The sequence below is a fragment of the Uloborus diversus genome, chromosome 1 (genome assembly GCF_026930045.1).
Source record: "Uloborus diversus isolate 005 chromosome 1, Udiv.v.3.1, whole genome shotgun sequence".
Taxonomy (NCBI): domain Eukaryota; kingdom Metazoa; phylum Arthropoda; class Arachnida; order Araneae; family Uloboridae; genus Uloborus; species Uloborus diversus.
In genome coordinates, this window is record NC_072731.1 from 171,736,000 (window position 1) to 171,880,178 (window position 144,179).

The 144,179-nt window shown below is 32.3% G+C and overlaps 2 protein-coding genes across 2 annotated transcripts in view; one reads left to right on the plus strand and one right to left on the minus strand.

Moving 5' to 3' along the window:
- Positions 1–7,823: 7,823 nt before the first annotated feature.
- LOC129233532 (NPC intracellular cholesterol transporter 1-like) lies at positions 7,824–113,741 on the plus strand. The gene is made up of 27 exons (XM_054867545.1): positions 7,824–8,044; positions 9,667–9,841; positions 11,029–11,266; positions 24,914–25,165; positions 32,688–32,911; positions 33,622–33,720; positions 34,266–34,566; positions 36,510–36,642; positions 37,007–37,209; positions 37,598–37,777; positions 37,971–38,031; positions 39,209–39,337; positions 42,368–42,550; positions 43,793–43,907; positions 44,449–44,576; positions 46,514–46,651; positions 50,673–50,762; positions 51,793–51,986; positions 53,137–53,267; positions 53,352–53,463; positions 74,704–74,768; positions 74,886–75,027; positions 76,553–76,784; positions 86,149–86,262; positions 93,167–93,326; positions 111,806–111,878; positions 112,855–113,741. Exons 1-26 carry the CDS (start codon positions 7,958–7,960, stop codon positions 111,874–111,876), a joined length of 3,957 nt encoding a protein of 1,318 aa, XP_054723520.1. The 5' UTR covers positions 7,824–7,957; the 3' UTR covers positions 111,877–111,878; positions 112,855–113,741.
- Positions 113,742–138,584: 24,843 nt separating this feature from the next.
- The window catches only part of LOC129222991 (sepiapterin reductase-like), a 19,769-nt gene continuing 14,174 nt past the window's right edge, over positions 138,585–144,179 (minus strand). The window contains exon 3 of the mRNA XM_054857557.1: positions 138,585–138,897. Coding sequence (XP_054713532.1) covers positions 138,776–138,897 — 122 coding nt within the window. The 3' untranslated portion in view covers positions 138,585–138,775. The remainder of the gene's footprint in view (positions 138,898–144,179) is intronic.

Consider the following 144,179-nt stretch of genomic DNA (forward strand, 5'->3'; position numbering starts at 1 on the left):
TCTACTGCACAACGGAAAGGAGATCATACGTTCCTAATTGTTTTGTTTAGAGAACGACATCAGATTTTTTTCATCCACCGCGGCATTTAAAACAGGAAGTTGCAAAAAACAGAAACATGAAAGAACTGCAATTTGGGGTGATCATATTTCCAATCTGGCTCGCCAGCAACCAGTTCCTTCTTGACTCGGAAGTCTAGCAGGTGTTGCAGCAGGGACAAGCTGAAAGGGGATCAGAGAGCCAAGATGGCCCCCGTTACCTAAAAAGAAGGAAGAAAAAAGGAATATAAAGGAAAAAATTTCAACTGCTTAATAGAAAACAATTTAACTCTTTTTTAAGTGCCGCTATATGCCAAAAGAGTAAATTTTACTAATAATTATAGTTTGAATTCAGAAGTACTACTAGCTAATTAATTTAAGACAAAAAAAAAAAAAAAAAAGACACAGAAGTTCACACATCAAAGCCAATTTATGTTCAATCATTGAAACCAGGCGCGGATCCAAAAAGGGGGAGGGGTATGGAAACAATTGTCCTTCCCTGGAAAAATCAGGGGAGCCAATAGGGAGGGGGCGCCGAAGGTGCCCCCGACTACTACTACCTTTAGCTACGCAGGGCCCGATTAAGATATCGAGGGGCCCTAGGTCAAATATTTTTTTGGGGCCCCATGTATTCAAACTTTTTAATTTTAGCCGTTGGCTGAAACAATTTTAGCCATAGAGTAAAGTAACTTCAGCCATTTGGGGCCCCCTAAATATCGTTGGCCCTAGGCCATGGCCTAATTGGCCTATTCAGTAATTAGGCCCTGCAGCTGCAGCTACGTAGATCCTAAACACTCAAAAAGATTAACTAAAACATTAAGTCGATAGGAAACATTGTTCACAAAAGTACAACCAAAAAAAAGGTGTTAACTCTCCATTTCCCCCTCCCCCACCCCCACCCCCCATCACCTCAAGGGAAAAAAAGCACCGACTTTGACCTAATCTCTGAGCAAATAGCAAAATATATATATTTCCCGCGCTCTCAATCACATCAATGATTGTAAACTTTTGTTTTCCACCAATAAGGCCGTATCCAGAAATTTTTTTCGGGAGGGGCCTGGATTAGCACATTGCCCTAACACACACACATATAGTATATATAGACACACCAAACGCATAAAAATGTTAACATAGAACCCTTTTTGTCTCGATTTTTAATGATTCCACTGTTTGAATTTTGTTATTTTATTTTAATTTCTTATTATTTTTCTTATTCACCTTGTAGTGGTAAAGATAACAGGAGAGTGTCCCTTTAAATCGGATATAGAACATCCATAATTTCAGGGAATCCGGGGGTTTCTCCCCCCGAGAAATTTTTGAAAAAAAAATCTGTATTTTGAGGCCTGATATTAGGTAATTGAAACAACGAAAATATGAAAAAAAATAGGCAAAGTTTTTAAAAAGTTATACATTCTTTTGCCAATCAAGATCAAACAAAATAAAAATTGCTTGCTCGACAAATCATGGAAATTAATGGACAGAGAGGAAAAACGAGAGAGGAAAAAAAAAAAGAATTACCCCGTCATCTGCTCATATCGGCTTTTAGTGGAGTTAGTTTTTGATCACTCCCCCTACTCCCACTTTTTTTCATTAAATGCCCTACAGTATGAAAATTGTACAAAATAGTTTAAAAGAAATAGTGTAGACATGCAGAAAATAAGAACGGAAGAGTAATATTCTGGTCATTTGGACAATTCATACTTTATTTTCTTGATATGATACAAAATTGAAGAACTTTTCAAGGAATTTCAAAAACTTAAATAATTTTCAAATACTCTCGAACAGTTGAAATTATTTGAAGCCCTTATAACTTTGTAAGATACACCCGTTTTAAGTTAATAAATGCAATGAAATATTTCTCGAAACAAACTTTTTTTTTTTCAATCACAAGTAGTGCAGAAAATTAAAAAGAGTAGAGTAAGTGTAATTTTTTTCCTCATACTTAAGGTATTAACAGTGCAGTAGAAGTAAGAAAAAAAATAAAACAAGCAATAACATAAGAACTTCCATGATAGTGAAACATCTTGGTAACAAGATACTCGCCTATTCGGAAACTAGGTACTCAGCCTTTGGGGAGTCCCTGGCTCGAAATCAGTACAGTGTAAGTTTATAAGAGTTTTAGGGGGAGGAGGGCAGGGTCGTGTACAGAGGGAAGAAGGGACACCTGTTGGTCCGGTCCCGAGCTTAAATGGGGCCCAATATCTTTAAATCTAGGGTTGAAAATATAGGTAAACAATATGGGAGGGCCCAAAAAAAGCCTTTGTGACAGCCCCAAAATTTCTGTGCACACCCCTGGAGGAGGAAGTGCACAGAAGTCAGTTCGGTAGACTTGAAAAGTCTACCAAACTGACAAGGGGCCTGCCTTGACCCTGGACTGTCATGAATTGAATCGGGAAAGAGAGCAGGAAGTCCTAATTAAAGGTCTAAATTTCAAGTGGGCCTTGTGGCTAATGAGAAATAGAATTGCTTTTTCTGTATTTCTTCAAAATATTATAAATCTTGAATAGTAGCAAAATTAAGAATTAAAAAAACTTTGTTATTCTCCTTTTCTGACATTAGGAATTAAAAAAAAAAAACCTTCTTCTGTTTTACGGTACAAAACATTTCAGGTTTCGGGGGGGGGGGCCGTCAGGCCCCCCCCCCCCCCCTCTGGATACGGCCCTGTTTTTCACTTCATTTAACTTTGCCCTTCTATATTTCGTTAGCGCAATTTTAAGTTGGTTTTGTTTTGTATTATGTTTTCAATAGTTTTCACTCAATTAAGTTTCACGCATAAACAGGTTCATTCACCAGTTCTCACTCTGTGGGGAGTGAGGCGAGTTCCCCAAAGGGGCGCAATATCCGCCACTAATGAGTTTTCCTTTGAAATTTAGAGAGGAAGTTTTGGAATTAGGTACAAAAGAAAGAAAGATACTTGGAAAATTTATTTGTCTCATTCATCGGCTCTCAACCTGCGGGAAGTGGCCCGATTCCGCGCCCCTATAGCGGGCGCAATATCCGCAACTTATAAGTTTTCGCTCTAAATTTAGAGGGGAAGTTTTGGAATTAGGTACAAAAGAAACGACATTTTTAAATTTTTTTTACTTCATTCACCGTTTCTCAACCAATGAGGAGTGGAGCGCGTCTGCGTCTCCCTAGGGGCCAATATCATGAAAATTGCCCGTTCTCAACAGCGGGTACAGAAATTTTTCAAGTGGAAAGCGATTAATCTTAATCATTTGACCTTAACTACGTATCTTATGTTGATAACAAATGGTTAGGTCTTCAATTCTGAAACATTTCCGAATGAGAACTCGGACCCCCACTCCCTTTTCCTTACTATTATCGAATATCATCTAAAATTGCGTTTTTTAACATTCAGTAATAAAAAAACTGTGAGGGAGGTCCTTCTTTATCCTCCTAACATCATGGAAGATCGTCAAAAATTGCATTTTTTGGGACTTCAATTTCGAAAAACACGCTTCAACTAACGCCTAACGTCATCAAAGAGATACTACAATTACGACTTTAGAATTTTAATTTCGACAAAATTTCCTAAGGAGAACTTCCTAACCTCTCTTTGTATAGCATCATGCATCATCAAAGATCGTCTCAAATTGCGTTCATGAAACTTTTTCAAAAAAATTCACATAACCCCATTCCTTCTTTCAAAACTAGAAGAATGATTTCCCAAAATGCAAAAAGGAAGAAAATCTTACGATTTCTAGGGAAAGAACCCCTATATAGAGGGGCAATACACAAATATGATGTGCTTTAAAGGGGGAAGGGTTTATGAAATTGTGAAAGTGACAGTGACAGTTTGTACAGGGCCTGATTACCGCACAGGTCTACTAGGCCTGGGCCTGGGGGCCCCCCTCTTCCTAAGGGACCCCAAATTACTCAAAGAATTATGCACAGCATTGCAACTATGCAAAAAATACACACATTTTTAAAATAACAGCCTTCAGGGGGCCTCAAAATTATTGTAGGCCTGGAGGCCTGGGGCCTCACTTTTAGTTAGTCGGGCCCTGAGTTTGTGACCAGGTAGGAGGGAGGGTGTAACAAAAAGTGTGACATCGTGTATTTTTTTAAAAATAAGATATTTATGAAAAATAACGCGACATGTAGCAAAAAGGGAGGTAGAGGGGTCAAAAGTTTTGAAAAACATGTGATATCATTTATGGACAGCCCCTAAGATATTATACATTACACATGCGGAAAATATATCCATTTTCACTTTTGTGAGAAGAATCTTAAAATAGGTAGATGCGTTTTGCCTATGTCTACCATCTTTTCCTTATTTTTTAGCTAAACAAGGTCACAAGCAGAATCGTCTTTGGTGTTTGATATCGATCTCAAAACCAAACAGGAAATCATTATAGTCTCAAGAAAGACAGACTAAGGTACACACAAGGCGAAATTAAGATAATTATCCATTCATTGAGTTTTATCAAACTTTTAAAATTGTAGTTACTTCAATGAAATCAAAATATTTATAAAAGTTTTATTGCTGATAATTTTTGAATCACTTGCTACAAAAGAATCAACATTGCATTCGAATTGACTTATATTCGAATAATTACTTGAATTTAAATGGATATTTTTTGAATCATTTAACTCACCACAAAAGAATCAACATTCGAGATTTTTCTTTTATTCAACAAGCTATCACAGCGCAGTTCCTTCGTTTTCACTTTCTTCTATATATTAGATATATGGATTCGTGCAAATTTCCGAATTTCGAATTTTGACGGACTCGAACGTTTTGAGGTGTGTTGAGTCCATACCATTTCGACCAGTTTTGGAAAATGTCTGTCTGTCTGTCTGTGTGTGTGTCACATATGTGTGTGACCAGTTTTTTGTGGCTGCTCTACAGCAAAAACTGCCGCATGAAATCGAAAGAAATTTGGTACACGAATGTGCCGCTATGTGAACTTGTGCCATTGGTTTTTGCACGGGTGGGCACCCCTGTTAGAGGGATGCCCTAAGATTCTTTACTCATTTCATAACTCTAGGTTAAAAAAGGGGAGCGAAATTGCAAAACTGCATTAAATAAGGAGTCTTGTGGTTAAATCTTCTAAATAAAATAAGATGTTTGTTTGTGTGTGTGTGTGTGTGTGTGGTGCGCTTCCCGTTAAAACGGTAAGGCCTAGAAAGATGAAATTTGGTATACAGGTGCAATTTTTGCCGAAAATGTGCACCTTAGGCTTCGATTTTTTATATTTTAATTGGAAAAAAAATGTTATTTAATGTTTTATGTGTTTTTTTTTCACTTTTTAGAGCTTTTTACATCACAGACCCCGAAACAATCGCACCAGACAAATAATTTTTTGTACTATAGTATAGGAAAATTTAATTTTATTAATGATGAATGAAAGAAATTTGAAACTAGAGCAATTTTTGTATTTTCTATGAATTTTTGAAAAAAACCTTTATTTTGCATTTTTTCTGGGTTTAGTTTTTTTCGAAACCCATCCTGCAAAATGAATAAAAGCCTCTTTTCTAATATTTAAATATGTGATAGTGAAAACATTTCACCCTCTTCAGAAAAAAAAAAAAAAAAATCAAAAATACGTTATAGTTTTTTAGGCAGGGTAGATCGGTCGAAAAAAACCATTCTTCCTTTTATAGCTACTCCCCGCCGGACGTTTTGCTGTATTATTTTACGTTACATTTTGTGCACATTTAATTCGACAACAAACAGTGAGATTTTTTTTTTTGGAAACGCTACTTTTTGCACACTACGGGAAACATAAGATAGAGCTTTTTTTTTGTTTTTGTTTTTATGCTTTTTCATTAAATGAATAAATAAAAATGCACGTTTTTTTTAAAGTGAGTTTTGTTTTTGCTAAGCAATAATAGGCAGTTAAGTAAAATAAATAGATATAGATCGTACAGGTAGATAGAAGCCGCCGAAGGCGGCAATCTCTCTCTTAAAGCAAAACGGTGGATGGCACATTACGCAATAGCAACGTCAAAAGTATTTTATTCAAATTAAGTTTGATATAGATAGATATAGATTGATAAAAAAAGCCGCACAATTTTTTTAAACAGCCGCCGAAGGCGGCAATCTTGGCGTAAAAAGGTGAATGGCAAGTAATCCAAACAGCCGCCATAGGATTTACTTGCATAGGAAGGCGAATGATGTAAAAAGTTGAAACAGCTGGTCGCCGCAGGCGGCTAGTTAAATAATAAAATGTGATAACTAGTTAATACTATCTGTTTTTCTTTTAAACTTTTTGCATTTTAATATAGCTCCGCTAACAGACTTTTATGTGGGGAGTTGGAGTTCATAGAGATGTGTTTTTGGAGCTGTATTCCTTCATTATAGCGGTATTAATTCAACTAAACACCAATAACTTTCCTTTTATTTAATCGTACCTCATATCTAAAGGAGAAATACACGCTTTCAAAATCATTTGAAGTTACTGGAGCCGAACTCATCAACAAGCTAAGAAATCGTAACAACCGCATTTTTTAAAATTTTCTCTCTCTCTCTTTTTTTTTTGGTTTCATATTAATTATTTTCTATTTGGAAAGGGGAAGGGCAGCTGCCCTCCCTAGCCCCCCTGAATACGCAATTGACAATGAATGGAAAAAATACAATGAGAAAAACAAAAAGTTCAATAAAAAAATTGCAGATTTTGCCCCTACTTTCCCAGAGCAGTATTTACCTCAAATTAAATTATTTAAACATTAAAAAAAAAAAGAAAGAAAGAAAAATTAATTTGAATTTTGTCATTTTGAATTCAAATTATGTTTTTCGCAATCACGAGTGTGTGTGTATGTAGGCATGTGTGTGGAGGGTATGTGTGTTTGTGTGTAGGGGGATGTGTATGTGTGTGTAGGCATGTGTGTTTGTGTCTGTGTGCAGGCATGAGTGTGTGGGTAGTTGTGTGTATGAGTGTTTGTGTGCATGAGGGCGGGGTATGTATGTGTAGGCATGAATGTGTGGGTAGTTGTGTGTATGTGTTTGTGTCTGTGTATGGGTATGTGTTTGTGTATGTGTGTGGATGTATGTGTGTTTGTGTGTAGTGATGTATGTATGCGCGTGTGTGTAGGATATTGACGCAACCTGGAGACTGTTTTCGCTATAGGAGCAGCATCAATGAGGAGCCGGTCGACGGTGGTGCTGCAGAGGGCGCTGGCGGGAAAATAAAATGATAGGACGTCAAAAACAGTCAAATGAAAGCAATAAGCAATCGTGATTGCTCAAAAAAAAAAAAAAAAAACAAAAATCAGGTACTTTTTTTATTGTTGAATTTATTGGTTTGCTTCTGCCTTTTAAATCTCTCTATAAAATAAGATAAAATAAAATAAAACAAAAAAAAAAAAAACTGGAAATTCATCTAAAAAATATACTTTAAAGAAATAATCAAAAAAAAAAAAAAAAATGAGTGATCAAAAATCAGAAATCTTTTCGAAAGAGATGCGAAATCAGACAAAGAAAAATTAACCAGACAGAAAAGTTTTATTTAAAAAAGAGAAGCTCTTTTCCGCGAGGCTCATATTTTTCCGCAGTAGTATTTTTTCATGCTTTTCTTTTCCTACCATATCACTTGAGACTCGCGCTTCTTCTGTACCGTTCTCTTTTATTAATGTAGCTGGGGAAAACAAATCACGATTAATAAACATCCAGCGAAATAGCCAGAAAAAAAGGAAGTTGTCAGTAGCTTAAGGTGATTGAGCGTGTTAAGCGTGATTGGAGGGTAGTAACCCAGCAATTGAAAAGAAGAGGGGTGGGGAAAAAGGTCATTGAAGAAAGCGCAAAAAGCGTGTCACAAGACGAGGTGAACAGATTGCGGTTGCGTGAAAGAAAGCGACATGCGAGAAAGTGAATAACGCAACGAGTGGTCGCAGCCCGTTTGTTTACATTTGTGAAACTGCTGATGATGGTGCAAGAATAATTTAAGGAATTTCATATATCTTCGCACATAGACTAATGGCCAACTCATTACCGGTGAATTTGATCGTTTGGTTACAAGTATTAACAGTATTATTAAGTTTAACTTCGATAGTAATCTCGAAGGTAAGAGAAAATGTTTCTTAACTTTTTTAACAGTGCTCTTTGAGCATTTCTGTAACGTTTTGCGATTTTTAAAGTTGATGTTTAGAAACTCGTTTGTTTTTGCAATTTTTACGAGAATTAATATTTTGAATAGAATGGCATCTATTTTGAAGTTGTAAAACTTGACGGTACTTTTTATTGGCGCTATAATGAGCTGTAGCATATCCTGTTTTTGAAAACTTTGCTTAAAAAGTGCTTTATGTTTGTAGTCTCTCATTTGTTTCTGTTTTGTAGTTTTTAATAGTTTAATCAGTGTCGGCTAATTGCTTCATCATTAACTAATTTCTAAATGATATCCAATGTTATTTAAAAACTATTTTATTGATTCGTAAGCAATGTTATCCTTATATGGATACATAAATAGAATATATCTCGAAATTAACAGTATTTTTTGATACTTTAAGAAATGATAATTCCGTCATGCTAAAGTTCATCTCTATAGACTAAAATAGTTTTAAATAAGTGTATAAATTTGACGATTTTCTTCTCAGCAACATTTTTATTTCTTAAGAAACCAGACATGAATGTTGAACTTCACCAGTTAATACCTAGATTCTTCAATTCAAACAGGCCCACCATTTCAAATTTTTCCACGGGGTGGGGGTCAAAGGGCATATTTAATGAAAAAAAATACCGTAAAATAGCGAAAAACCGCGCCTTCATCTATGGAAATATTGATTTCTCAAGGTCATTGGGGAGTCAATTGCCCCCTTCTGCCCCCCCCCCCAATTGGCTGCTTGAATTCGAACTTGTATAATGTTTCCAGCTTCAACCATGAATCACATTAGTCTGTTTTGCAGTTCTTGATTAAAAGCTTTATTTCAGTTGAAACCTTTTCATACATTATTCAACAACAAAAGTTTGTTAAAAATAATTTAAAGCAAAAATTTCAGTTTTGTGATCTCTAAGGAATTAATAAAATAATGTATTAAGGTTTGAGAATTAGAGATTCTAACTATGGGAAATCTAAATATCGAAGAATTTTATAATGTAAGATATGAGAGCTTGCTATCATGCCCAACACATAAGAATAAGCTTATAAATAGTTAATGCTTAGACTTTAAAATTGAAATATGTTGATAAGGTAAGTGTTCTTTTTGTTCTACTAGTATCCTACAGAACTAAAATTCACAAACTAATCACAGAACTAAAGCTCCTTCAAATTAATATGTTGGCTAGTTTCAAAGGGAAAATGACTTTCCTTTGATACAGGGATGTTCCCATAGGGTCCCCATCCTCTCAAACATTTTTTAGCAATGTTCTGTATATGATCGCATACACATATTGTGCATAATGGATTACTTAATGGATATATAGCCCCAGAAAAATTGATGGGAACATCACTGCTTTGATCACTGGAAATGTTAGTGAACGTGGAAAACATCTTGTTTTTTTTAATCGCTATCACTTCTAAAGAATTTTATAGCATTGTGGTGTCAGTAACAAAGCAAAAATAGTTAAGCTTTATTTCTTTCCAACTGACAAATATTTGTAGTTTTTATGCATTTATGTTTGAAGGATTTATTGCATAAAACAATAAAATTCAACAGTAAACATTGAATATCCTGTTTAATTGTTTCCAGACTGTTCCAAAAGAAGATGGCCAGTGTGTTATGTATGGTCATTGCGAAGGACAATTTGGAGATGCACCATGTGTTTATGATGGACCTCCAAAAGCTGTGGGAAACGTAACAATTGAAGATTATGATATCACATCATTGGAGCTTCTACAAAACCTTTGTCCTGAATTTATTTATGGTATAATCTTCTGTTAATATATTGTTTGCAGGGTAACTTTTCTTTATTAAATTGAGATGAAACTTTTCTGGAAATTTTGATTTTTGGAAAAAAAGTTTTTTTTTGGGGGGGGGGGGGAGGGGGGGGGGGGAAATAGAAAAAATGAATTTTACAAATTAATGTGTATTTGATAAGTTAAATAAATGCCTTTGTGCATAAACAAAAAAGAAATTGCAGATTGCTGCAGACACTTGTTTTGGCGTTACAAGGAACGCCTTTTTCAATACAAAAGGAATGAGCTTATGGATGAAAAGATATCCCACAAAAAAAAAGAAATTTTGTTTGCACGTGCTTATTACAGCCACTGTTAGCAACCTTATTCATCCTTGCTAAATTTATGTTAAAATTCTTTGATGTAGTAAGATAAATATAAATGTTTTTATTTATTTATTTATTATTTATTTATTTTTATTATTATTTTGTAGTTTATATGATGTGAATTAGCAAGGAAAAAAGTTTTATTAAGGTAACATAGAATAAAAAAAAAACTATCCAAAGTTATTTTTATGTGAATGAACACAGTGGCACAATTCGGAGGGTTAAGAGGGGGAAACCCCCCCTCCCACTTTTTATGATTAATTTCTTTATTTATTTTCCAATTTTGGAGCCAAAACCTAAGCAGAAATGTCAGAATGAAATTTTCAGATCATAATTATTTGTTTTACTTTGTATATCTGTTTACGAAACATTATTTAGCACAAACAGTAACTTTTGGTTTATGTATTCATTGTTTAGATATTAGTAAATCAATTGTTTTACTTAAACAAACCATACTTGCCTAATGAAATTATTGCCTAGTGTTTTTGACATCTCAAAATACTTCGAGTACTATGTAAGTATAATTCATGGGTAAGTGTTTCTTTGGGGAAAGTTATTGTGTACATAATTCATCAAAATCTTAAGAAAAGTGTGAGTTAAGCTGTTAGATTTGCATCAATTGCCACTCATATGCTCTGTAAGCCAGCCTAACCAAAATTTTGTACTCTATTTTTTTCTTTTTCTTTCATTTTTGTGCTGCTGCTAAAAATCTTATGGTTTTTAGTTATTTTTTTTTTAACTCCCCACTTTCAGTCTCAAACGCCACCTTTGTGGATAAATTAATTATTTATCCCTTTATATGACTTGTAAAATACATATTTTATTCACAGATGATGATCCACATGTTTGTTGCAGTATATCTCAGCTTGTAGCATTTCAGCAGCAAATGGATTTAGTAGAAGGTTTAGGATTTTCTAGATGCCCATCATGTTTGTATAATTTCCGTCGCATCATTTGCTATTTATCATGCACGCCTTGGCAAAGTAGATTTCTCAATGTTACTAAAAGCTCTAAAGTAGATGATGGGACAGAAGTTGTGGAAGAAATTGATTATTATGTCTCAAAGCAGTAAGTATCCATTCACTTATAATATTGTGTTATATTCCTTGGTACTTTTCTTTGAAAGCAATACTACTTTGCAATCTTTGTTTTCGCTAATCTGTTTAGTATAAGTTGAACCAGTTTTGTTTGGCATCTTTCCCAAAGACATTTTTAATACAAAAGTACATTTTTGTTAGTTGCACATTTTTTGAAATGTAATAACTTATATTTTTAAACATTTTTATCACACTGATTTTTTTCCCTTTTTTGAGACTTAGAAAAATGTGAAAGGAAAAAACACAAAGATAGAGGGAAAAGCCAATAAGCAGACTTGTTTTAACCTTTTAAAGCACAATTTTTTTTTTCCAAAAAAAAAAAAATTTTTTTTTTTTGACAGAAAACTAATATATAGACATAGTGTAAGTTATGTTTTGCAATTTCAGTTGTAGGGGATGACTAGGGAAGGGGATGAAAGTCATAAAAATAAGGTATAAACCAAGTGTAAATGACCTTATTGCATGTTTATTTTAAATTTCAAACAAATTGCATACATACAAGCATAAGATTGGCCATAAAAATTAATATATTACGGGCTAGGTGTATGAACCTGGTACTCAAGGATATTTGCATAAAGCATCGTATCATGTTTATTGATGTGTTGAGTAAATGTAAACACGATTGGATTTCTAGAGATGACCTGCATCTGAGCTCTACAGGGATTAAAATGGTTAGTGGTTTGGTTTTAGAGGCTTCAAAATCAGAAAACTAAGTTGGAATGGGGGGCATGGTTTAAGAAGCAGAATTCAAAAGGGGACTAACTATTGGGATTTTAGTAGAAACGGAAAGAGGGTGGCTAATAAGAGAAAAGATTTTAACAGTTGGGATTCAAATAATCGCACAGCATTAAATGAAAGTAAGATGGGCTTACATATGGTTTTTTATACCAATGCATATAGTATTAGGAACAAGATGGAAGAAATGAAAAGCATAATAATAGACGAGAGGTTGGATATTATTGGAGTGACTGAGACATGGGCTACCGAAAATGATGCTGATTTATTATCTCTATTGCTGGGTATAATTTGTTTAGACAAGATAGAGTAGGTAAAAAAGGTGGTGGGGTTTTATTTTACATCAGAGACACTTTAACTTGCAGTGAATTGGTAATTAATGATAAACCTAATGAGACTGTATGATTTGGCTGGAGCTGATGAGCAATAAGGGCAAAAAATTACATTTAGGGAACATTTATAGGCCACCCAACTTAAGCCAGGGTCAAAATGAACAGATGTTTAGTATTATTAGTGACATTTCAAGCAAGGGGTCAGTCATCATAATGGGAGATTTAAATTTTACAGGAATTGATTGGAATAATTTTTACCACTGTAATAGCAGAGAAGAGGAATTTTTGAAAGTAATTGGTGACTGTTTCTTAGATCAAATTGTAACTCAGGATACTTGACAAGACATGCTTTTGCATCTAGTTTTCTGTGACATGGAAGGTTCTGTTCAAGGGTTATGTGTAGGGGAACACATTGGAGATAGTGACCACTACAGTATTAGGTTTGGGATTAAATTTGATATGCACAAAATAGAAAATTTTAGGTTTGTGCCCAATTTCAGAAATACTGATTTTGTGGCACTTAGGCAGAGTTTGAAAGCAGATTTTTTTTTCCGGATTGGACAATAACAATTAGTCGGTGGAGTTTGTGCAAAAAAATTTCACTTCCGGATACTAGTATGAAATTTTGTACAGCACTTATGTTCATATAAGAGAGCAAGAAAACGCCGGGAGGCAATTTATTGGAGGTCAAGACCCCCCTGTGGTGACGTCATCAAAATGGTCACCATGTATCGGTTAATACGTTGGTTTAACTGCTTAGAACTACATAATAGGTCATAATTTTGTAAAATTCAAATACATTATCTGAAAGCCGTTTAAAAAAGCTCTTTAACAGTGCTTAGTTTTATTTTCTACTAGCGGTACCCGCACGACTTTGCTCGTAGTAGAAAAATTAAAAGTTCATTTTATTCGCCTGTATATTTACAAACAATGGATGATGAATTTTTCTCTAAATTGCTGCGTTAATTGCTCGGCCATTTTACGATTCCTTCCTTCCTCAGTTGCAAGACAGCCTGGGTGGGCCCTGACCTTCTCAAAAAATTTTTCATGTTACGGTTCCACGTTATGATAATTTTGTAATTTAGCCGTCCACGTTATGATAATATGCTAGGTAAAATGTTCTTAAAATTGAAATAGAAAAAGAACAAAATCGAATTTTCGAAATATCGCTTCGAGGTGCACCCCTCCTGCTACAAATTAATTCTGTGCCAAATTTCGTGAAATTAGGCCGAACAGTTTAGGTGCTAAGCTCATCATAAAGAGACATCCAGACAGATATCCAGACAAACTTTGAGCTTTATTATTAGTAAAGAAGACAAATAGTTTAATAATTATTACAATATCAACGTGAAAATTGATAGAAAAATAATGACTTTCCTGTATTCTGCGATATTGAAATAAAATTTTTACTGTTATACCTGCATTATAAAAGAACCTTTCCAGTTTCATTAAATTTAAATTTGTACTTCATGTTTTAACAGTTTTTGTCAGTATTTTACTTTTATATTGAATGAAAGAAAGGTTAAAATGCAGACATGATCAAAGTCCCCGCCCCAAATGGATCGAGAACTTACTTTTTAATGCTATCGTATAATAAAACAATTTTGTTAAAATGCGTACATTTTAAACATGTAAGAGAAGTAGACGAAAATTACATGTTTTAATACAAAGAAAAAATACCTGTTATAACGAAAATTGTAATGAGTTTTTTTAAGGAACGTTTTACGTATTGCACTGACCCTCACAACTACAAAGAAGTGTACAATCCAGACCTGATCTGACGCATTGACAGCGTGTAGACATCTCTTTGCACTTGCATGATATAAGTTCCTGTAATTTCTCCATTGTTATTTCAAGGTGTGCATACCAAAGAGGTTCAAACTCTTCATCTATTTTTTTTTTCCGTCTCCACTGATATGGATCCAAGAGCTGAAAATTTTGCTGAAGATATTTTGTCCATATTGCTCTCTTAAGGTGATGCAGAAGAACGTTGCTAGATGGTGGAATACAATCAACTGGTCTGTTTTGCTGGATGAAGAAAATTCTCCTAGCCTCATTTACGGTTTCCACTGAGCTTGATGAATGATACGTCTGGACTACAAAGCGCTGAATAAGTAGGAAATGCTCATCGTCTTCATTGATGCTCTCAGGTACTTTAGTATAGTACAAAAAAACTTTGTTAACATCTCTAATTACCATCCACATTTTCCATGCAGTACCTAATTTTACCAATACTGGCAAAACTAGACACCGTCTGCTCATGTAAAGGCATGGGAAAAGGCAGAAGATCTGGAACACCTTGTGGAACTTTACGGTGCAAAACGTGGATGAGAAGATATGGCAGATATTTTCCACTTCCATACTCCACCCATAGCTCTTGCAGTTTCGTTACTCGGAACATAGAAATCACTACATCATTACTGTCAACAGTTTTCACGGTGATCTTTGTATGACCCGAGTATTGTATTGCATGCTGCACATAAAGGAATAGCCTCGCATTGGCTTCTTCGTGGGATACGAGAGACATGGTTTCAAAATTGTTCTTGACTGAAGCAATTACAGTGTTTTTGTAGGAGCATACAACCTGCTTCCCATCTGGTAGATCCATCTTCACGAGATTTTCTGCCAAAAATTCGAAAAGCTTCTCTTTATCCTCTTTATCTTTATCTTTCGCAAGAAATTTAGTAAATGACTTTGGTATCAAAACATTGGATTTAATACTTATTTTTGGTCCAGATCCTCTAAATTGTCTCGTGTCGCTTTTCAAACTTCCTTTTGAATACCGGTCAAAAACTAAATCTACCCTATGAACGCTTTTTAGCCTCATTAATATGTACGGCTTCACAATCTGATCGCAGGACAGTTCGAGTAGACTGAGGAACAAGCATGTGAATCAATGCAACCCCATCAATGAACAATTTGGTTCCGGAATAGCCGTCAAAACCAGTCCAGTTGATTGGACGATACAAGAAACTACGTCAGACTTTTTTCTTGGTTTCCTAAATTTGCCAAGGTTGGATACAGAAGGTGGACACGAGCTGTTTTCATGAGAAAAAATTATTTTACATCCATTTGAATTGCTTGGCAAGCAACATATAGCTTAGCAAAAAGAGTGCTGCCCCTCCTCAAAGCAACAATGTTTTGCTTGTCTTTGGACTGAAAAGAAATATTTTTCTGCTCATCAAGAGGAGATTGTTTCTTTTAATAACATCACGTATGGATAATTTTCTTAACACTAAGCTTTTTTCCGAGAGAATAATTTTGTTGCTGTTTACTGTAGTTAAATCGTCATCTTCGAAAGGGTTCCCGGATTCCCGTGTTCTTCAAACGTTTCAACTGGGCTGGAAACATGAGCTTCATACCGAATACAAAAGCTTCTAGTATCTTCATGTATCTAGTATCTAGCTTTTCAGTAGCGACGTCAGACTTCAGGCTCTGATTTTCTTCAAACTCCCCAATCATGCGCACAACTTCCGGTCCAGCAAGCATCCATTGTATTAATGACAACTCATGACTTGAACGTGATAGATTAGTTGATGATTTTTAAATTAATTTGTTTCTTTGTTCATGCAAATGGTCGTGTGTCGTCCTGGAAAATTTCCTCTCAGTTTTGGAGCCAGATATATTTCCCTTATGAAACTCCTGAAAAATAGCTGGATGCATCTCTGGTGATTGCTTAAAATTGAACAGAAATACTAAAGGTCATCGGGTATGATTTGTATGATAAAGAGCAAACATCCATGACATATGTTCTCAAGAGTGACAGTAAAATCTGAGAAATTTTCTTGACGAATAGTGCACACCAGATTTAAAAGTACACATTCTAGCTCCATGGTGATCTTCCAGTACTTAAACTGAGTCGATTCTTCTGATCTTCGCTTAACCCAATGTTTCGTCTATATCTTTTCCATTTTGATACGCTTTTTCTAACAGAACTTGGAGAGTGGTTACTGCAAAATCGTGAGCGTATCGACGTCTCTTCACATGCAAAACTTTTAGTGTTCTTTCTGCTCTTCCCGATGTTGTTACATGAGCTTCTACTAGGAGTTCAGTTCATCCACTTCCTTCAAGCCATGTACCTATAGCCGATGAAACAGCCATTTTTATGTGGAGACCACCTAACATGACCAACATTTTATCTTTGCCATATGCATTCTGCATAGCCCACTAAATAGATTTTAGCAGGGCGTAGATGGAACCTAGATCACAAACACTCAATTCATTAAATATTTTACTTTTTCAAAAGCACATGAAAGAAATGATTGCAAGCTATGTTAGTATTTTGAGGTCACATGGAATAAATGAAGGAGAAAAATTTATTCTAAAAAATACTGCGAGTTTTAAATACGTTTTGTTTATTGAAAAGGACGTAAAGGAATGAATACATGCTATATATGATAATTTTAATGCTAGATGGAACCAATAACTGAAGTTATCGATTTCAAACCGTAATAGAATTATATGACCCACCTTTATTTGATATTATTTGCTACAGCATTAACCAGTCAAATATTCAGTTATTGAAAATTATATCTGAATAATAAACATATCACTATGGAATTAATTATTACTGAGAACAGCAGAACTGGAAAAAAACTAGCTATGCAGACTGCAATCCAAAGTTGTTACAGCTTGTTGGCGGGAAAAAAATCGAGTACTCGTTCTGATTCTTGCCGCTAGATGGCAGATGTTCGCACTTGCAGAATAATTGAATTATTACGTGACAATACATATGTGTATTTAATCCGGTAAGGAATTTTTAATTAAAAGTTTCAGTGCGGGTTAGATGCGGTGGAACAGTTGGAACAGTTCAATGAGAATGTCCCCCCCCCCCCCCCGCCCCATGTAGTTATGTTATTGCAGTGAAATTTTTTTTAACTGTTTACTATAAGCGGGGGAATTCCTAATTTTTTAGTTTATTTTAGAGCTTTTATTTAGTGTACCTATTTTTTACCGAAGAATGATTTCTAATGGCGTTATGAGCAGTTAAACGAAACTTTCCACCTTTTCACGACGGCCATTTTAATGACGGAAATTTTAATAACTTTAAAACTACTTGTCTTAGGAGGAAAAATCAATCTCTGTTAAATAGCTCTTTTAAAGCTCTTTTAGATGATACACATTCATATCACAATATAAAGATCTATAATGTAGCTCTAAGCAGTTAAATGTACGTACTTACCTTTCCAAGCGGCCATTTTGATGACGTTAACTGTAATAACCATTAAAATATTTGTGATAGGAAAAAAAGTCGATCACTATTAAATAGCTCTTTTAAAGCGCTTTTAAATGACATACTTTAATATCGCAATATTAAGATCCATAATAGAGTTCTAAGCGGTTAAACGAACGTACTTTTCTTAATAAGGCGGCTATTTTGATGACATCATCACAGGGGGGTTCATGACCTCTGATCAAATGCCTCCCGGCGGATTTTTGCTCTTAGATATGTACATAAGCACTGTGCAAAATTTCAGACTGGTATCCGGAAGTGAAATGTTTTGGGTATTTTTGTCACTAACTCCACGGACTAAATGTGAATCTTCAGTAGACAGAGTTTAAGGAAAATTTAGCGAAAACGGTTCGGGACCATGTTCCTTTTAGGAAAAAGGGTGCCAACACTAAAATTTGGCGGATGTGGTTCTCCAGGGAAACTAAAGACGCTATAAATTACAAGCAAGCCGCTTTTCATAAGTTTAAAGAAACTGGTCACTATGCAGATAGGCTCCAATATTGTAAGGCAAGGCGTAAATTTAAGTATTTGGTACGAATTCAGAAAAGAGAGTTGGAGCAAAGACTGGTAGACAGGGGTGCCCACAGGGGGGGGATTATGGCGCAAGTTGCGCCATCAAAATTTTTGGGGGGGATTTTTTTTTTCCAAATTTTTTTTCTTTAGAACATGAAATTTTTGAATTTTGGAAAGAAAAAATACTTAAACTTATTGAACAAGAAATAGATGCATTAATAATACTTTTTTCGCGTACTCTTCAGGGCCGTCGCCAAGAGGGAGGGGGTGCTACACCCCCCAGTTTTTCAGAAGTGGAGCCGCCAATTTCATTTTAGCGATGAAAACGAACGAAGAGAAAGAGAAACTCTTCGTTGTTTTGGAAAATTAAATTAGTAATTATAAATGAACAATTGAAATAATGGTGACAAAAAGTTTTTCTGTGAAATTTGAATAGGAAATGTAATTTTAAAATACAACTTAGGAACATCCATGATTCTCTTTTATTAAGAGTATCGGAAATGTACGCTTCAAACGTTTTTATTAAAGCAAAAGAAAAAAGGTATTCAGTACAGTACACTCTTCACTAGGCCGCAGAATGGATATGTCTGCCTAGTCGGAAACTATGGGCTCGGCTCAAAGGAGGGAGGAAAGGCGACATGGTGCACGCTTTGTCTCTTGGTGACCCTGGTTATACAAAACTATGCTTCATGATTCTTCAGTTTAAAAAAATAAAAAAAAAAATAAAAACATAAATAAGTAGGACAGCTTCATTAGAACAGCCCATAGGATAGGGTTCGTCGAAACATTCCCATATGTAATATTATTATTATTATTATTATTATTATTTTTTTTTTTGATGAAAAATATTGTCCTGAAAATCATTGCTAAGTGGAGAAAAATGTATGGGTCGCCTAAATAAATTTGAAATAGAGAGGAAAAATAATAATAATAACAGTTAAATGCAAAAAGAGATTCAAATTATTGTAATGAATACTCACACCAAAAGTTCTAAATTTTTGATTGTAAAAATCGTAAGTAAATCATAGCTTGATCAAGAGATGCAGGTGGCATATTTAAATTAAAATGAAGTGGAATAAAGACCTAAGGTATCGCAGAAAATTACCACATCTGTTCTAAATGTTAAAAGTCCTTTTCCCAAGACCGCAAACGCTTGTATTGCAAGAAAGCAAAAATATTAGGGGGGAAATTGAAAGTTTTGTTATGGAAAATCCAAGCAATGAATGGTGTTTGGCAAAGGAAAATTGTAAGAAAATATTACCACAATATGTTTATCAGTAATTAAAATTGACAATGAAGAGAGGAGAGACGTAGCCAAACTGAAAGGAAGAGTGGGGAACTCCAAACCCTTCTTTTTACGTCCCCAAAGCTGGCCTGGAAGCGAGTTATCAAAATTTAGGTTTTGAAAAAAATCCCGGAAAAATGTTCTCAAACCCCATTTTTTAGCCTAACGTCATTGAAGATGGCCTACACCATTTAGGACTGCAATTTCGAAAAACCATGAGAGTGCTCCCAATGTAACCTCCGAGAAACACCCTCTCAATTAATCATTCATCCTCAAAAGGTCGGCTACAATTGCGATTTTAGAACTTCAGTTTCAGAAAACTGCTTGTCCCCCAACCATAGATAGCGTTTTTAAGATTTTAATTTTGAAAATTTTCCAGGGGCAAGCCCTAGGATCTCTTCTTTCCTTAACATTACCACAGATACTCTAAAACTGCGTTTTTAGAACTACGATTTTGAAAACAAAGGAAAGCCCTCCTTAACACAACGGTAGACTATTTACAATTGCACTTTTAAAGTTTCAATATTGAAAAATTACTGGGAAGGGGCCACCAAACCTTTTGTTCCCCTAACATCACCAGAGATCGTGTAAAACTGTGGCTTTAAAATTACAATTTCGAAAATTTTCCAGTGGAGAAACTCCCCGGACCTTATATCTAAGTGACAATAAATTTCCGTTTCACGGTTCATATTGTATACATCTAGTAATGACTCCATCCCAAACAAAAAGTTGTCCCTGTAATTATTCATACGTTTGAAAAAAATATAATAATAAGGTGTAACAAAATTCAGGGGTACCCAAAACTTGTTTACTCAAGGTCCACGTTTTAAAATTCGGGAAGGTAAGGCAGGTCAACAATCCAACAAAATTTCAGTTCAAATGGTATTTGTTAGCGCTACCCCCCCCCCCCCCCCCCGTGAATTTGACTGGAAATTGCACACTCTAAAAACTGTTTAACCCAATTCGAAAGCGAGAAAAATTTTGGGGGGGATTTTGCGCCATTAAGCTTGGGGGGGGGGGGGGATGGGCACCCCTGCTGGTAGATAACATAGACAGGAATCCTAAGAGGTTTTTTGCTTATGCTAATTCGGGGTAAGTTCAAAATAATCATATTGGGTCACTGGTTGATGAGCACGGAATTTTATTTCAGGATGACAGTGATATTGCTATTGTTCTTAATAACTTCTTTTCGAGTGTTTTTAATGATAACTGTATCTCAACAGTTGACACCAGCAAGACACAAGCCAGGGTTGGTAAAAAAAAACTGTTTTTTTTTTTTTTTCAAAAAAAACCAAAAAAAGTGGTTTTTTTTGGTTTAAACTAGGTTTTTTTGGTGTAAACTGGTTTTTTTTTTGGTTTAAATACTATTTGTGAGAAAAACAATAATTTTCGGAAGGTAATTAAGGTTCCATGTAATTAACAGTTATTCAATAGTCACAATATACCTAATTTCTTGATTAATTAAAGAGATAAGAACAAAATCTTGTTACTAAATTAAATAATTAAAATAGCTTTCTGCGGGGAAATATTGATTGAAATGTTTGCCTTGATTAACATATTAGTATGCATGTATATATAGACCCTTTATGATACGAAATACTTCAAGAAGTGGTTGTGATGCGGGTTAAGATAGAATATAATGAAGATCCAAGAAAAAAACTTTATGAAACCAACATAATATGAATAATTATCGAATAAAGGTAAAAGTTATATTTTTAAGCATAATCTTTTCAAAAGAACAATTTTCATATTTTTTCTTTCTGATCTTACATAATGCTGATTTTTATATACACAATGTCGCAAATATTGAAGTAAAGCAAAATGTACAACAGTACATGATTGAACAGTCAAAAAATCAATTGCTGTTGTACTGACAAAGTTTTAAAAAAAAAGTGCTGCTCTATATTCGACTCCGTTCTTATTTTGGAAAGACTTGGAAAAGATATCGACTATCGCTAAAACAAAGAACCAAATCAATAATACAAAAAATGTTGTAACATGGCTTAAATTACAGCTTATTTACTGGCATACATGTTGCATCCAGCATTGAAGTTTAAAAAAATATTAAATGCAAACTCTTTAAAACAAATAAATGTGTAGCAAATTCTATTTCAAGAAATTTTTTTTGCCAAAAACGTTATATATGTGAAGTATAAACTTTTTTTTAAAATTTGATTCGAAAAATATTATTTGTGTTCACCTGCAGAACAAACCTTAATTTTTAGGTGCAAACAATTAAGTTAGACTGTTGATTACCTTACAAGTCAAAGTTAAAATTCCAGGAAAGTGCAAATAAATGGGCAAAAATGTCACACCCCTGCAACAGGAGTGAGCAATATAATGAATTGCATCTACAATAAAAGATTCAATCCTTAGTAAATCTTAACTAATCATGCAAATTAAGCATAATGATGGAAGTTGACTGAAATCTGTTTTATGGCACATATATGAAATAAAAAATATATTAATATTTTTTTTTCGATTAAAGCTTGTAATACATTTTGAAGAAGCAACTTTGCAATTTTAGTATTTATCTCTGCAACTTAGCTAGTAACTTAGCATAAATGGAATTTTACATTTTTCAATATATTTTCAATCAATGTAATCCTGTAAAATAAATTTTTTTTTTGGCTTTATTTTTTGAAAAAACCAAATGGTTTAAATCATAGTTTAAACCAACGTGGTTTAAACCAAACAACCCTGACACAAGCTATAGTACAGCTTGAGGACTTTGTATTTTCCAGGGATGACGTTTTACTTCATTTGAAAAAAAATTAAAGAGACTAAGGCTCCTGGACCAGATAATATTTATCCAAAAATTTTAGTTGAATGTGCAGAGGAATTAGCAGATGTAATTGTAAATATTTTCAATGCTTCTTATAACTTGTGGACAGTGCCAGAGGATTTGAAGCTGGCTAACATTACACTGCTTTTCAAGAAAGGGTATAAAGGGAGTGTGGGAAATTATAGACCTGTGAGTGGTTTGCAAAATTTTTGAAACATTGATAAAGATTAAAATAGTAAATTTTTTAGAGACTAATAATCTATTGAATAGTTTTCAGAATGGTTTCAGGGTAAATCTTGTGCAACTAATTTATTACATTTCTATGACAAAGTTACCATGGCTTTAGACAATAAGAAACCTGTAGATGTTGTTTACATTGATTTTCAAAAAGTTTTCGATAAGGTACCGCATGTTGCTCTACTTAGCAAATTAGCTGATATAGGAATACAAGGGGAAACTCATTTGGGTAAAAATCTGGCTAACCGGAAGGAAACAAAGGGTAGTTGTAAGGGGAAATTATTCTAAATGGAGTGAGGTTTTAAGCAGGGTTCCTCAAGGATCAGTGTTAGGGCCTGTTTTGTTCATTGTTTTTATGAACGATTTTCATAAAAATATTTCTGGGAGCCTGAATTGTTTCGCTGATGATGTCAAAGTTATGGGGATTGTAGATAATGAAGAACAAGCAAATCAGCTGCAAGAGGATCTAGATCATATTACAGAGTGAGCTGATAAATGGGTATGGCTGTTAATGTTGTGAAATGTCAAGTGCTACATTTAGGGCATGGAAATAAGTGTACAAGTTATTATTTGCAAGGTTCAGTCATTAGTCAGGCAGAAAAAGTTACTGATCTGGGCGTCTACAGTTTAGTCAACAGTGAAGCATAGCTAGTAACAAAGCCAATAAGATGCTTGGGTTTATCAATAGATCTGTTTCAAACAAATCTAAAGAAATTCTTTTGCCCTTATATAGAAGTTTGGTAAGACCTCATTTGGAGTATGCTGTTCAGTTTTGGTCTCCTTATCTTAAGAAAGATATTAATGTATAGGAAAGGGTTCAAAGGCGGGCTACAAGGCTAATAAATGGACTTTCTCATTTAGACTATGATTCCTGGCTTAGAAGGCTAAAAATGTACAGTCTTGAGCAAGGAAGAGACCGAGGGGACATGATTCAGTTGTTTAAATTTATTAAAATGAGAGATGTTACGGGGCACTGAAGTTTAGCACTGAAAACAGGACAAGGGGTCATTGTTTTAAGCTATTTAAATCTCAGGCTAACATGGATATTAGGAAAAATTATTATTTTAGCAGGGTAGTAGAACCTTGGAACAGCTTACCGGAAGAGGTAGTAATGAGCAAGGGAATAGCTAGTTTTAAGAGGGCCATTGATCTTCACTGGGGATTGTAAATTGACTAGGAACCAGCCTAGCTGGGCCCAGAGCCTGTTGCTGGTCGTAACTTTTGTATTTGTATAATGCGTTTTTGATCTGTTTCTTTTTATGTTTGAAATGAAATGAATGAAAGGGGAGCTAAACTGAACCAAGCACTGCGACCAGAGGTCTATTGTACTAGTTCCCAAACAGAAGTCTTAAAACAGACCAGTAGTTGAAGAAGAATACAGCAAACACCTAATAGGAATATCATGAATCTCGCATGGTTCAAGCAAATGATGACCAAGGTGTTTGCAGGCAGAAAACATTTCACAATCACACAGGATGTGAGTAATAGTTTCCTCCTTAAAGAGGTAACCTCTGCAAATTGGATCATTACTGACACCCATCATAGCTAGGTGCCGCTATAGGGTGTAAAGTCCAGTAAGAAGACCAAAAACCTTCCTAGTACTATTTTTGTTAAGAAACCTATTGCATTTTTGGCATATGATCCTCAGAATCAGGTCTGTCCTCCTTAAAGAAAGACAAGCTGAATATGTTCAATGTCATCGCGAGATAATCTCTCGGATGGGAAGGTTTCTCTCACAACAGCCATCTTAAACATACGCATTGCTTGAACATAGGACTGTGGTTGACCAGTCCTTACAGTTTAAGATGCAGCACTTTGTGCAGGGGAAGGAGTTGAAACCTCCGATCGATGACGTTTGGTTTCTCCTACCTTCTCAGGAATGGCTGGCCCAGTGGCTTTCGCCTTCTGTAACAGTCTGTTCTCTCCTACCTGCGCCTTTTGCATTTTTGTGCATAAATGAGTACCCCCTGCCGCCCTACTGCAGTGTCGATGGGTTGCAGATATGCCCCCTCGCCAGTCGGTGGGTTGCAGACTTGCACCCTTACCTCCTCCAGCAGCAAGGTTGCTGGTTCTCTCCTTCAAGCTAGACATCATACAACCCAGATGCCATCCATCAGCACGGTACCTCACACCTTAGATTGGGTATCTATTTTACTCGCCTGTTACGAAACCCATGGACTAACTACGTTTGGACTATTCTGCTCCGGTCACCACACAGAGGTTTCTTTCCAACTGACGATTTAAATCTTTGCGAATCAAATAAGATTACGAAGCAATCTTCGGGGGTTGGTGAGCAGGGGGCAGGGCCCCCTAGTTAAAAAAAAATTAAAGAGCACACTTCCAATTTTTTGCATGCGCCAGGCAGTTTTCCCCGTCGCCCCTAAAGTTGCGATTATGTGACTAAATTTGTTCTGGCTGTGAGGTACAGATTTGGTTAATGATTTCTTGCACTTATTTTTGCTTTTGATTTTTTCTCATATTCTTTTGAAATTTAACAGGTATGTGTATAGACTTTTTGATTCATGTAAAGATTTACAAGGTATCTTCCCTGGTTCTTTGATTATGGATTACGGTGTTTGTGGCTCCTGGGGGAGTGCTCAGTGCAGCCCTGAGCGATGGACCGAGTTTATGGGTTCTACTCCAAGTGAAGGTGCTTATTCTCCTTTCAAGACCAACTACAAATTAAAAATTGAAAGCTCAGTGGATATTGATGGAAGAACTTACTATCCCATGAAAGCTCCATCCACCAGGTCTGAATGAGTTGTGTAGTTTGTTGTTCTTATTTTTATGGGTTTCTTTATTTTTCTTTTGTAGCTCTTATTTTTATGTGGAGTTCATATTTTTTTTATATACTTGTATTTTTCTCTGACTTTTATAGAAATCCTGATTGACCTTTGATCTCAAATTTTATGTTTTGACATAATGGTTGAGTATTATAAAACAGGGGTCTCAAACTCTTTTTACGCAAGGGCCACATTGTAAATTTTTGAAGGGAGGTGGGCCAGCAATCCAACAATATTGGTCCCCTCCTTTCCTGCTACACTTATATATATATATATATATATATATATATATATATATATATATATATATATATATATATATATATATATATATATATATATATATATATATATAAGCACTCAGAAGCACGGGTGCAGCCAGCATTCATGTTAAGGAGGAGCTAGCCCAGGCCTAGCAAGATGGCGGTTTTTAGCTGCCTCCTCATACCAAAACTTATAAGTCCAGAAAAGTTTTAGACTGCCTTTGAATCAAAAGACGGATGGAAGTGGGGAAGTGAGTGGATTGATGGATATCTCCCGGAAATTTTTCAGAATTGTTTCTCATTGTTTCGAAAATTTGTTGCCTAACAACAGCAACATTAAAAGTAATCATAATGAAAATTTGAATCAAGGCTTCTCCGGAGTAAACATGAGTTTAAAGTCATTTAAACCAAGGCTTTACTTGGTATGCGTCTTATCAGGCTCAGTCATTTCAATAAAAGTTGTAGTATGAAACCAATCAATCAAACAAAAAACCTGGTCAGACTCCAGTGACATCTGGTGGATTTTGTAGCAACTTTTAACTATATAAACAACAGATAAGATTATTCTTAAAGAGAATAGTTATTCAAAATTGAGTTCAAAAGTATTTGAGTTAATTTAAAAGTGTTTTTTTTCTTCCTGAGGAAAAGTGTTTGAAAAGATATTTTAGGCAAAAAGTGAAAAAATATGAAACTTTGTTTTCAAGAAAAATTAAGTTTGGAAACAAAATCAGATGAATATAAGCTGAGGAAGATAAATCAATGTAAATTCTGTGTATAAAAAAAATGTTGTGATTAATTATTCCAACTTTTTGCAATAAGCATTTTCAAAATTATTTGAGTAATGTAACTGCAAACCTTCAATAAATATAAATAGGAGTGAGCATTTATTGCAATTTATACATTGAATAACAATTTGAAACGAGCTTAAAAAGAAGTTTTCTGTTCGAAAACGTATGTGAATAAATGTTTTGGAAATACTGTTATTTTTACTTTGTTTTTGGGGGGTGGGGGGGGGGGAATTTCTGCTTCCAATTAATAAAAAACAAACACTGGAAATTTGGTTCTGAATGAAATAATGCGTAATATTATATAATTAAACATTACATCTTATGGACGAAACCATACTGTCTATTAAACGTATGAACAATGCTTAATAATTTGTATCAAGAAAAAGTATTTTTTTGGTTTTATTATGCATAAATTAATTACATATGCTTCATCAAGCACAACTGATAAATATATTTATCAGTTAAAACAGAAAACAAATGAAAGTAGCGATTATTTCTCGTAATTATTACTAACCCTGGCAACGCCGGATATTTTTGTTAGTTGATAAATATATTTATGGAAACATTCAAAGAGCTTTTAGTATTTTTTTTCTTATACTTTAAAGTTTAATTCAAAATTAGTTATTTCTTAAAAACATATTCTGAAAATGGTGAATGGCTCAACTTGATATCTTTAGTTTTTTTACAATAAGAACTATTAAAATGCACAAAAAATGCATAGAGATAAAATTTTTCTAAAGAAAAGTAAGTAGAAAACATATCAAATAAAAATTTTGCCATAAAACTGATCGTTAGTATCGATCATTATAAATTACAATTTATATCATAAAGGAGTACTTTGTAGTCAAAAAAGAAGAAATATAAATCATTTAAAAGTAAATTGAAACAATAATGAATTCACCCGGAAAAACATGCCAATAAAAATTTCAAAAAAGGAAAACATGGCAGCTTTTCATTCAAAGATTTTTATAAACCTACACATTCCAGCCTTTAAAAAAAAAATAATAATAATTCCTTCTTTTTTTTTTCTTTTGAACAAACCTTTTGCTTGTTGAAAAAATAAATAAATAAATAAAAATAATAATCACAGTTAAAAAAATAAAAACAAGCCTGTTAAAAAGGTAAATGGTATTCCAATGTTTACGCATTGTGAGGAAATTTAAAGGGGAGAAACTTCGCCACATAAATATATTATTGCAACAAAAAAGCATGAAAAGTTCCTCAAATTTTTAAAATTTTTGTTGAAGATCGAATTAAAAATAAAAGCCATTAAGTAGCATAAAAAATTACATTACAATGAAAAAAAAATAAAAAAATGGAAAATTAAATTAAGCTATTTTGTAATCCGCCAAATCAAAACTAAACAGTATTAGGAAGCAACCATGTTACTGTATTCAGCCAAGGATCAATTAAAGTGTAAAATAATTCGCCAGATAAATGTATTAATTAATTAAAAAACAATAAAAGTTTCATCAAAGTATCAAAAGAACAAACATTGGCGACAACAATTTTAGCAAAAGAAACAGTTTTCGCCAATTTCACATGTTCCGCGACTCGATAATTCCCCCATGATTTTAATGTGAATATTAAATGGCAAGAAATATAATGCTGTCAAATTTTGTGACGCCAAAGAATTACATATATGTGCGTCAGGATGCATTTCAACCCTTGGCGATTATTTTTCATTTTATTTGTTGTCACCATATTCGTTTTTTTGGTTTCAATAAAATGAAGCTTTTATTGTTGTCAAATATAGTTTGTTCAGCGGATTTTTTTTATATTTTACTGAAACTTTTAGTGTCGTTTCGTGGGTGGTTTCATTTACTGAGAGGATTATTGAAACTTTTAATAAATATATAGGTAATAAAATTATATGTAATAAAACTTTAAATGCTTTCGATTATCGAATTTATTTATTTTTCGAAGTAGTATGTTATTTTGTTTTTTTCGCGGATTTTTAATCAAAACAAAGTAAAATAATTCGCCAAATAAAAAACGAGATGTTAAAATAATATGAGAAATCTCGTTAAAATATTTCGCTAAATCAGTTTCAATTCTCCATTATTATGTGACATAATCTGCAGAATAAATTCTTGTCATAAGTAAAAATTGAAAGTGTGTAAATTTTGTAAAATTAGAAAAAGAGGCAAACATACGACAATGTTTGCCTTATTTTTTAATTTTCGCTGACGATGTCAGTGCAATTTTTCAGTTTTCGCCAAATAAAGGTAAAGAGAAAATTCATCAAGCTGAGCGACGTACCTGTAACTAAATAATATCAAAAGAGCAAATATGTATTACAGTCTTACCGATATTGTGAAAATAAAACAATTATTGTCGAAATCTTGACGATTGCGCCATTAAATACCACCTTTAAATATGCAGTAAAATACTATATAATTTATAAACAACAAGGTTTCCTTCTCAGACTTTTTTTTTTAATTTAGAGGAAGAGTAATGTTCGAACCCTTCTCGATATCAACTCATATTAAATGTCTCAAAAAATTTATACGTAATCCCTGGGGCCGACTTACTAAATACAAATACAAATACAAATGTGACGACCGGCAACAGGCTCTGGGCCCAGCTAGGCTGGTCCTAGTCAATTAATTAGTCCCCAATGAAGATCAATGGCCCTCTTAAAGCTATCCACTCCCTTGCTCATTACCGCCTCTTCCGGTAAGCTATTCCAAGTGCCCACGACCCTGCTAAAGTAGTAGTTTTTCCTGATTTCCAAGCTTTCCCTGCAAAAATTTAATCCATTTAAGAAAAAACTCCTAAAAGTGAGACCAAGGCTCAAAATGCTTTGGAGTTCCCTGTGCTTCAGGGATACATTTTACCAGAAGTGAACGCCAGTGAGAAATAGTTGAATACTGAGTTGGTACCAGCTTTACCTGAAAAGGGAATTTATTTTCCTTGAAAAACAGATCAGGTACGCCGTTCCGGCATCAATTCACCTGTACTACACATTGGTTAATCATCAAAGAAATTTTACGTTAAAGATTGAAAAAACATCACTTTTTACAGCAGAAATTATACGTTAACTAATGTAAACAAATGATTTCCCCCGGTTATACTACAGCGCCGTCTTACGGGCAAGGCGGCGCCTTTGATCTTTTGAGAAATGACTGAACCTGATAAGACACGCATCGAGTGAAGCCTTGTTTAAACATTTGAAAACTCAACTTTTCGCACCCTGAGGGAAACATAGAAGAGAGAGAGCTTTTTTTCTCTTTTTGTGTGTGTGTGTGTGTGTGTGTACTATTTAATTAAATGAAGCAAGTGCATGGTTTATTTAGTGATCTTTGTTTTGTTAGTTCATATTTTGGAAATTCTTCAAATTTTTATATGCTTAAATTCGTGCTTTCGTTTCTAACTGAATATTCGTTGGTTCTTTGTATTTATTGCTATTTTACTTTTATGGGTAAGGAAGAAGCTCGATTTTTAATCACGTCAAAGCGATGAGTTTCGAGTTCTTTCAGTTAAAAGAGAAAATGAAAGAAAGTAGCGATTGTTTCTTATAATTATTACTGACCCAGGCAACGCTGGGTATATTTGCTAGTATTGCTATAAAGGTCTACAGTTCTATATTTCACTCGCAAGTATAAACTTTATATACTGTGAATATTTCTCACAAACTCAGTATTAAATTTTAAATTTGATGCCATTTTGAGGGATTAAAAATTAACTATACAAAATATCAAAAGAATCCGTTGAATATGAAGCCTATAATAGCAAGAACATTTTTATACCATAAAAAGAAAACATCTTCAAAAAGAAAAAAAAAAAACTTAATATACTACACTAGTCGACCCGTGCAGAACTCCGCACTGTGCTTCGAATCGTTTCATAAGGTATTTCGCTCTTTAAGAATTTCAAAGGAAGAACATTATGAAGTAGAACCGAAAAAAAAGTAAGCGCAGAAGAGAAGGCATGTAATTTAAAGACATCAGTAACAAAACCTCGTTAAATACAACGTTGTGATAATTTGATCATCGCTCACCTTTTGATTGTACATATTTTCAATTCAAACATAAATATCATTAAAAGTGTGGCTGAGTAGTGACTCGTGAAAAAGCAATAATTGTGCATGTAAAAAAACAGGTTGTGGCAAACAGTCCTGCCCATGTGAGCATCTGACGGAAAAAAAAAAATATTAAAGAGATATTTATTGGCATGGATTCGAATTGGCGCCATTCTGATTCGAATTGGCGCCATTCTGATTAACAGCCCGACACCCCAACAAACCTAGCAATTGCGCCTTCCTTTTTGAAAGCTATTCATTGAACAGGGTGGCGACAGATCAGGGAGATCAGGGAAAAGTCAGGGAACTTTATTAATCAGGGAAAAGTCAGGGAAATATCAGGGAATTTTCAAAAAATAACAAAAAAAATCAGGGAAAATTGATTTTGTGAAGAATTTTTTTTTTTGCTTTGCAAAATTAAGTACTTTAATCCCCTATGCATTTTCTGCCAATTATCTGTCAAAAAAAAAAAAAAAAAGTAAAATTAATGAGGTGCGATGACACACTGCCGCATATTGGTGCATCTTTTTTCCTCAACGTCAAAGTACTGAATCTTATTAACCACAGGATGAACTTCCTGAGATTGCTTTAGTGTCTGTTAGGTTGTTAATTTTACCTAGCTTGAAATTTTCTTTCACGCTTTCAATGCTACGTAAAATAAACAACCATACAGGCAAAGAGGGAGCCTTCATTAATGCCTTTGCTCCTTTGCTTTTATTCCATTGCCTCGAAGTAATTAGAAGTTAGTAATTAGCGTACTATAATCACGATTTCAAGAAGAAATCTTTGGTTTTAATTAATACTGATAAAAGCTTAAAAGTTATTACTTCTTCGTGTTTTTAATTTAATTGCTAAAATTGAACTTTCAGTAAAAAAACTTTTTTGTCATTATACTATTTGTTGTCTCCGCAGATTATAAAGGTTTTCTTTTATTCAGACTTAAATGATTCTTTTATTTTATAACCAAGTTGTATTCTTCTTTTTTATATTTTGAAATTAACTAATTGCTTTTTTTCTGTTTTTCTTTCTTGCATTTCAAAGTTGTTTGCTACAAAAGGAATCTAAAATTTTTTTTCGTTGCATACTGAAATCATTTGAAATAGAGTTAACTTGTGTACTTAAGTAAATATCTATTTTTTATTGTTAAAATGCTGTATTCATTCATTAAAACCTATGTTCTTGATTAGAGAAAAGCTCCCTATGAATAGATGTCAAATGGTTTCATCTGTTTTGCATAAATATGTCAATTAGTTATATAAGAATAACTACATACTTCTATTCTTTCACTATTACTTGTTATTTTTGCAACAATTATTACACTGTTTGAAAATTTAGTTCAAAGAATTTTTAATTACTTTTTAGTGCTATCATAAATACACATATGTTTTTAAGAGTGATTTCAATAAATTCTTAAAATTCTGATGGTAAGTGGTTTCTGCAAGTAAAGTTTTTTTAAAAATTTTCTATAATCTTTCCATGTAGAAAAATTTAATATACTGTTTTGTAAGGGTTTTTTTCCTAAAAAAAATAACTTGATAGTTTTTTTTAAAAACCATTTTATTAAAAAAGCAGCAACTTTTTAAAATATATCTTTATTTCAACAACTTTACACAACTTAAAACGTTTAAAATACTGCATTTTATACAAACATACAATGGATTTCAAGTAGAGCAAAGAAAGAAAACCATTGTCATTGGTAACGTAAATCAGGGAAATTTGGTGAACTTAATCAGGGAAAAGTCAGGGAACTTTTTTTCACCGTTCTTGTCGCCACCCTAATTTAGGAGCTGTCCCGGAAATTTTTTCAGATTGAAGTTTGAAAAACACAATTTTAAGCCATATATTCGTATGTTGAGAGGTTTGTGAAAGGGTTAGTATCTATTCTCAGAAATCGTTTGGAATTTGTCCAGAAATTTTTTGAAATTGAAGTTCCAGGAATGTAATTTTAAACTATTTTTGTTGACTTTAGCAAGGAAAGTGAAATTTAGAGACTCTCCTCAGGACTGACAGTTGCCCCTTGCCTCTGGCTATGCTCATGCTAAGCTCAGTAGTGGTTTTTGAAATTTTCTGGGCTTAGTTTTCTTTCAAATTGTTTGAAAGAAAATATATTATCAAATAAGAGAAAACAAACTTTTTTCCCCAGTTTGTGAGCTCTCCATAGGGTGATTAAAATCTGCTTGTTGGCCGGAATTGGCCCGCGGGCCATAGGTTGGGGACCCTTGTTATAGGATATCATCGCCTCAGAGCAACAGTAAGATAGCTTAGTGTTATTTCTGGGATTCGATACCTTAACTGTTGAACTGAGGCAATGATATGATATAAATGTATAGGACAATTTTTGATGCTTCATTGTGTTGTTCTATGCATCAAACACTTTCAACGACTCGTTTTTCATGAATTTAAAATTTTCTTAGGTGCTCAGAACCTCCAGAAGAAGGGCTGGATTCTTGTAGTTGCAATGACTGTAAAGAAGCTTGTTCAAGAGAATTACTTGAAGCTCCAGTTCTTTCTCTTGTTTCAGAACCTTTCACCCTTTTCAACTATGATGGTTCCATTGCCATTTGTGTTATTGTATTCCTTTCATCTTTTCTTTTAATCACCTTCATCTTTTGTTGTTATAGAAATTCCAATCCATCAGGTAATTGATTGATCTTTCAAATATTAACATTATATAAGCATTTACATTTCATTCGTAATGCTCCAATTTAGGGACATGCTGATTAATCACCACTTTGCGGATTATTTATAGTCAGCGAATTTTTTACGATTAATCAGCGAACAATATTTTTCAAAAATAATTTTTTTTTTGAGCTAATGCTTTTTTTTTCTTTCCCTTGTTTCATCATTTATTCATTCATTTTTTTTTTATTTTATGGGGTAAAAATACTTTTTCATTTTCACTTTTTTAACATTATTTGGTTGTTTGAATTGTTTAGATTAGTGTTTCTCAACCTTTTTTGAGCAGCAGACGGGTAATAGCTTTTGAAAAAAAAATTGCAGAACTGTGATTTTTTTTTCTTTTTCTTTCTTTTGTTCTTTTTTTGACTTTGCCTTTGCATACCGTTAAAAACATGTAAATTTGTTTTACGGATTGGTAAAGATCCCTTTTTTTACATAACAATAAATGAGTTAATATATATATAAGTAAAACTTTACTTTTTTTGTGTGTGTGTAAGGAAATGTTTTTAATGTAAACAAGCAAAAATCTCCATGGACCGGCAAAGTCAGCTGGACAACCTGTTGAGAATCACTGGTTTAGACCATTTTCATACTTTTTTGATACAAAAAAAGTAATTTATCCTTATTTTATTTTTGTTTGTCTAGTAATTATTTTCATTTTTATTGTAGTTGCTGAAGTGTATATTAGCCCTAGAAATAGTACTATGTTAAATTCAGGTATAGATCTTGGTTCTCTGGAAGAAATTAAGCCACTGCGATCAAGACTAAGTAAGTTCATTTTTTAATGCACAAGGGTTAACTAGCTGTGCAATACCCCATTGAGCTCATTATTTAGCCTTTAATTAGCCTCAATTCCTCAATCCTTGATGAAAATAGAGAACCCTCATTAAACTATTCAATCCATTGCAAGTAACAGCTGCTTCTCTTACAACCCTATTAAGGAAGTAATGGTTCTTGATTTTATAGATTGTCTTGGAATTTAAAAAATGTAAGACAATAACCCCTAAATCTGCCATCTGTGCAGAAATTAACCTATCAACATATCGCATTTGAATAAATCTGAATTGTTTAATTGTGTTCCCTCTGACTCTCCTTTACTCACCACTGTACATAATAAGCTTTTTAATGTGTATTTAAAAGCATTATATTAATTTATTTTTTCACATGCTCTCCTGTACTTAATCCAAAGCATCTTCTGTTTTCCTCTTTTCAACTTCTTGTGCACATTTTCTTTATTTTTTGCCTGTTTTTTTTCTTTTCTTTTCTTTTCTTTCTTTTTTTTTTTTTTTGGTTATTCTTCTCATCTTTTTCAGACCCAGTCGTTCTTTCGGAAAGAAGCAGAAGAGCCTTAGCGAAGAAAGAGCCAAGTAAACCAACAAAGTTTCAACTTGCTGGCTTATGGCTTGAAAAATGCTTTGAATCTGGCTTTGCTGATTGGAGTAGAATAGTTTCTAAAAGACCGATCACAGTCATGCTTGCATCTCTTGCTATTTGTTTTGTATTGTCTTCTGGCTTGATTTTTAACCTTGATATTACCACTAATCCGGTTGATCTTTGGGTGTCTGCCAAAAGTCAAGCTCGTCAAGATATGGAATATTTTAACTTACACTTTGGGTATTGTATGATTTCTTTCTTTATTTAGAATTGCTTTATAATTATTATTTATCAAAAAGAAAAATAATAATTAATATTCCTATTTATCATTTTGTTTTTTAAAGAATTTTGTTTTTTAGCAATTCTGTCCTTAAATTTCTATAGGATGTTTGCTAATAAACATGTCAAATCTAGGGTTTCACACAAAATAATGCTTGTCAACTTAAATTCCAATCCTTGTTGTTCCTGAAAATTTTCTATTTAGATTAACCCCTTGCCAGTGTCGCCCAAATCCAGCTCGAGAACAACTTGAGTCATTTTTTGAGTCTACTGTATGAATATCTGTATACCATTCCAGGAAATTTGTATTTTAAGTAGGAAAATACTATAACGAGAACAAGAGAAATTAGACGCATTTTGTCAAGGTTTTTTTTTTTTTTTTTTTTTTTTTACAATCTCTACGTGAACAACAAAAAACTAAATCTCTAGGGTGAAAAGAAATGAAGATTGATTTGTAGAATTTTAATGAAGAAAAATCTAACTTATTAACAAATAATAAGAAATTTGGATGTTGGTTACAAATTGTTGAAAACGAAACTGAGCATTTCCAGGCCCAAACAGGGGTTGTTGTGAGTTCACCAAAAATACCTGAGAGTTTTTAAGTGAAAACTGGGGAAGGGAGGAGTGTTATTTTTGAACTGAGAACCCTAATGCTTCTTAAATATTCATAATTTTATACATAACTACTTTAATCGCTATTGATAAACATATGAGACTCATTTCTTATCTTCAGATATTTTCCCCAATCAAAATATTGTGTATATGTTCTTTAAATTTATGTTAAGTAAAATATAAATATAAATACATAATCAGGCATGAATAGCATGTGTGAAATAATTTAACCAGGAATTTTCGTATACTTATAAACCTAGTTTCAGTTAGGAAAATATTGGTGTCGGACACAGAAATTTTTCTGACCATTTATTTAAGTAATGGAGATTTTTGCTTAATGTAATGTTACTTGTTTTTGAAAACATGTTGAATTATAAATGAAGTCTTTTCTCTTGTAGTATTCCTTAAATTGTAAGAAAAAATAATAAATATAATTCGATTTGTAAATTTAAAAGAGTTAAAACGATTAGTATAAATCATTGATAAATGTTATTCATGCAAAATATAAGTATAATATAAGTATTTTGTAAATTTTTAAATGATATTTTTTGTAACAAGTGCCTGGAAATTTTATGTTGTCAATATAGAAAAGTCTTTAATATTGAAGAATGATCTGTGTGGAATAGAAACCTTGACCAAAGTCCGATATTAGATATTGAGAAATAGATGAAGACTAGGGAAGAAACCACAACGGGGTTGAGTTGAGATAGTCTCCTGAGCAAAATGGAGAGAATTTTCAAAAAGCAAGGCAGATTGGAATCGTCTAGGAGCCTAAATCTTTTAGTGGATTGATGGAGGTTGACAATGTTTTACATGTACAATCTAATTCTCAGTAGCGTCACTTTTGGGGGGAGGGAGTTCTGTTTCAGGTGACACCCTAAATGGATTTAAAATTTTATGAGACACATAACTTCTTTAATTTTGAAAATTCCTTTCAATGCATCAAAAATTACATTTAAGCAGCAAATAGAGTACAATATTGCGGGGAAGGTGTGCTTACATAGGTGTCTAAGGCAAAGTGTGCTTAAAATGCATTTATAATTTATACTTGTCTTTTGATTTAAACTTTTGGTATACCATATAAATAAAAATAAGGTTTTTTTCCCCCCCAAAGTTCTATGAAATTCACATTCAACATTAAGGGGGAGGGGGGTGACACCTGTGCTTGGTACGCCACTATTCAGTCTTGATGTTGCCACTGTTCATTCTGTTTGTCAGATAAAGATCATGCTTATGAATTGTGTTGATTTTAAATTAAACTTTTTAATTGTAAATTATCTTTTTAATTTCAGGCCATTTTATCGAATTGAACAAGTTATTATTACACCTGCTAAACAGGAGAGCTTCTTTCATCCTGCAGTAATAAATCATGAATTAGTTAATGTTTCATGGGGCCCAATATTCGAAAAAGAATTTCTTTTAGCAGTATGTATTATTTTAAGAGTTATTTTGGTTCAGTAAAAATGAATTAAAAACATTCATCTTTTTGTTATTGACATGAATTTTTTGGTATTTGAAAAAAAGTTCTGAACATTATTTTTTCAATATTTTTAGTTTTGAAATGTCATTTGGATGAATTGCTTGCAAACAATATATTAGTTTTTAAATCTCAACTACTATGTAATAAGTATTTGTCATCCTACACAAATCATTACGTATTTGCTGCAAGAAGATTAATTTTACTTGTTAAAATTGGAATTATTTTGCGATATCGCTTTGTAGAACTGATTTTTATTTTTTTTTATTTTTTTAAAACTATTGTGTACTCATATGAATAATTTTGTTTTAGGCCCTTGAACTTCAGATGAAAATTGAAAATATTACTGGATCAGATGGTAAAGTAAAGATTCACTTAAAAGACATCTGCCTATCACCTTTGAAACCTATTAACTCAGAATGCATTATCCAAAGTTTATTTGCCTTTTATCAAAATAATGCTACTCTCTTGCAAGATGAAACTACTTACCTTTCTCATTTTAAAATATGTTCTGTGTAAGTATGTCTTAGAATTGTCTGTATAGATTCTGATTATTACTTGTAATTGGAGCAGGACCAGGGACCTTTGCAATATGTAACAATAAATTACGCATCAATAACTGTATTAAAATTTAAATAGGATTCTTTGAGGCAATATTAAATTTAAAGACAAAATCTTCAAAAATGAATTTTTTTTAACTTTTTTTTATTGTAATTTCTAAATATTTTTGAAAAGTGAAGCTATTCCCTTTTTGCTTCAATTAAAATGACATTGAATTTGAAAAAAGTAGGATGTCTGATGCTTGGATTACTATAAAAAAGTGGGTAGACATCATTCCCTGCATCCCCCTAGATTACACGACTGCTTGACACCCTCAGAGTTTTAAATATCTTTTTCATTTAGATCTCCACAAGATCCTAAATGCTTTGCACTTTATGGTGGACCTCTTGATTCTACAGAAGTAGTGATAGGAGGATTTAAAAACAACTCCTATGAAACAGCAGAAGCCCTTGTTATCACAATTCCTCTTCCAAACTATTACAACTCTGAAGAAAACTTGCCATCTAAACTTTGGGAAACAGAGTAAGTAATGAAAATAAATTCTCTCTTAAAGATTTTTTTTCTTTTTGAATATTTCTTGGTTTTATTTTTTATAGTATTTCATTATTTATATTTTTACTAAGCATCATTAAAAAGTTTTTTCAAGCATTTTTTATTGCTGTTCATTCACTTTTTTAGGTTTTAGAAAATAATTTTTCTGCATTTCATTTCACAGGTTTATAAACTTTCTGGAAAACTATTCACACCCCTTATTGGAAGTGGCTTTTAAAGCTGAGGTATGTATTTGAAAACTAGTTTAAAAAAAAAAAATTAAATGCCCAATATTGAACATAGCCTTGCTGTTGATATGCATGTGTGTCCCCTTTTTTTCTTTTTGCATTCATTTATTTTACTCTGGTTGTTATCTATTTGTACCAGAGCTTAGAGTATGAAAATCTACTCTGAAAGTAGAATATTCCAAAAATATTTTTCTGAAATTAAAGTTCACAGAATATAGTTGAGAATATTTTTTTTTTCTGGAAAATAAATGTAAAATGCTTAAATATCAATATGATTTAGATTATTGATCATAAAATAATATTCATTCATGATGGTCAAAAACATGAATATAAAATTATTTTTTGGTTAACTTACCTTTTGATGGAGCTTTTATTTAATAAAGTGTTTTCTCTGAGCAGTATTTGCAGGAAATTCTTTTCATCTGTGTTGAAGCTTTGCTATAAAAATGGTGAAAACAAATTATAAAAAGCAATGCTTAAAAAAAATGACTCAAAAGTGATTTAAAAAAAGAAAAAAGTTTACCATTTTACTTATTAACATGTACATTCAGAATTTTCTTCCTGACTACGAGAAGTTTCATTCTGTTTCAGGAGGCACATAACCTGATTCTCTATCTGCAGCACCACATGCATTTGCTTACCTTCATTTCATAAACATTTTGTTCTACATGCCGATTTTTTTTTCTTTTTTTATTGAGCCAATTTCACTAATAACTAAACATGTTTCGCTAAAATCCATGCCAAAAGTTTATTAGTTATGAGAGATGACACCATTGGCTTTTTAGTGATTCGGTACAGTGCTAAGCATAAGGATTGAAAAATGAGAAAGATACAACATAATGGAATCTTTTTTGACTGATTACTTGAAAATTTACCTGTTAATTAGTACTCTATTCTGCATGTTTATGTCAGTGTATAAATATGTATGTAGTACTGTTGCATTAAAAATGTTTATTTGTGAGAATTTTCTTTTTAAAAACATTTTATATTTAACTTTTTCTAAATAAGAAATTGTAGAAAACTTTTAATACCCAGTAAAAGTCACCAAAAGCAATAATTAATGTTTTAGAAATTACTATTTTTTAAAGGAAGCAAATTTGTTCATGTCTATTATAGATTTTATTTATTTATTTTTTATTGATTCAGAGAGAGCTCATACAAAATATTTTTTCAGAGATCAATAGAAGATGAAATAGAACGGGGAAGTAATTCCGATATTTTGACTGTAGCGATTAGTTACTTACTTATGTTTCTCTACATCACAGTATCTCTTGGAGAATTTCATGGATGCAAAACATTATTGGTAATTTTCACTATTGTTGTTGATTTTATATTAGTGTGTTGGTAACGTTTTATAAATCTCTATTTTATCCTTTAAAAAGGACTTATTCATTGAAATGAAATTTTAGCAAAGCTTAGATTTTAATTTTTGGATGTAAAAATTCCATTATTTCAGTGTATATCTGATTTCTCGCTTTCATTTTCATAATCACTCAAGAATTTGTCAGTTAGGATAACTTTGAACCGAAAAAGGGTTGACTTAACACTACTCCATATTTTTTAATGTACAGTAGAACCTTGGTATAAAACGACCCCATGATACAACGACCCCTTCGTTAGAACAATCATCAAGAAGTCCCAAATATTTTACCATAGGAATAATGTTAATTTTGAGTCATTATACCGACCCAAAGTGTATTATTTTTTGTTAGAGCAATCCCCAATTTTAGTCCGCAGAACTAATGAGCAAGTGGGCTATTGTACATTGTCCTGTGGTGCAACTTCAAGAACCTGTACTTGTCTCTTTGTGTTTGCTTAAAAAGGGGGAGAGGCATGACGAAAAGGGGAAAACTAAAGGCCAGAAGGAAGAGAGGAGGAGCAGTCGAAGGCATTTCGGAGAAGCAAGTTGTAAGAACGGACATTCTTCTCGTTGGCAATTGGCCAGAGACCTCATGCCTGGGAACAAGAAGTATGGCTGGGTTGCGGAAGGGACGTACGTCACTCTTCTCTCTTTTCCAAGTTTGAGAAATTCATCTTGCACTGTTCACTCGTTAAAATGGCTAAGCGAAATCAAATTTCTATAGATGTTAAGTGCAAGATTTTGGTAGCGGTAGATGAGAACAAATGTCCTAAAGCTGAAATTGTGAGACAGTTTGGTATTCAAAAAAGCACGTTATTCATGACCCTCAAAAAACATAGATAAAATTTTAGCAGCGAATGATGCAAGTGTCTCGAAATCCCGAATGCGTGCACGAGAGGGAAAATTCCTGCTTTTTGAGAAAGCCTTAGTGGAATGTCTCAAAATGATGCCGTCATGCAATAGATGGAAATGTCTTAAAAGAAAAAGATAAGATTTTTTTTGAAAAAATGGATCTTGAAGTAGATTTCAATGCTTCAAATGGATGGTCTGAGAAGTTCAAGGAAAGGCAGGAACTCGCTTTTAAAAAGCTATGCGGTGAGAGTGCGGAAGTCGATGCTGCAACAGTCAACGGATGGAGGAACAAACAATTGAAAACTACTAGAAAATTATGAGCCAGATGATTTATTTTATGCAGATGAAACGACTCTCTACTACAAGCTGTTGCCTGATAAAAGTCCGGTGCTTAAAGGTAAAGAAAATGCGCCACGGAGGAACACGTTCAAAGCAGCGGTTGACAGTTCTTGCAGCAAATATGATGGGAACCGAGACGTTGCCTCTTTTATTAATCAGAAAGTTGGCAAACCCAAGGAGCTTTAAGGGTATGAAAACTTTACCGATTGCGTACAAATAAAACAAAATGGCATGAATGACTAGTGCCTTATTTGAAGAATGGATTTGAAAACTTGACCGGAAGATGACTGCAAGTAAAAGATTTTGCTCATTGTTGACAACTGCACAGCTCATCCGTCAATCAGCAATTTAAATGCCATAAAGTTGGAATTTTTGGAATTTCTCCCCCCTAATGTCACTGCAATACTTCATCCCTTAGACCAGGGAGTTATACATTGCTTCAAATCCAACTATCGAAAAATGTTAGTCGGAAGTATGATTGCCACTATAGAAAACATGAAGACCTACGACATTAATATCCTAGGTGCTATGCATCTAGCCAAATCAGCACGGAATGCTGTTCCGCAAAACACAATACCACATTTTTTTGGCATGCCAGCTTTAAGACGAAAGAAGAACTTCAGAAAGAGTTGGGAAATCAATCAGCTGAATTCCGACCTTTGCCGGAACCCTTATCGCCCGATGCTCCTGTAGATGACCCTCCAGACACTAATGAAATGACCCAGTTCCTCAGTGTCAAATTTCCGGATCATCAATTATCTTTTGATAAGTATGTTGTGGTAGACAAAAATTTACAGTACTGCGAAGAAAATTTCAATGAGGACGATTTTATTGCCCATATTACCGGAAATGAAGAATTCTGCAATTCCGAGGACACAGAAGAGATCGTCCAAGCTTTTGAAGAAGTTAATGAAAAAGAAGTGTTCAGTGCAATCAATGCCTTGTGTCAATATTTTGAAGAAAAATTTAATTCTGAAGATTTTCTTCAAAATCTAACGGATATGGAATCAGTGATAATGAAAAATTCCCAAATGAACTTTAAACAGGCATCAATCAAAATTTTTTTTCAAAAATACAGTAATGGAACAAATAAATACTAGAAGTGTTCCCGTATGTACTGCTGCGTCATTTCTTCACTCATTTTCTTAAATTATTTTTTCAACTCGTTACAACCACTATATGATGTTGGTCCCATAGGGGATCCTTATACCGAGGCTCTACTGTATTTGACATCAAAATAAACTGTAGAAAGCCCAATGCTTGTCAAGGTTATAATATCAATTTCCTACTTTTTCTTTTTTAAAATAAGTTCAGCTAGTTATGTAACTACTAGTGATGCCACCTCTTGAAAATCCTTTAAAACTTATTTTTACACACTTACTTAAGTTCCTGTACAATGCAAAATTCTTCCAACAGTGGAAAACATTAAATCATACATGATTTGCCCCTTTATTCTTATTTTTAATGCCCTTTTATTTAATTCTGTTTGGTAAACATTTGGTTTGGTTCTATTGTTGCAAAAAATGTCGCATAACATCTGCATTTTTGCTTATTTTTTCTGCCCCCCCTCCCTCCTCCCATAAGTCTTCCATACTTGGAAAGGAGAGGTTAGCAGTTTTGATTTAGAACTTCTTATAACAAACCACTAAAATGTTTTGATCCATTTTGAGTTGATAAACAAAGCTTCATATCTACAACTGAATGTACATAGCCGAGTATTGTCTCTGTGTTGTGTTTTAACTTGGTTTTTGAAATTTATAAATTTATCTTTGTTTTTGTTAGGTTGAATCAAAATTTACTTTAGGATTTTTTGGTGTTCTTATTGTACTCATTTCTGTTGTATCATCATTGGGATTATTTTCGTTCATTGGTGTTCCAGCAACTTTGATCATTATTGAAGTGATACCTTTCCTTGTTCTGGCTGTTGGGGTTGATAATATTTTCATTCTTGTCCAAGCATACCAAGTAAGTAATGCTATGAATGCATCCATAGCTTCATTATACTTTCCGTAAAGACTATTTTGGGGTTACAAAAAAGCATCCTTGAAAATTGCTTTATGAACTAATTTTTCTGCTGAAAATGCTTTCTTTAGTTAAAGAATGTAAATCTTTTATACAAAAAAAAACAAAAAAAAACACAAAGAAAACAATCATCTAGGATTAAATATTTTCTTTTTAAAATCTCATTCAGTAGTGAACCAACACTCAGACAAGTTGGAACATAACGACAGTCGGAGAACCGAATGAAGTCAAGTTACACATTAAATTATTTAATTCGTTTCACACTGCATTCCGATAATTACATAACTTGAACCAAGTTATGCAACATTCACACTGCGTCCGCACATCCGTCACCAACGTATACTTTTCTCCCTAAAACCAGTTTTCGGCCGGCATTGCCATGACAGCAAGCCGTATTGTGCGGGAACCGTCAACGTGCCTAGAAGCCAGATATCTGATGGCTCTGACGTCCGTAGAGTTGGGAGTCACATTTCATTGGTCTCCACGAGATGAGCGCGCTCTCCCTATTGGGTGAGAGTATCGACATATGCTTTACGCACGTTCGAATGTATGAATGCTTCCCCCCATTCGGAAAACGTAAGTGTGTCCGTTTGATGTGGCAAACGTGATGTGCGGATGTTGTTTGAATGTTGCATTAGATACAAAGAAGAATTCCAGAGAAACTCACCCCCTGCTGCCAGCCAGCGCAGGTCCGCTCCCAGCTTCTCCAATGGTAGTCGCACTCCTTCTGCCACTTCTCCTCTCCCGACCCCTCGGGGTTCGGGGTTGCTCTGTGTTCGTGAGGAGGATTCTATAGCTCTCCTTTCTTGCCCTTTGGTTTTGGAGGGATGTCTTCGTGACAGTAGTTCAAAATGTGTGAAAATTTTGAACTAATTTAATTTCTAGTTCAATGTAAGAAAAATACTAACTATAACTGCTTACAAATTTTTGCTTTTTAAAGATTTTTTTTTTAATGTTGCTTTCATCAAAAGTGCATATCAAATTCATTTAGTTTGTATGATTTTATGAATTAATATGTAAACAAGTTGATTGTATCTTACTTTAAATATGATTGACTTCAATTTGCATGAGTTTTTTAAGTTAGTAACTTATTATTTCGAAACAATAATTAACTCCCATGAGTATGAAGTCTAATATTTCCTTAGCGTTTTTTGTAGCCTAAAATTGTCCTTATGTTTTGTTTAGAGGGAAGATTGGAAGGCAGGTCAAACCTTAGAGGATAAAATTAGTTATACTGTTGGAAAAGTAGCTCCTAGCATGCTGTTATCTAGTATTTCAATGTCTAGCTGTTTTTTTATAGGTAAGTATTTTAGAACCGGCTATTATATTTTAACCCAAGCTGTACTTAAGGCTGGATAATTGTTATGAACTTTTTCTTGTCATTTAAACCATGTTTTAAAAGTTTGCTTTGGTATAATTTTAATGTGTGATTTAGCTTAGTTGTTAGTTCAAGTTTTGCAATTGCTATTTTTTTGTATGTGTCAAAGAATTCTCACAGCCAAATTTTGCACAACACCATTTACTATGTCTTTTTTGTATGTGCTTTTAATTTTTTATCATTTGAATTCTGTGTGCATTTTATCTTATGCAATTCATCTTTGTATTAAGCACTTGACGATATCTGTAGAAATATTTATTTACAGTTATATGTTTTCGAAATTGTTAGGAAATTATATCAATCGGCTAAACTAAATAATTCTGTAAATTAAAATATTTTTCTTTCAAGTTGTTTGTTTGTTTGTTTTCAAATATTAATTGTGTATAATTTTGGAAGTCCTGAGTGAAATTGTCATAACTTTTGTACTTTATGGGTTTCAGAAAATTGAATTATTTTTTCGCAGGTGCTTTAACAGAGATGCCTGCTGTACGTTTGTTTGCTTTGTATGCTGGAGTTGCTTTGCTAGTCAATTTCTTTCTACAAATGACATGCTTCCTAGGGCTATTTATCATAGATTCCCGCCGACAAGAGGCAAGTTTCTGTTGTTTTCTTTCTTTTTTTGAAAAAATGTTTCTTATAATTTTAATTGGAATTGTTAAATAAATTGAAAGCTGGAAATAACCACTTGTCAAATTTTTTGATAGTTTCATCATTTTGCATAAGAAGACATTAGAATATTTTTAGGAAAAAAAAGTATTATTAACAGCTTTATGTAATTAATTTTACCCCTTTAAAAGAACTTGGTAAGTTTTCATTTAAAATGATTTTTTTAATTCTGGTTGTTTTAAGTATATTAACTTGTTGGAATACATTTAATGGAAATCATTGAAGGCTATTCACAGACAACCTGATTTAAACTTACAGGCCCTGTTTAGTTTATGCATACTCTGGCTTCACCCCAGGTTGAAGCAAAAGGAGGAGAAATATGGTATTAAAGCCGGGTTTTCAAAAGCGAAATAAATTTTGATGTTTGAAAATTTTTCTCTCTTTTCCCCAAAACTCTTCCAAAACGGTTCTGGTTTTGTTGAACTCCCGAAAACTGTTATTTGTTTTCCCCTGCAAATCGTGGATTTGAAATTTGCTTGGGCCTTGCAACTTTCTTTTGTAGTTAACAACATTATGCAACTTAGCTTACTTTAAAATATACTTAATCACTTTCCAAGATATTTTGTTATCTAGATTAAAGAGACAAAAATTATTCACATGAATACTTTCCAGTTTTTAAAGAATCTTTAATCTCAAACTTTTTAAATGAAGCATATTGTAAGAAATACATTTCTTGACAATATACTTCAAAAATCAATTTCTATTTGTGAAAAAGGTTTTAGACACTTTGTATTTTATGTACATGTGCACATTATTTTTCTTGAAAAAAAAAATATTTAAAAATATTTGTAACAGTTATAAATGAAAAAGATGATATGCACTCTACATAAAAAAATGTGGTCCCATAAGCATGTTCAAACTGGAGATTCTACTTATAAAGTCTGAAATTCTAATTAAACTTAATCTGCGACTACAAAATTTAATTTTGCCAAACTTCACACTTTTAATCATAAACTACAGAAAGAAGCAAAATGTTACAATTATAAAATTTTGTTTAATTAATATTTATTAATATGAAGGGAATAAAAAGTGAAGTTTCGAAATGTAAGTTTTAAGTAAAAATTAATTTATTTCCATGAAGGTTTAGCCATTCAATATTTCAATTAGATTAGCTTACTTTTAATTTCCTTTGCTATTTTGACTGAGTTAAAATTTTGTCTTGATGACTTGCTATTATCTACAGATGTATATGTTGGCTCCATTGATGTAAACATGTCCCACCTATGAAACAAGAAGTGTGATAAGGTTTTTGCTTTGGGAGGTATTGGACCACCCTCCTTACAGTCCTGACCTCTCGCACCAAGTGATTTCCATGTCTTTAAGCTGTAAAAGAAACACTTGAGAAGTCAGTAGTTCAGAACTTATGCTGCAGTTCAGCAAGCCATCTTGATGTGGTTTCACATTCTTGTGGATGATTTCTTCCGTGTTGAGCCGGATATCCAAATCTGGTAGGCAAGGAGACACCGGACATCTAAAATCCAGTATCCCGCACACAAAGTCACTATCTGGTGCATTCTTCCTTTTTAGAGCATAAAACTTGTTACAAGTCCTGCTATTTAAAACATCATTAGATTTTCAATGGATTAAATTCATGTTTGAAAATCAGAGTGATATTGCTGTAGTTTGTTACAAAAGCTTTGAAACAAAAAATGTTGTTCAGGGTTAAATGCAAATGTGAATCAAGCGTGAAAACCAGCAGTAGGCTTTTGACTCAGTATCGTCAATGTGTAATTAAAAATTAAAATGTGTCCAAAATTTTGATTTTTATTTATTTATTTTTGAACAATTGAATGCATAAAATTATCTAGAAAATGGTATTTTATTTTAATGTATGTACTTGATATTTCTTTTTTGTCTTCCAGAATAATAGACTGGATGCATGTTGCTGTTTTACTGCATCAAAAAAATTCAGCACATCTTTTAAGGAAGGTCTAATGTTCAAAACAATCAAGAACCTATATGCGCCATTCCTCATGCAAAATTTTGTGAGATATCTTGTGGTAAGATTGAATATAATTTCCCTCAGTTTAAATTACATTGTGTATATCTTAATTATTTAATTTAATTAAATTGATAAGCACAATTTAAGTATCAGTTGTTATTTTTATTATTATTATTAAATTTACTCAATTTTACTTATAAATATTAAAAAAATATGTATCGTGTGAAAAATTAGAATCTTATACTTGGTCAATTCCATATACAAATTTAATTTGTAGCTATTTCAATTTAACAAAATGATTTGTTTAAAGTCCCAATAGCCATTGCTTCAGTTAATCAAGTTTTTTAAAATATTTTTTTATGTTCTTTCTAAGCATTCTTCACAATGTCTAAGTAGTTTTTCTATGTGAATAGGATTACATTTATTCATGCAAAACGTGCAAATTGCATTATGTCAACAAACCTCAATTTTTTTTTCTTTGTAATGAGAATTTCATTGTACTCGAATTCAAGCAATGTAATGGCAATTAACAAGGAACTGAACATATGTTTTGTTGAAGCAGATATTTGCTGTAGTAAGATTTGTCTTGATGTAACTTACTACAAAAAGATTTGTCTATAATTACATTTTTTTTTTTTTTTTTGAGAGTTGCAGTTATTATATTCTTTTATCCATAGGTTCTCTTTTAATACACATTTGCTTTTGCTGAAAAAGTATATTAAATGGCATTTAGTTTTCTGCGAGTTGTGAAATAAAAACTAGAGCATTAAATATTCAAGGTTGGTGTTTGTTATAGATTTATTGGTAAAAAGTATGTAAGTGATCTAAATTTAAGAGCCTCTTTCTTACAATACAAAATTCTTGCATTATTGCAATTTATTGTAATTGTTTTTTGACAGATTGCTTCTCATATTAATATAATAAAAACTGTGCAGTAATGAATTGATTGAAGTAAATTGTCAAATTAAGAAACGGCGGGTGGGGGGGGGGGATCTGATAGAAGGGGAATGAAAATTAATTTGCAAATTAAGTTAGAGAAAAACAAAATATCTTCTTCTGTCTGTTTCATGAAGATACTTTCTGTTTCTTTCATGTTTAATTTGCAAACTACCCTTTTAAAAGAAAAATAAAAAGCTATTGCTGACTAATAGCAGTTGTTGTGTTCTTAGTCCATCTTAAAATTTTTATTTTTTATTTTCTCACATTTTCATATTTTTTTTCATGTGTACTTTAAAATTCCTTTTCTTATGACATCATTTCTCAAAATCATTTTTTCTTCATCATAATTTCATTATTAATTTTGCAATTATATATCAAATAATAAAAAATAAAAAGTATTAATGTTGCCTTTGCTTGATCCTCAGATTTGTTAATGAAGTAGTTCAGTATATAAACATATATGCCAAAATAATAATAATAATAACAGTAATAAGGTCAAATATAAGTAAATAACTTACACAGACCAAAAAAAATGAAAGAAAAAGATTAATTAATAGCTTCCCTAAATCTTATGTCGTTTAAATATATATATGAATATAAAAGCAAACAAATTTTAAAAATAAATAGGTATCCAAGCCCTATAACTTAAATGTGCACTAAACCAATGATGTATAAGTCACAGATGTTTCTGTGTGTGAAATATATCAGGGCTCAAAAATTATATTGTCCAATGTGTCCGGCACATGTAAAAATTCCTATCAGTAATGAATCTTTTACCCTTACATGCCTCGCTCATCTGGGCTTGCAATTATAAAACTAAGTACTGTAAACTCCCGATTATCCACGGAATAGGGTGGCATGGTAACCACGGATAAGCGAAAACCGCGGATAATCCGAATAATACTTAAAAAACGATATTACTGTAGCAATAACTAAAAAACATGAATAACACTCACACATACATTAAAATTTTTGCTAAAAACATTTGCTACATTCCATTTACTAACACTGAATGTAAAAAATATACATATGTAAAAGCTAAAAACGACCAATAACACAATCATAACGTTTAATGACCGTTAAAAAAAAGTGAAAAAACCCGCGGATAATCCGAGCCGCGGATAAACCGACCGCTGATAATCGGGAGTTTACTGTATTTGTAATTTTAATGATGACATATTATGTACTATTTATTTAAACTTTTTTATAAGTTTTATATTGAAATAATTCTTGATTTAGATATAAAACTTTTAAATTATTTTTTGTCTGATTAATGACAACTTCAAATATTTTTGTTACAATAAATAAAAAAACTGAGCAGGTAAAAATTTCATTTGTGTATGTATTTTTTAGATAAACATGCTCGGCGGGGCATGTCAAATTTCAAACGTTTTTCCAGCCCTAAAATGTACATAGTTGCTCCAAATTGATGTAAAATTTAAACTTTTGCTGCTGCAAGCTGCTCCAAATTTGCGATTTTTCTGCTCTAGGCTGCTCCAAATTCATCGTTTTACTGCTCCAAACTCAACATTTTCCTTCTCCCAAGATTGCTCCAAAAGCAAGTTTTGGTCCGCACATCCCTGTATGAAGGATTTTGATGGCCAATTTGAATGACAATATTTTTTACAAAATCAATATTTATCCTCTGTAATTGTAACCCATTAAAAACAAGTATTTTTACAGTAGAATTACGAAGTACAAGCTTATTTATGGCATCCTAAAACTCAGGGAAAAAATTTCCCCACTACGCTTTGTCAAAATACTTTAAATTCCAAAAATTTCAAGCTACCAGTGTGATAAAATTTTCTACAACTTTAAGTTAAGCATGGAAATTTGTTTCAAAACTGGTCCGCCATTTTAGAATACTTTTTTGGGAGATCCTAGATCCTCAGGATTTGGATCTGGGAAGCTGAAAATTTGCATAGGTTTTGCTAAGGCACACCTTTTGCAATTCTATAAAATTTCATCCAAATCAGAGATGGTTGGGTGAGGACCTCTAGGTTGTGGCTCTGATACTTGTTTTAAGTCGAGTGAACTAAGACTCTGATACCATGTTTCTGCCTGTAGTGTATCTTTTGTCTTTTCTCTACATTCAACTTTTTAAAAACATTCTGCTATATCAGTTACACAAATGCGGGTATTTTGTGTGAATAAATTATGATAATACTAATGTCTGTAAAAGCAATGAAATCTGTGTTGGTTACTAGAAAATTGCCTTGTTTAGCTTTGAACAACATCTTATTTTTCTCAATACATGTTGTACTTGTATGTATATACCGTATTAGCTGGCATGCCGGAAAAAGCCAGGTTGACCAGCATACCGGAAAATTCAAATTTTCCGGCATAATACGGGATAATTCGAGAGTTATTTTGCAACAAAAGAAAGTTAAATTTCCCCATTCAATTCTAACCAAAAAGAAAAAAAACCATTGTAAGGAAAAAAATAATGATAAATAAATCCAGAAAGCAATCTTTCAAAAAAATGTGTATTGCATAAATATATGCTTGTTATTTATGGTAGGTCATTATTAACGCATTCAATTATATGCCAATGAAGTAACCAATTCAGAAGCAATCATTGATACTGCAATTTGTTCATAATTTTTTTTAAATAAATGATTTTAAATTCCTTTTAGAGAGGAAAGTTTAATTTTTATTTATTGAATTGCTATGGTAAAGTCACTGGTTTAGGGGTAGTAACTTACTGCTTAAATGTTTGCTTACTTAGTTTTATTTTTTTATGTATAAAATTATTCAATATTAAACAATATTTTTCTTGTTAAAATAACAAATGACATTGTTAGTAAATATTTTTTACAAAATTAAACTTTTTTAATATGAATAAGATATGTTTCGAACTCATATTCATTTTTAAGCTGAACATATTCTTTTTATATATATTTTTTCCTAACCTCAATTTTTCCGACATGCCGGAAAGGACCAGGCAAGTGTTATTGAAAATCTGGTGACCCCCGAATTTTGCGGCATGCCGGATAAAGCGAGGTAATACGGTATATTGTTGCATTTGTGATTTTATGCACAAAATTATCTTTGTTAGTAGCTTGTATATTTGTTTTGTATTTGTATACCAATGCTTTTGCTAGTATAGCATAGTAAAATGTTGCTTTTCGCCCCCTTAGATAGTAGCGTTCCTCTTCTGGCTTTGTTTATCTGCAGCTGTTTTACCAAAAATTGATGTTGGATTTGATCAAAAGCTTTCAGTGCCAGAAGTAGGTTTTTAAAATGTAATTTTTTAGTTCCTGAAAATTAATTAAATTGGCTTTTAAAAGCATAGTGCATTATTATAGCTGGAAATTTCATTCAATTCCAAAAGTTATTCTTTTCTCCTCTAATTCTTGTACATTGTACTATTATTTTTATGTTTAACATTTATCTCCAGTACCTGAATAGATATGTTACAAATAACGGCTAACACAAACAAATTGGTGGATTTTTGACATTTCATATATAAACTAAGTTCAACTATACATTAATAAAGGTTTTTTATCATTCTTATCCCTATTCTTAAATTTTTTTAAAAATAAATTATTGAAAAAACAAAGTGCTAGAATAATATTATATCAACTGTTTAGCAACCATGCCAACTGTATTATAAGAATATTTGAAGATAACTTGATTCTTGATTAGGATCGCCTCGTTGATATAGGTTTTGTTCCATACAATAATAGTGCTGAAATCTGTACACCAACTATTAAATAAAGGCATAAATATATGTTAATAAATATATTCTTACAGTGCATTTTGCACCTAAGAGCTTTCCAAAGTGAAAGGGTTAAAATATTACTATTGTTTTGAATGCTGGAGTTCTATTATTAACAAAAAAATAAAAAAAGATGGGGGGGGGGGGGAATGCATTTGGTATAAAGCAATATGTTAGAGCAGGAATGTAAAATAACGTTTGCTTTATGCTGTTTTAGCGTGGACTACATTCTCGGGTTTTTTTTTTTTTTTTTTTTTTTTTTTTTTTTTTTTAACATGGAGTTTGTATCTGTTTCACTTTGCTGTATACTATAAACATGATCTGTCTGGAATTTCAAATTATTTAATGTTGGAACATCATTTCATTTAATTTAATCTTTGCCTTGATTGTTAATTTATTTATTATTTTTTTTAAATTACTTGTGAATATTTATCCTATTTTTATTTCAAAATATGACATTATATTGAAAATCCATTAAAAGTATTAAAAAAATGGTATGGCAATGTAATTTATTTCTGTATTTTTTTTCCCTTAATTAGGATTCTTATATGCTAAAATACTTTGATTACTTGGAAAAGTATTTATCTGTTGGGCCACCTGTATATTTTGTGATAAAAGATGGTTATAATTATTCGGATTTAAATGCTCAAAATCTAATTTGCTCTTCTCGGAAGTCCTGCAAACCTGATTCTTTGACAATGCAGCTTGGTCGAATGGCCATGGTAAAAAATAGGTAATTGATTATTTTATTTTCAATAACAACATAGCTGCAGAAGTTTTTCATTTTTCCACTATCCAGAGCCTATGCTTCCATGTCTTTGTGATCTGTCCTTGAAATTTTTCATTCGTATTTTTATTTGAGTAAAAGGAAAATGTTTCCGTGGTATTTAGCAGAAGTGAAACATATTGCATACTAAGTATTTTTGTTAAAATCTGGACACCAAGACAAAACTCATAATTACACAAATAACTGAACGTATTGATAATTGTTATAAACATTTCATCCTCATACTTTGAAGTGCTACTTGCGCAGTTGCGTCTTATAACATATTTACTGCTGATATTGGGGGATCACATCGGTGTCGGGTGAGATCATCATATACAGGAGGAATTGAAATTTTTTTTTCATATTGTCACGTTAATTTTTGAAGTTATTAAAAAATTTAGAAAAAAAAAATCATTAGTGGGAAAAATTTGTTGGAGCTTTTATCAAAAATTGAATTATACATTATAATTTTTTCGATAGTGTTACAGTGCAGCTGATCAAATCATTGAAACATTATGTAAAAAATAGGGCTAAAATTTATAATTATCTTTTTACACTAGCTCAAGTGTATTTGTTTATGTAAAATGTATGGAAGTACCGACTCGAAGTAAGCTGTCCTGATTCAAATTAAAATCTTAATAAATAAAATCTTTAATGCTTGGCAAAAGAGTGGGGCTTCCTTGTATTTTTCTGAATGGCAACAATCTATTTATTTTCAAATTAACTTTTTTGGGCACATTTTTATCGAGTAAATTGTACTTTTTTCATCATTTATTTATTAGTATGCAATTAAATTACCTTTTACTGACAATTATTTAATTTTAGAAAATTCAGATATGCCCACCACCAATTGCTTGAACCAAACCCAGGAATTATTCTGTAGTTTAGAAATAAATTTCAATAAGTACTTTTTAGTCTCATTTTGTCACTTTTATTTTGGCAATTATTTTTTCTTAAACCTTACAAATTAAAATTTTAAAAGTTTGTGTCACACTTGCTTTACATTTGTATACCATGAGTCACAAATTAAAAACCCTTGATAATGTGTTTGCTGTGTTTTTTTATTACAATGCTTCTTCATTTTTATTACTTAAAATCATTATTGTTATTATTTTAGAACTTACATTGCTTTGCAACCGATGTCATGGCTTGATAATTATTTTGAGTATCTTCAGTCAGATTCTTGTTGTTATGTTTTCAAAAGTAACCGCACTCATTGCCCTTCCTATATTGCTCATGAGCACAAAGGTTTGTTTTTTGTTGAGTTTAATAACTTTCTACTAAAACCATAAATAATTATAAGTCATATATTTTTCTTTTAACATTTGATAGGTTTATGTAAATCATGCCAAGCTAAAGATCCATCATCTTTAAAAGAACAAGACTTCATTCAAAGATTACATTATTTCCTCGCTGACTCACCATGGGAACGTTGTCCAAAAGCGTAAATATTATACTTATTTAATAATTCTACTAGCCTGAGAGATAATATTTTCATTTTTAACATATTTTTAAGAAAAATTTCAAGCTGAAGACAAAAACTTAAATAAATTTACAAAAAAAAAAATCGCCAATACAAATAACCTACTAAATTTTTCATCGGATTTAAAATTTTTTCATGCATTATTGCGATTTGTTGCTCTTTTGTAGTTGAATACTGTTCATTTTCTTGCGGATTTCTTCATTAGTTGTACAATAAAAATACTTAAAAATAAATAGTTGAAAATATTTGTTTTATTCAAGTTGAAATTTTAAATTTGTATTTAAAAAAAATAATAATAATGCTACACGTTGTTAACTACTCTTGTGGAAATACAAAAATATTTTTCCTTGGAATAACTTCGTATGTAAAATAATAAATAAACTTAATGATTTTTGCCTTTTATCACTATTTTTAAAAATGCAATACAGTGATAAAGCTACATAAAAAATTATAATTACTTAGAAGTCGCATTTATAAGGCTTATAGGCAGTGGACTCCTTTGTCACTACCTAATTTAAATGTGGCTCCCAGCGGTGAAAAGGTTCAAAATTGATACCAAATGGAATGTTTTAATTATCAATTTGCTTTACTGGTTAAAGAGCACTCCCTCATGGTGTAACAAAAAATTACATTACAAGATATGTGTAAATTGCAAATGCATTTTGTGAAAAATTCGTCCTTGACTCATATGTAACCATTCCCACTGTGATTATGCTTTATTTGCGTTGGCATCTGATAATTTGGATTTAATATAAGATAGGAAATTTTCAGAATTCAAGTCAGTGAGCTCTTGATTATTCGCGGTCTTTCATTTTTAACGAACATTTTTTTTTTTTTTGATGGAATGATTTACTGAATTTAGGAAAATGCACCCATTTCAACGTTATGAGGGTAAAATCTATTTTTAGACCCTCCTATTTTTTACTTCCTCCTCCCTTCCAATGGCATCAAACCTTCTAAGTTCCAACACCAACAGAATTCAAATTGGAGGTGTCCAAATTTTTGCATCTACATTCATCACTCGTGTAAACAAGTGGCCGTGACCGGGCCAGTTTTCTTTGAAAATTTTTTTCTCCATTTCCCTATACCTTTTGCGTAACCTAACTTCACATGCTTCAGTTAATTTGCTAGTAATATATGCTTCCATATGTGTGCAATTCCTTTGTAGCAACAATCGATTATTTTTAGCTTTTACCGACATTTTTTACATCTACTGTTATTGTTCTTAGCTATGCTATGATGTAAATGTCTATTGATTTTTTTAGTTGCTATATGATCTAATACAATTTTGTACATTTGTTGGGGAGTATTTGCAAAAATTGCTTGTCCACTGTTTCCGTTTCACCCTATTCCGCGATTAATCGAGAGATCACTCTAAAATTTTCAATGAACTCTTGAATCCATTTTGGGCATTTCCCTCAGGATGGGTGTATTTCCGGACCCCTCTTGCCCCCTTCGTGATGTGCATGTGTATACACACACAGCCATATGTGTATGTATGTGTGTATATATATACAGGATATGCAGCTAAAGTGTTAAATGTATATTATATATATATCTCATTTAAAGTCTCACTCGTAAGTGGCACACAAGCAAGTGTATGAAACAAAAACAACAAGAAACATATAAGAATAATAACAGTATAAATTGAAAAACTATGCGAAGTTAAACAAAATGAATTTTAGAATGGGCAGTAACTGCTACGTTATCAAAGAGCTGGAGCAGTTGGCATAATATATTAATTTGTAGGTTTCTATAGAGGTCGGTAACGTACATGTCATAGTGCATTTGTATTCTTTTCATATTATTAAGTTTTAACTTGCCAGATTGAACGTGATAAATTTATTAAGTATTAACTTTTTATAAAAATTGACGAGTTTTTTTAAATGCTGACATGTACAAGTTCAACCCCCCAGCTCTGACCTGCAAAAAAAAAGAAAGCAGTCAACTTACCCATTCTGATAGAAGAATGAGAACTCCAAGAAATCAGTCATCCATTTAATCAAAATCCAGTTTCATTCCAGTTCCGACAGTTGACCGAAGGCTCAGCATCCAAGAAACGCCTCCCTTGCATAAGGTTTTAAGCGTATCCCGTCATTCATGCCTACATTGGACCTGTTGCCATTCGCAGTTATTTGGGCAGAGACTATAGTTTTCGATTTTTTATAAAAGATTTCTTGAATAAATTAAAGTAAAAGAAGGAAAAATTGGCAGGATAAAAATTGTAGTAGTATAAATTTGCAGCAAATTTAAAACATTGTTTGCTGAAATGAACGTTGTTATTAGAAATCCTAAAAAATCTGCTTAATTGTCCAATTATTATATTTATAAAAACTTTTTTATGTAGATGGCTATACCAATGTGGCATACTATTAGTGAAAAAATTGAAGTAATCTCTTTTATCGTTAAAATCGGTGATAAACCCAAATTTATCAATTTTGAAAGAAATGTCCAAAAAATTAGCAGAATGTATGTCATCATTGGCTTTGTTTAATTGTAAGCTTTGTGGGTAAATTAGATTGAACTTATCTTCTAAGTTACTATTGAGGATCAGAATGTCGTCGATATACGTAAAAATATTGTATTTTTTGTTATATTGAACCGTGTATTCATAGAAAAATAGATATAGATTAGCAGCCGTGCTAGAGTAATTTGTGCCCATTCCAATTCCATGAACCTGTTTAAAAATGAAATCATTGAAAGTAACGAAATTGTTGAAAAAACAGAAAGGGCAGATACTGTCGAAAAAATTCTTATCAATCCAAGCTCCTCAGCAATATGAAAAGTATCAAAAAGTTTTAATAGAGTTTTGTATAAATCATCAATAGGAATGTTACAAAACAAATTTTCGAAGTCAAATGTATGAACAGATTTGGGTGTACATTGTAATTTTCCAAAAATTTCAAAGCTGTAAAGCTGTTGTCAATACTCCAGAAGTAGCTAGTTTGCATATATTTGTTTTTCAAAAAAACATAAATTTGCAGGGCTCCCAAATGGTCCGCTTTTCCCGCCAAAGTCCGTTTTTTATGGTAAAGTCCCCTTTAGACCGCTTTTTGACATTTTGGTCCGATTAGTCCGCTTCTATATCGTTTTTACTTAAATATCAGATTTTCAAAATTTTTCATTTCATTAAAAGTTACTGTACACCCCAACACGCCGCCGCAGCGCGTGTTAAACAAGGTTCGTACGCCCATGAAAAACCTGGAAAAGCTCTTGGGGGGGAAAAAAGAGGGTTTTTTCAAGTGCTTGAAAAAGTATGAAAAGTTTCTTTATTGCTTGAATTCTTTCAAAAATAATTGGATTGTGCTTGTAATTCTTTTAAAAATATTTCATTAGTGCAATTTTCTGAACATATATATTCGATATGATTTATCGCGAAAAATTGCTTTCGTGTTTGAGGTTTCAATCCTTTTGCATCTTGTTAATATTTTGATGCTTTTTACAATCCAAAGTGATTTTGACATGTGCTGCCTTAGCTTAGCTTATTTTTTGTTTAATTTCAATAATTAACGAAGGAATTATTTTGGAAACCATGGCAGCATTAGACTTACTCGAACTTCGCGAAAAAATGCTTCTCGCGTTTGAAATTTCAATCCTTTTGCATCTTGTAAATATGTTAATGTTTTCCACAATTGGAAGTTGTTTTAACATATGCTAACTTAGTTTCGCTTATTTTTCGTTTAATTTCAGTAATTAACGAAGGAAATATTTTGGAAACCATACCAACATGGAGCTTATTCGGACTTCGCGGAAAATTGCATCTCGCATTTGAAATTTCAACCCTTTTGCATCTTGTGAACATTTTGATGTTTTTGACAATTGGAAGTGTTTTTGACATATGCTACTTTAGATTAGCTTATTTTTCATTTAATTTCAATAATTAACGATGGAATTATTTTGGAAACCATGGCAACATTAGACTTACTCGGACTTCGCGGAAAAATGCTTCTTGCGTTAGAAATTTCATTCCTTTTGCATCTTGTAAATATTTTGATGTTTTCCACAATTGGAAGGTATTTTGACATATGCTACCTTAGTTTAGCTTATTTTTCATTTAATTTCAATAATTAACGAAGGAAATATTATGGAAACTATAACATTGAACTTATTCGGACTTCACGGAAAATTGCTTCACACGTTTGAAATTTCAATCCTTTTGCATCTTGTAAACATTAAAATATTTTGCCCAATTGAATGTTTTTTTTTTCCTATATGCCACCTTAGATTAGCATGTTTTATGTTTAATTTAGAAGAAAGTAAATAAAATTATTCTGTGGGAAACATGCCAACATTGAACTTGCTTCTCTGAGCTTTCATTCGTTTTGCATCTTATAAATATTTTTTAATTTTATGGCAATTAGAAGTTATTTTGACATGCTATGTTAGATTAACTCAGTTTAATTTTTATTTAAATAACTAAAAAATTAATAACTTTTGTTGTTTAATTCAAATTTATTTAGTTTCGCAAACTTAATTTTGATTATTAGCTTATTTTCGTTTTTTTTGGAGGGGGGGAGAATTAAATTTAAACAATTGAGCACATAACATTTTAAAGTAGCTTTTGTATTTGAAACAAAGTTTAATTATATAATTTTATGAAGTTAAATTTGTGTACATCATTTCATTGTCATGATGCCTGCTAGGGGGGAGGGTTGTTTTTCCCCCATAAAAGTTCAAAGCACTCATGGCCCTGCCATTATGGAGTTTTTTTTTTTTTTTTGATGTAAGCTTTATGATTCTTGAAAAGATACTTTGAATATGAAAATTGCAAAACTAAGCCTCATGTGATCTGCTTCTCTTTGTGATTGAGCATTTCAGACATTTTTAGGAAAACTTTCAATACAGCAGATCTAATTGGTGCGTGATAGATTCATATCAGTTGAGAAGGGATATAACACAGACAGAAAAACACCAAAATAATTTTAAAATAAAGAACAGCTTCGTCTATCCTTCAATGAGACTACTAGCATCCCTGGCTCAATTCAAAATGTATCATTACGCCTATTTAGTTCTAAGGAGGCTGCCTTAAGTGCTGAGCTAAGTGCCTCCCCTCCTCCCATCCAAATGTTTGTGTAAATAATATTATTAAATGGAGAAAAAGATCAGTTGTGCAGAAGGTGATAAAGGAATTGTATCATTAAAAATCTCAATATTATGGTTAATTAATGAATTATCTTCACAGATTTAGCAGCAGGCTAATTTGCCTTTTGGTGCTTCCTTGGGCTTAAATGAATGGTCCTCCCAAGGTCCTCTTTTTAATCTTAACTGGTCCTCTTTAGTCCTCATTTTGATTGAAAATGGTCCTCTTTTACCCTTTTCTAAAGCTAAAATGTGTAGGGAGCCCTGAATTTGTTTTAAAATTAGTTGCAACTTAATGTTGATATTTCTACCGATACTTCTAGTTGTTGAGCAAAGGAAACGGAATTTAATTGGCGTTTTATGGAATTTGGGTGTCATGAAAATAAAAGGCAGAGATCGACAATTTGAAATGGGAAAGTTGTAGGAAAACTTGGAGTTGCAGAGTTTTTTATATGCAATGAGCTGCTTTAGAATACTATCAGTGCTGAGGTTAGATTTGATATAATAGAACGAGGAGTTGAGTTCTTGCAAAACTCTGTTGATGTAAAATTGTTTACAAATGATAGCATAGTTGTTGGCTGCTTTGTCGATTGGAACAAAAATAAAACTTTTTTTCAAATTGTTTAGATATTCGATGTCTTCTTTTTTCAAATTTTGCTAATTGTATTCTTTGCTGTTGATTTGTTTCGTGAAAAATGCTTTAAACTCTGCAAGTAACTGATCTATCCATTACTGGAAAGCCTCAAAAGGTATGGAGTGTGAATATGCAGCTTTCTTAATAAATTTTTATAAAAAGTTTGTGTATAAAATTGTTATTTTATACACAATTTTTATAAAAAGTTAATATTAATAATATGATAAGAATGCAAATGCACTACGACATGTACGTTACTGACCTCTATAGAAACCTGCAAATTAATATATTATGCCAACTGCTCCAGCTCTTTGATAACATAGCAGTTAGTGCCCATTCTAAAGTTCATTTTATTCATATTGTTCAACTTCCCATAGTTTTTCAATTTATACTGTTATTATTCTTACATGTTTCTTGTTGTTTTTGTTTCATACACTTGTTTGTGTGCCACTTACGAGTGAGACTTTAAATGATATATATGTATATATGTATATATATATATATATATATATATATATATATATATGTATATGTATATATATGTATATGTATATATATGTATATGTATATATATGTATATATATGTATATATATATATATATATGTATGTATATATATATATGTATGTATATATATGTATATATATATGTATATATATATATATATATATGTATATATATGTATATATGTGTATATATATATATGTATATATGTGTATATATATATATATATATATATGTATATATGTGTATATATATATATATGTATATATATATATTAGGGTGGTCCTTATTTTCGAAAGTTCATATTTTTTCAAAATTATTTGTAATTTTGTTCAGTTACACCAAAATATTAAAAATACAAAATTTCAGCTCAATCCGATAATATTAACACGTGCCGCATTGGCCTTGAAGTTTCATGCATCTGACTGTCTAACATGCTACGACGAGTCGGCGCCAAGTGCGTTCGAATTCGCTACAAGCGCGACTACAAGTCTCGACAAGTCAATTTTGTTTTTACATATTATTTGTTCAATGCTACATTCGTTTTAGTTTCGTACTTGAAGTGCATAAGAAAAGACGTGCTATATAAGTAATTAATAAAAGTGCTGAAATGTCCACTTTGCGGAACAATATTTATCTAGTTGGAGTGATGAAAAATCAAATCTGCGGTAGTAAATTACCATGTAAACGAGATGTTTTGAGTGTACTTTTTTATAACATGAGAGTGGTAAATTTAAATCTTAATGACAGCAGTGCTTTAGTTATTGATGAAGTGGTCGTTTTTTGGAAAAAAGCAAGAATCCCAGTTCAAAACCGTTCAAACTGTATTTCGAAATTAAAATCTTTGTACGATAATGTCAGAAATTTAGAAAAATCTAAAAATAGAGATACTGAACGGCAGAGAAAAAAAGAAAATGATTTTAAAGAAGCTTTAGACAACCTTTTCGATATTGCCACCTTAAATGCGTTAAATGAGATTAAAATCGCCGAAGATAGAGAATTTTTAATTAAGCAAAGGGAGAAAGGTAGAGTAGGTTGTATGTTGGGAGTAGATATCAAATTATTACGTAAGGAAAAGCGGAAAGAAGAACGCACAGCTGCAGAGTTGAAAAGAAAAGAAGATTTGTTGGAAAATTCTAGTTGTTCGATTGGACATTTTGAAATGGAAGATAAAGAACACGAAGATTCACAGAAAAAAGTGATAAATCAAGACAACAGTGAAGATGACATATATTTCATATCGGAATCTCAACAGGGTCCATCTTCAAACAAGAGAGGACGAAAGACGTTAATGACACCTCGCCTGGCCGCTGCCTTGGACAAATGTAAAGTGAGTGACAGGGATGCAATGCATATTATTTCTGCCGTCCTAGAAGCTCTTAATATAGATATCACCGAGTTTGTTCTCAATAGATCGTCTATCAAAAGAAATAGAGAGATTTTGCGGAAAATAAAATATTCATCAATAAAATCGGTAGGAAATGATGCAAATTTTATTGAAGTGCATTGGGATTCCAAATTATTGCCTGATATCACAAAAAATGAGAAAATTGATCGGCTTCCTGTGATCGCGGTTGGTTTAGATTTTGAACAATTATTAGGAGTACCTGGAATTGCATCATCAGGAGGATCGGAAGTTTGCTCTGCTGTGTTCCATATCACTGATGAATGGAATTTAACCGAAAAAATTCAAGCCTTTTGTTTTGATACTACAGCATCAAACACTGGACGTATAAAAGGAGCTGCAGTTCTGCTTCAACAAAGGTTAGGGCGAGATATTTTGTGGCTTCCATGCCGACACCATATATTTGAGGTCGTTTTGGCTGGTGTATTCACGAGGACAAAAGCAATTGTAACATCCGGCCCTGAAATTGCTCAATTCAAAGCACTTAAAGAAAACTGGAAGAATATTGATAAAATGAAATTTTTAGATTATACCAGCGATGAAGCCGTTTATAATGCACTGAAAGATGTAGCGCCCGAAATTATTTATTTTGTGAAACAGAAACTTGCAGAAGAGCAACCACGTGATGACTACAAAGAGTTTTTGCAATTGACGCTCATTTTTTTGGGAGATAAAACAAATGTGAGTTTTAGGGCCCCCGGTGCATATCATTTAGCGAGATGGATGTCTAAAGCGATTTATTGTTTAAAACTTTTTTTATTTCGCGATCAAATGAAAATGAGAAAGGATAATTCCAAACTGAATGCAGAAATTTGCGTTTTCGTTGTATACTGTTATGTAGAGGTCTGGTTTTCAGCAACGAATACTACAGGAGCTCCCCTAAATGATATATATTTTTTGAGAAAATTGGTTAAATTTAAAAATATTAATGAAAACATTGCAACCATTGCAATAACAAAATTTTTAAACCATTTATGGTATCTAAGTGAAGAGTGTGCTGCCATGGCAATATTTGACGATAGAATTGAGAGAGTTGAAAAAATTAGAATGGCTCAAAAAATTATGGAATGTGCAAGTAAAAACATAGAAACTGTGAATGAAAAAGAAGAAGAAAATGAAGAGACAGAAGTCATTGAGAAAAAACTATCGTTGCAAATCCGAGATGTCCAAAATTTTGTTCAAAAAGATCTACCAACTGAATTATTGTCCGCCAATTCACTTCAGTTATTTAAACGATTCGGTATTTGTGTTGAATTTCTTCAGGACGATCCGCTGAATTGGGAAAACAGAGAGGATTATCGCACAGGAAAAAATATCATTTCAACCTTAAAATGTACAAATGATATTGCAGAAAGAGGAGTCAAGTTGATTGAGGATTACAATGAAAAAATGACGAAAAATGAACATCAAAAACAATTTTTGATACAGGTATGTATAAACAAATTTAATTTTTTGTTATTTTTTTCTTGAACACATTATATAGGCTAGGTTTAGAAAACACATTCAATATTATTTTTTTTATTCAGGTTTTTCAGGAGTACCGGAGAGAGTTCCCAGTCGCCACAAAAGGAGGCTTACTTAAATCCAAAATATGTATCTGAAGTGGATGTATCATTTCAATAAATAAAAAATATAGTATTAGGATAAACTATATCTTTATTTTACGTTTTCATTTTAATTAGTATGTTTTTATACTAAAATTTAAAAAAAATGCGTAATTTTATGTTTACAGTCGAGCGTACATTGTCGTTCTTATAGGTAATAACTGCCTTACATTGAATCTCACAACTTCAGCGTCGATGCGGCACGTGTTAATATTAACCGATTGAGCTGAAATTTGTTATATTTTCATGTCTTATATAAAGGTACATTCTGGCAAATAATTTCTAAAAAATTCGAAAAAAAATTTTTTTCCTTATAAATAAGGACCACCCTAATATATATATATATATATATATATGTGTATACATATATATATATATGTGTATATATATATGTATATATATATATATATATATATATATATATATATATGTATATATGTGTATATATATATATGTATGTATATATATATGTATATATATATATATGTGTATATATATATATATGTGTATATATATATAAAATTAAGCAAACAGAATTACAAATATTAAACAAATTATAAATAACAAATGATGATAAAAAGGAAAAATGCAAACAGCTATTAAGTAGGAATAGAAAAAGAGTGAATCCAGAGCTCATCAGCCGTGGAGGATTCATTAATTATGGTCAAAAGACCAAAATTTTAACTATAAACTAGAAGAGAATGCTTAAACTCCAGTACATGTAATATAGAGTAACAATGGGCAAACGCACCACTTGCTAAGCTAAAAACAATAAACTAGAGCTCAAACCTAAAACTAAAAGCAGGGGGTTTCGCCTCGACTAATTAGGAAAACAAGTTCCGATAATTAGCCTTCCACGGGACAGTACCTGCCAACAACAAAATTGTCTTACCTTGAAATCCGCGTAAACTTATCCTGTCCGTTGTTCAGCCTGATAAAAAAGCCTATCCATTCGTCGACAAAACATTAAAAATATTGTAGTGGATAAATTTTTACACGTGCGAAACAGGCGACCTGGTACGTCTTTGGACTGATTTCTGGACATGTTTTTTATATTTTTAATGTTTTGTTGATTTTGGTCTTTTGACCATAATTAATGAATCCTCCACGGCTGATGAGCTCTGGATTCACTCTTTTTCTATTCCTACTTAATAGCTGTTTGCATTTTTCCTTTTTATCATCATTTGTTATTTATAATTTGTTTAATATTTGTAATTCTGTTTGCTTAATTTTATATTTACTTGGCTTTTTAGTTTTGCTGCGTTGCGCATCTATGGACTCTTGGTGTGGTCTTTTCAATATTTTTCACTTTTATTATTATTTTATGTGTATATATATATATATGTATATATATATATATAGGGAGCATGTATTTTGTTGGTTTTCTCTATAATGTACATTGAGAGGCCCTAGTGTTGGGAACCCCTTCCAAACTCTGAAAAAACTTGGCAAACCCCTTGGGTACTAGGTAATAAGTAACAAACTAAAGAAGAAGAAAAAAAATCGAGCACTCACACACACGGAGTGTAAAATTTGGGAGATCTTTTTTAGTGTGATTCTGTTACATACACACATGTGATTTTTCGGTATTTTTACTGAATTCAGTATTTTTTGAGAGAGCAAAACACACACGGAGTGTAAAATTTGGGAAATCTTTTTTATTAGAGTATTTTTTGAGAACAAACTATTGTATTCAGAAAAAAAGGAGGGGGGATTGGAAGTTAAATTCAATATATTCCAGTTAATTTCATGCATCCAATTAAAATAGTCTGCTATATAGATACAAAAATACATAGGAGAGCTTTCAGTTGTAGTAAAATATACTAACAGTGTTGTGTTAGTTCACACAGCCAAGCAATTTCAGTATTTTTCTTTCTGTTTGAGTCACATGTCTGTACATAGTTTATAAGTAGAATGAAAACATAATTGCAAAATATAGAGTGACAAATATTGCTACGAACTTAAAATGATCGTTAAAAAATAAATGCAAAACAAATTCACCAAAAAATAAATACAGTGAAACCTGTGTAAGTTGACCACTTGCGGTGCAGTACTTTGGTGGTCAACTTAGACAGGTGGTCAACTTATAAAGGGAGTAATGATTTTTTTTTTTTTTTTGTCATTTGTTGCACCATGTATTCATTTTTTGACTAACTGACACTTACCTTTCTGTTCCGTTCAACTCACTTTCATTGTTTAACATTACTTTGAAACTATAATTTAAAATGTTATTCAAATATTTTTAGAGGTTATTTTCTCAGAATGACATATAATGTGTCATGTAAATTTAAAATTTCAGCAAATTGATCCAAAAAAAAATCATTGTTTATAAAAAGTTATTTGATATTAATAGTTCCTAAAAATTCATAGCTAATCAAAAATAACAAATTTTTTGCTTATTTTTTTTTTTCTCATATACATTTAATACATTTATAACCATGATGATCTACTTTTCAAGAAAATAACTCCTTATTGAAGTTTGGTGCACTTATTAGACACTAGTTTTGGCAATTCCATATGTGTCATCTAATTTTCTCTGGATTTCTCCCATTTAAATTAATTTTAATATTTCATACTTTTTATCAATCTCAAGTTCAACTAACTTTCTTTTTGAAGCCATTTTATGTAAAACTATAACGCAAAGAGCAACAAGCTGGGCTCTCATAGTTCTAAAAGGCAGTTGAATATGAAAATGTCCTAGTTCTTATTCCCTTGCACCAGAAATACTTGCAACGCAAGTAACTTTTACACAGCACAATTCCAGTGTTGCCACAAAATATTGCAACTGGAAAAAAATACTTTGTACTTTTCTACTTGAACAGAGAGTACAAAAGGTAATCTCAAATAAAACAACAAAAGAAAAACAAGTTTTGAGAATAAAAGTGGCATCAAAAATATTCTTGGAAAGCTATAAAAAAATAATAATAAAATAAAATAACTTGCTAAATTAAATTTTAAAAAATAAACCAAGTGGTCAACTTACAAAGGGTTTTTTACAATACTCCAAACCAAATTTGGGGTACATTAGTGGTCAAGATAGACAGGTGGTTTAGATAGAAAGGTGGTCAAGTTACAGAGGTTTTCCTTCATTATACAAGATAGGACTAATTCCGTTCCTGACAAAAGCGGCCAACATAGACAGGTGTTCAACTTACAAAGGTGGTCAACTTTACAGGTTTTACTGTACATTGATTATTCTGTGTTGATCTTCAATCAACTTTGAAAAATTTTTGAAAATGGGATATTTGAAACAAAGAGGTTCAAAAAAGATTGGCTGAATTTTTTTTGACACAAGGGTATATTCATCAATATTATCACTAAATCAGAAATCAGTTAAAGAATGACCTTTAAAATACTTTTCAGGGAACTGTCAGATTAACTAAATGAACTTTTTTCATACAGTAAAATAAGAAATATCTCTAGGTTTAAGTCTTCTTGAAAAGGACTATGTGTCTAGCTGTTTGATAAAGACATACTGCGCTCATTAATCGTTTGATTGTTGAAGAATTTTCTTGTAATTATGCTATAAGTGCGGAGTAAAATTCGTATATTGAAAATAATAGAAGCGTCTATTTTCAATATACACATTTACTCTAATTTTTATACAAAAGGTAATTTTTATCAAAACAATTATTTTTAAGCTCACTTACTATAAGAGTAATTTTCTACACAAATTTCATAAATTCCTTGTTTACATATAAGCACAAATTAAGTTGCATGGTTAAATTCCGTCTATTTTTTTCTTTTTTTACTGCGTAAACCTCTCACTGCCAAACTTTCACCCACGAAATTTTCTATAGCAATTAATTTTTCATACTTCCTGTGGTATTTTTTAGTTGCTAGCCATACTATCCCTTTTTCAACAACAAAAGATCGAAGTAAATTGTTGTCTATATAGAAAATTATAGCAACTAATAGCAGCATAATCTCACTTATTCAGTTTTGACTCAACACAAGAGAAGAGGGATCTCTTTGCGGGACTCAAATGGTAAAAAAACTAAACATCAAAACAATTTTAGACGCTCGCATGTGCTCCATGTAATGTTTTCATCAATTTTAATCAATCTTTCCGATAAAACGCTTCTGAGGAAACAAACGCTTTCAAATTCTTTTATCTGTGGACATGGTATTCATAAGTAGAGCTTTTTCAGCATGGCTTCAGGCAAGGGTGGATCCAGGCTCCGGTTAAGGGGGGGGGTCACCAAACGCGTACCCACAAACAACGGTATCTTGGTGGGGGGGGGGGGGGGGGTACGACATGTTCGTCAAAAAAAGGGGATTTCTTCGGTCTAAGTCGTAGTTTCACCATATTTCGTTATGTATGAAGAATCTGAAAACGTTGGTATTGAAATCTTGTGCTTGTTTCTTACTTACCAACAAATCGTTGTTGCATTATTAGCATATATAAAACAAAAAATACAGTATGCTTCTAAGAAAACTATGTACAGTGAAACCTCAATACGTAGTCGACCGGTTAAGTGGTCGTTTTTCTTTGGTCCCGACAAGGTCTCATTCACAGTAATGTAAAATGACCCTCCTTTACTGGTCACCAAATTTAATTTTACCCGCTTAACTAGTCACTCAAAAGTTGTTTTCTAAAATTACTTTTACGTATCGTATCTTAGAAAATAGTGTCGGACGTAGTTGAAAAGCTGTTTGATATTTATTTTCCTTGAAATCTCTATCCTCGGTTCTGGTCATTCAAAGCATAATTCTTGCTCTGACTCTGCCAAGTGCCGAGAATATGAATTTAACTCCTTCCAGCAAGACAGACAAAATCTAATAGCTGGAAAAAGTTAGTCAGTATTTAACATCCGTTCACTGGGAACAAAAAACACAAAATTTAAAGCTTGATTTACGTTAGAAGAGATAGTTCTTTTCGGTAAGCAACAACTTCATCAGTCGACATTGAAGGTTGGTATTAAATGTACCGTGACTACATTAAAATAAGTTGTTGTTATTAAGTAATGTATAAGTAAAAGGAAACAAAACAAAGTATCTATCATTAGTATTTTCCCCCTTTTTTAAAACCCCCTAGTTTATAGACCCCTAATTTATAGACATTTCTTACATAAGCTATTGTTTTTCTCACAGAATTCTACTGCTATTCATAAATATTTGTAAGGCATTTTTTTTCTTCTTTAATTTTCCACTCCACATAAGTAGTCACTCCGCATTAGTGGTCAAAAATTTTTGGTCCCTTGAGTGACGACTTAACGAGGTTTTACTGTATATTCTAAGTGTTACAATTTTTAAACTTTGTGGAGACCTGATTTTTCTAATTTGAACTAGGAGCAGCAGCATTTATGTTGGTCAATGCACTAGATTATACTAAAATGAAAATGAAAAAATTATAAAACAAACAAGAATTTCAAATTGTACAAATACCATACTGAATAGTCAGTAGCAGATTTTCATGGAAGTCCAGGGGGTTTAGGCACCTCCCAAAGGAATAAATTAATGCAACTATTTCATTTAATTTTTTAATTGACTTCTCTTTTACATAAATAAAAACTTTCAGCCGTGAAAAAGAACACAAAACACACAAAGCATATTTGATTAAAAGTATTTTGTTTGCTAAGGAAGTACAATAGACTCTCTCCATTCTGAACACTCATTGGACCGAACGAAAGTCTTTAGTTTAAGAGGGTGATCAGTATAGGGGGAGACGGATGTAATGCATACGGTGATTCCTGGGAGCATCAAAATGTGTTCAGAATATCTGGGTGTTGAGGTAAAAGAGTCAACTGTACTTCAGGAGTCAGAGGCCAGAGCGGCAGAATACATTTAATTCATCGAAGAACCTAATACCGCGTTTCATCTGTTAATTCCTCTTTGAGGGAATCAACTATTAACAATTTAAAAAAATGTGTAGCCTAGAAGAGTCATTTCTATCCAAGAAGCTATTTTGGAAACAATAGATTTATTTTTTAAGCTTATAAAAAATGTAGAATGAAAAAAATCGCATGGTAGTTTCTTGGCTAAGCCATATAATATTAATAGAAACGGCATTTAGTATCAAAATGGTATGTCATCTGTATCAGGGCATTAAGAACAAATCGAAAACAACTTTGAAAGAAATAATTTCTACATAAAATAAAATATAATACAATACTACTAATGTAAATATACTATAAACTAAATACAATAAAACTTACACGTTATGAAGGTATGATTTTCTTAGTTACATAATATTTTATAGTTAACACATAAATTAATTTATAAAAACTCAAATGAAGTATGGGTATAATTAAAAACCTTAGCCTCGTGTTATAATCATTATGACAATGTTTCTAATTAAAACCGCTTATTTTATAGCATCTCGGTGAAACTATACAGGGTTTTTAGTAGGGGAATGTGGGGCAAAATGAAATAGTTAAAATGACTGAGCTTTTTCAAAATGAACCAATTGGAAATTTGTTTTGAAAATCACAGTACATAAAGAAAAAACATTGTATTTTATAACAAAACTTGCATTGAAACCTTATTTTTGATTTTTGGCAGTAAAATTGTTTCTTCAAATAAAAAAGTGGAAAATGTTCACTTTTTTTTCCATGGGGCAAAGAGAAAATTGAAATATTTTTCGAATGAAATATGTTCTATTCGATTGTGAAAAATATTTTTGATCAAATTACTAACCAGGAAACATCACGATCAAGGAAATTCAAAAAAATTCCAAATTGGTGGCATTCGAAAGAGCATTGGAAAACATGTTTATGGCACTGAAACTACGTGCCCTCGTGACCACGTTATCGAAATATGAGGTCTTAAAAATTGCCGAAATTTTTAGTAAAGTCGCCAAATTTAGCGAGTTTTGTTCAGAAATGGAAGGTACGGCGCGATTTCAACATCTGCATCTGACAAGACATTTCACTTCCATATTTGGTAACCACCAAAGCGCGTGAGAAATAGCGCATTAATTCTTTACTCGGGGTGACTACCATAGCGCGGAGTTGGCACAGACTGCGGCATTGAAATTTTTAGAGGCTTGTGTTCCGGGATATTAACGTGCAACTGTATAGGGGAAAACGCCACGGCCCGAAATATTTGTTTTATTTTATTGTAAAAACAATGGAAATATAATGTATATTGACTTCAAATCATATTTTCTTTTGACGAATCCCCTAGACCCCAAGGGGAGTTCCATCAAACATTTATTTCCAACTACAGAAATGTGAATGTGGGTGTGTCTTTTGTTGCTTTTCGAATAACTAAAAGTAATTTTCTCGAATAATTTAATTTGAAACTCCCCTCTGTAAAATGTTATGGAGAAGGTCAAGATAAAAATGTCTTTTAGCATTTTAGGTAGTAGTAGTAGATGTAAGTAGATTTTTCTTCACTAGTTTTCGTGGTTATTATTATTGGTGAAATATATTTTATTTCTAAACAAGGTTGTCATAAGTATTAATTATTTTTTCTTTTAGGTTCTGTGCAAAGCTAATTTGTTCTGATTTTTGACATTTTACTGTAGTAACAAAGCAAATTAAAATATACTGCAGTGAGAGGTTCCCTGAGCTTAAACGTTTGGGAAAGCAAAAATTCTCAATTTACCGAAAGAAAATTCAAATTTTGCCGAGCGATAAAATGCGAGTATGGGCAAATAATAATGTATGAAAAGTGACTTTCGGGAGTTAAAAAATTGTAATTATGTCCTCTAATTTGCCGAACTGTCAGACGAACTTTGTGGAATAAGGAAAATTTTTGGGAGGTCACAGTGACCTCCCAACAGTGCACTCCTAACTGCAGTCAACCAGAACGACCTCCTATTACTGCGACCGATCTGTCATAGGGTTCGAGCACAAAATCTCGTTTAAAATTCCACAGATGTAATGATATTTTAGCATCCAATAGAACGTATTAACTGAATACATTTGAATATACCGTTCAAAGTTTAAACTTTTTTGTTATTCTTAAGACTGTCTGTTAAAAAACTGATGTTTAAAACTTTTATGCTTCTGCGGGTGAAATATTTCCACTGAAAGAGTTTATTCGATGATGAAACTGTTTTGAAAAAAATATGATAACCGTAGAGAAACAATAAACACACTTTAAAGTCTTTTTTTTTTTTTTTTTGAAAAGTTGTAAATCTGAAGTCTTTAACAGTATCTAAATACGAAGAAAACGACAATTTTAAAGATTTCAAACCATGTTCTCTAATTTAGAAAAAACGATTTTTATTTCCAGTGTGTTTTTCGTTATGTGTATCGTTTTGAAGTTATGTGTAAGCCCTCTAACAAGTCAAATAAAAAAAAAAACTGTATTTTTATTTTGCTCGTATTTGAATTCCCTTTTAACGTGAAACATAATTGGTAAAAGTGACTTCAGTATTTTTAAAAATGACTAAATAACATGCAATATGATGTGCATTTACGTTATAGCGACTTTCAGTTTCAGTGACAGACTTTTTTGAACTACAGGAGTTGTTGTAATGAACGTCGACTATAAAATTTTTGATAAGAATCTGTTATGAAGTAATTTCCGACATCGTTAATTTTGCTGTGCAGATTTTTGACATTTACTATCTGTTGTTTTATTTTTTTTTAAATTGTTATTTTTTTTATTTTAAATTAAAAATTAAACATTTTCGCTAGCAGTGGTCAGACAATAAAACTTCATGAATGATAATAACTTTTGAAAAAATAAATAAGAGCTGGGATACTACAATCCATGATCATTTTCTTTCAACATCAAAAACTATCCATTTTATTTTCAATATGTAAGCTTTAATAAGCATGATTTTTTTTTACTTATTCATATTAATTCTCGTACATAATTATTAATTACTTACAACACATTTCATAACAAGAGTACAAACTTGAATTAGTTAAGTAAAACACATTTGAAACGCACTTAAAGTCTAAAATGCATTATTATCACGATTACAAAGTTAAATCCTACGTTCAATTTCGTTATAAAAGTTGTAGCTCCTCTGGATAAAGCTCTCTAGTTTCCATTTCACAGGCTTCATAGTTACTTTTTAATTTTACACACACAAGTAAAGGGTTAATTCGAAACATCGTTTACGCGCTTTGCAAGATGACCAGAAATGGGAATGAGAGTCTTGCTAGACGCAGGCAATGAAATCACGTGGTATTTTCCATTTCTTGCCAAGTCTTGAAATTTGGCGAATTTTCGTAAGATTTCGACAGACTTTGACCGCCCATATCTCAAAAACAAAAGGACGAGGGCACACAATATTTGGGTCAAATTTTTTTCTAAAGATACTCTTTCGAATGCGACCATTTTTAACTTTATTCATGATTACTGAACTCGTGATGTTTCCTGGTAAGTAAATAAAACGCGGGTGATTTATTAGATGATTGAATGAGTGACTTTGACTAATTGTGAGAAATATTAAAAACACAAGTAAACTAAATATTAACTAAATAAATACTGCACCGAATATTAGAAGGTCACAATTCATCATTCGATAATATCACAATAATTTTTGAGTTACAACAAAATATTACAATTTGAGTATCATTTTTAAAAATTGCTTGTACTATCATACGATTAGATTTTCGGAGGTAATTTTTTTTTGACTGGAATAGATTACACAGGACACATCTTACTACATAGTTAAATATTACTAGTTAAGTAGCGCTAAAAACGGAGTAGATATTTCACCTTTTCACTTTGCCCTGCTATTTCACTTCGCCCCGCATTCCCCTACTAAATTGGCTTGAAATGTTAAACATATTTTACCTCCACATCAAAAGTGTGCTAGTGTGTAATATTTATGCATTAAAAAGTAGTTTAATTAACCTTAAGGGATCCTAAAAACATTTGAAAATAAATTCATGAAAACTTTGTTATGAAAAATAACATTGGTGAAGGTGAGCGCTTTTCAATTACCGGGGTCCCCTTCAAACATTATTTTAGTATTTCTGAACGGTTTTCTTCCACACATTTTCTCACAAGACAAAGTTTAACTTCCTTTTCGACTTCTTTGCGAATCTAGTGATTATGTGGTCAATGTTTACATCAATGTCTCTGTGGATAATTAAGAGAGGAAGTCCCACAAGGTGTTCCTCACACATTGAAGCTCTTAACCAGGTTTTTAAACGCCTCAACGTCGAGAAGGTTCGCTCACTTGTGGCAATACTAACTAGCAATGTAGCTATGAGTCGAAGAAAGCAATTTATTCCAGGATACATGTCCTTGTCACATTCTTCAATAAGTTTTATGATACATGGAGGGAAATCTTTAACTGGATTTTGATTCTTTTCCTGTGTCCACTTCGCGACCCACAGTTGATATTCACAGGGACTGATTTACGGCAGGGCATTCGGGGCCTAGGCCCGGGGCACCAAAGGAAAGGGGGCACCCAATTTCTGTCATCAAATTTTTTTTCAGGGACCAGTATTCGGGGCCTCCAACTAAAGGAAACAAAAAAATTTTGTCCTTTGACATTTTTTTTATTAAATGAAAGCACATTAGCCAATTGTTGCGGAGAACGATCATTTTCGCTATTGAAGAGAATTAAGTGTCCTTTGCGTACTCTCATTTCTGACGGTAAATTATCTTTCTTAGCTCTGTTATCAATAGAAGTAATTTTGACCTAAAACTTGATTATGAGGATGTTATAGATGAATTTACTACAAGAAAACACAGGAGAAAATATATAAAGAATCATTGATGCGCAGAAAGCACATTATGATTTACCTTTATCATTTGTGTCATAGTTTTTCCATCTGCGACTGTAAAAAATTTTCTAACATGAAAACCATAAAATTATTTTAGATTTATATTAAATGATTTCTTTGCAAAACATCTTAATTATTAACTTTTTTCGTATGAAATCGATTTTAAAATTTTCTTTCTATCAAAATAATATCTAACACTTACCTTCATATTTTTTGTGTGGGGGAGGGGGGGGGGGGGCACCATATCTGTCAGTGCCCGGGGCACCCATGTGTGTAAATCGGTCCCTGGATATTCAACTTGCAGCGATGATGTATCAACTGGCAAAAGTCCTTTATAAAAATCCCCCACTTTGTGTAAAACTTCGTTATTAGTACCTGCTAGCAGAGTTTGCAGCAAAAATGCTTTAAGATTGAAAACTAACCACATTTCGCCAAAATTGTAGAAGAGTGTCCGTTTTAATGAGAGTAAAAATCCTTTTTACAAGAAAAGTTGCATCCGTGACCGAGTTTGAGAGTCTCCACTTTAATAAAGGGAAATTTAATGTTTTAATCCTAGAAAATGGAGGAAATGAATAAAAAAAAAAAAACTGTCCGAAATGAGGGGTGTACGTTAAGCGGAGGTTTCACTGTTTTACACACACTTAAAGAAATTTATTTTCCGCAAAACAACTCTTTTGCGAATATTAATTGTTTATGTGCAAATATAGATGTAACTGCAATAAAGGTTTAGCAATGATCTTTTCAAACAATCTATTCCTCTTTAAAAAAAAATATTTAAAAAAAAAATCCAAGAAGTAATTCCAGGTTTTTAAAGAAAAACCTATTTGCTAGAATTTGTTTATAAATATCCAACAAAAATTACTTTAACCCCTGCTCCACCCCCACTTTATTTTTTTTTAAAACAAAGCCTGTACATTGTCTTGTTTTTTAGAGGTACCAGGTATTTTGTGTTGAGATATGCATTGCAGTCTATATATAACTGCAATATGCTGCTTCAAACTGCTTAAAGCCAGAGCTCTCAGCACGAAAATCTTTCTAATTTAAATACAAAAACTCTTCCCCCACCACCTATTTTTGCGCTTGGATATAATCCTGTCTGTTGCGTTATTTCTTACCAATGAACATTAATAATTAGTAATATAATAATATTAAAATCCCTTTCATTTCATTTTCCTTTTTTCAAAGAAAATTATACTGGCCTTAAAGTTTTTACTCAGGCTGTGAATGCTTTTGTCTATTATAAAATTTTGCATTGTTTTGATAGAAGTTCCGCATTTACATATTATAATAATATGTGAAAGTAATAAGTGAAATATAATCATTTTTTAAGGGGGAAAGCCATGTTTGGTTCTGCTGTTGAACTGTTATCTAATGGAAGTGACAACAGCATTGGAGGTAAATTTAAATAATCTTTTTCCCCCTCCTTTCTTTATTTATTTTTAGTGTAATAATTATTATGATTATTATTTTTTAATTACTGAATAAAAATTGAATACTTATCTTTGCACTTAGCTACAAATTTCATGACATACCATTCAGTTTTAAAATCATCAAGGGATTTTTATGAAGCTTTGGATTGGTCACGAAAAATTTCAGAAAATCTAACTACTTCCATTGCATCTCAAGATCCCAATGCTCAAGTGTTTCCTTATAGGTAGTATATCCTACTTTTATTTTTTTTCTTCTGAAAGATGAAATAACTGTTGAATGAAATCATTTTGCTGAGTGAATTATTCTTAAAACCATCTGAAAGAGTTAGTGTGTTTGCTTTTCTCTCTTGTGGTTTTAAAAAAGATTTGGTATAAGAAGTGTTTAAGTTTTTTGAAATAAAGCTCCTGTAACTTGTCATAATGACCTGGTTTATAGTTGCTATTTGGAAATTGACTAAATGAGGCAGTGAGAAGCAAAGGGATATAAGTGGCACACCAGCGCAGCCAGAAATACCCTCTGGAGGGATTCTTTTAAAATCAAAAATACCTTTTGGAGTTTTTTTTTTTTTTTGACCAAAATTACTTTCTGGAAGGTTTTTTTTTTTAAATTTAAATTAAACTACCTTCTGGAGAGGATTTTTTGACCAGAATTGCAATCTGAAGGGTTTTTTTTTTAAATCAATACAGATCTTTCATATGCATAAACTACGGTATTAGAATTTGCATTTATGTTGAAACCAATGCCTCTGGGGGGTATTTTCAACCCCCCCCCCCCACCTTTGCTGCGCCACTGAAGTGGCAAAATTACAAATTTGGAGATAACTAGCACAAATAGCAGGAGAATCTTCTTATCTGTCTTGGAGCAAGAGATAGTACTAGCAAGATTCCGAAAAAAAATTCAATCAAAGCCTACCTTGGACATTAAACGTGTTTTACTCAAAACTTGAAAATGTCCACTTACAATCACTTACACCCTTTGCTTCTTACTGCTTCATATGTTATTTAAAAATTTAACTGCTTTGTGATTAGCCACTCTGATTGTGTCAATCTTAAATATTTTTTGAAGTGGATTACAGATTTTTTTTTTGTGTGTGTGTGTGTGTGTTTTACAGCTTTTGGTGTTTTATAGATAATTTCACAGAAGAAATAACTAACTTCAAAAGCATGACCAATTGTATTTCTAATATACCACTATGTTTACGCATTAGAACAGATTAAAAATAAAAATGGATCTAAATGAAAAAGTATGCAGGTGAATAATATCTATCACCATTTAGAAACAATCATTTCACACTTTCAACAGAAAATGCCATGATCGTGTTGTTTAACTTTCGTTCTTTTAATACTGCTTTATGGCTTGCTAGCTATCGTACAAAGGCAGGTATTCTGTGTATTTATCATTATCAGATGTAACATTCTTACTAGTTCATTTTGTAACTGGCTGTAGCTATGTGTAGAACTGCATGCTTATGCACATTATCCAGATTGGCTATTCGTCTTTTGACAGTTTAAGCCGTGACACCACTAAAAATATTGAAATAAACGCAGAAATATTTTCAAGAATTTACAATATCTGCCATTGAAATAGATGAAAGGGAAAGCTATTATGTTATTTCTAGTAACATATAAGAAAAGAGTATCAAAAAAGAAAACAAAGTGACTAGAAGCATTCAATTGCAAAGTTTTTGATTTTAAAGAATTGTTAAATAACTTCTGTAGGTCATTTATTCTATATTAATTTATTTTTAGTTTGGTCCATGTTTATTATGAGCAGTATCTCACAATGTGGCCGGATACATTGAAAAGTATTGGATTATCAACTGCTGCTATATTTGCTGCTACCTTCCTTTTGTTAGGACTTGACATACATTCTTCAGTCATTGTGACATTTACGGTCATTATGATTGTTTTCAATCTCATGGGCCTGATGTACTGGTGGAATATTTCTCTAAACGCTGTTTCTCTTGTAAATTTGGTTGTGGTAAGTTTTCTTTGTATGACGTTACTATTGATTCTTTCTTACAAATGCAGAATATGTTTCACTTCAAAATTTTGAGTTTTGGCCTACATTCAGTGGCGTACCTAGCATGGGGGACACCCAGGGCAGCAATTTGTGGTGTCACCCCTCCCCCCCCCCCACATACACAAACGTCAAAAAAAAAAAAAAAAAATTAATATTCTATGTAAGCATGATATGCAATTTTCAGGCTAAGTACTGACAATGTGAACCTAATCCTGAGTATAGTATTCACCCCACGACTTGGGGTGGAGTGAGGGATGTTCCGGGGCATTTCCCCACAAAATTTTTCAAATTTGTAGGCTCAAAAATGCGTTTCAACCTCATATTTTTCAGAAACTTGCAATTCCACTTTGGTAGTCACCCCCCCCCCCCCGACGGGTGACTCCCTGGGGCCAACCGCCCCACCCCTTCCGTAGTGACGCCACTGCCCACATTACATAAGTTAAACTTACCAAATTTTTATGAGTTTTCAAAATTACCATATGTTTCCATTTTTTTAGACAAATTTATAGCTTTAAGAAATCTGTTTCATGAAATCAGTTAAAAATGTGTTTGCGCATCAAACTCATTTTCAGCATGAAAACAATGAATCCTTTAGTTTTAAAAAAACTAGCTGAAAATCATAAACAGGAAGATCAGGAGAAGAACGTAAATACTGTATTGATGTGTTTTTGTTCAACTAAACCAACTTTCAATCTTACTGCATGGTGAAGTTTGAATCCCCCAACATTTACTTTTGCATTTTTGAAAAACTTACTGCTATACCTATTAGCTGAAGACATGCTAATACTCTGGTGGACAATTGCTAAGGACAGATTCCAATGGGCTATGTAGCGCATAAAAAAGTAAGTGTAATTCGATGCCAAGTGAAATAAACTAATGCCAGAACTCTAGACCATTGTAATCACGATAATTTATTGTGCTCTGAAATCGAGAAGGTGTTGCAAAGTGTCCAAAGGACAAAACGGTTATTTTGGGCTGAATACTTAAAAGTGAATAAATGTAATTACCACCCCCAGGCGTTTTGGGGTAAGATGTCAATGTGAGATATGGCTACCATGGAGAGCAATGCAAGCTTCCACACGTCATGTTATGCTTTACACAACATTATAAAGCAACTGTTCGGATAATTTATCCCATTCTTCGTCAGTCATGGATAACCGGGTTGAGTCATTCCATGTCAACTCAACATACCCATTTTACCTCAACCCTTCAGATTTTAATAAGATTTGGCACTCATATAGTAGGCATAGAGAATAAAAAAAAAATTTCAAATTTTTATCTTAAATAGTTTCTTGTGTATAGCCTTGTGAAGTTTTTAAAAAATCGTGAAAGTACGAAGAACGAACAATTTTCAAATTGCTATAAAAGCTGTCAAAATTGAGTTAGAGAGGTGGAACAGGTGTCATTTTGTAGCTTTTTTAATGCTGTTTTCATAGACATGAAACATGCCATAGGTTGTTGCAAAAACTTTTTTTTAATGCAAATAATTTTTTTTATTTTGATATTTTTTAAAAAGTACCACTTTTAAAATTTTCAAAAAAATTCTATAAATAGATATTCCTTTCATAAACTACCATGCAAAGTATAATGATGGGATGGTAATGGAATCTATGTTAAAAAAATTATTACTGACTCTTGTTTTTCATCAATACCCAGTTTTAAACACACAAATAATAATAATTTTAATATAGTGATGTAAGATTTTATGAAAAATCACTTGAGTATATTAAATTATGCTTATGAAATAGTCTTTTAAAAGTTGTTTTGACTGTTAAACTAAGTAATTTGGAGCATTAAACTCACACATTATCTTCCTAATATTCCGTTTCTCGGGTAAACATGTGAGAATCATAATCTTTTTTGTTCTATTTGCACAATTCAAAAAGTTGGTTTTCAGATTTTGAAGAACCGATTGGTCAATTTCAATATCATTATCTGATGAAGAATTTTCAGCAGCAGCAAAGGGTTTACGTTTCATAGATGAAGATTTTTTTTCTTTAATCGTAGCATAGTGCTTGGAAGATATTTTCTTCTTATCAATCAGTACTCACCTAATTCTTGAAGTGAATAATTTAGTGTCTGAACAATCACTGAACTTGTTGAAAAGTCTGAATCTTTGTCTGGAACATTCATCTAACTCACAAAAATCTTCAAGAATTTTCGGATTTTTTTTTTCATGAATAGGCACTGTATTTTTTAACTTAGTTAGGTCTTTTCTACACTGATCACAAATAACGGAGCCATCAAGTATTTGGAAATGAAACTGTCATCCAAGATGTTACATTTCTCAGTTTTTTTTCTATCTCGAACACGATGATTTGTTTTCTTCAATGGATTACAACACTGAACTCATACCACTGTACTGCAGTTTTCACTAGTTTCCATATTTTCTAAAAATTTGCTTTTTAGTTACAAGTTTTAATCATAGATTGAATTAGCTATTAAAACACACTAGAAACACTGAAGTTTAAAGTAATAATTGTTTTATGCAAGGTATCACAACTATTTTACATTATAGAATGGATAACTTAAAACAGTAATAAAATTTAAAACACTACTTGTTTGCAAGCTCTCTAGGCACTGAATGAATGCTTGTGGAGACAGTGAGAGTCTGACTTGAGCAAGTTAAAACAAATACCAGTCTGCCACAAGTGGCCATGTTGCAGACTGGTGTTTGTTTTACGATTCCCTAATTGCAGTCTCTTCCGCGACAAATGCTTGTGCTGCCATCTAGTGATAGAACAGCAAGTTAACTTCTAATTTATTATAGTTGATTGCATAATTAGCGGAAAAAATATTGACTGGAATTTTGTTGAAACTTTTTTGCGAGTACAAAAGTATTCAATTAAGGAAGAACGCTTTTTGTCTTTTTTTATTCAGCGAAGGGAAGAGACGGTATGTTAGTTTCAGTGCGATTCCGCTTCAAAAACTCGTGCTGCTGTTATCTGGTAGAACAACTTCTATTTTATTATAGTTGATTGCAAAATTGCCGAAAAAATATTGACTGAAATGTTTTGTTATAATTATTTTTCGAATACGAAAATGATCAATTAGGGAAGAAAGATCTTAATTTTTTTACAGCGAAAAAAGGAGAACTTCTGTTGAAATCAAAAAAAATTTGCTAGCTGGATGTTTAAGTTCATTCAAGATTTTTATAAATCATTACAAAATTAATGTTCAACTGTGACATAAGGATATTCATAAAACAAAGAATATAAATGTGTGTATGTTCCCTATACACAGGGCCTGATTATTGCTGAAGGCCATAGCCTATGGCCCCCGTTCTTTAGGGGCCCCAAATGGCCCGAGAAGGAACATAGGGGGTGGGGAGGGGGACTACAAACGCTAGAAACGAAACGTACCGAACTCATCGAATTTTAGTTTTAGGATCAGAAACGGGCGTTTTTCTTTTATATGAAAGATGAAAAAAGGCTCGCAAAAACTAAAATAAAATATCCATGGAAACCAGTCTAATTTTCTGCATCAGATAAAATTTGTTCCAATGTTCTAAGGTAATTGGAACGTGAATAATAACTGGTTTTGACTAATTACATGATAACTGCAGGTAAGCATTCAAATAGAAATCCATTGTTGATAACAGTCATCGTTGAACAATGCTTTTATTAAAATTTGTAGCATGAAGGAAATCATTAAGAAGAAAGATATGTTGTCATTCTTTTCCCTAAGAATATGAACAAATAAAATTCCGACTTTTCCTGCAATCGGGGAATTTAAAATTTTTCATTATTATTTAATTTTCTACAATCTCAAGAAATTTTACATTTTTTTTGTTCAAGCCTGGCTTGTTAAACACACGTCACTTGATGTAACTTTTATTTTCGAGGTAGATCGTGCAAAGTTGGGTGACGCGAAAGGGGGGGGACATTACCAAAATTTAAAAGTAATGAAAATGGAAAATGAACTTTTGTTTTTCACTGTTCACTTTCTTGTACAATGAACAATTTCAGAAATAAATCATTAGAATAAAAACAATTACATTTTAGATTGTTCGTAGCCATGAAAAATATCAAACGTTGTAAAATGATTAACAAAAACTCATAACACAAAAATACAAAAAGAATTTATTTCATGATATTTTAAAATTTTCTCACAACATTAATTAAAAAATAATATTAATAACACTACAAGGAACATGCAGCAGAAATATAAAAACAAATAAGTTTTACTAAAAAGCATAGCTTTTAATAATGTAAATATCTTAAAAATATAAAGCTGGAATTTTTTCCTTAAAGTAAAAATGAAAATTAACAAATAAATAAGTATAAAATGATTGCAAAACCTTCCAGATCGGTGTTTTGAAGTCCCGGAGAAATCTTTTTTGAAAGGAGAAAGAGGTTCCTTATAACTCCGAAACAGGTTTTAGCACACTTTCCTTTATTTATTTTTAGCTGTGCATGGCCGTTTCACCCGCGTTAATAAGACAACAAGATATGTAAAAAGTATTTTAAGTATGTCATGCTATGATATAAAATTACACCCTTGTTCATCGGCATTTTCCGACAAATAAGAAAACCGAAAAAAAATTTTCAATTAAAAATAATTGAAAACCTTTAAATTAAAAATTTACATGATATTATCGGTAACTTTAATAAAACAGAACGCTAAAACTCTCCCCGTCGGCAGCCAGATGCAAACCCTAGATAAAAGCATCACGAGCCCGGTGCCTATCCGATTGAGATACGATTGCATATTCAGATTCTCTTCATTAAGCAATAAATAATGCATCATACAATATTGTGGATTTTATTTCAATTGATTGCTGCTCCACTCCTATTAGTCATAGCGTGATGTTATATAACCTATCGCCTTCCTCAATAACTTGGACTTTAACACAAAAATAATTTTTCAATCCGAAGCAGTAGTTCCTGAGATTGGCGCATCCAATAACAAACTCTACAGCTTTATATTATTAGTGTGACGATATTTACATTTCTAAAAGCTATGCTTTGCAGTAAAACTTATTTATTCATTTATATTTCTGATATACGTTCTGATTGTACGAACAATCTAAAATGTAATTGTTTCCATTTTCATGATATATTTCTATAATTGAACTTGCTAACATATCGCCAGATGGCAGCCCTTGCGACGCGGAAAGAGAGTGAGGTTAGTTATCGTCCACTATTAGATGACAGACTAAACCTGCTTTCATCTGAGAATAGTAAACAAGCACAGTCAACTTCTCTCCAAATGCGATGCTGAAGACAGCATTGCAAATAAGCAAAACACTGACCTGTAGACAAAGATATGTGCAAAACAAGCTGACAGGCTTGAATGCAGTCTTACTGCATTCAAACGTCTGGCTACAGTTTTTCGGGATATTTCCTTTTCGTTGCTAGAACCAAGTACCAATCTTCTGCTGACGACCTCCCTTGTGATATTTGCTGCACATTCCATTTGTTTGAAATGATTTCCAAACTCTAGAAACAACCCTGTGGCTGACGTCAAACTTTCTGGCAACATTCAAATTTTTCTGCCCCCCTTCGATGTTGCCAACCACACGGCCACCCATAAAATCATCTAAGGGATGTCGGGAAGACATACTGAAAAATACAAGTTCGTCAGTTGATTCTTTCCCGTCCAACTTTGCTTTTGAACAACAATGGTCATCACACGCCTAATCCTTTACATTGCTTATCAGCGCTATCACTTGACCAGCAATGTCGTGAGTCTAAAATTTGCATACCCACAACACATCTTATTGTGTCCCGTTTCGAACTTATGCTGATTTCCGTATTTCCTTGCTTTCCATTTTGTGGTTGCTAACGCTGCTATTGCCATTTGTCCTTAGCAGTTGTCCACCAGTGTAGTTTTTAAATCATTAAAGTGTCTTAATTTATGCATTTGAAATCTGTTGCTTCTTTTTAGACATATTTGATGTAACTTAACTGTAATACTACTCGTACACCTATGGAAGTTGTATTTAAAGTTGTCAAAGCTGAAAACCTGTCCCCAAAGCAGAATACTTTGTGAGGTTCTGCAACGTAAAATCATAAGACTAAAATTGTTCTGCGAGTATTTCAAGCACTGCACATGTAGAGGCGTGACCTTTCCCACAAATCGTGGTTCCAAAACCAAAACCCCCGTTTCATACAAGAGTATGAAAGGAAAATTTTATTTTTTTTTCAGAGGTTTCTCTCACATTTGAACAGAATTGTTCTGCAGCTCAGGCATCTGTTCTGGGACGTACGGCGCAAATTCAGTAGTATTTTGCTTTGGAGCCTATTATAAAATTAAAAGCCAAGAAAGCTTATACTGAATTAATGGAGAATGAAAGGTCTAGTAGAATGACACTTAAATTGGATTATTTCAGTGTATAGTAGGCCATTACATGGGTGAATAAATGAAATCAGTGTCATGGCAAATTATTATTATTATTTTTCTAAATCATTTTAAGATCCATTAATAAATTCAGGTTACTTTTCAAAGAAAACCCAGGATTTTTAAAACTCTGCTGTGATTTACAGGCTCTTTACCAATGCATGTGCTGTCAGTGTCTGAATCAAACCATTGTCAGATATGAGATTTTTCCAGCTTTTGCCAGAATTCCGACTTTTTCTGTTGGCTTTTAAAACTTTTCCTCCTTTTTTTGCCTGTTTAAAAACTTATTTTTCTCAAAAATCAAGAAAAAAAATTACAATTTTCTAAAACTTTCTGGCCCTGATTTCTTATTTTTTTCTATCTTTTCCTTGCAAATCTTCACCCTCCTCAATATCTGCCAAAAATGTATGTTTAAAATCATGCCAACGACGTCAAACACATGCTGCGCAGGAAGTTGCTTGCCTCGTTTGAGATTTCAATCTTTTTGCATCCTGCATGTATTTCAATTATTTATAATGTTGAGTGGTTTTTTACTAGGTGCTACCTTATATCTGCTTTTTTATTCATCATTTCAATAATATTTTTATTTCTTTAATTTATTTTAGAAAAAATGCAAAAGTCAATCAAAAAATGTGCCTTAGCTCCCAGTCTCGAATTTTATTGAAAGGGCATGGTTGCTTTTTTTGTGCATTTAAGAAAGTGTAAAAATGTCTACGGTGAATCTCAAATGGTTTAGGCTTTACAGCCTGTTAAAAGTTTTGAGATTTCATGATTAAATGAGGCAGCTGCAAGTCGTTCTTTTGATTCCGAAATCATATTAGGAAGTTTTTAAAAACAAATTTTGGGTTCCAATACAAGGAAAAAGATAACTAATCGTTTATATACAAACAGTGAAGCACCGTTTATGCATTTCTCTTTTATACGTTTTTATAAATTATACGTTTTTAAAATTGTTCCTTGCAGAATCTAATACACATTAACCTGTACCTATTATACGTTTTTTCATTTGTACACTTTTTTCGTGCAGTCCCTTCAAAAACGTATAAGCGATACTTCACTGTATGTACTAATTTATTTTCTATTCTTACTATGAAAAGTATGTTCTACCGCATAAAAAAAAATTTGGATTTTTCTTTCTCTTGTAAATTTTTACTTTAAAAACAGACCTAATTTTAAAATTTATGTTCTCACTCGTTTAACACTATGTACTCAAATGTTTTTAATGACAAAAAATGTATTTTTCTTTTTAAAAAATATGAAAAGTTACGCTATTGTGCGATGCAACCAAGATTGACCTCTGGCTCCCCCAACCCTTTGTTCAAGGAATCAGGGGTTAGAAATTGTTGCCTCTTTTTCAAAATTTAGATTTATTTAGGAATAAATGCTCTTGCAAGAAATGGTACATTGCAGCAAATTGTATAAAATTATTACTTATACAGTCGAACCTGTCTATCTCGAATTTCACGGGATGGAAAAAAATTTCGAGATACGGAGGTTTTGAGAAACTTATTGAAATTTGGAATCTGATGATGAAAATCTTTGAATTTTGTACCAAAGACTAAACATGCGAAATGTTCAAATTCTTCCGTAAAAGTTTTGTTAGGTATTTATTTTACTATTTTATGCTAAGCACTTTATTGCAAGTTTAAGGAATCATTTTGACAGCAATGAAATTTTAAGCATACCTTTTGCAAGCAAAATATGTAGTCTTTTATTGCTTTTCGGTGCCTGATTTTTTTTAGATTCAAATATTCTCTATTAAGGTTGGCAATGGCTGAAAACCCTTCTTGCCCTATTGTGAATACTTAACTTGGCGGCAATTTCAGTTTTCTTCATTAATGGATTGCCGTCCAAAAATTCTAGAAATTTAACTTTTTCATCATTTGAAAAAAATCTTTAGCTTTCTTTTCACGCCTATCATCTTGGTTTTCTACGCAATCCCAACTTCAAGCAAGAGATTACTCACGGATCAGTACCTAAACCAGATAACAGATAATGAAACGGGTTTTAATTTGAATGACCTTAAACTATGAACTTGAAAAAGTCACCCCACACGTCAAATCTGTCAAGACCAGCCCTCTCCTCATTGTCCCATTCTCTGCCCTCTGCTCTGCTTCCGAGAAAGTCCTCGAAATGACTGTCCTTTCGTTAGTCTTCCTGAAAAAAATAATTCCTAGGTGCATTTCTCCTTTTTTTCCCCTGCCATTGAGAATAGTGCTACTGTTTTCTGTGTTTAAGGAAAGTTGTTTGCTGTTTTGAAGATTGCTGGACTTTGAATTCGAAAATGTCAGCATTGCTGGAATTCGAGATATGGAGGTATTCGGGGGTTTTTTTTTCGAGATAAATATGGAAAATACATTAAATTTTGGCTGAAAATTCAGGGAAATTAAAAAATTTTGAGATAGGCAGGTTTTCGAGACAAGCAGGTTCGAGATAGACAGGTTCGACTGTAACTTATTTAAATACATTGATAAGTTAAATCAATCAAAATTGATAAGTTAGCCACTTTTTGTTGAATTTTTGAATATCATGGCTTGCAGATTCTTTTTTGATGCGGTTTTGAATACCATCCCTTTTACGAATTTTTTTTGGATTTCCTCCTTTTTGCTGTCTGACCACTCTCATCCCTGCATTGTATACTTGTTGAATGGCTTAAGAAGAACATAATATGTTTATGATCATCAGTAGTTAGCTACGTTAATTTTCAATTAATAAGTATGATTAAATATTTATCAAATTTTGTCAAGTATTGTTCATGTGTGTGTTTAGTTTATATATTACACACACACATAACCTAAGATTAAATATTTATCAAATTTGTAAAGTATTGTTTATGTGTGTGTGCAATTTTAATTAATATCATCAAAAATCTTCGACTGATTTATTCTTATATATGTGTGTGAATGATTAAGCTAATTATGAGTGATTCATTTCTTTTTAAAAACTTGAGTTTTCATTATTAATGTCTGTTATACTTTAGGGTGTTGGAATTTCAGTGGAATTTTGTTCCCATTTGACAAGAAGTTTTGCTCTAAGTGAGAAGAAAACTAAAGTTCTCCGTGCTCAAGATGCTTTATCGCAAATGGGAACATCAGTAAGTATAAATGCATTTTGATTTCCTTTGTATTTTTTTATAAAATCTCCAAAAGAAGGAAAGTATCAATTTATAGTTTTTTGAGGATGGAGGAGGTCTATTCATCAATTGTCGTTAGACAGACAGGGACAACTTGTCTGAAAAATCGGGTATAATCAGGAAATTTTGCAAAAAAACTGAAACTTCAGTTTTACCCTTACAGTACTAGGCACTGGTAGTACGTAATCAGCATTATAGCTGCTTACGTACGTTTATGTTTTGAAGGAATTCTGTAGCACAGGTTTATTTTGTGTAACATTAGTGTAACTCTAATAATGCTTCCGTCATAGTCTTGTCAACTTTCCAGTAATACTGTTATCTACTCTAGAGCAGTGATTTTCAATCTGTGGTCCACAAAGAAAACTTTTGGATTGGTCTCATTTCACGGGGAGCGACATCAGGACTAAAGGGGGCTGGGACAGCGTTTTCACCTAGTGTTTAGCCAGGAACTCGCAGATTTGCAGCACGTCATGGCAAGGTGCTTTGGCACAAACTTCCTCACACTTTTCTCATCGCCAAATCTTGAGTAAGGCGAAACACAGCAGTAGAAAACATGTTCAGCTCATTTGCAACCATCTTGATCATCAATCGAGGGTCAAGGTTTAATAATTGAGGAACACAAGCCACATTGTTGTCGGTTTTGCTGGTTGACGGCCGCCCAGAGGGTTGTTCATCTTGAACCTCTTCCTGGCCCTCTTTAGAGGCCTTTAATCACTTCAAAACTTGTGAATAGGACAGAGAAGAGTCCCCGTTAGCCTCACGAATCATTTTGTTATTCTCCTCAAGAGATTTTGTTGGTTAAGCAACAAAACTTAAACACGTACCATTTTTCCCATGACACCGTCGATGCGCAGAGGTTAACATTAACTTAGGTCTGGCCACTTCCACAGCTCAGAAAACCCTGAGACTGGTTTTCCGGAAAACCTTAGGGTCTCCCCACCTAAACCTAGTAGTTCGATTATACTCCGACCAATAAAAGAGGCCTGGAAAAAACCATTGCATTACTTTCGGAATACACCTTGTATAACCAACCATATACAAAACTATAATTTTTTGCCCAAAAATTGTATTTTAATCACATATTTAAAGAATTATTGTGTGAAACAACTTAGCAATCTAATATGATATTCACATTAAATGCGTTGGATATGCCTAATCTGTTTTGATAGCCAAATTTCAGATATAAAAACCCATTCTATAAAAAGTAAATAGCTTAACTGGTTAAGCTTAACTGGTAACAAAATAAAGCAAACATCTTCTCCAACTATGACATTGAAAAGAAAGATTCTTTGGTTCACGATATGTTTCTTTCAAAATTTCATGAAGTCTTCCAATAAAAAATATTATAAACTGTGTAATACATATCCATGTATCAGTTTTACCAATTATTTCACATTTAGATTTTTTTTTAAAAAATCCCATTCACTTTTTGCATTTTTTTTAAATTCCCAGTTTTTGGGTATTTACCCAGGCCTTGGGTAAATTATCAAAAAATATTTACCTACCCGCTGGGTATTTACCCGATCCACATCACTATATGCATTTGAAAATGTGCAAATAAATAAGCAAGTTCATTTGAATCAGAAAATGTATTCACTACTTAATGTTTTTCTTTAATATAAATATCTGATTTAGAAACATAATTTTATTAAAGATTGTGGTTTTACTTTAAAGAAACAAAATATTGTCAAGTTATGTGGATGAATAAATGCACTGTTGACATTAAATGGCAATTTTCGAAGCAAATTTATTGAAACTTTGTTAATGACTTATTCAACCTTTGTCCTATTCGTTATCATTCCTGTTTGTAAAAAAAATATTAGATATTTAAGCATCATTATATTCCATCCACTGTATTTTTACGTTACTGCCCTTTAGCCAGGGTTAAGGCAGAAATATATGAAATACCCCGCCAACTCAGTCAATTCCAGCCGAGGACTGCAGTTTCGTGCTTATTAGCACTCATCAGCCCGGCACAGGAGTGACTGAGCTGGAGGTGGAAAACCTCTTAAGGAAGCCTAGACTGCCAAACAAACTGGTAGCTAATACAGAATTAGCACGGACCAGACGAGTGACCAAAACAATGGTTCGGTTCAACTCGAATATTGAAGGCAAGGCAGGTATATTCTGTAAGTTACCGCCCTTTAGCCGGGGTTAAGGCAGAAATACATGAAATACACCGCCAACTCAGTCCATTCCAGCCGAGAACTGCAGTTTCGTGCTTATTAGCACTAGGCTTCCTTAAGAGGTTTTCCACCTCCAGCTCAGTCACTCCTATGCCGAGCTGATGAGTGCTAATAAGCACGAAACTGCAGTCCTCGGCTGGAATTGACTGAGTTAGCGGTGTATTTCATATACAAACAAGTATACTGCCGTGCTAAGCACAGATGTGGTATTTGCACATTTTATTAAAATTGAGTTATTGCCACTAGGCGGTTGTTAGTAATTTAATTTACCTAAATCTCAAGTTTATTGGCGATTTGCAAACGCAGAATATAAAAAAAAACTTCAAAACAAAGTCGTAACTGCATATTTTGCATAGTTTGCTAATGCAATTTGAATGTAAGTGACAAATACTAAGCCATTAAAATAGTATCTGCGCAGTTACCATTTTTTTCCTTAGTAATTTGTAGATACGACTTTTATACCTTATTAAAGCAGCATATTTAATAAAGTTGCAGTTTATTGTATGAGAGTACTAAAATTAGTTTACCGTTGAATAGTTGATATTGGTCGATAATAAAAACTAATTCAACTTTCCGTAAATGTTCAAGTAAATAATCAGCTTTTTTTTATTTAAAATGCAAATTCTAAAAAATGAAAACCATGTAAAACATTTATTTGTAATTCTTTAATACAAAAAAAAACGCATTTCATTCTACGACCAACTATATTTCTATTTAAGTATCGTCTGCTGTCAAAATCATCTTCATGCTGGGTATAAACGAATCTAGAAAATAAAACATTAAAAATGATAGCACCAACACATTCTTTGAATATAAAGAACACAAAATTATAAGGTTTATATATACAGTTTTAACTGTCTGAAATTTTGAAAATTGTATTTTTCAAAAGGTAGATTTTTTTAGATTTGTATCTTTATACATAAAGGGCTACTTCTGTCCGGGGTAAACTTCAAAACTACTGGATGGATTTTAACCACTTTTTCACCATATATAGCTAAATTATCAGGGAACAACTTAGGCTATAATTTATTGCTAAAAAACTTAGTTTAAAAACGTTGTGATCGAAAACAGTAAATGTCATGAATTTCCACATCAAATGATTAAAGATTAAATCCATTGTTTCGAAAATTCGTTGCCTAACAACAGCAACATTAAAAGTAATTATAATGAAAATTTTGAATCAAGGCTTCTCCGGAGCAAAATGAGTCTAAAGTCATTTAAACATTTGGAAACTCACTTTTTGCACACTTAGGGAAACATAGTACTGTCTGACCACGGATTGTATGGAAAGACAAACATCCGTTTTACAGCCGGACGAATCTATTATTTTTTTACCGATGTCAGCTTTTGCAAAGCAGAGTCTCATCCAAATGAGTGGAATAATCGCATCAAATTTTTACTTTTCCCCCTTATTCACATAGATTCGTCTTATCTGGACGTTTGAAAATTCCATGCAATCCGTGGTTGGACAGTAGAGAGCATTCTTTTTCTTTGTTTGTGTATGTGTGTGTACTATTTAATTAAATAAAGCGCGTGGATTTTTTAGTGATCTTTGTTTTTGTTAGATATATTTTGGAAATTCTTCAAATTTTTATATGCTTTAATTTGCGCTTTTGTTTCAAAATGAATATTTGTTCGTTCTTTATACTTATTGCTGTTTTACTTTTATGGGTAAGGAAGAAACTCAATTTTTAATCACGTCAAAGCGGTGTGTTTTGAGTTCTTTCAGTTAAAACAGAAAACAAAAGAAAGTAGCGATTGTTTCTCACAATTATTACTGACCCAGGCAACGCCGGGTATTTTTGCTAGTTAATAAAATAAAGCGGCAGCTAAGTTCAAATAAGCAGAGTATTACTTAATGATACGTTAAGCACGTTATACTAAGCTATTTTTGTCGTATCTGTGCGGATACCTCTAAAAATGCCTAGTAATAGTAACTTACGATAAAATTAATCTAGTATATGAAAAGGTTTCGAAAGGAAAATTTGTCGTAACTGCATTCAATTATTTAAAATTAAGATTTTTACAAAAATATGCTTTTATGTAGGTTAGATAAACTATTCACGAAACAACTACCTCGAGTTGAACATTTAATGAAGTCACAAATCAAAGAAACGAGTTGTAAAACTTTAATCATGAATTTCTCATTTTGAGCTCTCCTGCAGATATCACTTTTGCGCTTAGCACGGCAGTATAGCTTAGTTTTTTATGTTTACACCGATATTTATTCACTTACAAGTAAGTGCTTTGATGAGGTAGTGGCATTCACGTAGCAGTTTTTCTAAAGCTCAATTACAAAAATTGGCAATTTTGATACTAAATAGTACTATATTCTCTTCATGTAACAAGGTCATGAAGATTTTTATGAAGTCATGAAAAAGTCATAGAATTTTTTCATCCAAATAGAGTATGAACCCTGAAAGAGTAATAGTGCATTGTTTTGCATAAGTCAAAAGTCATTTTCAAAACTTTTGCATGTTTTTCTGATTGAACACTTCTGTTACCAATAAGAAAAAAAAACGCTTTAGTATTTGATTTTGTCTTTTTTTTCCCCTCCCAATAAAATTTAGTAATACTTAGATTATTTCAGATCTACTAACACTTAAAATTATCATGATTTAGCAAACTGAGAAAAAGAAAAGAAAGATTTTAGTATATATTTCTTGATTAAATTCTTCTATATTCTTTTATAGTTTTATCCGTTTACTTTGGGAATTTCATCGGGGAAAAAAATTGGTTTTGAAAATCACGATTACTTTTAGTTTGGTACTTTTAATATGTTGTGTCTAAATTTCTTCTGTAATGTTACTGAGCACTTAAAATTGATTTTAATAAGAATTATTGCTATATTTTATGCAGCCATGCATTTGTGTATGTCGAAGGTAAGCTCATATAAAACTTATAATAATTATACTATACAGTCTTACATACAGTGGCTCCCAAAAGTCTTCGTACACCTACGACTTTCAACGAAATAGGCCCCAATCCATTGGTTAGAATTAATATTTCGGAATAGGTATTTAATTATAAGATATATCATCAATTTTTTAACAAAACTGCATGAAAAGTTTTTAAAAAATATTAAAACTTATTTTTTTAAAAATCAAAAACCAAAAAGTGCCGGAAATTATATCTCACAAAAGTCTTCGTACACTTTATAAAATGTCTAGATATTATTGAATAATCTAACTTTTGATTAAGTTATTAATTAGTAGAATATCATAAAGTATTCATAACACCTTTTAAACGTCTGGGAATAGATTTCATTCTTTTTCTTTCTTTTTTTTGCGTAATTTCTGAGTAAGTGTTCTACCACACTTCGAGTCTTACTGTTTCTAGCTCTATTTTCGTTTTAAAGCCCTATTTTCGTAATCTAGCCTCCAGATATCTCTAAATACGTTACATTAAGTTAAAATCTGGAGATTGGGGGGGGGGGGTATTTTCAAAACTTTAGGACAATTTTCGAGGCACTAGACGCAAACGTTGAAAACCGTGTGCTACTTATCGTTATCTTGATAAAAAACAAAGTTGTTTCCAGTAACCAAATTTTTTGCTAAGAGTTCAAAGTTGGATTCAAAATATTTAAAGGAACAGCATGATTCATTATTTCATCCAAAAATTACAAACTACCAAGTCCTGATGCTGATATGCACCCTCACACTAAAACACCTCCACCGTCCTGATTAACTGATCCAACTAAGTTCTTAAGATTAAGTTCCTAATTTTTTTTTCTACTTACATTTATACAATTTAACCAAAAATGTTAAAATAATCTTTATCTCTAAGTAAGATGTGATTCTAAAACGTTTTTAGATTATTTATCATTGATTTTGCGACGAAAAGCGTAAGCTATCTGTTTTTCGCACGACCAAGAAAATTTCTGTGGGAAGAGGTCCCATTTCATCCAGCTAAGCAGAGAACTTGGCGAACAATTTTAGGTGAAAATTAAATGTAAAATGTTTCATTTAACTCTGCAGAAACTTTTACAGTACTCAAATGTGTGTTTTTTATAATTATTTTAACTTTAAATCTACGATTACGTTTTGTCAACTTTGCCGGTTGACCTTTTCTTACCTTGTTTTCGGTCCGATTCCTTTCTTTAAAGCATTTTATCAAGCACTTTACTATACAAACAAATAAATTAACTAATTTACACACATTTAAAACCAATTTACAACTACTGTGGGAAAAAAATTCGAATTTTGAATGGTGTTTGCGGTTTTTTACGAATACCAGCCATTTCACAGTAATAAGCACAATAGTAAGGAATAAATAAACAAAAAATTAAAGCCAAATGACTTATAAGGGTCAACACAATGCAAAAATAGTAATAAAACGGCATATGATAATTTTAATCATGAATTTATTCGAAAATATTTGAGTGTACGATGACTTTTGTGGCGTGTTATTTCTCTGTCTCATCGATTTCTGACCCATTTCAAAAAGAAGATCCGTCAATATTTTGAAAAAAAACCAATGGGTTGTATTTAGAATGACATAGGAATGACGTGAAAAAATATTGGACTTTATATTCGAATTCAGTGTCGAGTTATTTTGGTTTTACTAAAAAATTTCAAAGTGTACGAACACTTTTGGGAGCCACTGTATCTATCTATAGTGAATTACTTATTTATTTATGTTTAACATTTAGTGTTACAGTTTTATTTATTTATTTTCAGGTTTTATCTGGTATTACTTTAACAGATTGTGGCATTCTTGTTTTAGCTTTTGCTAAATCACAAATTTTCCAAGTATTCTATTTTAGAATGTACTTTGGAATAATAGCTTTTGGAACTCTTCATGGTTTAATATTCCTGCCTGTACTTTTGAGTATTTTCGGTATGCAACTTATCTTTCTTTAAATTAGCTCATTTTAACCTACATGTTTATGTGTATTTTCAATGTGTAAAATGAGGGCTGCGATTTTATCTTTATATATAAAGGGCTACTTCTGTCCGGATGTCCGGGGTAAACTTCAAAACTACTGGACGGATTTTAACCATTTTTTCACCATAGATAGCTACATTATCAGGGAACAACTTAGGCTATAATTTAGTGCTAAAAAACTTAGTTTAAAAACGTCGTGATCGAAAACAGTAACTGTCATGTAATTTCCACATCAAAAGATTAAAGATTAAACCCATTGTTTCGAAAATTCGTTGCCTAACAACAGCAACATTAAAAGTAATCATAATTTAAATTTTGAATCAAGGCCTCTCTGGAGCAAGCATGACATTTATCTTTATACATAAAGGGCTACTTCTGTCCGGATGTCCGGGGTAAACTTCAAAACTACTGGACGGATTTTAACCATTTTTTCACCATAGATAGCTACATTATCAGGGAACAACTTAGGCTATTATTTATTTCTAAAAAACTTGGTTTAAAAACGTCGTGATCGAAAACAGTAAATGTCATGTAATTTCCACATCAAAAGATTAAAGATTAAACCCATTGTTTCGAAAATTTGTTGCCTAACAACAGCAACATTAGAAGTAATCATAATGAAAATTTGAATCAAGGCTTCTCCGGAGTAAACATGAGTTCAAAGTCATTTAAACCAAGGCTTCACTTGATATGCGTCTTATCAGGCTCAGTCATTTCAATAAAAGTTGTAGTATGAAACTAATCAATCAAACAAAAAACCTGGTCAGACTCCAGTGACATCTGGTGGATTTTGTAGCAACTTTTAACTGTATAACAACAGATAAGATTATTCTTAAAGAGAATAGTTATTCAAAATTGAGTTCAAAAGTATTTGAGTTAATTTAAAAGTGGTTTTTTTTTCTTCCTGAGGAAAAGTGTTTGAAAAGATATTTTAGGCAAAAAGTGAAAAAATATGAAACTTTGTTTTCAAGAAAAATTAAGTTTGGAAACAAAATCAGATGAATATAAGCTGAGGAAGACAAATCAATGTAAATTCTGTGTATGAAAAAAATGTTGTGTTTAATTATTCCAACTTTTCGCAATAAGCATTTTCAAAATTATTTGAGTAATGTAACTGCAAACCTTCAATAAATATAAATAGGAGTGAGCATTTATTGCAATTTATACATTGAATAACAATTTGAAACGAGCTTAAAAAGAAGTTTTCTGTTCGAAAACGTATGTGAATAAATGTTTTGGAAATACTGTTATTTTTACTTTTTTGGGTGGGGGGGGGGGGGGTAATTTCTGCTTCCAATTAATAAAAAACAAACATTGGAAATTTGACTCTGAATGAAATAATGCGTAATATTATATAATTAAACATTACATCTTATGGACGAAACCATACTGTCTATTAAATGTATGAACAATGCTTAATAATTTGTATCAAGAAAAAGTATTTTTTTTGGTTTTATTATGCAAAAATTAATTACATATGCTTCATCAAGCACAACTGATAAATATATTTATCAGTTAAAACAGAAAACAAATGAAAGTAGCGATTATTACTCATAATTATTACTAACCCAGGCAACGCCGGATATTTTTGTTAGTTGATAAATATATTTATGGAAACATTCAAAGAGCTTTTAGTATTTTTTTTTTCTTATACTTTAAAGTTTAATTCAAAATTAGTTATTTCTTAAAAACATATTCTGAAAATGGTGAATGGCTCAATTTGATATCTTTAGTTTTTTTACAATAAGAACTACTAAAATGCACAAAAAATTCATAGAGATACAATTTTTCTAAAGAAAAGTAAGTAGAAAACATATCAAATAAAAATTTTGCCATAAAACTGATCGTTAGTATCGATCATTGTAAATTACAATTTATATCATAAAAGGAGTACTTTGTAGTTAAAAAACAAGAAATTTAAATCATTTAAAAGTAAATTGAAACAATAATGAATTCACCCGGAAAAACATGCCAATAAAAATTTCAAAAAAGGAAAACATAGCAGCTTTTCATTCAAAGATTTTTATAAACCTACACATTCCAGCCTTTAAAAAAATAATAATAAAAATTCCCCTTTTTTTTTTTTTTTTGAACACAACTTTTGCTTGTTGAAAAAATAAATAAATAAAAATAATAATCACAGTTAAAAAATAAAAACAAGCCTGTTAAAAAAGTAAATGGTATTCCAATGTTTACGCATTGTGAGGAAATTTAAAGGGGAGAAACTTCGCCACATAAATACATTATTGCAAAAAAAAGCATGAAAAGTTCCAAATTTTTCAATTATTTGTTGAAGATCAAATTAAAAAAAAGCCATTAAGTAGCATAAAAAGTTACATTAAAATGAAAAAAAAAATTAATAAAAAAATGGAAAATTAAATTAAGCTATTTCGTAATCCGCCAAATCAAAACTAAACAGTATTAGGAAGCAACCATGTTACTGTATTCAGCCAAGGATCAATTAAAGTGTAAAATAATTCGCCAGATAAATGTATTAATTAATTAAAAAACAATAACAGTTTCATCAAAGTATCAAAAGAACAAACATTGGCGACAACAATTTTAGCAAAAGAAACAGTTTTCGCCAATTTCACATGTTCCGCGACTCGATAATTCCCCCATGATTTTAATGTGAATATTAAATGGCAAGAAATATAATGCTGTCAAATTTTGTGACGCCAAAGAATTACATATATGTGCGTCACGATGCATTTCAACTCTTGGCGATTATTTTTCATTTTATTTGTTGTCACCGTATTCGGTTTTTTGGTTTCAATAAAATGAAGCTTTTATTGTTGTCAAATATAGTTTGTTCAGCGGATTTTTTTTATATTTTACTGAAACTTTTAGTGTCGTTTCGTGGGTGGTTTCATTTACTGAGAGGATTATTGAAACTTTTAATAAATATATAGGTAATAAAATTATATGTAATAAAACTTTAAATGCTTTCGATCATCGAATTTATTTATTTTTCGAAGTAGTATGTTATTTTGTTTTTTTCGCGGATTTTTAATCAAAACAAAGTAAAATAATTCGCCAAATAGAAAACGAGATGTTAAAATAATATGAGAAATCTCGTTAAAATATTTCGCTAAATCAATTTCAATTCTCCATTATTATGTGACATAATCTGCAGAATAAATTCTTGTCATAAGTAAAAATTGAAAGTGTGTAAATTTTGTAAAATTAGAAAAAGAAGCAAACATACGACAATGTTTGCCTTATTTTTTAATTTTCGCCGACGATGATGTCATTGCAATTTTTCAGTTTTCGCCAAATAAAGGTAAAGAGAAAATTCATCAAGCTGAGCGACGTACCTGTAACTAAATAATATCAAAAGAGCAAATATGTATTACAGTCTTACCGATATTGTGAAAATAAAACAATTATTGTCGAAATCTTGACGATTGCGCCATTAAAAACCACCTTTAAATATGCAGTAAAATACTAAATAATTTATAAACAACAAGGTTTCCTTCTCAGACTATTTTTTTTTTTAATTTAGAGGAAGAGTAATGTTCGAACCCTTCTCGATATCAACTCATATTAAATGTCTCAAAAAATTTATACCTAATCCCTGGGGCCGACTTACTAAAAGTGAGACCAAGGCTCAAAATGCTTTGGAGTTCCCTGTGCTTCAGGGATGCATTTTACCAGAAGTGAACGCCAGTGAGAAATAGTTGAATACTGAGTTGGTACCAGCTTTACCTGAAAAGGGAATTTATTTTCCTTGAAAAACAGATCAGGTACGCCGTTCCGGCATCAATTCACCTGTACTACACATCGGTTAATCATCAAAGAAATTTTACGTTAAAAATTGAAAAAACATCACTTTTTACTGCAGAAATAATAAGTTAGCTAATGTAAACAAATGATTTCCCCCGGTTATACTACAGCGCCATCTTACGGGCAAGGCGGCGCCTTTGATCTTTTGAGAAATGACTGAGCCTGATAAGACATGCATCGAGTGAAGCCTTGTTTAAACATTTGGAAACTCAACTTTTCGCACCCTGAGGGAAACATAGAAGAGAGAGAGCTTTTTTTCTCTTTTTGTGTGTGTGTGTACTATTTAATTAAATGAAGCAAGTGCATGGTTTATTTAGTGATCTTTGTTTTGTTAGTTCATACTTTGGAAATTCTTCAAATTTTTATATGCTTAAATTCGTGCTTTCGTTTCTAACTGAATATTCGTTTGTTCTTTATATTTATTGCTATTTTACTTTTATGGGAAAGGAAGAAGCTCGATTTTTAATTACGTCAAAGCGATGTGTTTCGAGTTCTTTCAGTTAAGAGAGAAAACGAAAGAAAGTAGCGATTGTTTCTTATAATTATTACTGACCCAGGCAACGCTGGGTACATTTGCTAGTATTGCTATAAAGGTCTGCAGTTCTATATTTCACTCGCAAGTATAAACTTTATATACTGTGAATATTTCTCACAAACTCAGTATTAAATTTTAAATTTGATGCCATTTTGAGGGATCAAAAATTAACTATACAAAATATCAAAAGAATCCGTTGAATATGAAGCCTATAATAGCAAGAACATTTTTATACCATAAAAAGAAAACATCTTCAAAAAGAAAAAAAAAAACTTAATATACTACACTAGTCGACCCATGCAGAACTCCGCACTGTGCTTCGAATCGTTTCATAAGGTATTTCGCTCTTTAAGAATTTCAAAGGAAGAACATTATGAAGAAGAACTGAAAAAAAAGTAAGCGCAGAAGAGAAAGCATGTAATTTAAAGACATCAGTAACAAAACGTCGTTAAATACAATGTTGTGATAATTTGATCATCGCTGATAGCCAAAAATGTCTATTTGAGAAATATTCTCAACAATTCTATTTGAAAGCTAAGTGAAAACTAAGTGTAAATGTTTTTTTACTCACTTGTATTTCTTTAATAATGAAAAGGTAGTTAATCTTGTCCCTTAAAGGACGCTTGTTTAAATTCGCGTACGGGAGAATCAACCTGTAAACATCAGAGCGACTTCGAACGACGTGTTTCGTCATGAAGAAGGATGTGACGTCAGAGCATGAGCGGAGATGATGTAATCTCCCGATAGCTCCGCGGCAAATCGAATGTTCTGGAAGCATCCAGACTGAGCTCTTACGTAGGCATATCCGGCGTGACGTGCATAGAGTGCGCCGTATTATATAAGCAGGGGGAAATGAGAAGGAGATCACTTCTTTTGCTCGCGTTTCTCATTTTCGACTGACGATAGTCGTATTTTTGAGAGGATCGTTCGCTGTTGTGGCGACGTCCTGCACTTAGGGGATGGCTTTTAGAGTTTCACCATGAGAGTTAGGGACTTAAAATTTTTGAAACATTTTTTAGGATAAGTCAAATTAGGGTGTCAAATGTGTTTTTGAAGATGTTCTTTTGGAACATGAAGGATGTTTTTGAGAGTTGAAATTCCTCATATTTGTTTATACATTTTACCAATGTTATAGTTTTGTATTTTACAGTTGTTAATTATAGGATAATTATAAATAAAATGATTTAGCCATACAACTTGAATTCTGACATTTCATTCACTTGATAGCTACAGAAATGTGAAACAGAAGGCATCTGCTAAACTTAGTGTTTACCTTCCTTGCGGGAGTTAGGCAAAATTTGTTAGGTCAACAAGAGGGTTATGGGCCCAGATTGCCCTTCCCTATTCACATTCCATCAGCCTGAAGAAAGTGAATTTGAAGAAGAAATGTTGTTGGATAAAATATCGATTGGAAATTAATTTTTTGAGCGATCTCATCAAAGCGAAGAGATGAAAGAATTTATGAATTGAAAACGATACGAAATTTTTGCCCAGTAAAGAACTATGTCCACCCAAACCGTTAAAATTGAAGAATTGAATGATTCGAATTATGTTGAATGGGCGACAAACATCAAGTTCCTGCTAATGGACAGGAACTGCTGGAAAATTGTTATTGGTGAAGAAGAAGAACCGATCGAGAACAAAGAGGAAGGAATCACAAAAGCGGATATTAAAGATTACCATGTTCGGAGGAGAGCAGCGGTTTCTATGATTTTCTTAAATATTGAGCAACGACTTAGGAAGATTATCGAAAATTGCGAAGATCCCCGAGAATCATGGAAAAAGTTGAAATTGTTCTTCTACCCGGATAACAAATGCGCCCGGATGCAGTTGTTCTTGGAACTGCAAAATTCAAAACCTGAAAGAAATGAAAATATTTCCCTTTTTGCGGCCCGTTTACAACGATTGTTTGATCGAATTAAGGTTACATATCCCGAATATCCTGAGGACTGTATCTGCTTCCAGCTTTTACAGAACTTGCCTAAAGAATATGATCATCTAGTCCAAGCAATGCTTACAAGGAGTGACCAGGATTTCAAGTTCGAAAAACTGGTAGTGGATCTTGTGATTGAAGAGAACCGCATGGTTTTGAAGACGAAAACTAAGGAGCGGCTTGAGGTGATGACAGTTCATAATCGGCAGCGATGCTACAGATGTGACCGCATTGGACATCTCAGGAAGGATTGCCCAGAGCTGAGACAACAAAATCCCACGACGAACCAGTCCCCAAGTCCAGTCAACGAGAGAGGAAGCACCACAGGACATGGAAATTCTAGGGGAAGATCGAACCAACGAGGAAGGAATCGTCGACGGAGAGGAGCCAGATATAGAAATACAACGAACCGGCGGAGATCTCCATCAACTGACAGATGTGAGTATAGATCCTTTTTCTTATCAGAGGCAAATTTAAATGAAGTAGGGGTAAAGGAATCGACATGGATTTTTGACACGGCGGCCAGTCATCATTATACCCATAACCGGAACTGGTTTAGGACATTTTCTCCCTTAACGGATGTTCAAATGGCAGTAGCAGTCAAGAAACAGACTTTTCCCATTGAAGGCAGCGGGGAAATTAAAGTTCGTTTCGGAAATAGATCTGTTGTTTTAGAAAATGTCATGTATTCACCGAGGTTAAGGAGAAATATATTGTCCGGACCCAAATTTGATTTGGGAGGTGCTAAATTTGAAGGGGGTGGTGGCTCCGTGAGAGTACTAGATAAAACTTGTAAATTGATTTTTAAAGCAAATTTAGAAAATGGTGTATATATTGTTGATTCTGTAAAATCAAACCAATTGCCTGTTTGTAATACTGATAATGAAAATACTTTTTTAGAGTCCAATCATATAAATATTGAAACTTGGCATAAACGTTTCGGACATATAAATACAGAATGTATCCAAAAGACAGGGAGTTCACAAGCTGTTAATGGTTTACCAGAATTTAAAAATGTTAAAATTAATTGTGACACTTGTAAATTAGGAAAATTCAGAAGAGTGAGTTTTAAACCTATTGGGGATACAAAGTCAGACAGTCCGTTGAACTTGCTTTTTTGTGATGTTTGGGGGCCTTGCAATGTTGAGGGTAGAAATGGAGAACGGTATTATTTATCTGTTATAGATGATTTTTCAAAAAGAAGTTCTCTATACCCTATAAAGTTTAAAAGCCAAGTACCCGAAATTTTGATGAATCATATCATAAAAGCGGAAAATTTTTTGGGAAAGAAAGTCAAGGCTGTAAGGACAGACAACGGAACTGAGTTCGTAAACCATGAGTTAGATGATTTTTTTAAGGAGAAAGGTATACATCATGAATTAACCAATTTCTATTCTCCTGAACAGAATGGGACGGCAGAAAACTTTAACAGAACAATTGCCGATAGTACGCGGGTGATTTTAAAGGAGAGCGGTTTACCTCAGAATTTTTGGCCAGAGGCAATGAAATATTTTACGTACACCTGGAATAGGGTTTGCCATGCCAATCAGACTAAAACCCCATTTGAACTTTATGGGGGGAGAAAACCCTCTATAAGGCATCTCCGCGCTTTCGGAACAATATTGTTTGTTGGTGTGCCCAAACAATTAAGAAAGAAATTGGATTTAAAAGCACAAAAGGGTGTTCTCATAGGTTACGCGTTTAATAGAAAAGGGTATAGAATTTATCTGCCCGACAGCAACAAATCATAGAATCAATAAATGTATCGTTCAAAGAAAACTATTTTTTCCAAACTGACTTTCGAAATGAGTCAAATGAGGAGGAGAATCGAGTTCTATCATGGCCCATGGCACTTCCGCCTGCAACCTTGAGCGAGAATGAAACGGCAAATGAACAGCAGGGTTCAGATTCGACCGATTCTGAAAGCTCGATTGCTAGCGGGGAAAGTGAAACGAGTTCTCAATCTGAGGATTCTGACAGCGAAAGTGGTTTACACCTACGCGATGCAGTTTGGGTGAGAAAAGTAGTGAAAAGACCGGATAGCACACGAAATGATGTATATTATTATGAGAAAGGGGAAAAGAAAAGGTTAAGATCTAAACATGACATTGAAAAGTATTGTAAATTAAAAGATATAAAATACGATCCAGATAAGTTTAGTTTTAAAGGGAAAGATCTAACAGAGGGGCAAGTAAATAATGTGTCTGTAAGCTCAAAGAAAAACAATAAGAATTTATGACTAGAAAATGAAATTCAAATCCCTAGGACTTACAAACAATCTTTAAAGGTAAAAGAAAGTGCTGAATGGCAAAAAGCAATGGAGACTGAGCTAGAAATTATGCATAGCCGAAAAGTCTGGAATTTGGCAAAATTACCGGAAAATGTTGTTCCAGTAGGGTCTCGCTGGGTTTACACTTTAAAGAAAGATGAGAAAGGGGTAGTTAAATCTTATAAGGCCAGATTGGTAGCAAACGGCATGCATCAGATCAAAAACCAAAATTTTGATGAGACATACAGCCCAGTATGTAATTTTGGAATAATTAGATTTTTCTTTTCTCTGTTAATTACATGTGCAAATTGGTTAAATATACAGTGCGATGTAAAGAGCGCTTACTTATACGCACCAATTGATGACTTGATATATATGAGCCAGCCTCCCGTTTTTGTAACAAAAGGAAAGGAAGATTATTTTTGTAAATTAAATAAGGCTATTTACGGGTTACACCAGAGTGGACGCTTGTGGTTTTATGAATTAGATCAAGTTTTATCACAAATTGGTTTTAAGAAATTTGTATCATGTAACTGTGTATATTTTAATCCTAATGTTCTATTGCTTGTATATGTTGATGATATTGTGATTTTTGGTAAAAAGGAAAGTCATATAAACAGTGCAATTAATTCTTTAAGTAAACATTTTGATTTGAAGGTATTGGGAAGTACAAAGAAATTGTTAGGGGTAGAATTTGAATTAATGGGAAAAGAATTGTATCTACATCAAACTTCCTATATAGAAGAAGTGTATGATCGTTTTAAGAAATTCAAATTCCCATCTACCTCTCTTCCAATAAGTAAAGGCATTGTTTACTCTAATTCTGACTGTCCTAAGACAGAAAATGAAAAGTTTGAAATGACTAAGTTTCCTTTTCGTAATTTGTTAGGATGTTTAGCATTTATAGCCAATAGAATACGACCAGACATTGCATACACTGTAAATTTATTTAGTCAATTTCAGAATAACCCAGGAAAACGTCATTGGGATGGCCTTTTAAAATTATTTGGATATGTTTATCAATCCCGAAATTTAAAATTAAAATTAAAATGCAGTAAAATCCAAATAGTAGCTTTTTCAGATGCAGACTTCGCATCAAATAAAGATGACAGAACTTCTTTGGGGGGTCAAATAATTATGTTAGACAAAGCTCCTATTGAATGGAGAACTTTTAAAGAACGGAGTGTTAGTTTATCAACTATGGAATCGGAGTTCATAGCATTGACAGAAGCGGCAAAAGAAACATTGTGGTTTGACAGAATTCTGGAAGAATGTTTGAAAAATAAACTTTTAAAGTTCATAAAAATAAAAGCAATTATTTATGTAGACAATCAAGCTTCTTTGGATTTTGTAAAATCACCAATTGAAAATCACAGGAGTAAACATATTGATGTGAAATTATTTTTTATTCGTGACTTGATTGCTAAAAATATTTTTACTGTTTCATATGTAGAAAGTAAATCTAACTTGTCAGATATTTTCACGAAGCCACTAACCCAAAACGACTTAAAATTTTTCCAAGAAATTTTTTTCAATTCAAGAGATTAATCTATTGTAGAAAGTGTTTGTAATTTTTTGATAATCATTTTTCGATGATGAGCAGTCATTTGTGAAAAACGCGTGCAGAAAGTCATTTTTTATGTTTTTGTTAAATTTTTTTAGTATGGATTGTCAACTTAAATTAATGTAAAAATGAGCTTATATATACTTTTGTTTTTATTTTTTTTTGATCAAAAATGAAGCTTGAACTTATATTCAAAACTGTTTATTATGATTATACATATTATACAATTGCTGTTAAATTGCTGATATTAGAACAGTTACTTGTGGTTTTTATCGTTATTTTTCAGATTAAATCTGATGTCTGTCCACCAACATGAGCTTTTGTCAACTGCGTTTTTTTTTAAGATCAGTGACATTTTGTGAAGATACGATTGTGACTGAGAATTTTTGGACTGAATATGGTTGAACTTTTTTCCTCTAGGACTCCTATGGGACTTTAAAAATTATGTTTTGTGATGTGCAAATGTTGTTTTATTTAAATTCAAGAAGAATATTAAGTGTTTGTTTTTACAAAATGTTGAAACTAACGAATTTTTGAGATGATAAAAATTAACTAACGTGAGATTTAGATTTAAAAATTTACTAATTTTTTGAGTGATAAATTGTCTTTAAAGAAATTTTGAAGAGTGAGAATTTTTTGGAAATTTAAATCAGATAATGCTTGAAATTAAATGAATATGTGAGATCAAATGAATTGTCGAGAAGGGAGGGCATTGATAGCCAAAAATGTCTATTTGAGAAATATTCTCAACAATTCTATTTGAAAGCTAAGTGAAAACTAAGTGTAAATGTTTTTTACTCACTTGTATTTCTTTAATAATGAAAAGGCAGTTAATCTTGTCCCTTAAAGGACGCTTGTTTCAATTCGCGTACGGGAGAATCAACCTGTAAACATCAGAGCGACTTCGAACGACGTGTTTCGTCATGAAGAAGGATGTGACGTCAGAGCATGAGCGGAGATGATGTAATCTCCCGATAGCTCTGCGGCAAATCGAATGTTCTGGAAGCATCCAGACTGAGCTCTTACGTAGGCATATCCGGCGTGACGTGCATAGAGTGCGCCGTATTATATAAGCAGGGGGAAATGAGAAGGAGATCACTTCTTCTGCTAGCGTTTCTCATTTTCGACTGACGATAGTCGTATTTTTGAGAGGATCGTTCGCTGTTGTGGCGACGTCCTGCACTTAGGGGATGGCTTTTAGAGTTTCACCATGAGAGTTAGGGACTTAAAATTTTTGAAACATTTTTTAGGATAAGTCAAATTAGGGTGTCAAATGTGTTTTTGAAGATGTTCTTTTGGAACATGAAGGATGTTTTTGAGAGTTGAAATTCCTCATATTTGTTTATACATTTTACCAATGTTATAGTTTTGTATTTTACAGTTGTTAATTATAGGATAATTATAAATAAAATGATTTAGCCATACAACTTGAATTCTGACATTTCATTCACTTGATAGCTACAGAAATGTGAAACAGAAGGCATCTGCTAAACTTAGTGTTTACCTTCCTTGCGGGAGTTAGACAAAATTTGTTAGGTCAACAATCGCTCACCTTTTGATCATACATATTTTCAATTCAAACATAAATATCATTAAAAGTGTGGCTGAGTAGTGACTCGTAAAAAAGCAATAATTGCGCATGTAAAAAAACAGGTTGTGGCAAATACAGTCCTGCCCATGTGAGCATCTGATGGGAAAAAAAGAAACATTAAAGAGATATTTATTGGCATGGATTCGAATTGGCGCCATTCTGATTAACAGCCCGACACCCCAACAAACCTAGCAATTGCGCCTTCCTTTTCGAAAGCTATTCGTTGAACAGGGTGGCGACAGATCAGGGAAAAGTCAGGGAAATATCAGGGAATTTTCAAAAAATAACAAAAAAATCAGGGAAAATTGATTTTGTGAAGAATTTTTTTTTTTTGCTTTGCAAAATTAAGTACTTTAATTCCCTATGCATTTTCTGCCAATTATCTGTCCAAAAAAAAAGTAAAATTAATGAGGTGCGATTACACACTGCCGCATATTGGTGCATCTTTTTTCCTCAACGTCAAAGTATTGAATCTTATTAACCACAGGATGAACTTCCTGAGATTGCTTTAGTGTCTGTTAGGTTGTTTATTTTACCTAGCTTGAAATTTCCTTTCACGCTTTCAATGCTACGTAAAATAAACAACCATACAGGCAAAGAGGGAGCCTTCATTAATGCCTTTGCTCCTTTGCTTTTATTCCATTGCCTCAAAGTAATTAGAAGTTAGTAATTAGCGTACTATAATCACGATTTCAAGAAGAAATCTTTGGTTTTAATTAATACTGATAAAAGCTTAAAAGTTATTACTCCTTCGTGTTTTTAATTTAATTGCTAAAATTGAACTTTCAGTAAAAAAAACTTTTTTGTCATTATACTATTTGTTGTCTCCGCAGATTATAAAGGTTTTCTTTTATTCAGACTTAAATGATTCTTTTATTTTATAACCAAGTTGTATTCTTCTTTTATATATTTTGAAATTAACTAATTGCTTTTTTTCTGTTTTTCTTTCTTGCATTTCAAAGTTGTTTGCTACAAAAGCAATCTAAAATTTTTTTTCGTTGCATACTGAAATCATTTGAAATAGAGTTAACTTGTGTACTTAAGTAAATATCTTTATTTTTTATTGTTAAAATGCTGTATTCATTCATTAAAACCTATGTTCTTGATTAGAGAAAAGCTGCCTATGAATGGATGTCAAATGCTTTCATCTGTTTTGCATAAATATGTCAATTAGTTATATAAGAATAACTACATTACTTCTATTCTTTCACTATTACTTGTTATTCTTGCAACAATTATTATACTGTTTGAAAATTTAGTTCAAAATAATTTTAATTACTTTTTAGTGCTATCATAAATACACATATGTTTTTAAGAGTGATTTCAATAAATTCTTAAAATTCTGATGGTAAGTGGTTTCTGGAAGTAAAGATTTTTTTTAAATTTTCTATAATCTTTCCATGTAGAAAAATTTAATATACTGTTTTGTAAGGGTCTTTTTCTTAAAATAAATAACTTGATAGTTTTTTTTTAAAACCATTTTATTAAAAAAACAGCAACTTTTAAAAATATATCTTTATTTCAACAACTTTACACAACTTAAAACGTTTAAAATACAGCATTTTATACAAACATACAATGGATTTCAAGTAGAGCAAAGAAAGAAAACCATTATCATTGGTAACGTAAATCGGGGAAATTTGGTGAACTTAATCAGGGAAAAGTCGGGGAACTTTTTTTCACCGTTCTTGTCGCCACTCTGTTGAAGGAATGCGTAGTAAAAAACAGCAAAATAGCTTTTTGCCAAATAATAAGATCATGCTTCTATGTTTTTTAAGGCCGCAGTGTGACAAGTGTGGCTGCAGAGTTCGGAATTGCTCACAGCATCGTTTCACCACTTTGGAGGCAATTTCAAACTAACCTAACAGCATGATACGATTTAAAATTATTCGAAAAGCATGGAATTTGATTAAAGAATGACGAAGTTCTCACATAGCGATTGAAACCAACATTCTAGAGAAGTAATAAATTAGATTGAAAATAAGTGTTTTTATCTTTGAATATTGAACTATTTCACATAGAAGGTTGCTTTAACAGTTACGGCTTAAATGCCGGGACATGTTTCTCTTTTAATTGAACACTTAAAATTCAAAACCAAAACCAGTTGAACTGAGTCCGTTTTTTAAGTGTAATTTTTCGAACGTAGACAAAATGTATTTTTTTTTTCAGCAGAAAGCAGAGGAGTGGAAAATGATTTCTTGCTAAAGAAGTTGATAATAATTTTAATGCTTTATATCGTATTCGCGCGAATAAAAAATTAAAGGTTTACTGGGTGAAATTCGTAGTTTTAAATTGGCATAGTATTTTTTCATTTGTAAAAAAGGTCAAACACTGCTAATAGAAACATCTACATTTCAGCATACAATTGCTGCTCTTGCAAAGAGGGTAATCTGTCCGCAAATTAACCCAAGATACTAAGGTCTTAAAACGTTGATATCTTGAACAATCTAGGGAGTGTGGGGTTACTCACGGGTTACAGTAAAAAATATCGAAAAACTGAATTGAAAATATTTTTGAAGCTAGGAGTGGTTTGATATTTCTCCAGTGCAAACTCTTAAAAATTTAAAAGTCAAAAAGTTTTAGGCTGTCTCTAATGATATAAAAGTGGGTTTTAAAAAAGAATCGAAGACTGGAGTCTTAAAAACACTAATTTAGGCAATCTTTGGTGAATTTATGAGAGATGGTTTTGGTGTTCTAACATGAAAATGTTTTGTAGCTGATGTATTAAAAACTATTTGAGGCTATACTTAAATAACTTAAGTTAAAGGGCATTTGCGACCCTCTCCCGAAAACTGTTTGTAATTGAAGTCTTAAATCTTTTAGGCTGTCTTTGGCAATGTCAAGAGGGAGGGAGGGGGCTCTCTTTAGGCGAAATTCCGAAACTGGAGTCTTAAAAGCGCAACTTTGAGCCGTCTTGGGGTTCGAGGTTCTCCTTTCCCAAAAAATGTTCAAAGCTGAAGTATTCAGAACTCAGCTTTAGGTAATCTTTGGAAGACTTAAGAAGAGGGAATTCGAAGGCTTTCTCTCAATACGTTTCAGAATTTAAATTCTTAAATCTTTGGTGATGAATAGGGGAAACCGCAAATTTTAGTAAAATTTAATGAACTTAGAGGAAAGAGTTCGGGGGGGGGGGGGGTCTCTCTCCCTGAAGTATTGAAATGCTATTTTGGCTATTTTTGAGTGAGTTAAGAGTTAGGGAATTCAGGGGTCTTTCTCGAAACATTTTCGAAATTGAAGTCTTAAAACTTTGGGTTGTCTTTGGCGATGTTTGGAAGGGAGTTGCTCTCTCAATAGAAAAATAAATCTTAAACAAAAACTTACACTGCGTTTAGTAAACACAACGAGAGGGGGGGGGGGGTATTCCGCACCCCCAGCCTGAAACATTTTAGTTTCTGAAATTTTAAGAGCTTTGTTTTGGGCTATCTTTGGATGACTTAAGGGGGAAGGGTGTAGGAAGATTTTTTCAAAAAGTTTCCAAAATTAAAGTATTAAAATTTTTAGGCGGTCATAAGTCATGTTTATAGGTAAGAGGGGTGCTATTCCTACAAAACAATTTAGAAAGTGAAGCCTTAAAAATTGAAATTTAGGACATTTGTGGTGAACTCAGAGGAAGGGGTTCGGGAGTTCTCTTCCGAAAATTCTTTGATGCTCAAAAATATTTAAAGTGCCACTTTAGGCTGTATTTGAGTGCCTTAAGAGGGATGCGATTCGGGAACCCTGCCTGGAGTTAGGATTCAGTTCCCCTATTTCTTTTTTTAATTAATGAATGTTGGAAAGGGTACCTTATTTAAAAAATATATCTACTTCACTGAAGCGATTTTTTATTACTAATTTCACCACCTGCTATCTTATAAAAGAATTCTTTTTCAAATGAAGACTGTGGGGGAATGGTGACAGTTCATTATCATTAGTCGGCCTTACCCTTCCCCCACCTTTCCTTCTTTTCTAGTTTGTTGGCGCTACCTTGGGTAGACTTTCGAATCAGAACTGATTTATGTTGCAAAAGTGAAAATCTTATGTCCTAAGCGATTTTATTGCTACAACAAAAATGTTTAGGATCGGCAAAAAACTAATGGTGGGGTGCTGCAAACGCTTTTACCCCTTACATTATCCAACATCGTCTAAAATTGCGTTTTTGAAACTTCAATTTCGAAATATTGCCGAAGAAGGGTTCCTGAAATCCATCCCTTCAATAGTGCATTCAAAAAGCGTATAAACGTTATGAAATTTAAATTACAATTTCGTTTTTAAATCTTCGATTTCGGAAAAGCCCATAGCGTCTCCTCCCCCCCCCCCCTCTTTCTTTAATATTTTTTGAAGGTTGCCCAATATTGTGATTTTGGGACTATCAGTTTGAAATAATTGATGTAAAAGTCCCTGAACCCCTCCTTTCCCTGAACTTTACCAAAATGGCCTACCACAGCGTTTTTGGACTTCAATTTGAAAAATTTTCTGGGGGAGAGCCCCCCAGACCCCCCCTTATTGCCGGATTTTAGATTTTTTGGAATTATGATGTCAAAACACTTAAATATTACAATTTTAAGGCTTAAAATTTAAATCAAACAGATTCCAAAACTGGCATTGTTAAAATCTGCAACATTTATACATACAAAATTTTCCTTAAGCCCGCATGCGGGCCGGGGGGGGGGGGAGCTGAAAATATTTTCCGTCTTGAACACATCACCAAACTTGCACCCATGCTGCAAAGGGATAGTAAGGGTGAGGAAAAAATATGATCCCTTCAGATAGGGTTACCAACTTCAAAACTATCACGACTTAGCGTCTGGCGTTGAACCTTTATAATGACTTGATTAGAAAATATTCTCATCATTTTGTCGGCTTGTCAATATTTGCGTTTTTACGGTGCGGTGCGATGTTTAATTGTTATTTTGGGAGAAAATTATATGGGTTTTGATTTTTCGATGCTAACAAGGATGATTAACTTTAAATAAACTCTTTTAATTACCGTTTTTTTTTCTTTAGCTGTCTACATTTTGAAAAATGCAATCTTTTAACATCCGATATGAGAATCATATTTTGTTCTTTTTTCAAGCTAACTTCGCTTTATTAGGATTCAAATAAATGAAAAGTCTCTTTATTTTTGTTAGAACTCTCATTTCAAGTTTTTAAAGCAAAATTCCTTTTTCTGTTATGAGTCAAAAATTAAAATGCTGAATAGATGGTTTATTTTATTTTATTATTATTTTTTTTTGGGGGGGGGGAGGGGGTCAACTGTGTCCACAGATATTAATGATATGTTATCATAGGACTCTAAAATGCAATTTTAAAATAATTTTATCAATAATATTTCTTTTACAAGCCGTTTTTATACTTTTGATGCCTTCACTTTAAGAATTGCGATCTCTTTGCATCCTATGTTAATCCGTTTGATGCCTTCACTTTAAGAATTGCGATCTCTTTGCATCTGCTATGTTAATGCGTTTTTTCGAATTTTTGATGATTATTACGCTTTGTTAAGAGGTAAACAATTGAAATATCCTTTTATTTTTGTTAAAATCACGGAATTTATAAGTTTTAAACGAAATTCTGTGCTTTTTAAGAGTGTCTTGGGTCAAAAAGTTGAATGCTGAACCCTATTCTGAATTTTGTTTTATTTATTTATATTTTTGTTACAATTATTTTAAATATTGTACAGAAATATATCTAGTATAATTTAACGTAATGCAGAATGGTAGATAAATATTGATACTTGAAAGAGCGATGCTCCCCCCCCCCCCACCAAATATCAAAAAAAAAATCCAGAATGATTTTCTCGTCATAGAAGAGGAAAACACTCAACTTTAAGTTTAATTGATACAGTTTGTGCCATCTCTAAATTCTAAAATTTCGTTTTAACAAAAAAAAAAAAATTTTTTTTGCGAAATTTTTTGATTTTTCACAAAATTAATTCATTTTTCACAAAATTATTTGATTTTTCACAAAAAAACGGACCCTGTAAAAAATCCTGGACAGACCCCTGATTATATCGGACAGCCTAAACTTGTCCGAAGTTCAGATAGTTTATAGCCGAACGCTATTAAAATATGAACACACACAGGCTTTTTCTTTTTTTTTTTTTTTTTGCCGAAAGCGATGTAAAAAATGGAAAACTGCATTAGAACTTTGCTTTTAAAAAATGCATAAGAACTACAGGCAGCATCAAGGTTTTGAAACAGCAAGGGGCGTTTTCGAAAACTTGATTTCTCGACCGTAAGTCTATTTTTCTTCATTAGCCAGCCTGATAAGTTTTAAAATGAGAAGGGAATAATATATAAGATAAGATATTGAAGAAACATTTTTTTATTCTTGAAAATTTTTACAATTTGTTCCCGCAGGCTGCTTGAACCGTTATGACTTAGATGGCAGCACGTGTTCATCATTTAACAGCACAAACACCCTGTGTATCTTTAATAGATGTTGTCTTACATTCAAAAATTAAAATCGCTCTCCTTAAAAATCACGTTTTAAAATTTTTTTGAGGTATGACGATTTGAAAGGAGTGAGCGATAGGTAAGTTGTCATGAACAAGGCATTTTTTTAAACTCAGAAGAATGAAAAGCCTGTCTGAAAACTTGCAAGAGAAAAATAGTTCAGTGCTCTCATCAAGTAGAAAATCTAAACTACAGTCCTGGCATAACTTAACTATGAGATAATTTTAATTATATATTTGACCACATTTTTGTCTTACTTTTAATTTTACCTGTTATTAAGTATATATTTAAGTTTTGAGTAATGTTTGATTGCCTTTTCTAGGGCCTCCTCCAAGGTGGAAGAAACCTCAACCTAAATCAATTGAATACAAATCCGATTCAACAAGTATCTAAAAGTATGTATTTTATCTTGTTCCTCTACACTTATATTATACTAGCAGTACCAGCACAGTGATGCCTGTTCTAAGAATTTAAAGGAAGTCTGTTAAAGAAAAGAAACGATGCCCCCCCCCATTCTGATGTGAACTGATCAGTTTTCCTCAACTAAAATGCGTACACACATTTTCAAAAAAAACTATTAAAGTCTCTTTCAATTTAAAACTATTTGCTAAAACTCATAAAAAAATAGACTCCTGAGGCTACCAGCTAGTTTGCCTTTCAATGGAAGCAGCTCCAAAGAAGGGCGAAAAGGGGTATACTCTCAATGCTCATTTTGTCCGAAAATAACAAAAAACACGTCCACTTTGATCTATCTCTTACGGACCCTATACCTATATCCGACCTCTATATTTATTTATCGGTCTATCTATATGATAATGTACGCAGGATAATGTCCGTCCACATGTCCCCAGGACTGTCAAATCCTACCTTGATTCATAGCAGGCACAGCTTCTTCCTTGACCTGCATATTCCCCGGATATGTCACCAATTGTACATGTGTGGGATTTCGTTGGGCGGCTTCTCGCTCGTGATCCTCATCCTGTTGCTTCGACAGACAAACTTTGGTTGCGCATACAAACAATATGGAATACTCTTCCGCACGCAGATATTCAATCATTTATTTATACCATTACCACTCAACTGTGTATTAAATTTCATTCAACTATGATGCTTCCTTCATGGTGTTGCAATTTTCACGAACAGGAGTGTATAATCAGATGATGGTTCCCTGCTCTGTACAGAAAGGCTAAAATTTTGTTATTTATGTATATGTGTCACTTATATTAAAGGGATTTGCTCATCTTTTTTTTTTATGAACTTAGTTTTAAAAATGAAAGGATTGAATTAAATGACTCGTGCAACCTGAGAATTGTCTTATGAAATCAGGTTAAATAATAGCAATTTCAACTAATCAAATATTTTTTTTTTTAGGATAGTTCCGATATTTCTCAGTGACCAATATGAAAGAAGTGGAAGATTTTATCCCTTTTTTATCCTGCATTTGTGTACATAGCATTTTTCTATGTTTCTGTAATTTTTAAACATTATTTTCTACCTTTATTTACTACAATTTTATCATATAAAATGCAAACATATAGAAGCTAATAGCTTTTAATATGAAGTTGGATGAACTAAATATGCTAGTCTTTATTTGTACGTAGTGTGCCAAAGAATGAAATTGAAATAAGAACTGCTGCCGTCCATATATTTGTTAAACAACTGTTTCAGAACTTAATTTTCGATTTACTTTTTATACAATCAAATTATTGTAGCATGATTTTAAAGGCTACAGTACAACTGAAAAATTGAAACAATTTTATGTATCAAGTAACAAACATATATGACGTATGGCACTTTGGGACAATAACAAAACTTCTTTTGATTATTTTAATTAAAAAAAAAAAGAAAGCACCAGAAGTTTGACTATAGTTGATTGATCTTTTAAACAGATAAAAACTAAAGCATTGAATATGTTAGCTAAAGTCTTGAAATTTAAGTGGATAAACTAGGAAGCATCCCCCTCCTCTTAAAATGGTTGAAACATTTTCAATTAGTTTGAAAAAAAAAGTCCCCATGTAATATGGTTTTTTAAGACATAGGTTAGAGAAAATAAAATTAATTTCAACGACTGTGCAAAGTTAATGTACATTTATCCAGTTCTATATACTCATACTTTTTACAACAATGTTTTATCGAACATAAACATAAAAGAAATATGTCACTAAACCTTTGTCTTTTTGCCAAGAAATTTTATCCATCTATGCTGAGGCATAAAAATTTAAGATTATGAAAAAAAAAAAAAATATGTAGCAATCCCATGTAGTTGTTTTAACAACAAAATACTCATTTTATTCTTTTGAATCTTATGTTTATAGTAGTATGTTTTTAAATTTTGACAAAATCCATAAATAAAATATAATTGAAGAAAAAGAAAAAAAGGTTTTAACTTTATCTTTTGTGTGTTAATTATCTGCTAAAAAATCAGAAGTGTGTGATACTAGTTTGTGAACATATCCTGTAAAATTTAATATTACCGTTTTTTGGCAAACACTCAGTAAATCTTGTTCCTTGAGTTGAATACACTAAACATAAGGAAAAAATAATTTTCGTATTATTCTCCATTTATTAATGCAATTGGGGACTGCGACTATGACAGCCAAAGCTGGCAGATAAATGGATAGCTTTACTCATGTCATGTGATTCAATAGCGTCTACAGAGGATTGTTTTTCTAAGCTCTTCAGCGAGGTTAAAAACATTGTTTTTCAAGACCAAGTGCTGTAATATTTTTTCTTTCAGCATTTTGTTTGCATTATTTTGTTGAAGGCATCTTATTGCCTTCAAAGACTGCAGATATGCTGAGGGAGATGTGCATAGATTCCACAATAGCGAGATAGAAGTTGTATGAATGGTACCAGACCAGCATTCAAAAGATGAAAAAGAATCCTCTCTGAAGATGAGCACTGTGGTCAAAACATGCGGTTTAATATGACAGGACACTCGAAGCATGTTAAAATCCTTTATCATAATTAGCTGCAACTTTTCTTTAAAGTGGGTGAATTTGGAGATGTTCTTCTACAATATTTGAGAAGGTTTTTACCCTTGAGATAAAAATTTAGTCTGTGAAGTTGCAAATCAGCCAGAGTGCTCATCTTTCAAAGGGGATTCTTTTTCATCTTAAATGCTGATACTATTTGTACACCTTTAATATCGCCATAGTGGAACCCTACATACTCCTCCCTCAACATTTCTAGTCTCTCAAAGTGTTTTGACAAAATTTAATGTCACAGCAATTGGTCACAAAAAGTGATGTTTCTAATGTAGCCAAAGAGATTTGACTTGTTTGAAAAAGTTTTTTTTTTTTGTCTGTGTGCGAAATTAAATCACATGACATGGGTCAAACTATCCAAACATTCAAGGGAGAGATAAAAAATTATTTTATACAGTTTTACTTTAATCACATGCTTACTTTGACTGCCATTGGTAACTAACTGTAGTTCCAAAATTTATGGATCCCACTACATGTTTAGCATATTTAAGTTAAGGAAGTTCAATTGAATACCTTTTATACTTTTAGAATGTTGACTATTATTATCTTTTTTAAAGTGATTGGCATTTTACAATTAAAAGTGAAAGATCATCAACTCTAGACATTTGTTTTATAAAAACAATTTTATATTTAACAGTATCCAAAATTAATTTAAATTAAAAAATTAAATATTTGTATGTAGTGAACTCTCACGTATATGAAGGGGAGTCAGAAAATAAGTTCTTCTGTTAACTGAGGTCGGAGTTGAGTATGAAAATCAAAAAATGGGACGAGATATTAAAGATAAGATGTAATTTATTTTTTCCACATAAGTACTAAGGACATTGAGATATTTTATACCACTTGATAAGCTTCAAAAAGCCCTCTAGGAAAAACTTGGGGCATGCGAAAAAAGTGTTTAATAGCTTGTTTGGCTTCAGCATTGCTTTCCACAGAGATTCTTTTTTAAAGCCGGAAACAAATGGAAATCACTGGGTGCAAGATCAGGACTGTATGATGGATGATGTTAACGCTTCCAACCAAGTTTTGCAATATGGTTTTGCGTTACTGTCGCACGGTGCAGCCGAGTACTTGAATTGGCATCCAACATCAGAACCCCAGGCCACTTTTTTCAAATTCAACTTTCAATTTTAACAGGGTGTCACAGTACCGTTTGCAAAGCTATGATGTTTTCCTGGAGGGCTTTTTGAAGCTTATCAAGTGGCATGAAATGTGTCTCAATGTGCTTGGTACTTTATGTTGACAAATAAAGTTGTGCCGTATCTTCACGTCTCCTTATATTATTTGAGTTTCATACAGACGGATGTTCAGAGTCACGGGGGGGGGGGGGGGGCGTATTTTCTGTTTCAACATCATACAACCTCTCTTTTATGCTTTTTTCACCTATTAAAATTTTCTGTAATCTTAACCATAAATTTAGAGAATTAATGTTGAATATTAATCATTGTTTAAAAAAACTTCTCACTTATGCATCTTAAAACTGGGGAAATTTTGTAATATCATTTCAAAATGCATAAACAAATAGCAAATCAGTACTTCCTTATTCCAAAACTTGATAGATTTAACTGCAATCAAGAATTTTTGCATTGTAAGAATATGGTCAGATGATGAATAAAATAATAACAAAATCAAATAGGAGTAGATTGCAGATTTTTTGCTGAAATCGTATTTTAGTGAGTTTTTCTGTTTAAAAACCAAAACTTACCACTAATGAATTGTTCAAGAGAAAAATTGAAAGATAAAATGTTCAAAGAAAAAATTATGGTTACAATATTGTTAATTCTTAACTAAAAGGAAGGTTTTTCATCATCATTTTATGCCTGTGTGACTGTTCATATTTTATTAATATTTGTTTTTACATTTTTCTCATTAAATTTAACATTCTTTTGATTTTAAAACTAGCTCTAGTAGTGAATATTAATAGCTTACCCTTGAAAATCACTGAAATCGAGAAGACATTATTAAATGTGTATAAAATTCGTTGTGCCATATAGTTTTTTTCTCCCAAAGACGAAGTAAAATGTTACACCCTTGTGAAAATTAATTCAAACACTCAAAAAATTGAGAAAATTAAGAAAAAATGGTATTTTTGTTAAATTTATATAAAATCAAGAGTCTTTAGTGCATAATATGATGTCCAAGACTTTATATTAACATTTGGGCACAATTTGGTGTGGAATTCACCATTTTTTTTAAGTCATTTTCAATATTTGGGTCCTTGTACCGACATGAATCAGAGCAGTTATTGGCTTATCCATAGTTGAACAGTCTGTTTCGCATATAGCCCACTGATTCTCGATTGGATTGACACAATGTCTCAATTTGGTTCTCAGACATGAATTTCTTAACTATTTTGGACGTAAAGAAACAGTTTAAATCCTGCTGGAAAATCCCGTTCCATTTGTGTATCAATTTTCAACTATAGTAAAACCTTTTTTTCCAGAATTGTAATATCTTGCTCAGAACGCAACATACACTCAACAGGCTGCTAAGAACCAACCCCATTGTAACCAAAAGAACCTCTAAACATATTCTTTTGAGGATGTTTTAAATTGGTTCATGTTCTTTCGCCTGAAGATCTCTGCACCTGTTGAGTTCTTTGTCCTAGGACAATGAAATTACTTTCATCGCTAAAAATAGTACTTTCTTCCAGTATTCAACAGTCCAATTCTTATATTTTAATGCTCACAATAGCGCTTTTTCTTTATTTGTTAAGTCAGATGCAATTTCTTCATAGGCCGATAGGCTGGCAATAAAGCGTGTCGGAACAGTAAATGAGCTAATATTTATTACATTCTCTTTTAAATCTCTATTAAATGATGCACTAGTCCTTTGATGATCTTTTTTACTTTGCATTAGTTCTTCGTAAGTAAGCTCTTGGTGGTGTTTTCAATTTTTGGCAACATTTCCCTCATCGCTTTGGAGATATGGATCCTGTTTCTCTATTTTGTTTTATAATGCGACTCACTGTTGCAATACCAACGCCAACTAACTTTGAAATCTCTCTCTAAGCCTTTGGCGTATGTTCAGAAAGAGTAATAATCATTATACGCTTTCGCGGTGTTACACCATCGCTGATGACACTGAATTCTCTCCTGACATGGTCATAGCTGCAGGTTTCATCTACAGAAATTCCTGCACATGCGCCCTCAGAACCCCTCTGATTGGTGTAAATTGATGATAGGTAAATGATTTGTTCATTCCATCCATATTTTTACAAATTTAGCTTGATTGGTGAAGAATACTTTTGATTTTAATGAATGATTTTAAAATTAATGGAAAAAATATTTTGTTTCAATTAATTTGCACAAGGGTGTAGAAGACCGGAAAAATGTGAGCAATGTTTTAAATCTTAGTTACAATCATTTTGGTTGAATTCTTTCCTTTCAATTTCAGTTCTTTCAACGTATACCAAAGTATGATTAGGGGTCATCCACAAATGATGTCATGTTTTGAGATGGAGGGGGGTTTAAAATTTTGACGGTTAGTGACAAGAAGTAGGGAAGCAACAAAAACTCCTCGTTCATTTTTATAACAATATGCTTATGTAATATAGCATGGCATGTGACAAGGGGAGAGGTATGGTGAAGTGTGACACATTGTGACAAATACAATGAAAGAAGTGATATTATTTATGGCTGGCCCCTTAATAGACTATCGTGAATAGAGCATTTAAATATGTATATTATAGTTATATATAATATATTTATATATTTTGTTTAAGAGAATTGGATTTTTGTATTGTTATGTTGTTATATTTACAGAAAAACTATTAAAATGTGTTGAAACTTTATATATATAATTTTGTGATATTGATATAGTATTTTCCCTCCAGAATATTACAGTAGTCATGGGGGAAAAAATGACTTTCTTATTTGGAGACTATTTTCACTAGATACACATGAAAGGTGTCAATTTTTCAAGAATAATGTATTGTACATAATTACATTATTAGAATGTTGTTAAGGGTTTGTATTCATATTAAAATGAGCATCAACTTTAAAATTTCCAATAACCTCCCCCCCCCCCCTTCACACATATTTGTTACTGTTTTTTACTTTGTATACCAAGTTTTGTAAAATTTGATCCATCCATTGCTTTACAAGAAATTCATCTCGTAAGGCGAAACAGATTTTTTGATATTTTTGTGTGTATCTAAACTACTTCGGATATAGCAAAAGGCTGAACCAACCAAGTATAATAATACGTTATTTACAATCTCAAAACTGTATTTATTTATTTATTATTATTATTCTTTATTTATTTTATTTATTTTTTTTTTTTTTGTGAATTATGAAAATAACATTTGAAGATAAAAAAACCCTTTATATTTTGATTTAAAAAAAAAAAAAACTAGAAAAGCTTATGTACAGTAGACCCTCGTTTCCGGGGGGGGGGGGGTTACGTTAGACTTAATATTAGTGTTAAAATTGGAATTAGGGTCTGTAGATAAAAAAAAAGTACTTCATTCTAGTAGTGATGACTAATTGTTTAGTCATCACTACTAATGTTAGTTTAATGTGTACTTATATCAATTTCTATGATAAATTAATCTTGTGTTCTATTTATAAAAGAGAACTGGCTATAATAATCTTGTGGAAGTTATTAAGAGTTTTTCATTCTTTAGTTCTTTGCAAAGCATTAACGCATCCATGATCACTAGCGTCATTTCTGTGATAGAATCTTCCTTCACTAACAAATCAGAAAGATCACTTCTATTGTCTAGGAATGGCTGAAAATTTTCAATGTGAAACGTTTTTAGTTGTTTGTCATTGATGGGGGTATCCTCGTTGGTTTTGTCCTGCTTTATCACTCCTAAAAGTTCAGAACTGTGTGAGTTTAATAACTTTACTTTTGGAAAGGGCTCTGGTACCAATCGCATAAAATGGCTCCAGTGGCCCAAGCTCGATTATTAGCATGCCAAAATGCAGTTTATTACATGTAATCTGTAATCTTTAGGAGTTCGGATTTTGAAAGAGGGGAAAATTTTATCTGTTTGCAATGCTGCATCTGCATAAAACCGAAACTCATCCGCGTAAAATAAAATAAAGGTGTCAAATCTTAAACCGCGTAAAATAAACCTGTGTAAAACGACGGTCTACTGTATACACTATATGACCAAAAGTATTAGGACACTTTCAAATACAGTCGAGTCCCGACTTACCCGAGGGATGCGTTCCAAGACTCCTCGCGTAAGTCGGAATTTCGCGTTGTGGAAAAATATATGCATACAAATTTTTTAAAGCATACCAAATACTTATAAACACCCCTCAAACTGCTCTAAAGCATTCCTTAACTATACACTACAGTTTCTTGCATAAAGAACTGAACTTTTACTGTATTAAAAAAATAAAAAACTAATTCAACATGAAATACTTTAAGATGAACAAAATGAATGACGAATGGGAATGATAGACGTAAAATTAAAATGAAAATCTATAATATTACAGTAGATACCGTAGCAATATTTAAGAATTAAAAAATGAAGATAGTGATGACTTATGCTCCATAATTAGATCGTTATTCTTATCTAATTATACATTTTTAAGTACGTTTGCTTCGCCTTTACAACGTTTCAATTTGTGGCAACATCTCCTCTTCCTGATCTCTTTATTAATCCACAATACAAGAGCAGCTTCTATTTTCAAGATATTTACTTTTCAAGACTGCTCTGCAAGCTAATATGTTTATATTGAAACTAAGTTCTGAACTTTTACGGATATCTTTTAGTTTTGACTTTTATTTGTACGTATGGAAGATTCACTCATACTTTTTGTCTCGCTACCGTCGAAGTTTTGTAGTTGTTTAAGCATATCGTGAATTTTAGTGTTTTTTACTTTTTTTTAAATCAGACACCTTTTTCTTCCCATCTTCACAACTTTAGATGATTGTGACACTAAGGTGCCATTTATATTTCAACAAATTTTATATTTAAGATGAAAAAATAAATGAAAAATGCTGGATGGTTATTTAATGCACTAGACTAGTTTGGCGTGGGAACTTTGGCTGTCAGTGATGCTGAAAGGGATGCAATAACATTCACGAAATCAGTATTTAGTCGCCAATAACGAAACTGATACTTCCTTCCAAAAAATTTGCGTTATAGCCATTTCAGGTAAGTCGAATCGCGTTGTAGCAGGAGTCGACTGTATTCACATTTTTACGGATTTCTCGAAAAATAAAAGACCAATTGCTCTGTAATTTTTTCCACATAAAAAGTATACTCTAGCTGTCACTTTTCAATAAAAATTAAGTCTACTACTCATTTAGGGGACTAGCAACAAATTGAAGAATCAAAAAAAGATTTTAGATCATTTTTCATTATAAATAGCTGGGAATAAGCTATAAATTAAAAAAAAAAAATTAAAAAACTATCAAGAAATTATTTTTATACTTTCGTAACAGTATCCGTTATACCCAAGGAAATATAAGCATTTCTTTCAAAAATGCAAAATTTTTTTGAAGGTTTTTGGCTTGTATCATGCGGAGTTTACTGTCGAACGTTACTAAACTTTCAGAATATGACAACATAATAGCAAAATTTGAAGTTGAAATATTGAAAATATAAAGCAATTAATTTTTTATTGCACATGCACAAAAGATAGCAATTTATAACTTTCATAATCCAAAGCTCAGATATATCCTAAATCTCATAAAAAAATTCCACTTCAATATCTTTAAAAATTAAAAAGCTATCAAATGAGCCAAATTTGAATAATTCTTGGATATGCGACGCATCGTGAGGGATCCTTCCCAAGTTAGCAACATGTGCTTGCAATCGCTCAGTGTGATTGACGATAAAAAGACTATTTGTGAATGATCTCCAAGATCCCAAGCTTCGCCTCTCCATGAAATTCGGCTCATTAGATCACTGATAACTTTCTGAATTTTTAAGATATTCAACGGGAATTTTATCATGAGTTGAGGAATCTAGTCGGGTTTTAGATTATGGAAGTTAAAAATTGCTATCTTTCGCACATGCGCAGTGAAACATTGTTTTAAACGTTCATATTTCAATACACTTACAATATTTCAACTTCAAAATTTATTATTATGTTTCTCTAGTATGCTGTCAAATATTCTGAAGTTTAGTAACGTTTGACGGAAAACTCTGTGTGATATGAGCTGAAAACCGTAAAAAAAAATTGCATTTTTAAAAGAAATGCTTATATCTCCTAAGGTATATGATACACTTTCACGAAAATATAAAACTAAATTCCAGATAGGTTTTTTAACTTATTTCTGAAATTTATAGCTTATTCCCAGCTATTTACAGTGAAAAAAGATCAAAAACCTTTTTTTTGTTTCCTTAATTTGTTGCTTGTCCCCTAAATGAATAGTAGAATTAATTTTTGTTGGTAAATGGCAGTTGAAGTATACCTTTTATGTGAAAAAAATTACAGAGCAAATGGTCTTTCATTTCTCGAGAAATCTGTAAAAATGTGAATTTTTGAAAGTGTCCCAATACTTTTGGTCATATAGTGTAGATATCCCAGCCTTGCATAATCCATCCTGTTGTAAAACGAATAAACTTATATTCTACAGCTCTCAATTATATATTGTTTACATCAAGAGAAAGGTGCTATAAATAATTGATAAATTTTGTACTCATAAAGAGTGAAATTGAAAATTGAACATTTCAAACCCACATATATTATGCACATTTTTTATTTTTATGCAACAAGTTAATTTGCAAAAAAATGTTTTGAAATGCCATAAGCTAATTTTGATGTAGGATGTAGGTGCTTTTCAAAGTATATGCAGTAAGAAAGTAAAAATCAAAACTCTGAAATTGTAAGTAGGTTTGCGAGATATTCAAATTTTAAAATCAATTTAACATTTATGTAATGTCACAATATTTGATCAATCAATTTTTAGATATCTTGCAATTAAGAGCCATATTTTTATCATCCTGTATAACAGTGACAATACTAATATTTCTTTTTTTCTTCTGATTTTAATCTAATTTGAAAAAATAGTGAAACTCATTAAATAAAGGATTACTTTTTTTTTAGTTGTACATATAATTAGTGCTTAAATCAATCAGCTGCATTTTTTATTAAAACCTTCATCTGCAAGTTTTGTTTTACAAACAATTTTTATCAACTAGAAAAAACAAATTATTGAAGAGTAATTGCAGTCACTGTTTAAATATTCAATTTAATGTACAACAAAACAAAAAAGTAGCATTGAAGTTACGAATATTGTTAACAAAATCAAACCAAAAATTAGTCAAAACAATAATCCTTACCACTTTATTTTATTATTGTATGCCTGAAATTAAGCCAAACTGTAACGACATTGTGATCAAAAAATTATATTTACATGAAAGAAGTACAGTAGAGACTCAAAAATCCAAGTCTTGAAAAGTTCAAGGTTCTGCTTAATCCGAGGTACTTTATTTATAGTGCATGTTAATTTTTTTAGTTGCTAAAAAACTGATTTTCATTAAAATTTGAAAGCATAATTTTTTTGTTGTTGTTACAGTAAAACTTGTTAAATACATTTCGTGTAAAAATAAACGAGCTGATGTGTGCATCACATGACTTCCTTTTACACCAATTTAATGCTATTTCCCTATTATTGCAATTTTAATGGGATTCTCTCTCTAACTCTTTAAATATCACTAGCAATGGCCACATTGAAAGCAGATTTAAAAAAATAAAAAAAAATCGCCAAATTTTTCGCCAAGTTGGCGACAAAACTTGGCAACCAAAAGACTGGCGATATATCGCCAAGTGACCGCCAAATTATAACACCACTTGAGTTTGCATCGAAATTAACAATGATTTCCCCCCCAAAAAGGTGCAAAAGACCCCTTTAGAAACACCCGAATGCAACCAAAATAGGAGGTGCACAACTAGACCCCACTACGAGTCTATGTACCAAATTTCAACTTTCTAGGACATACCATTTTTGAGTTATGCGAGATACATACGCACATACGCACATACGCACATACGCACATACACACATACGCACATACATACAGACGTCACGAGAAAAGTCGTTGTAATTACCTCGGTGATGGTCAAAATGGATATTTCGCGTGTCTATACATTCTTAGGCACTTTTCCGCATGTGGTCGAATCGAAAAAAAAACTCAACATTCATTTGGGGGTGAGCAAAATGGAAATTAAGGGCGATTTTTGAGTGAAAATTTTTTCGCGAATACAATACTTCCTTTTTTGTAAAAGGAAGTAAAAATACATAATTAAAGTAGGTACATTGAATGAAATTGGATTCAACAACACTATTTCTAAGTGGTACAAAATATTCATCATCTACAAGATATGGATTTGGAAATGCCTTGGAGATTATAATTCGATACGTAAAATTGAAATTGATTTGCCACAAAAACACGTTAATATGCCATTTGGAAGATTCAATTGCAATAAAAAAATAGTGCACAAATAGATGCCACATGAGTTGCATATACGAATATTAAATGATATACAACTAACCGTTTTTGTGTTGACCAAGATACATAAGAACGCACGCAAATGCATACAGATGTCATGGAAAGCACGCACATGCATACAGATGTCATGGAAAGCTCGTCAAAATACATGTTTAAATTGTCTACAAATGTTCATACATAAATACGTATGGATACCATGAAAATCCTAAGTTAAAATTCGTTGAGGCATAATTAAAATAGAAATTTACCTTGACATCTTAGTGATAAATTTTTCCTGAAGATCATACTTCCTTTTCTAAACACAAGGAAGTAATTCTCCTTCTTATGTTGTCCAAATAGTGTAAATTTTTAATCTGGAAGTATTTTATCAGATAATCTAAGTTTTCAGTAATCCGAGGTGACGTGAGCCCCCGTTACCTTGGATTTTCGAGACTCTACTGTATTTCAATGTATAATTAACTTTTGTACTGCCAAATATGTTCAAAACAATTTCTACTATCACATTTTTTTTTCTAAGACGTCTATTAAGAATTTATAAACTGCAAATGATTTTGTATCTCACAGATATATGTTCAAACAATGTGACATATGTATACAACTTAGTAAGAAATTGCTTGCAACGACTTTATATTAAAATTTCTATATTATTGATATTAAAAGTTTTTTCCCCAATAAAAGAAATACATTCTTTATTTATTAAAAATTCATGTTTTACTTACAGAGCATTTACACTAAATTTATAGACCTAGAAAACAGATAAAACTGAAAAGTGATAGCATGTAACAAAATTTAACTAGCAGCTAAAATTTTAATCATAATGAAAATCAGCAAAATAATTTTTTTATCATGATTTATTTCACAAAAACCCTAATCACCAGTGCTGTGGAGTCGGACTGATTTTGGGGTAAAGGAGTCGGAGTTGTTCGATAATATGCCGACTAACTCCAGGCTTCTTTTTTTTCTTTCATGTTCACTGACTCTCCTAGCATTTTTTAAAAAACTGACTACCAATTAGCTTGATTACATGTATAAAGGCCTACTAATAAGAAGATAACTGTCATTGTGGCAACCAGCTGGTTGGTTGGGTTTTTTGACCCAAGAGCCTTAATAGGCTATACTGCTCCAAACAATTGTTAAATAAGAAAAAGAAGAGCCAAAAAGGTGAGTTTTCTTTGAAAAAGGTTGAACTCACTCAGTTCTCTCGTGACTTTCAGTTGTGTTGGCGAGCTTTTTGCACTGATGAAGAGGCTCCATTGTAGCCTTGAATAGCTATATGCTGTTTTTTCTTCAAAATTTGTGCTTTATTTACGTTGTTTTTTCACTTAAATCATAACCATTCCTTTAACCCAGAGGTTGGCAACTTTTCTGGAGTTTTAAGAGGTTTTTTTTTGCATATTTGGATAATTACTTTTCTAAACAGCCAAATAGTGTGCTCATCGGTTCTATTAAAAAAATAGTTATTTGCTGTGAAGCATGTATTTATTATTAAACCCAAACATTTATGTTATGTTATGACAGAAAATTTAATTCAATCTCCCAAGGAAAGTGAATAAACACTATTTATACTAATTAAAATAAACTTAATGATAAAAAAACCTTATTTCAGTGGGGGAAAAAAAGCTTTGTTTAAAATAGAAATTAAATGCAAGGAATATAAACCCAAGAATGTAATACAGTAGACCTTCGTTTTACGTGGGGGTTATTTTCCACGGAAATGCCGCGTAAATTGAGACCTAATAGTAGTGTTAAAATAGAGGGTTAGGTTCCGTAGGTAAAAAAATACTTCATTCTAATGATGACTAATTGTATAATAAGTTTATAATGTGTACTTATATCGATTTTTACGCACACCATGCAAAAGAAAACATAAACAAAATTTCGTGTTCTGTTTATAAAGAAGAGCTGGTTATGATAGTGGCAGTCATTAAGAATTTTTCTCTGTAATTCTTTGCAAAGCATTAATGCATCCATGATCACTTGCGTCATTTCCATCAAGGAATCTTCCTTTACTAACAAGATCATTCTATTGCCTAGGAATGGCTCAAAATTTTCAATGTTAACATTTTTGGTTGTATGTCACTGAAGTTGGTATCCTTGTTGGTTTTGGCCACCTTTGTCACTCCTAAAAGCTCTTCTTCCAGTGAGTTCTGAACTGTGAGTTGAAACTTGACTTCTAGAAAGAGCTCTGGAACCAGGGGCGGCATTTCAGCATTTCGTTTGGGGGGATCGAGTTTCTTGAACATGAATTTCCTCGTTACGGTATAAAATATATATTAGTTAACAGGAAGTGATAATAAAATGGTTTCAATGTTAAGAATAATAAGGCAATATTGAAGTTGAGACACAAAATTCATCTTTCAAATGACGGACCTGATTGAAACAGTCAAAAACAATGGAAGCAAGAAAGCTATGTTAAAAAAAAACACATTTCCTTCAGATTCCTCTCTTCAAAATAACAAAGAAAACTTTTTAAATTGGGCTTGTATTTATTTTGCGTCATTAAAAAGTATAGTCGCAATTCACAAAACAATTCCTCTTCCCTCATGCTATAAATTTTACTTGTAATATTTTCTTCTTCGTTTTCTATAACCGACCTACGAAATATTGAACTTAAGACCAATGATAAATACATCTCATCAAATCCTGTCTCAGTTCCTTGAGAAACTGAATTGATCATTATTCAAAATATTGATTTAATATTTTGACTAAAACTTCATGTCGGTTTGGCTACCTCTTGTACATTGGCATATAGTAAAAACTGTTATAGAAAATTCTGTCACAAACTTCCATGCCTAGTTCAAGCATGCATTAGTGCAAAAATTACTAAGAGTTTCAATTGTCAATCCAAGAATTAAGATTACCGGGTTGAAAGTTTTATGATCGAGTGTAGCATTGTTCAAAAAAAACGCTCCGCAGAATAAGTAAAGTAAATGAAAATTCAAACTAAGTCATACCATTAAAATAACATCAGATTTCCTATCATTGAAAAGGTCGCTTTCCAGTAATTCTTCCAGGGGACTTTTATCGATTTAACTCTTGAATACTATTGTGTGTCACTCAGTGATTGTCAAGTAAAGAGCCTCAAGATATTTTGTAGACGTGAAAGTATTTCTTGATGTGGGATGTTTTTCAAAAAGAGCATATCTTCACAAAGAGTTTCTAAGAAAGCATATAATTCATGGAGTTGATAAAATGTGTTTTTAGTACAAGGAATCAATGAACACTTACTAGCTAAACATTAAGTTATAATATGAGCATTAAAATTTATGTAAAATGACATGGAGTTTATGAAAAAATTGCGCAGGGTCAACACTGTACGGACATCTCACACAAGATGCACCATCATAACCTAGAGTACGCAATTTGAAATATTTAACCCATATGAAGACTACTTCTTTAGTTAAGGAAAACAATTATTCTCCATCAGTTTTTTCTGTTCTGAAAATGCAGGCAAATGATTTTCTAAGTTATCTTAATTGAACTGACCATTTTTTTATTATTCGGATTGAAAAATTTGGGGGTACAACCACTCCCTCTTCCCTCCCCTACTTGCCGCCCTGTCTGGAATCAATGGCATAAAATGTCTCTAGGGGCCCAAGTTCGATTATTAGCACGCCAAAATGCAGTTTATTATGTGTAATCTGCAATCATTAGGAGTTTTGATTTTGAGAGAGGAAAATATTATCTGTTTGCATTGCAGCATCCGTGTAAAATAAAATAAAGGTGTCAAATCTTAAACCACGTATGATCAAAAACCATGTCAAATGAGAGTTTCCAAGCTACTGCCAGTTATTTGATGTATGACTTGACTACTTTCCCCTACCAGACCCTACAAAATAAACTAGCATAGAAATTTCTTTCACTTGTGAAATTGACAGCCAACTTCATTCAAAGCTGCATGTTGTCTTTTTTCATTTGAATTACTCACATAATGTGCTTTTTTTAACTTCTTTTTACAAAAAAGGAAGTATTGTATTCGCAAAAAAAATTTCACTCAAAAATCGACCTTAATTTCTATTTAGCTCAACCCCGAATGAATGTTGAGTTTTTTTTCGACTCAACCCCCCCATGGATAAGTGCCTAAGAACGTGCTAGAAGTGCCCTAGACATGCGAAATATCTATTTTGACGATTCCAGAGTTAATCACAATGAGTTTTCTTGTGACGTCTGTATGTATGTATGTGCGGATGTATGTCGCATAACTCAAGAACAGTATGTCCTAGAAAGTTGAATTTTAACACTTAGACTCCTAGTGGGGTCTAGTTGTGCACCTCTCCTTTTGGTTGCATTCGGGTGTTTCTAAAGAGGTCTTTTGGCCCCTTTTTGGGGGAAATCATTGTTAATTTCGATGTAAACTCAAGTGGTGTTACAATTTGGCGGACACTTGGCGATATATCGCCAGTTTTTTGGTCGCCAACTTGGCGACAAATTTGGCTTTTTTTCTTTTTAAATCTGATTTCAATTTGGCCATTGTTGGTGATATTTAGAGAGTAAACTATTGAATCACATTAAAATTGCCAATAACAGGAAAATGACAAAACTGGAGTAAAAGAAAGTCGTGTTTTCGATTTGAAGTAAACATTGTTTTACTGTAGCGACTTTTTTGTTTTTGAAACTTAAAATGTTTAGAAGTAACTTCCTGGTCATCATAAAAATTTGGAAGATATTTACTTAAGAAGTGAGTTTGGGAATCTCCCAAACGAATCAGGGACAGTTGGCAGTTCTCAAAGATGCATACAGCAATATTTTCCTATAAACTCATGTGGCTAGCAGATGGTGTGCATGGTGTCTGTAATACACTGCCATGTTAGTTGCTGCTAGCAAGTGGTTTGAATAATGTCTGTAATCAGGGGCGTGTACAGAAATTTTGGGGCCCATCACAAATGATTTTTCCGGGCTCCTCTCCATATTGTTTACCCCTATATTCAGGGTATAAAACTGGTCATTTAAAGTCAGTATTTACAGAATTTAGTCAGTAAAGTTTTTTTTTTTTTTTTTTTTTTTTGCAAATTTACTAAATAATTAATTTTAAGAAAATATTCACTGCCAATTTTGTTTTCATTTTCTGATAAATTTTAAAAAATGCCAAAAAAGCAATCAATTGCTAATATAGCAGCCCAATTTCGCCTACCTGTTAGTTTGTTTTACTTGATAAAGATCTTTGCTCTTCTTTTATTCAATTGGGATGATTTAGTTTTATGGAAAACCTAGCTCCCCCCTCCCCACCCTTTTATATTAGGTAGATTCTTTGAAACATTTTCCTGTTTTTGCCCAATGTACAAGGTAAGATGAAGAGTCTTTTGAGCAATAAGGTATTCATGACAGCAGGAGCGGACTGGCTGACTTTGGCCCAGTTGGCAAAATAATATTTTGGCCCACTTCTGTAAATTAGTCGAACAAAGACCACTAGTTCCTATTTTTCTTTAGGTTCCTAAATCAAGATTTAAAGTTCTAAAATAGAAAATTATGAAACGTAAAATATAGCCAACACTGACACATTTTTTATGTGCCTTGAAAGGATACTTATGGTTATAAGCCTGAAAAGGCACATCTTTAGGCTTCTATACTGACAACATAGGAAGGGCACAAGGAAAAATATGAGGAACGAGGTAAATCCCCCCGGAAATTTTTTGAAATTCGTTGATCTATGTAGGCCGAAGAAAAAGAATCGGGAGACAGGGTTCTAGTTCTCTTCCAAGTGATATTTTCAAAGTTGATGTCAAAAAACACACTTGTACAATTTTCAGTAACGTTTGAAAGGAAAAACGAGGTTCCCCCACAATTTTGTTTTCTTAACTTTTTTTTTTTCAAAATTGAAATCTATTTTAGTCAATCTTTGTTTACAATAGAATGTCGGGGGCTCTTCCCAGAAATTCTCCGGAATGGGAAGTTTTAGAAATGCAATTTTAGGCTACCCTTAATAAATTAATGTAATTTTATGGAACAGCATAGGGAGCTCTCTACAAAAACGTTTAGAGTTTGAACTATTAAAAAACGCAAAACTAACTTTGGTCACGTTTGAGAGAATAGGAGGGTCAGTGATCTCATTTGGAAGCATATAAAAACTGAAGTATACTTGACCCAATTTCAAACTACATTTCGTTACTATAGGGAATCTGACGACTCACCTTCGAAATTTAAAAAATATAATCTTATAATATGTTTGGAAACATTGAAAGGAAAAGAGAAAGGTTTCCTCCAAGATTTTTTAGAAGGGCACCGTGCCCTTCCGCATTTAAGCTAACCTTCGACCCCTGTTCTTGAAACATCATTCTTTCATTTCAATCATTTATCCACGAGAATCTGATTAGAATTATCTGTTAAATGTTTTTTGCATTACCTTTAAAACTAAACATCAAAACGCTTTTTAATATTTTAAAAATAATTACTATCGAAAACACTTGAACTTTGTATGTACCTAGTATACCAAAAAGTAAAAGAAGCACCTTTTTTATTCAACAAAACTTCTCTACCCTTTTATCCCTTTTATCTGAAAGCGAACTGCCCCTTTTTTGGTCTGGAGGAAACACTAGTTCTCTCTGGGCATTTTTTTTCTGAAACTGAAATCAATTTTTGGCTATAGTGCAAATAAAAGCGTTACGAAGCTCTCCCATGAAAATTTCTATAAGTGAAATTCTAAGCTGTCTTTAGTGACTAAGGGAATGCCTAAGGTTCAAAGACTTTGTCTGGCAATTTTTCAATACTTAAGGAGGTCCGGGAAACAAAATGTGTCATTTTTTTAAAATTATTAAAAAAAACTTCTCCGTCTTTTTCTGCTTGAAAGGACATTTGAATCTTGTTTCTCTCTTAATTAGAACGAAAGATATACTTATTTTTGTTGCATTCTTTTAACTAATTTATTTATCTTTAAAACTTCAAACGTGTTTCTCCCCACGATGCAATTTTTCCAGATTTTTGGCATTCAAACTCTTATAAGTAGAGAACTGATAAAGATAAAGCAATGAAATTTGGAGCATATCTTTTTCAAACAGTTTACTTTGTATTTTATACGGAGAATTTGAAAAAAACCATTACTTCAAAAAATATGGTCTTTTTTTTTTAAGTAGCTTTGAGTTTTTTGTAATTTTTCTTGAAATATTTTCTATTTTTATTGAATTAATATTTTTTTAATCATCGAATAAAAATTAAAATTTAGATATTTATGCATACATTTTTTTTAAAAATTTGAAAATTGACCAAGAATATTTTGAGTTTTAGCAATTAAAAGCAACCCCATTTTAAAAAAAAAAAAACAATAACTAAATTTAAATATTTTTTAAAAATATTTATGTTATGATTTTGCGAATCAAACTGATGGTGAATCAGCGCAAAAAATTTCAAAACTCTAAATTGTTTACTACCATTTTTTTTTCAAAATGTGTCCCGAACCACCCTAAATCTAATACACAACTTCCTTCTTGGGCTTTGACGCAAAAACCAAGAACCAGGTAAGTCCAGACTCACTCATTTTTGGTAAGACCAATAAATCACATTAGTGTCTGATCGAAAGGCTAATATCTTTCCCACATTATTTACTAGAAAGCAGAGGTTTAATCTTATGTTTGTGACCCATTGTAGCACCAATCAGAACAACCAATTCTCCACACGCAAAAATGAATTTTTTAAAAAGGAAAAGTTTGGACTTAACTTGTTCCTGCATCAAAGTCCCCAACCTTGTGCATGTTGCTGCTCAAGTATCAACACCCCAAAGCATGGCCCACACATTTATAGCAGGGCCGGGGCCTTTTGTCTAGTGGTGCAGGCCAATTGTTGTTAATAGACATACTAATATAAGATTTTGAAAGCTCTTTTTTCATCCCGGGCCCTTTTTCAGGCCATGTCAGACCCTAATTTCTCTGGCCCCATCCCGTTTCTTCAATGTGGGAGCCATGGACCCTAGAGCTCTAAAAACTAGAGAGAAAGTTGACAAAGAGAGGAAAGCATTCACACCTGTGGACTTCGGCTATTTACTTTGGCCCCTGGGCTAAGGATGGGAGAAAACTAAACCTGCTTCCAAACATTTTTTCCCATAGAGTAAACAAATTTCATTTTTTCTTCTATTATTATGCTTTAAAAAATGTTAGATGTGAATTAAATGTATTAAGTTCAATAAAAAATTGCTTAAAGTGGCCCACTCGGCGGTTGGCCCAGTCGGGGATCCCCGACTAGCCGACCTGGCCAGTCCGCCCCTGCATGACAGCTACATTTGAGTACAATATTGAGATCAGTAAAAAAAATTTATGTTTAAATTCTTATTTGAATTTGTTGTCTTTAACTTCCATCATGAGTTCTTGCAATAATTATGTTGGTTTTCTCCAGTTATTTCTCAGCACATGGTTAGTTCTCGATCTTTGGTGATGTTTGGAGGCTTTCCACCACGCATTTTTCAAAATTTAAGTCTTGAAAGATAGGGATCGTACATATCTCGGGTAGTGTTAGGGGAAGGAATGGGTTCAGTGACTTTCCTCTGCTAATTTTGCAAATATGAAGTTCCTTATGGCACAATTTTAGACGATTGTCATTATTGAGGAGGAGGATCCGAAACATTTCCTCCGAAATTATTACGAAATTGAATTTATAAAACACAATTTTAGAGTACATGTAGATCAGATATGTTGGAGAGGTAATGCTAAAAAAAACAACCGCCCGCTCTTTGATAAATTTCTGGATCCAATATTCGGCATCAAAATTATGTGAAACTGGAAGCCAATATTTTTCGACACAGGAATAACTTGATACTTACGATGGAAAACCATATATTTGAAATAACTAAAGTAATGGAAACACAATTTCATATTTTTATTTGTATTGTGTTTCTCAATCTTAAAAAAAAAATCATAAATTAAAAAGTGTTTGTAATTATAGGACATCTCATTTTCTAGTTTTTTTAATTAATTCAACACATAATGTTTTTAAAATAAATCACCCTAATGTGTGTTTCACGTAATGGTTATCATGAAACACATATACGTGGTATAAATCCCTCCATTCGTATTTTTACTGTGAATTGTATTTTATATGCTTGTGTCTATATTTTTGGGACAGGAAGTAGTTTTTGTACATAAAAAAATATTTGCTTATTAGTAATTAAAACAATCTTCTAAATGTGTTCCGAGTTTTACTAAACGTTGTTTTTAACTAAAAATTAACAGGAATAATTTATATATTTTTTTTAATTTTGTATTTCCTAATTTCTGATTTTTTCTTAAAGTTGTTTTCCACTGAGTTTTCAAGGAAACAAAATATGTGAATGAAAAACTGCTTTCGATCCCTTAATGATATTTTAAAAAGTTGCAAGATCTTTTTATTTATTTTCCTTGTTTCAGAACAGTTTTATTCACTATACAATAAATATATGAATTTAACTAAACTTTCAGTCAAAATTTGTACCAAATTAGCTGTATATTATGTTGCTGCATATTACAAACAAAGCTAGTATCTGTTTCACTAAGTATGATACTCTTTTTTGTTACGCCTAAGTTTGTTAATTTTTAAAATTTTAGTCAAGTATATGGTCAGTATTTTAAAAATTGTGGTCAGTGAGTCAGTATTTTTGACCCTCCAAACAGTTTTACCCCCATATATATCACCCCTAGTTTTAAAAATATTGGGCCCCCTTCAAGTTCTGACCCGGGGGCCAACAGGTATCCCTTCTCCCCCCCTCCCCCGTGCACGCCCCTGTCTGTAATACACTTCCATGTTAGCTGCTGAAATGCTTGGTGCATGAAATTTTGTTTTTGTAGCTGTTAAATGAAAAATTAGTTCTGTTTTGTGTTCAGTTTTACAATAAAATAAAGATACAGAAGCAAAAAGTATGAAAATTTCCTTTCTCTCTGATCACAAATGTAATTTAAACTGTTTTCACGACGGTTTTCAGTAGGAGTATGGAAGTTTATCATCAAATTGGTTTTTGAACAGAACGAATTGGATTCACTTCCAGGGGTGCCCACAGGAGGGGCATATGGCGCAAGTTGCGCCATCAACATTTTTGGGGGGATTTTTTTCCAGAAGTTTTTTTTTTGTAGAACATAAAATGTTTGATTTTTTGAAGGAAAAAAATATTTAAACTTATTCAACAAGAAATACATGTATAAATAGTACCTTTTTGACGTACTCATTTCAAAATTTATTAGCCGTGTCTCTTTTTCAATAAAGGGATCATCAAAGAAAGGATAGAGTCAGTCTCCCTTGCAAATCAGGATCAAACGATTTAATTTCTTTTAAATTTAAATATATACTAGCTGCGGTTGCCCGGCTTTGCAAGATCTACTTCGAAAATAAAAGTTAGGTCAAGTGATGTGTGTTTAACAATCAGACTTGAACAAAAAAAAAAAATCTAAAATTTCTGGACAGATGGTGGAAAAACAAATTTTTTTGAAAATGCTAAGCGCATTTCATAATGAACTCAAAAGTACAAAATAACTTTCCTGGGTCAGAAAAGACAATTTAAGTATTCCTGTCGTTTTCAAAAATTCCAAGAAAATGACACTATAAACGAAGAAAAGTGCGGGTCAAATCATGAAGAGTATTTCTTATCATCTAGCTTTCAATCATAACTTTGAGTCTTGAAACATGCATATTTTTCTTATTGGGAAAATTTAGTTTGAAATGACTAGAATCCACTTTTCTTTGTTTATAGGGTCATTTTCTTGGATTTTTTAAAAACTACAGGAATACTTAAATTGTCTTTTCTGACCCAGGAAAGTTATTTTGTCCTTTTGAGTGCATTATGAAAAGTGCTTAGCAGTTTAAAAAATTCTATTTTATTCTTTTTAGTGCAAATGTATTTCAGAAGTAGAATAATATTACCCTGACGAAACTTCACCTTATTTTTTCATATAAATGCTCGGTACTAAAAGGGAAAAAAACCTAATATACATGTCTCAAACTTTAAGCAGTAGGCACTAAAAATTAATCCTTGTTACTCTCTAGGATTTATTTGTTTACTAATTTAATTAAAACCATTTAAATATTAAAGGTTTCCCAAACTAATTTATGTATCAAAACATACAAGTTACTCGTGGTAAAGATCCTAATATGTCTCTTTACTTAGCTCCGCTATCGATTATTTTCATACATAAGAGCAATAATAGGGAATACATTTCATGCTTGTTATAGAGAAGCTTTGGTTCAAAATTTTCATTACGATTGCTATTAATATTACTGTTTCAAGGCAACAAAATTTGTAACAATGGGTTTTATATTTAAACATTTATTGGGGAAATGACATGAAATTTGCAGTTTTCCATCTTAACCGAAATAATAATTTTATTTTAGAATTTTTCAGAGTTAAGTTGTACCTTAAGATTAAGCAAATCATTTAGTGAAATCCCTAAGTCTCTAAGTGATCTTGTTGCTGAGATATAAGCAAAAGCAGACCTCAGATTTTTCCGTGACAATCAGGCCAAGTATAATAAAAGTCACTTTTAAGTGCTTAAAAATAACCAGAAAGGAAAAATTTTGAATTTAAAATTCCGATTACAGGAAAAGCCTCAAAACAAAAGCAAGAATTTTATTTGTTCACAGTCGAGAAAAAAATGGTAACATATCTTTCTTCTCAATGATTTTATTGACGATAATTAAAACTGGGTGATACGATAAATTTCCGATTTGATTTTGATGTTCCTTTACTTAAAAATGCTTACAACTTTTCTCCCATTGATTTTACAGCCTTGTTGATGGTTTTGAAATCCAAGGAAAGTAAATCTACTTCAGGGTATTTTTGCTGACTTTCGAATGAGACTAAAATCGAACCGATCGGATAATTATTTCGGGTAGAAAGATCCTTTTAATGCCATTTTAAGATTCTAAAACTAAAATTCAAACGGTTCGGTATTTCTTTGCCGCTTGAAAACCCCTCTACGTTCCTTCTCGGGTGCCCAAGTATCTCCCTGTCAAATTTGGTCGAGATCCGATATAAACTGGATTTGTATGGGTAACATGCATACATATATGCACATTTATATTCTTTGTTTTATTTATGTAGATTTTCTGGAAGTAGCACAGTTCTGTATGAGGAATATGTGTAACAGTGATGAGAGGGAGGTCAAAAATGGCTAAAATAAAGAGTTTTTTAATTGTTTTTTTTTCTTCCTGTTATTTATTTAATGTTTGTAGGAATTTTTGACCACTAAGTTCCAGCCTTTCATGGATTCATTTGCAGCAAAACAATCGTTAAAAACTAATTTTGAAGTTTTCGAATAACATATTTCTTAGCTCATCATTTGAAAGTTAATATACTTTCGTAATAAATTAGCTTAAGTTTATATAGAATTTTTCATTTCACTTTACTATCGTTTTTTCTACCATTTTTAAATTGACTGTTCTTTCAGATTATCATTAATGATTTTTATAAAACTTTCAAGGATGCTAGGTTCCACTGTAGGAAGTAGAACAGTTTGTTCGAAAGGTATTTTAATTATTTTTCTTAAATCATTTTTATTTTTTTTTTCTGTATCTGATATGCTTATATAGAAGGAAGTATTAGATTCATGAAAATTTTCAAGTTCTGAATTTCGATGTGTGCTGAACAGCTGAATCAATTTTGAGGATTTCTGAAAAATATCTGTCATAGTGAACTTGTGTGTGACCCATCTTTTTTGGATATGAGACTTCAATTTCGGTAAACTTCCAAAAGAGCTCCTCCACTGTAAAGCCCGAAAAACACCCTCTTTGTCATTAAGAGTCATCTAAAACTGAGTTTCCAGAACTACAATTTCGAAAAATTTATGGGGAGAGCCCCTGAACCTTCCCTCTTCTTAATACAATCAAAGACAATCTGAAATTGCCTTTTTGGAGTTTCAATTTCGAAAAATTGCCGGGGAAATGCCATCGAACTTCTCCTTCCACTAATATTACCTAAGATCTATCAAAATTGCGTTTCTAAAGCAACAGGTTCAAACTTTTAAGTGGAGTGCCCCTCTCTTCTGCCACTCTCATTAAAATTATCAAAGATTGTCTTAAATTTGGTTTTCAGGGCTTCAATCTCAAAAAAAAATTCTGGGGAGTGCTTCTGAAAACACCTTTTCCTAACGTCATGAAGGTCGGCAACAATTGCGATTTTAGAGCTTCAATTTCCGAAAACTGTCTGTCCCCTAACCATAGATAGCCTGAAGTTGCAATTTTAAGACTTCAATCTCGAAAATTTTTCGAGGGAGACCTCCCAAATCTCTTCTCTGCCTACCATTACCACCAGTTAGTTCGAAACTGCGTTTTTAGAACTACTTTCTTAAAAACGTTTCAGGGGAGAATCCCCGAACCCGCCCACTCTCCCTTACATAACAGAAGAGTATCTACAGTTGCTTTTTTGATGTTTCAATTTTGAAAAAAAATAACATTGGGGTTGTTGTTCTTCTGACAAGGTTCAACTTGCTTACATCCAGTAATGACTCCATCCAAAACCAGAAAGGGGAATATACTCTCTGTAGTTTTTCACACACACACACATTTGAAAAAAAAAAAAAAAAAAACTTTTTTACTCAAGAGCCATATTGTAAGTTTAGGGAGGTGAGACTTGTCAACCACCCAACAATATATATACCTCCCCCCCCCCCTGCCCTCGTTAATTTGCATGGGAATCAAACTCGAAAAAGTGTTACCTTTAACCTTATTTGAAAGCGAGACAACTTTTGAGGGGGATTTGCACCATTGAGCTTGGGGGGGGGGGATGGGCACCCCTGTTCACTTCAATTAGCTACCTTTGTAGAATAATAGTATTGACCAAGAATTGTCAAATTACAGAGAAACAACTTGAAATTCATGGATTGAGCTGGTTTTCATGCTAAACACTTAATTTAAAATTTTATTTTAAAACAATAGGTAAGCCTCTATGCAGAATACTTTGATATTCTGCAATGTAAAATCATTTGATCAAATTTGTTTTTGCACGATAAAACATTACAACATATTTGCCTTTAGAACATTATAGCAATTAATGGTCCCAACACAAAAAACTGTTTCATACTAGAGTCTCTTGAAAGGGATTTTTTTTTTTGGGTCTTTCAGGACGCTTAAAGGGCATAAAACAGGTGCAGGCAGTCAAACATTGTTTTCTGCAAAAATCTGTAGGATTTCTGCAGAAATTCTGAGATTTTCCAAAAATATCTTGTAACTTAAGATGTAATTCTGCAGATTTTTTCAAATTCAAAGTTCATCCAAAGTTCCCGCAAATGATGCATAAAACTGAATCTTTTATGAGAATTTTCAGCAGAATAAGCGTAATTTTCAGAAGTTTAGATTGACTTTTAATTAAAATAAATCTTTAGAAATTGTAGAATTTTTGAAAAATTACATTTAGAAGATATTTGTAGAAAATCAGCAGAAATCTGTATGATTTCTGCAGAAAATTGGCCTGTTCCCCTTTATTTGAACAGAATTGTTCTGCAGTTCAGGCATCTGTTCTACGATGTACGTCTCAAATTTTATAGTATTCTACTTTGGGGTAGGTGAGTGTTTTTTAGAATTAAGTTATTATATTTGTTTTGTAAAAAAGATTTTTGAATAGTATTTCACAAAAAGTGTAATAATGATTTTATGTCATACAGTACTTAAAAATGTGCTGCTTTATACAATAGGTTGCATCGTAAACAATCGTCAATGATTTTTTAAAGCAGATAGCTTTAGAATTTTTATGATGTTTGATATTAAAATGATTAGAATGAATTATGAATCCTGCATAAAGAATAACAGATAAAGTATTTACAAAACATACAATTTTATTTTCAAAACTATATCAAAAAACAAACATTTCAATAGAAATACAAGCTTTGATATACTTTTATACACTTAGCGTTCTTTTAGTAAAAAATAAAATTTTGTTTTCGATTTTTTTCCTGATAAAAATGCAATTTGAATTAAATGAAATTACATCTGTTCATACCATTACTTAATAATTCGCATCAAAAACGTCCACATGATCCCCAGACTTGAAGCGTGACCTTTCTAGAACTCCAATAAGCTTCTGAACAGTATACTCGCATGTTAGTAGCTGGTTTTGAGACTGAGCAGCTAAAAAATAAAACATATTCATTTTTTTTCTTGTCAGATTTAAATTCATTTTGATTGCTCTTGTGTTACCAAGTTATATTCAATCATAACGACTCAGAAAATAATTGAGTAATTTATCAAAAAGGCACATATCCACTTTTTAGAAAAATTCTTTTTATGACATTTTCTAAATCTTTCAGATGACCTTTATCAAATCACTTACACTCAAGAAGTCCAAACAAGGAAAACCCTCTTTTATTTAAGGGTAAAGTGTGGCTTTTTGATCAAAAGGTAACATCCGTCCTCTGCATGTTTTATTTTGAACAAAAGGCGACATATCCTGAAAGAATCTGTAGTACGAAGATTTTTAGATCCAAAGGAACACATATCCAAAATCTTCAAATTTTAATCCACTACTTTTAGGTTCATGTACTTCGATAAGAGAATATGAGAAGGTGAAATATTAGAGTTTTGGTGAAATTGGAATTTTCAACATTCAGGTTTTCGTTTAAAAGGGCACATATCCAAAATTAAGATGGCAATATCTCCTTGTTTTTTTTTATTTTTACACAAACATTTCTTATTCTGGGCCATGTTTTGCTGTGATTTTGTGCTTAATTCTGTACCTAGAGAAGTTGATAAAGCTATTTTGCTCTTACCCCAATTCATTTTTCTCGCCTCCTGCACATTTTTGGAAAATGGAAATGTTCCCTTTTGATAAATTAGTCCTCAATTATTAAATCCAAAATTTATGGACCTTGAAAAACATTAAGTTGCACAATTGCCTGTAATTGAAATATTTAATTAGGGCAAAATTTAATTTCAATAGATTTTTTTTTTGACTATGAGTTAAGGTAACTTTTTTCTTGGAATTTTGAAATGTACTTACAGACCTCATCAGTCTTGCATAATATAGACAAATGCGCAAACAGCGTTGGCAGAAAATTTTATGGCTCTGCAGAAAAGGTTTTAAAAACTACTAATGTTATTTTAAAAAAAAGAATACTTTTTTAAAAAAAATCTCACATTTTATTTGTTTCTCCCGAGTCTCATGCCAAATCAATTTAAAAAATAATGATTTCTTCTTTAAATTGTGATCATAGTACGCTAATTACTTAAAGACAAAGGAGTAAACGGTCGCAAAAGAAGACTGCTTCCACTATGACTGTATGGTTTTTTTATTTTACACAGCCTGAATCGCGTAAGAGGAAAATTCAAGCTGCGTAAAATAAACAACTTTACAAACTACAGAATGGTCTCTATTGCTGAATCCTGCTGTAAATTGAGTTTCAGTGCGTTGGCATGGAATGAGAGGAAAATAAAATCACAGATCAGTCGGGAGCAGCGTATAATCCGCACCTCATTAATACCTTTTTAACAGATAATATGCAGGAAAATACAGTATTTACTTTTGCAGAAATACTTAATTTTAAACAAAAAATAGTTTTTGTTGATTTCTTTACAAAATCAAATATTTTCATAAAATTTTCAAGTAAAAAGCAGGTAGCTCATGTTTTATCAGTTCGACATTAATTCTTTCACTATAAAATGAAAATAATATTAATGATCAGGCGATTGGTATTAGGCAAAAAATAATGGTTTCTGCAGTTGGTGAAAAGTAAGTGTAAACTATACGTTATTGCAAAAAAAGAAATTAAATCTTTTTTTTTTTGCCTTTTTTATATTTTAATATAAATTAAGGGTGGATTAGGCAAAATTATTATTTGCAGAAAATTTTCCTGTTAGGATTTGTGTTTGCAGAAAGTTCTTCATTTTATCTAAGTCTGGACCTCATAATGGTTTAAAAAAAAATATCAGTACTACACTTTTTTTTATTCTTTAAGGGGTACAGCATGTTTATACAGTAGTAACCCCTTGTTATATTGCGCTTTTCGTGGGACAGAAAAAGCGCGATATAACTGAGGTCATTAAAAATAGTTACCTATCCAACACATACAAGTAAGTTAGCATTCACTCTTTTTGACATGATTTTCAAATGGTTCCAATATTGTTCACGAATGTACCATCACACATATTAAAATTTAAACAAGATTGATATTTAAATAAATTTTGGCACCAGAAAAGTACAAACATCAAATTGCGAAAGAAGATGATCTTTCTTAGTTACCGCGAGATAAGAGTGAGCATTCATTCCAATACCTTTTTTTATTCCCAATAGACTTTCTAATCCCTTCGATTTGCTGTAGAAAGGATGTGAAAAGTAAAAGTAACCATATTGTTTTCGGAAAACTCTTTCGACCGTCCAGATCAGAATTGTGCAACCAAGCACAAATCTTTTTTGTACTAAAGGGCAGTCAAGGACAAATTTTTCTTCTACTTAGGCCAGTATGACACCTGCTGTCTCTCACTCATTATAAAAGTCTTAGCATCAATACAAAAGAAAATGTCAAGTAGTTTACAGACCATCTTCTTAAACTGAAGTATTCTGCGGGTATGTACATTTGGATGATAGGAATAACTGCCGTTTTTCCAGTGAATTCAGAAGAATAGAGGCATCTTCGTTTTGTTCCTTGACAAAATCAAAAAGAAAGAAACCTCTTCTGAGTAATACCATAGGTTTTCAAAAATGGTTTCCAACTTAAAGCAAGGTTTTTTTAGGCTTTAATATTTCGAGAGACAGAAGAAAAGAGCGATATATCCGAATGAGCAATATAACAAGAATATAACTCATACTAGAAAATGGAATTTCACTTTTAAAACTTGAAATAAAGATACTTTTCGTTTATTTGTATCCCAATAAAGCAAAGTTAGCTTGAAATAAGAATAAAATGTAATTCTCATATTGGATGTAAAAAGATTGCACTTTTCAAAATGTAGGCATCTAAAGAAAAAAAAGGTAAATAAACGAGTTAATTTAAATTTAATCATCCTTGTTAGCATTGAAAAATCAAACCCATATAATTTTCTTTCAAAATAACAGTTACACATTGCACCGTACTGTCCGTTCTCAAAAGTGAAGACTACCACTCAGGACCATTTCAAAAGGGGGCGATATGTTGAGGATGGGCACTTACTGCTCACACTTGCCGTCTTTGAACACGTTATTTTGCACCTTTTACTTCCGGGTTTCCCTCCCTATTTTGATAAAATCACAGCAGACCTGACGCATGCGCAAATTGGTGCTAAGTCTCGGCTTAGGAAAACGAACAGTAGATATGCAAATATTGTCAAGCAGGGTATGATGAGAACATTTTCTAATCAAGTCACTGTATAAAAGTTTCACTCCAGATGCTAAGTTGCAATAATTTTGAAGTTGGGAGCCCTATTTGAAGTGATCATATTTTCTCCCCACCCCTACTATCGATTTGCAATTCTAAGTTCATTTTGCTGATACATATTATTATTGTTTATCAAATCATGACAGGGGAGAAATGTGCTTAGGAGGCAAAGTGTGAACATGCCTTTTCAGAGCAGAGAAGTTTACAACACCACCAGAAGTTTACAACAACACCGCTGCAAAATAGCTATAATAAAACAAACAAGCAAAGTTATTTAAAACCAAACTGACTTTCAGCTGCTAATTTCTTTCAAAAATCAAACAAGCATTATATTTAGTTGGCAGTATTTATCACTTGCAAGAGCATCAGAAGAATGCCGATTAGTTTTATTTTTTACAAAATTAGCAGATTTTGTATAAGCAAATCCCTCTAATTTAACTTTTAAAAAAGTTTCATAAATTGTTGGTTTTATACAGATTTCAGATTTGCTCTTTCAGTAAACAATTTGTGAAAGATCTGTTTTTGTTTATCAGAATTTTGTGAAAGATCTGTTTTTGTTTATCAGAATTTTGTGAAGGGTCCGTTTTGGTTGTTCAGGATTTTGTGAAAGGTCGTGTTTTGATTGATCAGGATTTTTGTGAAGGGTCCGTTAACAGACTCCAGGGCTCCCAACACATTTTAGCCATAGAAAAGGGTAATAGAGGACCAGTTAGGATTAAAAAGAGGACCTTGGGAGGACCATTCATAGTTAAACCCAGGGTAGCACCAAAAGGCAAATTAGCTGCCTGGCAATAAATACGTGAAGATAATTCGTTAATTAACCAAAACAATGATTTTTAATGATAAATCCTTATCACCTTCTGTACATCTGAACTTCTTATCCATTGAATTATATTATTCACATAAACATTTGGATGGGGGGGGGGGGGGGAGTGGCAAGCAAGCATGTGACTGAAAATCTTACAGAGTAACTTTAATTGTAAAATAAATTTTCTACTACTTAACAGGTAAAAACTGGCTAGTTAAAAATAATCACCCAAGTGACCGATCAATCAGTGCATACCTAATAAAGACCTTTTAGAAACAGTTATTACAGTAAACACCTTAGTACATAGTAGTTTACAAAATTTTTCACATAACCAGTTTAAAGAGAATTCACTTTGATATAAGGTACTGCAAGACAAGAAGATATAGTTTGGAGGCCAGGAGGTCCCCATCCCCCTCCTCAGCCCTTGGTTTTTACACATATTTCCAGCCAAAATGTGGTAAGTTTATATACATATGAGAGTTTATGACCAAACACCAAAGCAGGAGGTAATTTCTGGCTACGCTACTAACTGACTAACAAGGAGAGGTTACGGTCTCGGAAATTCAGATCGGGATGAGATTTGGTAGATTAGTAGTATCCTTTAAGGGTACTCTCAGGGTAAAGTAATAAAGCGCACTATCCATAAAATTCCGAGAAAACAGCCTTTAAAGATTTACGCGCAACTTATAAACTAGTAGAGATTGTTCGTAAACAAGCTCCCGGTGGTCATGTGGGCAGCGCTCTGGGGTTCCATGCGGCCGATCCGAGTTCAAATCCACTGCAAGTTTCTTTTTTGTTCATTTTATGAAGTGACTATTACCGCTTTTTGCAGTTTGAATTGAAGGTAATACTTAATTTAAAAAATATGATGTATTTTTAATGTGTGATAGTACATTAAATTTCTATTTACTATTCTCACAAACAAGTGATTACACATTTTTAGATATTATAAACTTTGACGAAGTAAATGATTTTTGCAATAAATGCATAATCAGTTTCTTTGTGGATGAGTAAGAAGAATGTTGTTTTATTGCATATAAGCAGGTAGTCAAATTTTAAAAACCCTAACCACATTTATCGAGCAATGGTTTTGCTCCTTGATTCTGTTATTTGTAAATTTGTCGTCTGCTGTATTTTACATTGAATATTCAACTCTTTATTTTCCATCTAATTATCGTCTGCAATGTTCATGTTTGTTTTCATCATTAAATTTATTTATCGTCTGTGCTGTATATTAGACTGGAAAATTCTATACC

Excerpts from the sequence above, each read along its gene's own strand:
- LOC129233532 (XM_054867545.1), top strand. The coding sequence starts at position 7,958 with ATGGCCAACTCATTACCGGTGAATTTGATCGTTTGGTTACAAGTATTA. Across the intron at positions 9,842-11,028 it reads TTGTCCTGAATTTATTTATG|ATGATGATCCACATGTTTGT; the intron begins GTATAATCTTCT and ends TTTTATTCACAG. Across the intron at positions 74,769-74,885 it reads AAGTGACAACAGCATTGGAG|CTACAAATTTCATGACATAC; the intron begins GTAAATTTAAAT and ends CTTTGCACTTAG.